Source organism: Cajanus cajan, chromosome 11, assembly GCF_000230855.2.
Source record: "Cajanus cajan strain Asha chromosome 11, NIPB_CcT2T_4, whole genome shotgun sequence".
NCBI lineage: Eukaryota > Viridiplantae > Streptophyta > Magnoliopsida > Fabales > Fabaceae > Cajanus > Cajanus cajan.
The window spans coordinates 38,604,057-38,730,054 of NC_138527.1; the positions used below are offsets into that span (position 1 = coordinate 38,604,057).

The 125,998-nt window shown below is 32.4% G+C and overlaps 12 protein-coding genes and 1 pseudogene across 28 annotated transcripts in view; 5 read left to right on the plus strand and 8 right to left on the minus strand.

Annotated features, from left to right (window-relative positions):
- The window catches only part of LOC109800837 (putative polyol transporter 3), a 2,452-nt gene extending 1,934 nt beyond the window's left edge, over positions 1-518 (minus strand). The window contains exon 1 of the mRNA XM_020361739.3: positions 335-518. Coding sequence (XP_020217328.1) covers positions 335-434 — 100 coding nt within the window. The 5' untranslated portion in view covers positions 435-518. The remainder of the gene's footprint in view (positions 1-334) is intronic.
- A 5,661-nt stretch (positions 519-6,179) lies between these two features.
- LOC109800488 (putative polyol transporter 6) lies at positions 6,180-9,262 on the minus strand. 2 transcript variants are annotated; one of them, XM_083067081.1, is made up of 2 exons: positions 9,088-9,262; positions 6,180-7,684 (listed from the first exon to the last, which is right to left on the minus strand). In XM_083067081.1, the coding sequence occupies exons 1-2, from the start codon at positions 9,218-9,220 to the stop codon at positions 6,330-6,332; spliced, it is 1,488 nt and encodes a 495-aa protein (XP_082923207.1). In that variant the 5' UTR covers positions 9,221-9,262; the 3' UTR covers positions 6,180-6,329. The 2 variants fall into 2 exon arrangements, with proteins under 2 accessions (XP_082923207.1, XP_082923208.1); XM_083067082.1 differs by having other exon boundaries at positions 6,180-7,646; positions 9,088-9,224.
- A 378-nt stretch (positions 9,263-9,640) lies between these two features.
- Positions 9,641-13,461, minus strand: LOC109800487 (putative polyol transporter 3 pseudogene; annotated as a pseudogene).
- Positions 13,462-14,251: 790 nt separating this feature from the next.
- On the plus strand, positions 14,252-18,019 carry LOC109800715 (RNA pseudouridine synthase 3, mitochondrial). Of its 9 annotated transcripts, XM_029271772.2 has the most exons (10): positions 14,268-14,392; positions 14,960-15,020; positions 15,448-15,519; positions 15,705-16,034; positions 16,120-16,200; positions 16,864-16,934; positions 17,103-17,144; positions 17,242-17,283; positions 17,362-17,487; positions 17,713-18,019. In XM_029271772.2, the coding sequence occupies exons 3-8, from the start codon at positions 15,454-15,456 to the stop codon at positions 17,255-17,257; spliced, it is 606 nt and encodes a 201-aa protein (XP_029127605.2). In that variant the 5' UTR covers positions 14,268-14,392; positions 14,960-15,020; positions 15,448-15,453; the 3' UTR covers positions 17,258-17,283; positions 17,362-17,487; positions 17,713-18,019. The 9 variants fall into 9 exon arrangements, with proteins under 9 accessions (XP_082923086.1, XP_020217149.2, XP_020217151.2 ...); XM_083066960.1 differs by lacking the exons at positions 14,960-15,020; positions 16,864-16,934 and adding an exon at positions 16,822-16,863 and having other exon boundaries at positions 14,252-14,392; XM_020361562.3 differs by lacking the exon at positions 14,960-15,020 and having other exon boundaries at positions 14,253-14,392.
- A 3,999-nt stretch (positions 18,020-22,018) lies between these two features.
- On the minus strand, positions 22,019-27,530 carry LOC109799946 (putative polyol transporter 3). Its single transcript, XM_020360611.3, has 2 exons — positions 25,906-27,530; positions 22,019-23,582 (listed from the first exon to the last, which is right to left on the minus strand). The coding sequence occupies exons 1-2, from the start codon at positions 26,051-26,053 to the stop codon at positions 22,219-22,221; spliced, it is 1,512 nt and encodes a 503-aa protein (XP_020216200.1). The 5' UTR covers positions 26,054-27,530; the 3' UTR covers positions 22,019-22,218.
- Positions 27,531-28,164: 634 nt separating this feature from the next.
- Positions 28,165-31,681, minus strand: LOC109800486 (putative polyol transporter 6). Its single transcript, XM_020361266.3, has 2 exons — positions 31,274-31,681; positions 28,165-29,705 (listed from the first exon to the last, which is right to left on the minus strand). Exons 1-2 carry the CDS (start codon positions 31,416-31,418, stop codon positions 28,312-28,314), a joined length of 1,539 nt encoding a protein of 512 aa, XP_020216855.1. The 5' UTR covers positions 31,419-31,681; the 3' UTR covers positions 28,165-28,311.
- A 5,595-nt stretch (positions 31,682-37,276) lies between these two features.
- Positions 37,277-49,551, minus strand: LOC109801025 (SIN-like family protein). Its single transcript, XM_020361989.3, has 14 exons — positions 49,271-49,551; positions 48,371-48,852; positions 48,225-48,296; positions 48,013-48,120; positions 46,591-46,659; positions 45,648-45,803; positions 45,144-45,191; positions 43,033-43,139; positions 42,881-42,949; positions 42,537-42,585; positions 41,261-41,892; positions 39,861-40,058; positions 39,601-39,721; positions 37,277-37,731 (listed from the first exon to the last, which is right to left on the minus strand). Exons 2-14 carry the CDS (start codon positions 48,749-48,751, stop codon positions 37,660-37,662), a joined length of 2,082 nt encoding a protein of 693 aa, XP_020217578.1. The 5' UTR covers positions 48,752-48,852; positions 49,271-49,551; the 3' UTR covers positions 37,277-37,659.
- A 20,680-nt stretch (positions 49,552-70,231) lies between these two features.
- LOC109800794 (zinc finger protein GAI-ASSOCIATED FACTOR 1) lies at positions 70,232-73,827 on the plus strand. Its single transcript, XM_020361670.3, has 4 exons — positions 70,232-71,069; positions 71,167-71,563; positions 71,659-71,888; positions 72,504-73,827. Exons 1-4 carry the CDS (start codon positions 70,946-70,948, stop codon positions 73,298-73,300), a joined length of 1,548 nt encoding a protein of 515 aa, XP_020217259.2. The 5' UTR covers positions 70,232-70,945; the 3' UTR covers positions 73,301-73,827.
- Positions 73,828-75,232: 1,405 nt separating this feature from the next.
- On the plus strand, positions 75,233-78,826 carry LOC109801575 (putative protein phosphatase 2C 80). The gene is made up of 5 exons (XM_020362684.3): positions 75,233-75,404; positions 75,581-76,296; positions 76,621-76,945; positions 77,601-77,750; positions 78,280-78,826. Exons 2-5 carry the CDS (start codon positions 75,734-75,736, stop codon positions 78,562-78,564), a joined length of 1,323 nt encoding a protein of 440 aa, XP_020218273.1. The 5' UTR covers positions 75,233-75,404; positions 75,581-75,733; the 3' UTR covers positions 78,565-78,826.
- An 827-nt stretch (positions 78,827-79,653) lies between these two features.
- LOC109801342 (RmlC-like cupins superfamily protein) lies at positions 79,654-83,537 on the minus strand. The gene is made up of 5 exons (XM_020362390.3): positions 83,199-83,537; positions 82,485-82,660; positions 82,316-82,396; positions 81,861-82,142; positions 79,654-81,579 (listed from the first exon to the last, which is right to left on the minus strand). Exons 1-5 carry the CDS (start codon positions 83,494-83,496, stop codon positions 79,831-79,833), a joined length of 2,586 nt encoding a protein of 861 aa, XP_020217979.2. The 5' UTR covers positions 83,497-83,537; the 3' UTR covers positions 79,654-79,830.
- Positions 83,538-84,763: 1,226 nt separating this feature from the next.
- On the plus strand, positions 84,764-87,542 carry LOC109800619 (uncharacterized). Of its 7 annotated transcripts, XM_083066287.1 has the most exons (5): positions 84,765-84,868; positions 84,944-85,068; positions 85,230-85,311; positions 85,508-86,679; positions 87,078-87,542. In XM_083066287.1, the coding sequence occupies exons 3-4, from the start codon at positions 85,309-85,311 to the stop codon at positions 86,663-86,665; spliced, it is 1,161 nt and encodes a 386-aa protein (XP_082922413.1). In that variant the 5' UTR covers positions 84,765-84,868; positions 84,944-85,068; positions 85,230-85,308; the 3' UTR covers positions 86,666-86,679; positions 87,078-87,542. The 7 variants fall into 7 exon arrangements, with proteins under 7 accessions (XP_029127601.1, XP_082922413.1, XP_082922412.1 ...); XM_083066286.1 differs by lacking the exon at positions 87,078-87,542 and having other exon boundaries at positions 85,508-86,809; XM_029271767.2 differs by lacking the exon at positions 87,078-87,542 and having other exon boundaries at positions 85,283-85,311; positions 85,508-86,809.
- Positions 87,543-91,126: 3,584 nt separating this feature from the next.
- On the plus strand, positions 91,127-95,853 carry LOC109800639 (Tyrosyl-tRNA synthetase, class Ib, bacterial/mitochondrial). Its single transcript, XM_020361439.3, has 10 exons — positions 91,127-91,372; positions 91,436-91,583; positions 92,903-93,192; positions 93,295-93,391; positions 93,844-93,949; positions 94,037-94,119; positions 94,445-94,590; positions 94,747-94,852; positions 95,495-95,554; positions 95,635-95,853. The coding sequence occupies exons 1-10, from the start codon at positions 91,284-91,286 to the stop codon at positions 95,653-95,655; spliced, it is 1,146 nt and encodes a 381-aa protein (XP_020217028.1). The 5' UTR covers positions 91,127-91,283; the 3' UTR covers positions 95,656-95,853.
- Positions 95,854-97,807: 1,954 nt separating this feature from the next.
- LOC109800951 (Tetratricopeptide repeat (TPR)-like superfamily protein) lies at positions 97,808-101,916 on the minus strand. 2 transcript variants are annotated; one of them, XM_020361888.3, is made up of 2 exons: positions 99,310-101,916; positions 97,808-98,221 (listed from the first exon to the last, which is right to left on the minus strand). In XM_020361888.3, exon 1 carries the CDS (start codon positions 101,768-101,770, stop codon positions 99,773-99,775), a length of 1,998 nt encoding a protein of 665 aa, XP_020217477.2. In that variant the 5' UTR covers positions 101,771-101,916; the 3' UTR covers positions 97,808-98,221; positions 99,310-99,772. The 2 variants fall into 2 exon arrangements, with proteins under 2 accessions (XP_020217477.2, XP_029127597.1); XM_029271764.2 differs by having other exon boundaries at positions 99,112-101,916.
- Between the last annotated feature and the right edge of the window lie 24,082 nt (positions 101,917-125,998).

The following is a 125,998-nucleotide window of genomic DNA, read 5'->3' on the forward strand; positions in this document are numbered from 1 at the left end:
AATATGATGTGATAAGAATAGAACTAAAGAAAAAAAATGAAAGGTGTTTGAGTATTACAAATATAACAAAATAATATATATATATATATATATATATATATATATATATATATATATATATATATACGCAGATTCTGTTAACAATAAAGAACGTTAAAATGTATATGCAGTTTCTATTAACAATAAATAACGTTAAACATAAACACAAATTTCGAATATATCACTATAACAAATCTATATCTTGTTTTGCAGAGAGAACAAAAAAGTAGAAATTGAATTATATAAAGAGAAGAACAAGGGCAGGGGGGAAGAGTAAGATGGAATTGAATATTACCATATCCAAATATAATGGATATCATGGAAGCCACTACTGCACATGCAAAAGCATATTTATTGAACTGGTCTTTTTCACCACCTATCTCCATGCTAGACATGTAATCTATGAAGGTTTTTTCTCTCGTGTCTTAAACCGGAACACGAAAGTCTTAGCGGTAGTTAAAACCACAACGATATACATATTCATGGCCTGTTTATATAGTAGCGGAAGATGCCAATGTGGCTCTACTACTTACTGGGTAAACAGTGAAAGTTTGGTCTGGTGGGTCTCACCACTCTGAACAGGTATGGACCCCTTGATACTTGATACTATGCCATTGGAATTATTAAGGTGTAGAAATAATATAAGATAATAAGATATTATAAAATAAAGTAAATTAATTTGTACAGTCATTTATTTTAAAAATCATATTTAGGGTCTGTTTCAGCTGTGAGCATAATTAGAAGGCCAACCACCAACGAAGGTTGGTCCAATAACCTCCGTTACTAAGAAACAAACTCATTTAAAAAAAACAAAAAAAAATGAGTTCGCTTTCTGCTATTAATGTGAAAACTATATTAACGGATAAGTATTTTTCTAAGTCCTTATGAAATCTTAAAATTTGTTCTCACTCTTGAAAAAACTTCTAAAATCCAACCAACTTAAACTTTTGTATATATAAAAAAAAATTTAGAAGGCCATGCAGCCCTGCTCGATAAGGACCCCCCTAATGGGATTGTCTCCCCAATGCCTACTGTATATATACCTGATTCATCTCCAATATATTCTCCATAGAAGTTCATCCTCAAATTAGTGTCCACTTGACATTTAATCCTTGAAACCACGCAGTCACCAGTGTCGCAAACATGAACATTGCGTCGGAGGACTAACGTATAAATCTATAAGTGATTTCATGAGCATAAATGACAAGGTGACGAGACGATGAAGAGTTACCGAACACGTCACCTAATTCTCTATAAATATCTCACTACCCTTCATCACGTACACACAATTTCTACAAACAATATTGTTACACTAATTTGAAATCTGTGTTTCTGTAAGTATGCTCCCTCTAACACAAAGATTTCCTTTGACATCGTTTGGAGTCGAGTCCTAGGAGAGGCTTCCTGTACGTAATAGCAATATAGTTCAAAATAAAATGATTTCTAATCGGCTGAAAGTAGTATTGTAACAAAAAATATATTGAAAGTGAATGAAAAAAGCCTGTGTATAAATTCATATTTACATAATTTATATTTTTTTTGTGTTTTTTTGGACAAAATTTATAGTTTTTGTTTAAAAATTATATTAATAAAACTAATTAAATACTAAATATTTAGTGAATGACAACGATATATATATATATTGCATAGTGTGACTTACAAGATAGAAGAACCTGCCTCAGTACTTCCGATATTCCACCGCAAACAAAGGAGCTTTTGGATAATGTTTCCAAATAGGTCAACGAGGCAACACTTATTGGTAGATCATTATAGCACTTTCCCCATAATGGGTGTTCATAGGCTCAGCAAAAGAGACCTCGCATATTTCTGGAGCCAAAATAATTGTAGTTTGAAACTTAATTTCGCACTAGGTAACTGAATTTTTGTCCAAATCCGATGGCTTATTTACGCAAACACAAATTCATAAAGGGAAACTGGCGAGAACTTTCCATACTAAAGGTGTGATGTGTTTGGGGGTTGCTACTGTACCCCCGATAAATGAGGAGTTTTGGTACTGTATCTAATGTGTATGTACACATCATTTAGTCCCAAATATTATTTATTTTTAAGTTTTTATTAATATTTTTGAGCACCGTGATCTCTCCTCTCCCCTCCGTCTCCCTCCTGTACTCCCACCTCTCTCCCGCCCCTCCCTCCTTTCCCGCCCTGTTGAGCTCTTTACCGTTGACGCTGCCACCAACCCCCTCGACGAGCTTGAATTCATGGACGAAACCCACACCCCTCCCTTCCGCCTCTGCCTCAACCCCTCCCGCTACTTCTTCGACTCCCTCGCCACAGCCATTTGCCGCTCCTTCCTCCCCTCCTCCTCCGCCCTCCACTACTCCCTCCTCTCCGGTCACAATCGTCATTCTCCGCCGATGAGGTTTTTGCGCACACGTTTCACGCGGGGGTTAGGGTTTTTGCAGCGAAGCCAGCAATCTTGGCCGACTCCATGGAAACAAGCCCGTAAACACTAAACAGAGATAGACGCAGGACAAGAACGAGAGGGAGAGAGAGAATATGGAGAGAGATATCGAAATTCAGAGGAAATTAAGGGAGAATGGTGGTTTGGGATTGGGAGGGATGAGCGGAAGAAAAACTGCATGGGTACGAATGAACCATTTTTTATGTTTTTTGTAATTTATAATTAGAGAGAGAGGAAGGATGTTGAAGAACAATTACTTGAAATGATTGAGTCTCCCTCTCCGCTATGCTCCTCCTTCACGATTCGCCGGCAATCGCGGTTTCCGCCTTTGCTGTCTCGCTCGCCGGCCCACAGAGAGGGAAGAAATAGGAAGCCAGAAAGATTCGGAAAAAAAAAATTAAAAAACGTGAACTTCATACGTAGATATGAATTTTAAATAATTAAAAAATTATAAATAACTTGGATTTACACGTAAGTGACACATCATCAACAGTATCGGTACCTTTCTTTTATAGAGGGTACCGTAGAAATTCTCTTGTCTTAATTCCATTTATTAGTTAAAATTATCGTGTTTTACACATGATGAAAGGAATATATAAATATTAGTATTTGTACTAACCAACAAAAATCGAGTATAGTGGAATATACTTAATTTTCCACAATATGGTAAATTAAGGTTTAAGAAGTTTTCGTATTTAATGTCTTACTATGTTGAACATGGTCACTTTTGAAGAAACATACATGTGAGAAATAAAAAAAATATGTATATTTCTTTTGTAATTTTAATGTTATATGATTTAAAGGATAAAATAGGAGGGATAATCGCATCATCACCGAGATGTGAATCAACCAAGAGTATAAGTTGTTTCATCTGATTAACAAGTTCTCTCTAATTTAAACTTTATAATTTTCTTTCTATATTTAACTATATTAAATACTCAAATAAAAAATTGTTACTCATAATAATATTTTTACCTAATTAGGAAGAATATATTTTTGTAAAGGATACATATAATTTCTATTAAAAAATCTATATCACTTTTTTAATTTTAAAAGTAGAGAGTAAAAGTAATAAAATTTGTATAGAGGCAAAATATATTTTATCCTAATAAAAATTTTAAAAAAAAACCCACAATTAATTATAAATAAAATACTAATTACGTTAAATATATTTCCTATATTTAATGACGCGATCTTCAATCACGAGGGAATGTTTTATTAAATAAAATGAATGTAGAAATAGTTTTGACAAGGGTAAGGCTACATGGACAGGGTTGGAATATTTATAAGTGTGGTGACCAAATATATAAAATAATATTAAAGATGAGGCTTCTTTCATTTTGAAACTTAATTTATAAGATGGGTAATTTTGATTCTATAAATTTAGAATTTTAAAAATTATTTAATGCTGAATATGGTTAGGACAATTTTATACATAGGATTGATTAAAAAGAAGTAAATCAAATATCAGAATTTTGTAGATTCTTAACATATTGAAAATATTGTGAGAATGTATATAATATTTAACATCTACATGAAAGTATAATATTCAGCTTTTAAATATTTAGTATATATATTTAAAATAACGAAAAAGTTTCCACCAAAATAGGTGTATATATTTTAAATTAATTAAGATATTTGGTAATAAGAATCTAGTCTATAACTGGTGAAGGCTTTGTGTTGGTGCTCATGAGGATCACATGTTATATCATCGAAAAAGATGAAGAAATAAGAAGGTTGGCCACGATGTGCGTCTGCTTTTTCATCTGGAATTGATTTTGGTCTTCCATCTTTTATTATGGCTTACGTATGGCTTGTAAAAAGTTACTTAATTATTTCTCTAAACCCATAACTTTGCAGGAAATATCCAAACCCAACTTCCTATAAACAGTTTAACCAATTGCTTTCATACGCTATATGAGCTCAGTTTCGCGGAAGAAGCTAGCTGAAGAAATTTGCAACGTCAGTTTGACTAAGTTTTTGTGGAAGAAACATGAATAGTTAATTAATTGAATTAAGTATTATTACCACTGCCAATGCTTGCAATTGACATAATAAAAAAATGGGATATTTATCTGGTCGTCATTGTGTTGAAGGGATTTTGTGTTCCTTTTACTGTAATCAATACTCTAACATATTTTTTAAACATGTAATTTTTAATTGATTAAAATTTATTAAAAATATATAATTTAGTGGATTTCATATTTTATTTAATAATTATCTCTTTTAATTTTATATTTTTTAATAAATTTTAATTAATAAGAATAAGTGTATCAAGAAAAATGTATTATTAGCACTTTTCTAATCATTACCACTATGTAGATTTTTTTTTTTCATGTTCATATTTTAAAACATGAGTGTAGTGTTGAGAGATAAAAGTTTCATGTCATGGTGGGTTTACTTTATGGGTCCCACACATAGACTACAAATAAAGTGTTGTGGTCCTCTAGATGAACATCCCAAATGTTTTCTCCTTTTTTTATATATATTTTATTTGTTTATTTTGAGAGTTTTTTCTCAATAAAAGTATTCTCTAATTTTCTATGGTGTTTCATTTCTCTTCTAAAATGTAGAGAGGAATAATTGTAATTTATGTCACTTACTGAAGTTTCTCTTTTTGTCTATTTTTTTTCTTCTTATTTTATCGTCTATTATTTTATTATGAATTATAATTCTGTTACTTTAGTATCCAGTAGTAGTCTAAAGAGTCTAGGAGACCATAAGACTTTATTTACGGCATATGTGTGCAATCTCACAAAATAAATCCATTGTGAGACTTTTATTTCTTAACATGAGGTTGCACATCTAACATATGTGTCAACTCACTATTAGTTATTAGCGTAGCAGGTTCCGGCAAGTGGACAAACACAAGCTTGACATACTAAGGTTTAAGCCACTCTAGAGTTGAAAAATAGGATAATAAAAAAGTTAAATAGAATTCCGTGCGTGATGATCAGCAGGATATTTGAATAGTTTCCTATTCCCAATAGTAAGAAAACTCATTTAATTAAATGACTAATTAAGGAGAAAATATTGATTTGATATGGAAGCTTATAAAAGATCTATATCTATAAAAAGTAGTGAAATAATCTAATCAGTAAAGAATAGATTCATGTTCTATAAAAACGTGTATTTCTAATATGACATGCCTATGAGGAGTTGTACAACAAAAATGTTGTATTTGAAGATCTTCCTTTATGAATATCAGTGCTCCATCCATCTCCACCATAACTAAAGAATAAATATTTATTAGCCTGATTTTGTTTGATCAATGCAAAAATTACAAGCAAACTATTCTACGTAATGTAGTGTGATTATCTAAGGCTCCCAATCATGCTTAAGACTACAGCAGCAGAACATGTATGTAACCCATGGCTTACATTGTAAAAATATATATAAAAAAATAAAGATATTAATAAATAAAAAATTATAGATAATTGATAGTCCTACAGTATCTAATATTGAGCTAGACTAAAGCTGGTACGGTCAGATGTGGACGATGTCCGAAACACAAATTATTTAAAAAATCATAAAATATTTGCTTATATTGAGTGATAGAGAGAGAGAAAAGAAATATAGAAAATTTTTAAAATGTGTAACATTCTCTTTATTTAATTGTAATACAAAGTCACTTATTTATTGAACAAAGATAACTATAACAAACTAACTACTCAAGAGTCAACTTTACAACCACTCTGTTTAGAGTTCACTCACATAACTTATAATAAAATACTCTTAATATAAAAGATAACAATAATCATTCTTTGTTGAACGCTCATGATTCTCGTATATATATATATATATAACACTACCCTTAAAAACTACCTATATTGTTGCACACAGGGTTCATTACTGTATCTCTTACTTATTTAGAATTTCCTCCAAAGATACTCACCATATCTTCTAACGATCTTCCTTTAGTTTCGGGCAAAAAGGAATAGTAGAACCACAAAGCCAAAACATTAACACCGGTAAACAAAAAGAAAATGCCACCCATAGTTATCGCTTTGTAAATCGAAATGAAACTTGTAACCACTGCCACAGTCGTAATTCTATTGACAACTACACAGACACCAAGGCCTTGTGCTCTAAACCTAAGGGGAAGTATCTCAGAGCTATAAACCCACGTCACAGGTGCCACTCCAATAGCCATAAAAGCCACAAAGGTGTAGGTAACAACAACAACAACGCTTGACGCCCAAAACAGTTTTTCTTTGGAATGCTCCACTATGGTCAAGAAAACACCCAACCCTAACATGGTCACAACCAAACCACATGCACTAACCAACAAGAGAATCCTCCTCCCAAGTTTATCCGACAAGAAGATCGATATGAAGGAAAACACAACTTTGCTCACTCCAATGCCAACAGTGGCTAGCATGAGCTTGCTCTTGTTAGTGATTCCCGTTCTCTCAAAAACCCTAGGACTGTACAACAAAATAGCAGCACTTCCACCAAGCCTTAGGAACAAATGAAGTCCAATCGCTGCAGTTAGTATCCTACGAACAGGAGGTGAAGCGTCACAAAACAACTCCTTCAAAGCCCCTTTACCGCTACTGGTTTTCTTTGGAACTTGAACAATGTCTAGGGCACAGTTTTCATCTATTCCAACAACACCTTTTATTTCCCTCAACCGTTTTTCAGCTTCTTCCTTAGTGTTAGAAACTAGCAAAAGCACTTTCCTTGCATCACCTATACGTCCTTGCATGACCAACCACCTTGGCGACTCCACCAACTTCAGCATGAGAATGATTAGGGCAAGTGAAGGAACTGTGGGAACAGCCACCATCATTCTCCATCCAAGCCTCAGTGGTAGTTTCTCGAAGAAATAGTTTAAGACATAGCCGAGCAAGAACCCTGAGTTGAGGGAAAGAGTTGGGAGAGAGGTGAAGAAGCCTCTGGAAGAAGGAGGTGAAATCTCGGTGCTGTAAACGGGTGCTACTACGAGTGCAAAAGCCACACCGACTCCAACAATGCAGTTTCCGATCATTAAGATTGGATAGGATGGGCCGTAGCCCATTAGGGCAGAGCCCAATAAGAAGGCGATAGAGGCTAGAATGATGGTGTAGCGGCGACCTAAGTAATCAGATGTGCTTCCTGCGACTAAGCTTGCTGGTAGGGCGCACAAATGGGACATGCCTACGAGGAGTTGGATTTCTAGGTCACTGCTTTGAAGATCTTCCTGTATGAATATCAGTGCTCCACTCATCACTGCTGTCACTGAATAATAATATCGTTTATTACATGATTTAATTTCTATATATGACTAATGAAAATCACAACCAAACTATTCCACGTAATTTAATTTTATTTGGTTGTATACATTTCACAACTTTCGTAGGCTAGTGGTTGGGGGGCTCATGAAAATTTGACTTCGCTATTCCACTAATATTATTTTTGAATTTTCTCAAAAGAAATATTCACAAGAACTTTTTGTGGACTTTTTTGCAATAATAAATTTATAGAAATTTTTTTGCGAAAAATAATTTGCAGAAATTTGTTACAAATATTTTATGAAAAATAATCTATAAAAAAATTTTTTTTACAAATTTTGCTACAATTTTGATGATCATAAAAAAAATTCATGGTAAAAATTGTAAAAAATATGGTAAGAGTTTTTTTTTGTTTCTTGTAAATTTTCTTACAAAAATAAATTCGCAAGTAATATTTATTAGTATTATAATAAATAGTAGAAAAATTTCGCAAGTAATTTTTCATGTAGTTTTAGTTTTTAACCTGTGAGAAAAATAAAAAAATATTTAAATTTATAAGCTTAATAATTAAAAGTTTTAATTAAAAAATATGATTTTACTAAATTATTTATAAATATATCATTATAATTAATTTTAAATTAAATTAAATTAAATATATAAAATTTTGTAAATATGATAAATTAATGATAATGAGTTTTAATTGAATGATAATTCATAATATTTTAAAATCAAAAGTATTTACTTAACAAAATATTATTTTACTAAATTATTTATAAATATTTCATAAAAATTAATTTTAAATATTTCAAAAAAGTAAAGTTATTCCATTTTTAATGCTACAAGTTTATATATGAATATTGTTCTCACTAACTAAAATTCTGACAGTGTGTATAGGAACGACTATATATATATGCTTGAGTAATCGGTAGAAGGTTGTAAGTTTAAACCTAACTTCATTGCCGCTATTGTTAAAAAAAACAGAGAGACATTTATACTTGAGATAAGGTACACATTACATACCGGCTGAAGTTAATGAATGATAATTTTGAGTATCCCTTTATCCAATGGTCTGCAAATTCGGGATTCTGCCTATCTAATGTGTTACAGACAGGTTGTGATTAGGCTGAAACAGATGTTTGTAAGCTTTAGAGTGACAAGCTGTGGTCTGGCTTAGTACATAGGTCTTGGGTTTCTTTGCTTTGATTATAATTGATAAGCTGTCTTATTTACAACGTTAATGTGTATCATGAGTTTTATCCTAGTAGGAGGGAGATTCACTTGAGGGGAAGAGGATTTTAGTTTCTACTTCAGTATGTTTTTCTATCTATGTTAGAGTAGGGTACTTTTTGTACCTACTACCCTCTCTCTTAATAACATGTTTCTTTGCTGACAAAAAAAAAAAAAACTCACCATAACCAAATATAGAAGAGACAATAGAGGCAGCTAACACAGAGGCAAAGGCATACTTGTTGAGCCTTCTATGGTTGTCCCCATTTTCACGAATACCGTTTTCTATGGACTGTTGTTGGCAGCCTTTAGACATTTTTAATTTTGATCTGAGAAGTGTTCAAAGCTATAGTGATAATCTTTACGTAGACTCTAATATATATATAAGTTAGGAGTCCACGACACGAATTATTTATTATTTTATATATTATTTTCTTTAAGCAAACAACTAATTGTTGCTTCATTCCCTGAGACGTCGCATATCATGATAAAGCCCATGGTTTATATATATTATTTTCTTTAAGCAAGCAATGGTTGCTTCATTGTAAAAGGTCACCCGTTTAATGCTCCTTTAATTCTAGTTGATATACTTTATAGAAATAACTTTTGAGGTGATAGAAAGGTAATTATAAAGAGACTAATATATATATATATATATATATATATATATATATATATATAGGAAGAATCATTTTATTCTAGAAGGAAGTCTAGGTAGACTTACTCCATTCAATAACTTACAAATTATGTACAATTCTCAACCGGAGATTCTCAACTTCTAAAACTTGAATCTTCAATTACTCAATTCTATTCTATTTATGGTACCCCTTGTACCTAAGTAATATAGATATTTTTGCCCAAAAAGAAAAGAAGGAAAGTCTAGAAGAATCTCTCTTAGTTTCCAAAACTTTTCTTTTTCACTTTTCTCAATATATGAATTTATGAAATTCACATCTTAAGAAAATTTTATATATCATTTCTTAAATTTGGTCAATTTAACCTTAATTAAAATTACTTTAATAACAACTTAACTCTAAAAAATCTCTTTAACCCTTAGAGCTCTAAAACAATAATAATTACAATAATTCAATCATTAATCATATAATTCGTATAATTCATTAATAAAGCTAAAATCCCATAGTATTACAATTGAATATTGCATTAAGAAAAAAGAGTGAATTTAATATAAATAAAGTTGTTTATTGCATTTCTTCGGTTGTCTATTATCTTCCAAAATACATAGAAAAAATGAGGGAGTACTAATTTTGAAGGATTCATCAGGAAGAAAAAAATACTCTAAATATTAATTTTAAAATTTCACCCAAAATCTTTATTTTATCTTTTAACGTTTCAAAATTGACAATAGAAGTTCAAAACTAATTTCGGATGATAACAAAAAAATTACAGTGAGATAAAAAAATTTCTTAAAAACTTGTGTAGTATAATAACTTATAACACATTTACTTCTCAAGGAGGATAAAAATTTAAAATCAAAATTAGAAACAATTATACTTTTATAATTTATTTATTTTTTTACATTATTTAATGACATTCGTTAGAATTAGCCTTAATTATATACGTATGAAAATATGTCTATAACATTAAAAAAAAGAATATAGCCTAATCTGGTATTTACAATTTTTATTTAATATTTTTACACTCTTAATTAATTTACTCAATTTTTTCATTTTTAAAAAGTGAATTAAGTAATTTATTCCAATTATTTTAATTAGCAGAGACATGAATTAAATGTCTCCTTTTTTTGTTTACTAGTACTAATAACAACCATAAAAACTCTTAAAGTAATAACACAAAAAAATAATAACTACTTATCAACCATCCATCATCATCATTCTTTGTTGCACACAGGCTTCATTTGTAGTATATCTCTTACTTAGAATTTCTTCCAAAGATAGTCTCCATATCTTCTAACGATCTTCCTTTAGTTTCAGGCAAAAATGAATAGTAGAACCATAAAGCCGAAACATTGATGCCGGTTAACATAAAGAAAATCCCACCCATTGTTATCATTTTGTAAATCGAAATGAAACTTGTAACTACTGCCACATTTGTGATTCTGTTCACAACCACACATACACCAAGGCCCTGTGCTCTGAACCTGAGGGGAAGTATCTCGGAGCTATAAACCCACGTCACAGGCCCTATTCCAATACACACAAAACCCAAAAATATGTAGGTAAAGAAAACGGTTAAGCTTGTTACCCAAAGTAGTTTTTCTTTAGAATGCTCCACTATAGTCAAGCAAAAGCCTAACCCTAATAGGCTCACAACCACACCACAAGCACTAATCAACAAGAGAATCCTCCTCCCAAATCTATCAGACAAGAATATTGATATGAATGCAAACACAACGTTGCTGATTCCCATGCCAACAGTTGCTAGCATGAGCTTGCTTTTCTCAGCGATTCCTGTTCTCTCAAAAACCCTTGGGCTATACAACAAAATACCCCCACTTCCGCCAATCCTCGAGAACAAATGAACCCCAATGGCTGCAATTAGAATCCTACGCACTGAAGGTGAAGGTTCACAAAATAACTCTATCAGTGCTCCTTTACCACTACGGGTTTTCATTGCAACCTGGACAATGTCTTTGGTGCAATCTTCATCAATTCCAACAACAGCTTTTATTTCCCTCAACCGTTGTTCAGCCTCTTCCTTTGTGTTAGACACTAGTAAAAGCACTTTCCTTGCCTCACCTACACGTCCTTGCATGATCAACCACCTTGGAGACTCCACCAATTTTAACATGAGAATGATTAAGCAAAGTGAAGGAACTGCGGGAATAACCACCATCATCCTCCATCCAAGTCTCAGTGTCATTTTTTCAAAGAAGTAGTTTGACACAAAGGCAAGCAAGACTCCTATGTTCATGGAAAGTTCTGGGAGAGAAGTAAAAAAGCCTCTTGAAGAAAGAGGTGAAATCTCTGTGCTGTAAACCGGTGCTACTACCAGTGCAAAACCCGCACCAATTCCAACAATGCAGTTTCCAATCATTAAGATTGAATAGGATGGGCCATAGCCCATTAAAATGGAGCCCAATAAGAAGGTGATGAACGCTAGAATGATGGTGTAGCGGCGACCTATATAATCAGATGTTCTTCCTGCAACCATGCATCCTGGTAGCATGCACAAATGTAACATGCCTACGAGGAATTGTATTTGTAGGTCATTGATTTGAAGATCTTCCTTTATGAATATGACTGCTCCGGTCATCACTCCCACAACTAAAGAATAATAATATCTATCGTTTGTTAGCTGATTTTTTCTAGCTAATGAAAAATTGTTGGCGACACTACTAGAAAAATCTCATTTTCTTAAAAAAAATTTCATAGAAAAATATTCGCAAAATTTTTTTATAAATTTTCTTGCAATAGTAATTTCACAAAAAAAAAATTTACGAATTTATTTAAAAAAAATAATTTATAGATATTTCTTATAAATATTTTTATGAAAAATAATCTACAAGAAAGTTTTGCCAATATTGCTACAATTTTAATGATTATAGAAAAAAAAATTCATGGTAAAAATTTGCAAAAAATATTGTAAGAATTTTATTTTGTTTCTTGCAAATTTTCTTACAAAAATAAATTCGTAAATAATGTTTACTAAATAGTAGAAAAATTTTGTAAGTAACTTTTCCTGCGAATTTTCCAGTCAATTTTAATTCGCACGAAAAAAAATTATTTAAATTTATAAGTAATATTTTAAAAAAACTTCAAGTCCCACATTGATTAAAAATAAAACAATTAAAGAGTATATAATTTAGGACAACACTTACCTTACAAGTTGATTTGTATGATTGAGTGTTAGGCTTATAATCTACAATCTTAAAATTTAAAAGATTATGTATCACATGTTAGAGGCGTGGAAACAAATGTTTTGGATAAACTCATTGTGAGCATTTGAAAGTTGAAGAATTATTGATAGAACTTGTAGTAATTTCTTTAATTTTTTTGTAAAAAATATTTCTGCAAAATTTCTTACAAAAAGATTCGCAAGAAACTTTCCTGCGAATTTTTTTCGCAAGAAAATTTCTTGCTAATTTTAAAATTCGCAAAAAAAATATTATATATTTACGAAGGTATTACACTTACAGATAAAATTTCGCAGAAAAATTTGTAGCAACAATGTTTCCTGCAAATTTTTATGAAAAATTTGCATAAAAAATCGCATGTAATAAGAGAAATTCTAGTAGTACAAACTATTTCAGGTCATTTAATTTACATTGTTTTTTTTTTTTTACATACATGTTCCTGAAACATATTCTTCTAAATCAAAGTCACAACAAATGTATAAAAGCACTTTTGTTAGTGATTAGATTGACAAAACTACATATTTGAGATTTAAGTATGTACGTACATACTCACCATAACCAAATATAGCTGAGACAGTAGTGGCAGCTAATACAGAGGAACAGACATACTTATTGAACCCTCTAGGGTTGTCGCCGTTTTCCATGAACCTTTTGGCTGTCTGCGCTTTTTTCTTCCGAAGACACTTTCAATTTTGATCTCCAACGTGTTCAAAAGCTAGTGAATAGTGATGATCTTTACGTAGACTCTAATACGCATAAGTTTAAGAGTCCATGACACCAATGCAACCATTTATTAATTTATATATTGTGTTCTGTGGCTTCTGTCAGCAAGCAATTGTTGCTTCATTTTCTGAGACGTTGCATTTTATGAGAAATGTCATCATGTATTATTATCAAATCGTGATGAGAGATATTATTTTATTTGATGAAAATGAGTTATACTTCTTTATCGAATAAAAAAATATCACAAAAGGTCATCTTAAAAAAAACTTCATAAAAGACCTTTTTAATGGCTGGGAAGGTATGCTTAATCAACTCAATATTAACATTTTGCTCCTATTCTATCTATCTTTTTCCAAAATACCAAAGTTGGGACAAGGTAATTCATCCAAAAGAGTATGATTGTTTACGGGGAGAAAACATATTTGAGTTCAATGTAGCCCTCTTGGCAAAATGGAGATGGAATATCTTCCATCAGCCAAACTCTATGTGGGGAAAAGTGTTATTATCAAGGTACGGAGGATGTTGTAACTTTTGCACAAGAAATGCCTCAAACAAAGACTCTATTTGGTGGCGTGATTTACTAAATGCCTACAATAGTGAAAATCACTACAACAAAAAATATCATTAGCGACTATTATTTAGTGGCAATAAGATAATTGTCTGCATATTATTATTAGTTAAAACTTTTAGTGGCCAATAAAAATTAGCCGGTAAAACTTTATTCATAGTGACAATTTTTTAAAACTATGTTAATATTAATTTTTATTTGAACTTCTGTTTTAAAAAATTCCTCACACTTTACCTCACTTCTCACCGTCATCTCACTCTCACTCTCACTCTCGCTTCTCACTCTCACTAATGGCTTCTTCTATCTTTTGCGCATAGCTTCAATGGCTGCGTCAACTCATTCTCCTTTTGGATCTTCATGTGGTAATATCTCTTGTGATTTTGTCTTCAATTTCAATTTTAGGGTTTGTTTTGCACGATTCATTTTTTTTTTCCATTTCAAACTCTTTCTCTATCTCCATCTCTCTATTACAGAATGATTGTTTTGATTTGATTGTGCTTTTTGTGTTAATCTTTTAAATACAAAATAGTTATGTTTGGAAATTTTGGTTTCGGAAGGTAAGTTGCTAGGCTCATGTTGATCATGCTCTGTTGCTATGTATAAGTTGCTTCGAGGGAGGAGATTAGTGTAATTTTCCTTTTAGTTTATGGAGACACTTATTTTATTTTATTTTATGTTGATCATGCTCTGTCATTGAATCCCATTTCAGGGGGGGTCTTGTAAGTATCTACTATTTTATTGTATTTACACTGGCACTTTTTTCCCCTGCTGCCTAATCTATTGACATTGCCTTAAATTGATTACACAGTTTTTGTTATGACTTTTTCTAGTAGAATTAACAGGAGGTTGAATCTCCTTGCACTTGAGGAACATAGATTAAGACCTAGACTTTCAGGATTAGCAAGTGATTATAAATTATAATATTGTAGGTTCAATTCTTTAAAAGGCCATCTACAAAATATTGTGCTTGAAGTTGGCCTTGGTTTCTAAGTAAGTAACTAAATTTGCTCAAACCTTTCGTGGTTCAGAAATTACTTTTCATATTCAGGTTGTACTTTAATTTAATCTTAAACATAAGGGCTTGGTTTGTTTCCAAATTCCAATTGTTGTAATTCCTTTACATCATATGCAAGATGGTCATAAAGTTAAATTGGGTGGTCCTGGAGGCACCTTGAAGAACTGATTTAGCAAGGAAGTGCATGCTGTTGTATATATGATGCTTTTGAATATTCTGTTGGTGTACTACACTAGGGAGATCCTCATAAAATTCTATTTACTATGCAAATTGGAACAGCTAACAAGATAGCATGATTTACGTTTTGTATCAAATAATATTTATTTCATGTATGATGGTCAGATATAGATATGATAATTGAGAAGTGTATTTACAGGCTATATTGATAATTTCCTATTCTAGGTGCAAATGGAGGACTTTGTTGCTGATGACTCTTCCACTCAAAAAAAAGAGCTGAGGAAACCCATGCGAAAGGTATTAATGTTTACATGTATCCTATTAATTCACCATTTTCTAGAAGAAAAAAAAAACCTCATTTTGGGTAATTCCCTCTGTCTGTCTCTTTTATTCTCACACTGTTTTTCAACAATAAATTTTAGTCAATTGCTTATGATTTGTTTTAGGTTTAATAATACTACAACTATACAGCTTAACTGCAGATTAGACCTAATGAAGTGATGAAACATGGTGTCAGAGTTCATGTTCCTGTATCTATTGCTGAGACTAGGATTTCCAAAAGATATGATGCTATTCCAAGTGGAACACTATATCCAAATGCTGATGAAATTAAGTATCTTCAAAGGCTTCTGATTTACAAGGCATGGCTTTCATTGAATATCATCTCTATTTTATATTACAGTTTTCTGTTAGTATTCTTGTTGTTAAATTGCATGGAAATATATTTTGTTCACTACATATTGTGCTCAAATGTATTATTACTTTCAGCGGCTATTATTGTGCTAAATAAACCTCCAAAATTGCCGGTTAAGGTTTGAATGTCTATTCTCTTACATTTACAGGAATTAACTTTGACTTTATTGTGAGATTTTAATTTCTTGCTGATGACCTTGTTAGGGGAATTTGCCAGTTCATAATAGCATGGATGCATTGGTAGCTGCAGCACTGTCCTATGATTATGATGAGGGTCCTAAACTGGTAAACTAATCTTCTTTTTACATCCTTACAATGGAACAATTTGGTCTATACTTGACTGTAAATGAAAAATCATGTAACAAAAGGATATATATATATATGTATATTCAGACAGATATGCTAACACTTGCATTTTTAAAGATTAAAACATGTGGTCACTTTGAAAGGTTTTGATAATTTCATGGCTCTTTGTCCTGGTTTCTCATCAGAGAAAAGACCTTCAAGCCAAATATTAACTGCAACAGATTCATTTGAGGCATAGTCCAATCACTGAAACCAAGAGAATGAGATACACTACACTTCCAAAAAAGAGATATGAAACAATGTAGTTCATGTTGTTCGAACCAGCATTATGGCTCCTGATTAGATATGAAATGGCACATATGTGATGCAAATTGTTCTTCAAATCGTTTTTTAGCTTTAATTGAAGGGAATTTGCTATGGGTCCTGTTTGGGTTCATTTTTGTGTGCATGCATGGTGCTTACGTTTGGGGTTCTGTGTAGTTAATTCTTCAGTTGTTCTACTCTATATTAATCTGATTTGGACTCTGAAGCTGTTTTCTTAGGAGTGGTTGATGCATATTTGAAAGTACAAGAGAAATTAATTATTTTTGGCGTTTTCAGGTTCACCGTCTAGTGTGTTGATAGTGTGCCTTCTCATTTCAGGTGCTTCTAAATGATGGATTCCTCTGTACCTTATTTCATATTCTTCATACTCCTACTCCTGTAGACCACAAGTATAATCTGGTTTCTTAAGCAGTATTCATTTGTGTTTATTTATTTAATAATATCTATTTATCATGTAGCTTGTTTTAGTCTTTTTTTTTTGTATGACAGCATATGATATCCTGGTTGAATTTTTTTTCTATTCTATAGCTTACATATTTTTCTTTTTGGATTTGCAGAATCACAATTACCTACAAAATCTATTGTAACTGTAAAAACAGGTTTGGCCCATGTCTTCTTGTTTTACACATGCTATTTTTTCTTAAAGAGGTTTAAGTTACTTTTGTAATTTCTCAACCTTTTTGTTTGGATTTGTAGAATCACAATCAACTAAAATTCCAATTGTTATAGTGGAAACAGGTTTTAAAAAAATCTCGTTGCTTCTTTTTAGAGTATTTAATTTTTTTTTATAGTAATTTGATTTATTATAATATGTAGAGGTTAACAAAAACAATATGGTTCAAGATGATGACCTCACTTCCTTGCTCAAGCTTACTAGAAAAGATAATGATGAAGTTGTTCGCATACTAGCAGCAAAGACAATTGCCAATTTATTCATGAATGGTAATTATTTATTAGACATTGTATTACTTAATTTCATTTCACAGTTTTTCCTTTAAATTTAAGACGTGCATGGTAGAATTAGTTTGTTTTATTTTATGATAAAATTATTGAAACAATAGAATGATAAGTTTTATTGAGCCTAATCCATTTCTTATGCACATGTTATTCCTTTGTTGTAATACTGCATTTGATTTGATAGTACATTAAATGTTATATTGTTAACAGGAAATTGATGAACCTGCATTGAAGGAGGACATTTGTTTATTTTGTGCTTTGCAGGATTCAATTGCAATTGATGAAGACCTTTTAGATATTTTAGCAAATAGCTCTAAATCATAAGAGACATTTTAGACATTTTAGCAAATAGCTCTAAATCATAAGAGACCTTGCTTTCTTTAGGGATATAATATTAATTATCTTATAAATGAAATTATGTAATTTCTTTGGATCATGACATCATTGACTATTCATTGTCTTTTTAATGGTTTCCTTGGTATCTCAAGGACATGATAAACTCATAAATTTTGCATTACTCCAATAAATAGGTATTTGGTGTTATTGCAAATATGGAGTACTCATATAAAAAATTTATTATTCTCATTATTTTTATGAGAAATGGTGGATGAGAATATTAGTAAAGAAAGTAGTTTTTTTTTTAAAAAAAAAATCAATGGATGAAAAATTGAATTTGATTCCCTCATCAATTTCAATGCATGGACTAAAAATAATTTTATTTAATTGAATTTAATTAATTGAGTATCAATATGCTATCAAAATAAATTATTTTATCTAATAAAATTCAATTGTATTTCTATACAATTTTTTTTTACATATATGAGAATCTATTATTCAATGAAATTACTTTTAGTGGCCATTAAAATTGTCACTAGAATTGTCATTAAAAATTTTTATTTTTCCCGGCCATTTAAAAGGTCTTTACCATCACTCACTTTAAAAGTCACTAATAATTTTACCGACCTTACATACAACGGTCATAATCTAATTGTCGATAAAGATATTAATGGTCATTTGTATGGTCGCTAAATAACATAAAAATTGTCACAAAAAATCATTTTTGGTGTTGTGAATGTAGATAAATGTTTTGATAAATTAGTGTGTTGGAAGATTGGGGAAGGCACTTGAACTAGATTTTGGCTTGATAATTGGGTCAGTGAATAGTGTCTAGCAATCACCTTCCCTAGGTTTTATCTTAATTCAAAATAGAAAAATGATGTAATTGTTGATATGGGGTAGTGGAGGGATAATAGTTCGGTTTGGGAATTTAGATGATGTAGGAATTAGTTTGAATGGGAGTTATCAAGAGCAGTCTTTACACCAAGTCCTGAGGCATGTAATCTTCCATAAAGATCATTCAGATTCATGTCCCACACCACTACCACAACAAATTGTACAACATTTTAGTCTTTTACTAGGATCGCTTCAAACAGATTCAAAGATGGAAATGTAGCACATAATATGGTGTGCTACAACATGGTGTATTTAGAGACATAGAAACGACTATGTTTTTAAAAGTAGACAATTTGACAATAACAAAGTGCTCAAAGACATTCTTTTTACTTCCTGGTTTTGGCTGCATACATCGCATAAATCTTTCCATTACTATTTCTCACAATGGTGCAACAATTCGGGGCAATGGATATGCAAAAGTAATTGTTGGGTGTAATAGGTTGGAGGTTCAATTAGGATGATTTGCATGAAATGGTGTATTCACATTTAACAATTTTTTGAAAACAACTTCTATGTGGCAGTTGGGCAGGGGAGCTACTTTTACTATTTATAGGGGAGAGGATACCGTATTCACTTTTCTTTTCTGTAATCGTGACTTGTATGTATGGAATGAGTATTCCTTATACCTTGTATTCTCTTTCTTGTTACATATATATATATAGAGAGAAAGAAAGAACCATTTATTCTAGGAGTAAGTCTACCTAGACTTATTTCATTCAATAACTTATGCTCTATATCAAATTTCAATGATTCAACCGTTGAATTTAATAAAGTTCTTAATGCATAGATCAAATCTACAAACTTTTAAGAAATTTGAAAATCACTTAATACTTTATTTCATTAATTCAAATTGATGGATAACATGTTTTATGATTATCCGTCAATTTGAATTAATGAAACAAAATATCAAATGATTTTTAAATTTTTAAAAAATTTGTAAATTTGATATGTGCATTAAGAACTTTAAATTCAACGGTTGGATCATTGAGATTTGATATAAAGCATGAGTTATTGAACAAAGTAATTAAATCTCAATAACTCATGCTCTATATCAAATCTCAATGATCATATATATATATATATATATAGAGAGAGAGAGAGGGTTATAATAACATTGATGTAACTTTTATTAAATATTACATCGCTCAATAACTTTATATTAAATGTAAATTTTGTAAATTCAACCGTTAGATTGAAAGTTCTTTACTCTTAGATCATATATACAAAATTTTGTATTAATCTAAGATAATTTGATACTTTATTCTTATAAAATAAAATTGACGTAATATATACATTTTAAAATATACTAAAATATAAACATTTTGATTACCTTCAAGTTTTTGTTCAATTTTAACAAAATTTGATATAGACATATAAAATTATATGAACTTTCAATCTAACTGTTGGTTTTACAAAATTGACATTTAATATAAAGTTATTGAACAGTATAATACTTAATTAATAAAAATTACACGGTGTTATTTATATAAAAACTTTACATAAATAACTCTTCGAGTTGATTAGAAAGGTAATTAGAGAATCTATTCTTAGGATGCAAAAATATTTTTTTACTATTTTTATGAATAAATTGTTAACTCGTTTTCTTTCATTAAGGTATTGACATATATAACTATAAGAATTGAGCTATTAAGTTATTGGTGATCTCTATCCTTGTTTACTATTACATTCACGACATAAAACAAATAATAAGTAGTGGTGGACATTCATAATCAGCGATGGTCAAATATTTTTAGTAACATTAATAATTTTTTAAAGTAATACTTTTATTATAAGTGATGGCGGTTAAGTAGTCAATAATGAATAATTTCCATTAAAAAAAAAATTATAAGTGACATTCTAGCTAGTTCATCGTTAATTTTAAACTTTAGGTGTCAATCCAAAATTCCTTTCCGCACCCTTCCACCACTAACAAGAAGTTCGCAATATAGCAGCGTTGGTCTGATGTTGCCGCTAAATCATGAAATTAAGTCGATGAAAAATCATACATATCGCTTAAAGTCATTTATCCAACTCAAATTTTCGTTACAACTTGATTCTTATCCCTCACTCACTACTCTTATATCGGAAGGGTTTAGTCCAGGGATGAAACCGAAACACTCCTCAAATTCTACAGAAAATGTAAGTTTGGATGAGTAAAGACATCATTAAAAGTAATAATGGATTTAACATTAAAGTTTAAATTCAATAAGATTAATATAAATAATAATGTATTGAGAGAGATAAAGGTACTTTTTATATTTATTACAATATTAATTATATTGACTTGTCTGAAATTGAAAAATTAATTTGAATGTTGAAATGTCTTTTTTTGTAAGAATTTTCCTTTTTTTTCTTTTTGGATAAGTATAGTCAAAGATTAAACTTTCACTATTAAAAGTAAACAAAGTATATTTTGAATTCTTTAAATAAGTACAATCAAAGATTAAGATAATATTAAAGTTACGGACTAGAATGAAGACTTATAAGACAATGACTTGAAGTGATAAAATTATATATGCACCTTTGTATAAGTACAATTCTCAAATCATCACTTTTGGAAAGAAAAAATTATGTGGGTAGACAAGGAAGCCGTGTTAGATGAAAATGAAAAAGAGATGAAAATAACAACTTCTTGAATAGTTCTTTTTTTTTTTTTTTTGTTCATCAGAACATAAAAATCCCTGTAAATGTTTGCTGAAACAACATATTCAAGAAATTTTAATCTTTATAGGTTGATGTATTGATTTACTGAAAATAATTTTCAAAATGAAAGTGTGTCATCTAACAGGAAAAAAAATTGATTAAGATTATGAAGACCAGCTTGTTAGAGATTTTTTATTTTAAAAAATCACAAGAAACTTCTCCATGTGTACTTTGATTCTTGCTATATCTTTTGAGTATTTTCATTAGTTACCAACTTAATTAATAAAAGGAGGTAAAGAAATGGCTAGGTAACACTATCCTAAAGATATACTTTTCCTTCATCTATAGATAAAATGAAGTAGCTAATTTTTTACGGTCTTTATTAGCAATTGGAGGGTTTGAAAGGCAAAATTATTGTAAAGGAAACTAAAAAGGTGACTTTGAATTTAAGGAATGAAAAAAATCAAATTATTGAAAAAACTGCAATATTTACTTGCAGTGAAATACTATATTATAACTTACTTAATGAGAAAAAATGCTCTTAATAAAAACAATATAAGTAAAAATAAATAATACTTCTTGATCAACAATAACCTTCCTTATTGAAAGAGCAATGATTTTTCCTTATTGAAAGCTGTATAAATCTCATATAAACCTACATAGAAACTAAACATTGTTACACCCGATTCAAATACTAATTATATATATATATATATATATATATATATATATATATATATATATATTCTTCGACGTTCAAAAAAAAAATTCTCTGTTTTTTTTATTGGGGGCACAAGGAAGGGAACAAGTGAAATTTTATTGGTTGCAACGAGGCTTCATTTATATCTCCAACTTGGAATTTCCCCCAAAGATAGTCTCCATGTCTTCTAAAGATCTTCCTTTAGTTTCAGGCAAGGTGTAGTAGAACCACAAAGCCAAAGCATTAATAGCAGCAAGCAAGAAGAAAAGCCCACCCATTGTAATCGCTTTATAAATTGAAATGAAACTTGTAATGATTATCAGATTTGCAATTCTGTTCACGGCCACACAGACAGCAAGACCTTGTGCCCTAAACCTCAAGGGAAAAATCTCTGCACTATAAACCCATGTCACTGGCCCAATTCCAATTGTCATAAAAGCCACAAGGACGTAGGTAACAATAATGGTAAAGTTTATCGCCCACACTTCTCTTTCAGTGGAATATCGCTCCACTATGGTCAAGCAAATACCTAACCCTAACAAGGTCACAACCATACCTACTGCACTAACCAGCAAGAGAATCCTCCTCCCAACTTTATCCAATAAAAATATTGATACAAATGAAAATATAACTTTGCTGACTCCAATACCAACCGTGGCTAGCATGAGCATGCTCTTGTCAGTGATTCCTGTTTTCTCAAAGATTCTTGGACTGTATAACAAAATAGCCCCGATTCCTCCCAACTGCAAGAACGCATGAATTGCAATCGCTGCAATCAGTATCCTACGCACAGGTGGTGAAGGTTTACAAAACAGTTCCTTCAGAGCCCCCCCACCACTGCGACTTTTCCTTGAAACCTGAACAATGTCTAGGGCACAGTTTTCATCAATGCCAACAGCAACTTTTATTTCCTTCAACCGTTGTTCAGCTTCTTCCTTAGTGTTAGAGACTAGTAAAAGCACTTTCCTGGCCTCACCTACACGTCCCTGCATGATTAACCACCTTGGAGACTCCACCAATTTCAGCATGAGAATGGCTAGGGCAAGACTAGGAACTGTAGGAGCACCAAGCATCATCCTCCATCCAAGTTTGAGGGACAATTTTTCTAAGAAGTAGTTTGAGGCGTAGCCAAGCAAGAGCCCTATGTTGATGGAAAGTTCTGGGAGAGAGGTGAGGAAGCCTCTGTAGGAAGGAGGTGAAATCTCTGCACAATAAACTGGTGCAATGATGAGTGCAAAACCTACGGCAATTCCGAGAATGCAGTTTCCGATGATGAGGATGAGATAGGATGGACCATAGGCCAATAGAATGGAACCCAATGAGAAGATGATGGAAGATAGAATGATGGCGAAGCGGCGACCTTTGTAATCGGAAGTTCTTCCGGCAGCCATGCATGCAGGTAGTGCGCACGCATGTAAGGTGCCTGCTAGTATCTGCACTTGCAAGTCACTGATTTGAAGATCTTCCTTTATAAATACCAGTGCTCCAGACATCACTCCCACAACTGGATAATAATGTTGCTTTTATTTAGCCAATTTTGTGAGTTTAGAGGGTGTAATGTAAAGCACTTTCGCACCAAGCACTTTGCGATCAGATGATTTTAAATTTACTAGATTCTTTAGTGTTTATTTTATATTTTGGTAGATGAGGATAATATATGACCCCATACAATCAACTATAATTTCTTTAAAGATTTAGAGTGACATTATATATGAATTAAAAAAATCAAATTCAATTTCAAATTTTACATGGTACAAGTAAAGGAATTTAACCAACTATACTACTATTATAAATCACAAGAGTTTATTTGGGTAAACGTTTCTAAACATTCTTTTATATTTCAGTCAATTGCAAGCAGACTAAAAATGTAATATTATTTAACAAACATAATACATTTTTATGATATTTTTATAACTTAAGTTTTTCTATTATGCCATTCTTTTTTTTTTATTTTCCATACAAAATATTGTTTTTTTTTTTTTGTAGAAATACAGTTTCGCTTTAATTTTGCAACCTTTTTTATGGGGTTATTTTATGGTATTTGTTTGAGATGATATTTTATAAGTATTATTTTTTATAAAGTTATTTTACGCACGAGCACACTCCACAATGATAAAATATTGTCCGCTTTAGGCCTAAGTCCTCATGATTTTTCTTTTAGTCATCACCTAAAAGGCATCTCTAACATTGGAGTATATGTGTGATTGTCCGTTTTGAGCCTAAGCCCTTATGATTTTGCTTTTGATCATCACCTAAAAGGTGTCTCTAACATTGGAGTATATGTGTGCTTTATAAATTGTTATTTTTTTCTCTTGGGATTATTTTATGGTATTTGTCTTATGGGATATTTTATGAGGGTTATTTTTATAAGGTTATTATACAAGCATACTCCACAATGATGATATATTGTCCGCTTTGGACCTAAGTCTTTACGATTTTACTTTTAATCATCACCTAAAAGGCCTCTTTAAGATTGGAGTATATGTGTGTTTTATAAATTGTTATTTTTTTCTCTTATTTTATCGATGTGAGACTTGTTTGTATCTCAACACTTTTTTGTTACTCATTTTTTATAAGCATATATTATCTCTCAATTTATACTTAAGCACATCCAAAATTCATTTAATTAACCTTTATGTATAAATTTTAGTTTTTAACTTGAGTATATCTGTATGAAATTCTCTTTCTTTCTCCTTATGATATTGATTTTATCATTATTTAACACTTACTTTTATCAGTCAAAATATTCACAAATTATTAATTATTTTTAACTATTCCTTTTCATATTACAATTTTTAATTTTAATTTTAATCTTAATGATTTTTTAATTTTCCTTTTTATATTGAAATTTTCTTTGAAGGTGATTCCCTTTTTTTTTTGTAATTTACTCTTTTGACACTCAAATTTAAACTATTTTTTACTTATTTATTTAAATTAACTGTATTTTCTCTCACAATTTTAAATACTTTTAAAACTTGTTTTAATTAGAAATATAGCTCCTAATGTGTACTATATGCACAGACCTACAAATATTGTCAGTAAAAAATTCAAGAAGAGGATTGCTCTAAAGATACAAATATATTTGACTGTAGGAATTAATCTAAATATTGAAACAACTGATTTTATCTTATTTTAATTCCACCCTGCGTAGGAAGTGCTATGTTGCACACCCATCGAAAATGTTTTCCAAATTTTTTCGTTCACTAAAATACAGAAACACAGAAAAATGAATGTTTTTCATAAAACATATAATGCTTCATTAGTAAGAAAAATTATATGGACATATAAACAAAATCCCGCCCTTAGGGATCATAGTGAACACGTACAGAGACAATTTTCTTCATTTGGTTCAACAGTAATAATTAATAAAGGCAGAAAAAGAAACAGAAACTTAAAAGAAACTTTTTTTTCCATTTTGGTGTTGTCATGAATAATTGAAAGATAGTAGAAGAAAAAGAAAATCTAACTAAAAAAATAAAATAAAATAAAATAAAATAATAATAAGTCATAGCTGAATAGACGAGAAAAAAAAAACTGTTGATTTTAACTAAAATTAAAACTAACAATTTTTATATGTTTTTTAAAGTACTTTACCTAAATTTATCCACAATTCAATTTTTCTAATAGGAATATAAATCAAGAAAAAATCACTTTCTTTTCTTCATTTTTTTCCGCATTTTTTATTTTAAACAATTCTTAAAACCTACTCTTTGTCTCACCATTTTTTTTTTCTTTTTGCTATCCATATTTTTTCTTTTTTTTTTCTTTTTATTAAATATAATGTAAATAAGATAAGTATGAGAATAGAAAGCTAGTCACCCACTCACCATAACCAAATACAGTGGAGATAATAGAAGCAGCCATCACTGAGGCAAAGGCATACTTATTGAGGCTTCCATGACTCTTCTCATTTTCATCAATAGCATTTTCCACCGATAGTTGGCAGCGTCCGTTTGTTTCTTTCTCCGTAGACATTTTTAAATTTTGATCTGAAAAGAGTTCATAATTAAGTGATCGACGAGCTTTACGTAGAGACTTTAACTAGAAAATTGCAGACTGTCCATGACGTACGCTAATCAATTATTAACTTTGTCATTTTCTTTAAAGCAAATGACAAATGTTGCTTCATTCTCTGAAATGTCATATATTTTGCGATAAATTAATTTCATAATGTACTGTTAATTATAAAAGGCTGCGTTGTTAACCCTTGTTATTTATGAAACTCGTTAGTTAGAAATGACTCTTCAATGTAATTAGTATAGCTAGAGTGTATTTTTTTCTATTGCGAAATTAGTTAATTTCCACCATTCATTTAAATAAGGTTATAGCTAAATCACATGTAGATTTCAGGTTAATTTATTGGGTTGTGATATACACATTTTTTTATTTCTATTTAAATATATTTTAAAACCTGTAAAGGGAAAATATTCTAATATAAAGTTAAGTCGGTTGGCTTAAAAAAATAAACCCAAATTGATCTGGTTTATGATTCAATCCGGTTGAACTAATAAACTGACATAAACAGGCATTTTGTTTGGGTTAGTTTAATTTGGTTCACAAATTAACGGAAACTCCCTTACCCTATTGTTATTATTATTACTAGTTGGAAAAGAAACACTTTGTATATATCTCTTAAATTTTAAAAATTATAAATAAAATAAAAATATAAAAAATAAATAAAATAATGATAATAATAAAGATAAATTGAATGGATAATTGTGATTAGTTATTTAGAAAATATAAGATGTTATTTTGATTTATTTTTCTTAAAAAAATTATGGGTAGAATGATTCTCTAAAAGTGAAGACTAAAAATAATTATTCACTATGTATTTCATTTATAATAAGTAAGTACTATAGATAGATATTATTATTATTATTATTATTATTATTATTATTATTTAATAAAAATAATTATTCAATTTAGTTATTAATGACACGTGGCCTAATAGGTCAAGTATACACTGTATCTATGAACTGTTTACTTAAAAGTAGAAAGTTTACGTACACAATAATTAAATTTTCCATCATACCTGTAGTTATAAGGTTATCAAATATTTATATAAGCCATATAAATATAATATAATCCTGCTTTTAGAGCATTCATATAGACAATTAGATTACAATTTTTAAAAAACCTCTTCATAAACCTATTTAGACCCTTTCACAATTCATATTGCGTGCTTTACGATAAATGCAAATCTCACCCGTAGATTTACTTATGTTGTTTCTAGGGTACATTTATTTCATGCATACACATATTAGTTTCACCCTAAGCTACATTAGTACCTTGTAATGTACTGTCCAGAATTTTCTTTTTAACTGCAGAAAGGAGTAAATGTATAAAAATTTAGATTCAATATTTATTTTTATCATTATAATCTCGAAAATTTTAATAAATGAAAAGAGACCAAAATTCTTCGTTAATCCATTTTGATTTTCTTCCAAAATTAAAGAGGGAAAGAGGGGTGTTGAAAGTTAACGGGCAAGAGGAATAGAAAAATATATTAAAAAAAAAAAAAGATACTGAGGAATAGAAAATTAAAATTAAAAAACCAAAATCACTTAATTTTATATTACTCAATATTTTTTTATAATTTGACATTCTTATTTACATTTTCTTATTCTCACTTCTATTATTAAAAATAAGTTTTTAATTATTTTATAAAATAATTTTTAAAAATTAATAAATAAAAAAATGAAACACGGGCTTTAGATGATCACTCGTCTCTAGGGTAGTTATTATAAGTAATTCTTGAATTTAGCAAAATAAGAACACATAATACACATTAGTCATATATGAACACTTATACGTACGTATATGGAACACTATCAACATCTTTTATATTTTTTTACCTTTTCTTTTCTATCATACTATGTCACTTATACATGATACCTCCACTTTTTCTTTTCTCTCTTTCCCTCTTTAGGTATCATCCAGATGTTAAGTGTTCACCTATTATTTCCCTTAAATTAAGTGATAGAAACCATCAAAGGATCCTATGCAGCCAAATTTCTCTACAGCCACCAAACTGCAAAATCGGTACCATTGATTAGTTATTACCAGTTGTTAAAGAAAAAAAAAAGAAAATGTAATCAGTGGCTAAAATTTGTGCCGTAGAGAAAATTATATTGTAGAGGCAGCAGAGAATCTGAATTCCATAGAAACAGCACACCCTAGTAGCTCAATGATAAAAAGATAGAATATTCGTTTGAGGGAATCCTTATCTCCAACTATGCTTTTTGTCGTAGCCAGGCTTCATTTGTATCTTTGACTTGGAATTTTTTCCCAAAGATTGTCTCCATATCTTCTAATGGTCTTCCTTTGGTTTCAGGCAAAAATGTATAGTAGAACCACCAAGCCAAAGCAGTGATACCAGTGTACATAAAGAAACTCCCACCCAGTGTTATCTTTTTATAAATAGAAATGAAAGTGGAAACCACTACCACATTGGAAATTCTATTCACAGTCACACCAACACCAAGACCTTGTGCCCTCAACCTGAGGGGAAATATCTCAGAACTATAAACCCATGTCACAGGCCCAATACCAATAGCCACAAAAGCCACAAAGATGTAGGTAAAAACAATGGTAAATCCTATTGTCCACATTTGTTTTTCCTTGGAGTGCTCCACCATGGCCATGCAAACACCCAACCCAAACAGGGTCACAACCACACCTCCTGCACTAATCAGCAACAGAATCCTCCTCCCAACTCTATCCAACAAGAATGCTGACAAGAATGTAAACACAGCTTGGCTGATTCCCATGCCAACTGTGGCTAATAAGAGCTTGCTCTTGTTCATGATTCCTGTTCTCTCAAAAACCCTAGGACTATACAACAAAATACCCTCTATTCCACAAACCTGTTGGAACAAATGAACTCCAATAGCAGCAATTAGTATCCTACGCACAGGTGGTGAGGGTTTACAAAACAGTTCCTTAAGTGCTCCTGAACCACTGCGTGCTTTGTTTGGAACCTCCACAATGTCTTGTGTGCACTTTTCATCAATCCCAGCTGCAACTTTTATTTCCCTCAACCTCTGTTCAGCTTCTTCCTTTGAGTTGGACACTAGTAGAAGCACTTTCCTAGCCTCACCTACACGTCCTTGCATGACCAACCACCTTGGAGACTCCACCAACTTCAACATGAGAATCACAAGAACAAGAGAAGGAACCGCAGGAAGAGCCAGCATCATTCTCCATCCAAGATTCAAGGACAATTTTCCAAGGAAGTAGTTTGACACATAGCCAAGCAAGAGTCCAAAGTTGATGGAAACGTCTGAGAGAGAGGTGAGAAAGCCTCTATAGGAAGGAGATGAAATTTCTGCACTGTAAACTGGTGCTATGATCAATGCAAAACCTACACCACTTCCCACGATGCATCTTCCTATGATTAAGATTAAATAGGATGAGCCATAGCCCATTAGAAGGGAGCCCAATAAGAAGATGACGGAAGCCAGAACGATGGTGTAACGGCGACCTATGTAATCAGATGTTCTTCCTGCGGCCATGCATGCAGGTAGGGCACACACATTTAAGATGCCAGCCAAGAGCTCCACTTGTAGGTCACTGATTTGAAGTTCTTCCTTTATGAATAATAGGGCTCCAGCCATCACTCCCGTTACTGAAAAATAATATTATTGCTTATATATTAATTAACGAATAAATTAAGCATTAAAAAATTAACGAATAAATTTAGTTTTTATAATATTAACATTAAAAATAAAAACCTAACAATAAGAGAGCATTGATAAAAAGTATACTATATAATTTGATTGAAAAACACTTAAAGATAATATTCCAAACTTCACCCAAAAAAGAAAATATAACTCCTAGTATTACAAAAAAACAAACAAAATTATTTAACTTCATCTAAAAATATATTTCAAAGTCTAAATATTAAATAATTAAAACTCGTTAGTTTAAGTAATTCAAAATTTGTATTTCTTAATCAATTAAGATTCAATTTCTAACTTAGATATAAAATTATGATTGAAAGTATTATTTTACTCCTATTAAAATTAATTTGATGAAAATGAATTATATTTTCTTATCAAATAAAAAAAATATTAAATTAAAATTAAAAAAAAATACATTACCCGGTTGCATTGAGTTGAGTTATAAAATACTTGTATCCACATTCATGCCTATAAAATCTTGTAAAAAATTTCAAATAATCTTTCTTATCATAAGAATTATGTAATAGTATGAAATTTTAGTAGATAAAAATCAAAACATGGTATACAAGGATGATAACATGGAATAATAATTTAATGTATTTGTCTACATATAAGAATATAAAGAATATTTTGTAAATTTTCATAAATCATAAACGAATTTCTAATCTCATAAATTAAATTAAATTAAAAGATGGACAAATTAATTACAATTCTTTTAGTTTGGAGATCTAATTAAAATTTCTTAAAAATTTTAAGTACTAAATGATCTATTAAATCTATATATTAATAACACCCGTTTTAGTTTTTACGTTCATTCATTTGATTATTATTATAAATAATATTAGTGTCAAGATAAAATATAATTATAATTAAATAAGGTTTAAATATGTTTTTATTATTTATAAAATGAGAATTTTTTATTTTGGTTCTTACAAAAAAAAAAATTATTCTTCATCCTTCTAAAATTTAGAAACATTATTTTTAGTCCTTATAATATATTTTTGATTCTTGTAAAATAAATAGATTTTGATTTTGGTCTTTGTAAAATATTTTTCTTTTGATCTTTATTCCTCTAAAATCTAAAAATTATTACTTTTGGTTTGTGATTTTAAGGTAGATAAATAATATTTATTTTAATGATCTATAAAAAGATTTAGAGGTGTAACATCAACATGATATCATTAATAGTTATGAATAACACATGAGATATTTATTTAACCTTTTAATAAATAAATAAGTAGTTAAAAATATATATTTATATAATAACAAAAACTAAAATCAATAGTTCTAAATTTTATAAGAATCAAAAATAAAGAAAAAATTAACAGAAATTAAAATCAAAACTTATTTATTTTGTAACAACCATAAATAATATATCATTAGTGACAAATCTCGTTCTAATAACTGGAAATCTTGTGACAAATACATTTTGGACATTTAAAACCATACAAACACAAGAACTAGTTAATCACGCAAGCAATTATATTTGAAGAGACGAGAGTAAGTCACTCACCATAACCAAATATAGCAGAGATAATAGTGGTAGCCATCACACAAACACAAACATACTTGTTGAGCTTATGGTTGCCCCCTTTTTCACCATTACAGTCTTCCTTGGGCAATTGGCACTGTCCATTTGTTTCTTTTGCTGCAGACATTTTTTAATCTTTGTTTGTGTGATCAGAAAAGAATTGAAGCGATGAACACTATATAGGACTCTAATTAGCAAAATTTTAAGAATACATTGAGCCAATTATATGCAAATGTTGCTTCACTCTCAGAAAGAAACTAATTAATGTCTCTATGTCATTTCTGAGAAATAGTATATTGTTTTCATTTGCTATGTAATAAAAAGGAAGTTTCTTTAACTCTGGTTATTATTTCAAATACTCTTCAAAAATGACTCTTCAAAATGATTAGGAGTAAAGCACACTTGTGGAACTTATTACATCCTTTTATTGGCTAATTATATACTAAATTAATGACATTCACCCAGTAAAATTTAAAATGGAACTATATTCTTTTAAAGGGACCAGCAAAAACAATATTCTTTTAAGGAATAATGTTACTTTATTATTCTTTAATATTTTTATACTTTACAGACATTAAGTTATTAATTATTTTAAAATTTTATTTATAAAATATTTTCTCAATTTTCAGTTTTTTAAATAATTAATTCTTTAATTAAAAACTTAATCTTATTATCTCAAATATCAAGTTATCCAAGTGAAACTAAAGTTTATCACTTTAAATAACACTTTGAGTTTGAGTTTTGTGAAAAAATAAATAAATAAATAAATATATATATATATATATATATATATATATATATATATATATAATTAAAAGAAAAGACTCTACTAAAATTGGCTAGTTAAGTTTTTTGACAAAAATTAGTTATTAACAAAATTGATGAATACTTCATACTAATGATATAGTTAATTACTAAAAAAGTCAAGTTATAATATTCTGAAATCATTTTTTTAACAAAATAACAGTTAAACAAAATCAAGTTATATATATATATATATATATATATATATATATATATATATATATATATATAATATTTTCATTATGATAAAAAAAAACCAATTTTGATGATCTATTTTTTCAAAAATAAAATCATTATAGTTGAATGAGATATATTGGACATGTTAAAAATATGTTTTAAATATTTTATAAAATGTGTTGGTATAAGCTATTTATCAATTTGGTTTACCTATTTTTTTAAATTACTTTGATATATTATTTATTATTTTATTTATTTTATTTTATTTTATAATTTATAACTTTAGTTAAATTTAAGGTTTGAATATACTTTTAATCCTTGCAAAATAATCAAATTTCGATTTTAATTTCTATTTTTTTTATAAAAAAAAATCATTAGAACTATTATTTTTAGTTTTACTATTATGAGATTATTTTTTTAACTATTTTATATGCTTATTTAGAAATTAAATGGTTATTTTAGATATTATCCATAATTGTCACTAATATCATATTAGCATGTGATATTTTTAAATTATTTTATAAATTTTAAAATAAATATGATTTATTTATTTAAAATAATCATTAGGAACCAATAATAATAATTTTAAATTTCAGAGAAATGAGGATAAAAAATGTATTTTATAAGTATCAAAAGCAAAAAAAAAGTCTCTATAAAACTAGAAAATAAATTAACGTATTTTAAAAAATTAAAAAGTAAAAAAGTAAAATCAAAACAAATTCTTAGAAAAAAAAATTTAAATAGTATGATAGAGGTTAGAATAATATGTACATGATTTTAGATTTAAATTTTGATGTAGTCATTATAATTATGATCGATAAAAAATTACTTTCAACTGAAAAAAAAAATATATATTATATGTGTTTATCTCTTGATTCATGTGTAATGACAAAAAAAAAAAAAAAATACTACTGCCACGTGGAGTTGTAGAACATAATTAACATCAATATACAGTTCATTCGTGGCAAATCATTTTCTACTTCCGTTTTTGAAAGGTCGTCGACAGTGTGATCGTTCATATTATATATAAAGTTATTCCCTGTCTCTGGAATTTTACAATACAATAACAATATCCCCGTGTCTTTAACTGTAGCTATAAGTTTATCGAATACAAATTAATCTATAACACACACAGGATCAAATTAAATGATACTGTATGTCAAAATTAATAAAATAACATCTCTAATAACTTCTTTTTTAGCAAATAAAAATTTTTTATCAATACAAATGTTTTTTTTTTCGCAACTTATATTATGTTTACATAATCCCATAATCGTATCATACCTTACATCATATATGAATAATTTGTGAATTTAAAAACATGTTTGCATGATACATGACATATTCATAAAGGATCGGATACGACTTTTCAATATGGTGTTTCCTAAATTTTATTAGGTTTGGTTACAACTTACAAATCTATTTTTTTTAATTAAACCTGTCATTTATAATACAATAAATAAAATAAATAATCATATAATAACTCATATTATAAAATAATCAATCAATATTAATTATAAAATATTTCTTGATAACTAATATTTTCGTTTGTTGTTATTTTTACCTTATATTAATTAGTTTCTTTTATATTTTAGTCATTTTTCAATGCGCTGTGTATTTTTTTGTTGCTTTATATCGAGGTGGACATTTCATTATTATCGAGTGTTTTTCCTTTTTCATAATATTTTTATTTTATTTTATTATTTATATATATCATTATTATTTATTTAAATACATTAATTTTTACTGACTTTAGTCTTACGTTCGGCACCGTTGATAACAGCATAATACAACTGTAACTGAACCGGTTCACAGGTGGCTAGATCATTGAGCAAAATACAAACGGTGTTCGTAAATCGGTCCAATTCAATATAAAGTTATAAACAAACGGAACAATCCAAAACATCAAATAAACCAAAAACAAAATTAAATGACTAGAAAAAAAATGGAATTTTTATCAGATTGAAAATCAATTCAATTCAATCCAAATCTATATATATATGTATATCAATTTTTATTTATAAATTTATGGTATCACTTATGTTTATATTTCTATTTCTTATTTATTTGTAAAATTATTACATGACGTATATTTGTTTGTGAAAAATAGATTTCATAAAAAAATATTTTTCAGTAACTAGTTGAATAAAGATATATAAATGTGATTATCAAGTTATGTAAAATTATTTTTAGAAGTCCATATTTAAAGAAGCATACTATTATTTGCATTAAATACTTTAATGTTTCTGTCAGTGAAAGTAAATGCACTCTGAAAATTGGAAATCATTTACATTCCACAATCAGAAAATTTCGTGATAGGCTTTCTTAATTATATGTTTTTGGTTAGATACTTATTTTGGTCCTTATAATTTTTTTTTTGTTTTAATGTAGTCTCACTTTTATTTTTTGTCTCAATTTAGTCCCAAATAAATTAATTGGTTTCAATTTAGTCCCAAATTAATTAATTGATTTCAATGTGGGACTTTCCGTCCAAATTATTTAAACGGAGTTAACTTTTGGGCACGTGGATGTCACGTAGATGCATACGTGGATGTATGACAATTTTTTTTATAACACCTGGATCCAGAACGGGCCGTTCCGGTTTCATTTTTTTTATATATAAAATTAATAATTTTATAAAATATATATTATTAATTATATTTTAATTATGTTGTTATATCTAATAAAATAAATATATTAATATTTTTTTATATTTTATTTTATTATATTTATCTTATTAATTTTTATCATTTTATTCCTCTAATTTTAAATAAGTTGCAAAAAATTATAAAGTGATACTTAAATATTTCTTCAAACAAAAAGAGAAAAAGAAAAAATTATTACTCTATTTATAAGACAATTGTATTTTATAAAAATAAGTAATTTTAAAAATTTTACTATAAAAAAATATTTTTCAAAATTATTATATTTTTTAATAAAATTAATAAAGAATATTGGTTTAATTGCATTTTTTATCCCTCAAGTATTACAATTGTGCAGTTTTGATCCACAAGATTTTAATTGGGTAATTTTAGTCCTTAAAGAATTGCAATTCGCGATTTTGGTCCTTCAATTTTTAATTGAACAATTTTAGTCCCTCGAATATCATAATAGTACGATTTTAGTTTCTCCTATTAAAAATTAATAATAAATATATATCATTTGATACAATAAAAAATTATAATATACGGTAATTTAAATAAGCAAACAATTATATAGTTTTAAAACATTATATATATATATTAAAATTTTAAAATTATTAAATTTTTAATGAGAAAGACAAAAATTGCACAATTATGATATTTGAGAGATTAAAATTGTTCAATTAAAAATTGTGAGACTAAAATTACACAACTAAAATCTTTTAAGGACTGAAATTACTCAATTAAAATCTTAGGGATCAAAATTGCATAATTATAATACTTGAGCGATCAAAAACACAATTAAGCAAAGAATATTCTATTCTCAATTTTGGAACGGGCCGTTCTGAATCCAGAACGGCCCGTTCTGAAACCAGAACGGCCCGTTCTGTTTTCAGAACGGCCCGTTCTGAAAACAGAACGGCTCGTCCTACTGCACTGGTGGTGTGTTAATTTTCGCATCTGGAACGGCCTGTTTCAATTGCAAAATTAACACACGAAGAGTGCAACCAGAACGGCCCGTTCTGGTTTCAGAACGGGCCGTTCTGGGTCCAGGTGTTTTCAAAAAAATGTCATCCACGTGGCATCCACGTATGCATCTACGTGGCATTCACATGCCCAAAAGTTAACTCCGTTTAAATAATTTGGACGGAAGTCCCACATTGAAACCAATTAATTAAAATGGGACTAAATTAAAACCAATTAATTAATTTGGGACCAAATTGAGACCAAAAATAAAAGTGGGACTACATTGAAACAAAAAAAGATTATAAGGGACCAAAATAGGGTTTTGGCATATGTTTTTTAACTCATTTTTCCCTAATTAGAACTCTTTGGATGATAATTGACAAGAATATATGCTAACGAATCGTCATAATAGTTATAAATAAATGACCTAAAATATTAGCCATATTATTTATGCTTCGTATGTTCTTATAATTAATGAAATATGGACCAAGCAACTCTTTGGTGATTTTGCAACTCATGGTTCTCAACTCATAAGTTTTAAATGTTTTATTGAGTATATCTAAATCAAGTTATTTGATGTTATTCTTTATTTCTCATCTATTTCATAAGACAATATCGTTCCCATTTTATTGCTCTATCTCACTTTATATACATTTTATATATTTTTTAAGTTTACATGTTATTATGATTTAACTATGATCTTATATTACCAATAGTTGTTATAGATAACATTCGTGTTGTATAATGAAGTATGGGCTTGCATAATAAAAATAGTTCAATCCTACACACAAACAAACATACACACACATCAGTTCATATAATTCGATGAACATACATACTCGTTAGTTTGATCATTGACATAATGAAACTAATATCTGGATCAAATCAATGACTAATTAAATCTAACTAAGTTATAGAACAACTTTATAGACTATGGAATGAATTAATTGTTAATTGCGACTAAAAATATTTTTAATTAAATTTTCATTTTCGTTCTTTTTTATTTTATTTCCTTATCCAGACTAATAAGTAATAGAAAAAATGCATATATTCAAAACATGGATAAAATCATTTCACGTTCCCTTGTATGTAACGATGTAATGTTGGGAAAAACCTATATCCTAAATATATATATATATATATATATAATAAAAATAAAAGGAATTATACACAACGATATACACTGGCATTATAAAATATTTACATTATTATATGATAAGAAACATCTAAATTATTTATAATAGATTTATTAACTTTATTAATAATTATATTTTCTTTTTGACAGATAATAATCATCTTATAATTCATTCCTAACACGATTTCTAATTGGTTAACATTGTGTAAAAAGTTTAAGCACTTCAATACATACGTAACATACCCGTTAAACTCGTTAAAATATGAAAAACAATCTCATTTGTTCGAATTACCAATAACCCCCACGTAATCTCAAGTGAAAGCAAAAGCCAGCATAAATTCCATCAATTTAGCGAAACACTACTAGCGGACGGTGCAATCTCTTGCGATTTCTATTTTCTTTCATGTCACTCTTTTATCCTTTTCTTTCTATTCAAATAATGAAGATTTTCTCTATTCTATTTTATTTTCTTATTAGAAGCTAAAAAGTAGGAAAAGATTAGCATGTTCGAGAATGATGACTATTACCAATTAATAACCTAAAGACTAAAGCAGTGGTATGAGCTCCCTTCACTTCCCGTCAAAGAAAAACTATGAATAAAACCCTATAATATTTTTGCTCAGATCAATCAGCGGGACCTTGGATCATTGCAAACTTCCATCTCCGCTTCTCAACACCCAAACAGAACCTTTTGAGACACATAACTCACTCATCACCTGAAATTGTGTTTAAGAAAATAGACAAACAAAACGGTTAGAATAATAAGCAATATATATTAACCCACAAAGGGGAAAACACCATTAAATTTAAGAATGACTTCGCAACATTTATTTGCGCTCACACCGTGTCAAGATCATATTATCTGATTTCAATTTATATGGCTACGCAGGCGACATTCATTCTACTTTTTTATATTGTTTAAAGCAATTAATCAAAGTCTGAAGCAACTACACGTTTTAGGTGGTGCGAGGTTCCCCCCCTTGTTTCTACCTTAGCTATTTTACATCCTTTCCATGTTCCAGTACTCAATGTTCGATTGTTAACAATAAACAATATATGCATTAACCCTGCCCATTAACAATAGATGCATGCGTAGGATGCATGAGTATATTGAATAATGGAATAAAACTTGATAGCTTTATACATTGGAATTTTTTTCAAAATTAATAGTGGATCTGTTACAGGATATTAATCCATTGAAATTAGTTAGTTGGGTGGTTGGTTAGGAATGATTGTTAGTAGTTAATTACCTCTAATAAAGCTCTACAGATAGAGCTCAAAGCCCCTCTCATTTGTATTTTTATTCAATCAATCAATCATACAATAATTTTCTATGATACAAATAGAGCTCAAACATGCAACATATTATCAGCCGCGATCAACTCGTAGCTATAAGCACTGAAAAGCTTTCAATGTTACATGGTACAATACTACGAAGTTTAAGGGCTTAAAATGCAATTCAATTTGTGTAAACTTCTCACGAAATCAACATGTCAGCATAGAGCCTAGAAGTACTTAAGGATACTACTAGTGAAATCTGGAAACCTTGCTTGTCCCTAAAAAAATGGAAATAAGAGTATTGATGATAATAGTGTTCTGGCTCAAGATTCAGCTACTCTACCCCTTGTCAATCTTCCTTACAATTTGAAACCTACTCCCCTAATCACCAAGCTTTTATTTTTTCTTGTAAAAAAACAAATTTATAGAATTCAATCCTCCGTCTAAAGAAAATTATTTTGCCAGGACAGTAGTATTAAATAGAACGAACACAAATTAACAGCTCAAATCAGTAGGTCCCGGACTATTTTGTACATTATGTATCGTTCTAGTTCATAATCTATTGGACACTTGATGGCTACTTTCTTATTGAACACTTAGTTTGGGGATTTTGGTTTGACTTAAGTGTGGGTATTCTACTCTAGAAGAGCTTCTGCTAGTTACATTTAAAGGCTTCAGCAATAAGGAGGTAAAAGACTGAAGTTTTGCAATTGCAGGCCATTTGGCTACAGCTGTATGATTGCATCTTAAAAGGTACCTCACTGCCCCCAATACATTATAGGACTTGGCTGTACTTACGATCATTCTTAATTAAAGGAAGTTGACACTTCTGGCATGTATAGAGATTGGGCAGTATTGTATCACCTTTTTTTTTCTTTGGCTCATTGTGTCTGAAGATTACTTGCAAGAATTGGTCTAGAATAGAAAACCCATTTGCTAGAAATCACAAGAAAAACAAGGAACAGAAAGAAGACAAACCCATCATAAAAAACAGCCTATCACCTACATATATGATCCTCATTCAGAATAATTCCCAAAAAACATCTATAAAGTTATTGCTAATATTTCATGACACTTGTCCTATATGTATTTGCTAGTTTATAATATAGTTACTGCATTTTTATGTAATTAGCGGTGAAATTATCTATTCAATGTAAATCTTCAACCATAACTAGAGTGAAATCAGTTGAAACATTATGAGCCTTTATCAAAAGGCATATAAGGCTTGTGCGTGGACCTTAATCAGGGAAAACACTGATAAAATTGAGATACAAATTACGAAGTGCTCATGAAAAAGATCAAATTACCTTGATATATTCACTGTTAGTAACCTCCCTACTGAGTTTTCTCCTTGCAGCTTCAAGTATCTCGGCCTTCTTCAGCTTGGCCTGGGACCCCATTCCACGAAACAAATCAATTACAACATCTCTGCAAAGACCAATACAGTCATGAGAATTATATAACAAATGGAATGTGCTACTTGTTTTTAAAATTCGTTGACCACCCATGGAGTTAAAACAATGTTCTCTTTTACTTTTGGGGGTGGGGTGGGGAAGAGAAAAAACACCTGAATGGTTCATCTTGTGATGATTTCAACACATAATAACCATGGATATCACATGCAACTTCACTGATGACAGCCTTCAACTCGTTATCTGGACCATCAAGACTATGAGCTGCATCCACAGCAATTTTAGAATCTCCCTTCGAAAGCATAGTTTTGGAAACTGCCATTTCACGCAATCCTTGGCATATCATTTGGAAGCTGCCAAGATAAATATAAACAGCATAAGACAACTGTCATCCCATGATGGACCAAATTCACTTCAAGGTAATGTCAATTGGCAGAGATTTTTCCCCGCTCCATCTCCCTCACCCTAACTAAGAATGATTCAGTAAGTGGTCAGAAAGATGCATATCCCTGAGAAGAATTTTCAAGGACTAGCATCAGTGGCAAAGATTGCTGGATTGGTATTTGAACCTATCCCATTCTAAACCAGATTTAATCAAATAACTAATTGTCATGAATAATTTTGTTTCTAAAGGAAACCATCACAGCCTTTTACCTGCCAAAGAAATAATTTTAGAGCAGAACATGCCCAGACCCATAGCCCCCTCATTTCTGCAGCACAAATCCCTATTAATAAGATTATATCTCTTCATATCACCCACCCTTGTCCACAATAAATCCCTAAATATCTTCTCTATTACTCTTTAAAACAAAAGTTTCAATTAACAAGACATTGGAATCAGATATGAAACATTTTTTTTTTATAAAAGAATATTAGCTCAAAAGATGTCTTCTATTCCTTAGCAAAAAAATCAAAGAACCATCAAAAGCATGGTCCGAGACTATGATTTCCAGCCAAAAGCACCACAGCCCTGATATGCAGCACAGTTCTATGGGGCTTAACAGTCCCTCCTTTATAGAAATTGTTTCAAAATTCTCAACGCCACATGGGACTTGGTTACATGTTCAATGGGTGTGAGCACAGACACCACCTCATGATCTCAGTGTCTTGCCAAAAATACAATTTGTTACAAAAAAAAATCAAGTTAGGCATAGTGCATTGTGTCTGTATACCCCCAAATGGATGAATAGCCTATAGCATGATGAAATACAAAACAAATGAATAAATTAAAATCTAGAGAACATCTATACAACACAGGACAATGACATACAACATTTTAACAAAACAAGACACAACACAACTATATATAATGCAATAAATAAAATTAACATATATCACAAATCTAAGATAAAAAGAAAGAACTGATATTTTAAAAAAGAAAAACGTATGCATACAAAAAGTATCAAGTATTGACAAATGTGAAGCACAAGTTTTGAAATATGAGAGCTTTGTAAAGTAATATGAAGTTAACCACCAATATTTGTGCTTCCAAAAACTATCTCAATAATCATCTGAAAACGGGAACTCACCAAAGGATAGATGTTTATAACCATACCTGCAAACTTTGTGAGTCTGAAAAAGTTTCTTGAGAGCAATTGGCAGAGCATGTCGGGTCTCATTTGACATGGTCATTCTCCCAGGAGGCACTCGACCCAGACTTGATATCCGTTGATCAGAACTTTCTGATTTAATAAGCTCATTGTTCACACCTTGGTTTGCTACAGCATTTTTTCCAATTTTACGTTTCCCTGCATTAGAAGCATAACCAGATAACTGTTCCAAACCTTTGAAAAGTTCTTCCTGTTTTTCAACAATATTTGGATACTGCTTTTTGAATGACTCATCAGGAAGCTCTCTGAACTTCCAGTGAGGAACTGATTGTCCAGTAGATTTACTAAGATCATATCTTTCCAAGCCAAATATCTTTAGGAAGTTCTTCACATGAGTACCAACTTCACCTCGAACATTCACATCAGAAGACTGAACTTTCAAATTCTTGCTAAACAATAGTAGGGCATAATCTCTGGAAAAAGTTTCCACACCACCGTGAGGATAGAGCAATGAACTTTTTGCAGTCCATAGTCCCCAAATCAATACTGCATGCTGCTGCAGGAATCTTAGAAGTTCCTCCTCAGAGTATTCAGGAGCAAAGTGCTTAATAGCACTGAAACGATGAAGTGGACGACTCTGTCATAAAGGGCTCTGTTAGACATGTCATAAAAAATAGCACACAGAAACATGAATCAGAATAGAAGATTACAGCATTATTTGATCCTTGTAGCCAACCCCACCACAAAGGAAAAGGCTTCTGGTGGTGGTGACTTTGCTCAGTTGGACCATAGTTGAGAAAATTAAGACCAGAAATGTGAGAATTACACTTTATTTATAACACATACAGAAGAGAAGAAAACAACAAATCCTTTAATAACTCATCTAAACAGGGACGTATTATCAATGGATATTCTAACACGTGTTAAATATATACATAACAATGACATATTTCCTATAAACCTTGTAGCATCCAGGTAAAATAAAAACACTTTTCATATAGAAAGCAGAAAGCTCAGTGTTTGACATCTTGTGAATGAGCAACTTGGTGCATATGTCCAGGTTATTTGTTGATAAGTATGTTCACTAATAACTTAGCAGTTAACATACACTTATAAAACAGCAGAATTGAATTGGGAATAGAAAATATGTGGTCAAAAATGTAGTCAACTATAAGCAAGCACAAGTATATAGGATTAGGAAGCAAGATGAAGAACCTTATTGGATCTAAATGCCCCTTTCTCAAACAAAGAAATCAAACTCAAACAAACAATGTTACAAACCTCAAGCATTTTCTTAAGCCGTTCTTCAATAGGCAATGATAGAAGATCCCTGAAATTACATAAACACACACATGATACTCAAAATTATAAGAAGGCAATAGTACAAAGTACAAACCAATAAACAAAATCGATATAGCATTAAAGAACTATAAGCATACTACCAAGAAGTGGGCAGAAACAAGGAGAGAAAGAATATCACACAAAAAAATAGACAGAAACAGACACATTTGCTGATACGGAAGGAAAAAAGAGTGACAGTCCTACCCACAACATCTAATGGCAAATCAATAATCAGAAGTAAGGACCAAAAAATAAATAAACTTGACATTAAAGGAAGACAGTACCTTTTAGAAGGACCCTTTGGTAAATTGTTGCTGCTCACTCCAGGACACAGTGCATCAACATAATCATCCCTTGAATCAAAGATTTACAAACTTGCCAAATTTAGTAATCTACAAAAACATAAGAGTAAAAGGACAACAGGACATATTCTTACGCTCTCATTGTAAAGTTTATGGGAGAACTTTCTTGTACCACCATTTGCTGCAGATATCTAGAGGAGATATCACTATTAGAGGTGTGGTACTTTAGAGGAACCCAGCGCTGCATATAATATAGAAACCAAAAAACTGTGATTAGAACGGGAGGGAAAAATAAACAAAATGATGTTAAGAAACAAAATCACCATTAAGAAACTCATTTGGCAGAAAATGCAAATATATGGAACTAATTCATATTCCAAATAACATGTTTTTCATCCATGCACATGTATATTACAATTCATTTCATTCAAAAAGCTAAAAATTAACATATGACATGGCAAGCACTTCCACAGAAGTTCATTAAGGTTTCTAATTGTTGCATCAGAAGCAGTAATCCTTTAATGCCAACTTTTTACTCAATAGATATTATTAATTATTCTCACTCTCTGGAGAAAGCACTCAAAATAACCATCTTCCTAATCCTACATTCATTCTTTATACCTATAACTGTAAATTTTTTTATTGAAGTTGTTAGAATATATGAAATATTTTATCATAATTTAGAAGGTCTTGCATTATCCACCAGGATTGATTTCCCTATTTCTTACTATCTCTTAGGATTGGTTATCATATTCTTGAGTGAACCGCATTTAGTTGGAAATACTCTTTGTAATCATTGTTTGATTAGAAAAACTTGTTCAGTGAAGAGGTTCATTCTTTCTCTCGATATCACACCTAGGATCGAGACATTTGTAAATTTTCCTATAAAACATGCAAAGAGTAGCAGCAATCTCGAAATGTTCCATATGTTTACAATAGAAGCATGGTGGCTACTGGCCACTTACCATAACCACCTTTTCCATGACCACATTCTGATCCTCCACAATCACCAAATGTAAAAAAAAATGCAAATTTTCTTTGAGTCCAACTTGGATGTTTGAAAAGTCAAAATAAACAACAATCAATAAGCTCTCCCACAATAGGGATGTTTGAGTATGTTAGGATTTGAATTTAAACATTTATCAATATCCTTGTGAAGGCCAAGGAAAACAAACACTGTATAGATGGGGGCCTAATTTATCCAGCAATTTTTAGTCAAAATCATTTTAATTTGCAGGATGATGGTTTGGGCCTTGTTCAAATAAGAAAATTAAACCATGATCATTTGGAGGTTCTAAATTATAGAGTACTAGTAAGCCATAGATATTGGATATTATTAGAATAAACACTCCTAGATGTTTACTAAATCTCATAACAAGGGTTAGTGGACCAAGAGAACTTGATCATCGGCTTGCCATAGCAAAGACACTAATTGATAGTCTATTTTCTTCCATTCCCTTCTAAGAGAAGCATCAATAGCTTCAGCTTTGGATGTCAAATGTATAGAAAGTCCCAGTTTGAGGAACCTAACTTCAACAGCTGAGCACCAATCCAGATAATTGTTGCCATTAAGCTTAACAGAGATAATTGACAAAGCTCCAGCGAAAGCAAAAAAGAGAAGGGGCATTTTGAGTTTTGTTAAAAGACATGAATTATGGGAGGAGCATATTTTGTGTTTCAGACCCATTACACAGATCAAGGAGAATGCGGAAGGTGACCCTCAGAACAAACTCAGAAGGGCAACAACAAGCAGAATGCAGCCACCAGTAATGAATTCCGACAATGAGAAGACAATGCCCTAGAAAAGGGCAAAATGGCAGCAGCATGTCGAAGTTTCCCAGCAACAAGACTAAAGGGTCAGGCTGAAACTTCCAATAAGGGAGACAATAGATGAGCCAAGTGTGAGGAACAATGGACTTCCAACAGAAATTTAACCTTGCAGAGGCAGGACAGATGCACAGCAGAAATGAGATTAACACACTCTATCGCTAACTTATGATTTGAGGCAGGAGAGACTATTTATGAGAAAACTCAAAAACACACTCTGCCTAATGATTTATATAAAAATAATTATGCAAAAAAATAATGCAAAATGCAATATATAAGAATAATTAGGCTAATGATTCTAAGTCTATTTGGAATGTGGGACTGATTTCTAATTATGTAATTTCCACAAATAACATAACCCTTGTTATAACCCAAAACTGTTACGTAAATTACATTGCAGAATTAACTACTAGTATACCTCATCACTGTCACCCTTTTGCTCAATAGAAGTTTCTGTCTGCTTATTCTGCAACAGAGAGAATAAATCTATTAGCTAATTGGAAATTGCCAAATAAGCCTTGACAAAATACAAGAAGCATAGAAAAAGAGTACAAGTAGAGATGTTGTGATACTGCAACATGACACTCGAGAAATAAACATCTGATGAGATAGCAAAATATGTCTAATGTCAAGCATAGTTGGCAGAAATGGAACCAAGATGCTGGTGGATAAATATTAAATTTAGCAATTTATGAACAACAAAACCAATGTTCCTAAAAGCATAGAACAGCAACCAAACATTTCTTGCTTTCTTCTTTTTGTTTTGGGAGGGGTGGACTTTGATACATCTTAAAACACATCATCTAAGCATTTTAAAATGTACATGGAAAAATATTAAAAGTCATGCACCTTGCACTTTTGCAGTCTTTCTAAATTGCTATAATTAAATAACACATGCATGAATGAAAGAAATACATGATACCTGCTTCTTTGAAGTAGCAATAGACTTTTCTTCATTTGAGCCCACGGTAGCATTTGCTTCAGCAGAGATAATGTTCTTCCTTTTTGAAACACCAGAATTAAGATGTTGTAATGACGGTCGGAGTTGCACTACTGCATGAATTGGATGCAGGTATAACTGTAACCAAGAAAAAGATAGGCAAATTTACAATCATTTTGCAAATCAAAAAATATACTTGTACATCACAATGAAACAATTCATAAAATCGTCAAGCTCTCAGAAGAAACAAGACACACACACACACACACATATATATATATATATAAAGAAAAAGTCATTGGTAAATGGTAATAGATGCATAATAAGTCTAAAGTCTGAAAAAGTGAAAAATTTTAAAATGCTAATATAATCAGCAATAAGTAAATATAAAGCATATCAAGGTTTATGGGTTAATCATGCATGAATCTAACACATAATAACAAACCCAGTAAGATGTCACAACAGCATGTTCAATTTTTTTTTCTTTTTGTGGTGACATTCCAAGGTTTTTAATTGTATACAAAAGGAGGTGCCAAGTTGATTTCAAGGCATGCTGTGTATTCCTAGTTTTCCCCCTTTTCACTCTTTATTGAAGCATACTTTGTAAAGTACTCCTCACTGCATTAGTTTTTCAACGAACTTTTTACAATAAGAAACACACTAAGTGATTGCTCCTACTTTTCTTCAAGACATGAATAAGATAAATCTCATCCAAAACCAAAAGAAACTCATCCTTATAAGTATTTCCACTGAAAGTCAAGTATCCTAATTTATTGGAATAAGTATTAAATGTACAATAAACTATATCTAACAAGAACAATAATCTTCCATGTTGCAATGGCATGCCTGATACAATGTTGTTCAAGTAATGTATCAACCTGAAGCTAAATTACATATCATAAAAAAGAATGGGAAACATAATTACCTTATCACCCATAAGAAGCCCAACAGCACACCCATTGGCAGGAGATGGCTTCCACTTTGTTGATAAAGTCTGAAGAGAATTAAAAGCATTGCATCATACTTCAAAGGTACACAATATTGCGTTTTTTCTAATACCAAAGGTGCACAAATAAGGCACTCAACTGAAAGCATAAACTTTGAATATTCTTGTTTGTTAAAAGTTTGTCAGGCAATTTAACAAACAAAAAGGTTTAGCATATCAAGGAATAAAAATAGAAATAAGAAACAAAGAATACAACAATAACACCAACCAAGCATTATTGAACCAGATGGAATCAGAAGAATGGATCAAAGTTGAAACAATGCCTTGGGGTCTATAAAATTAGAAAATATACCGTTGATTCAAGTCATAATGTTTTGACAAAAAAATTGTTCATACTTTGGTAGCCTAAAACAACATTTTAAAAACATAGAAAGGCACTTTTCCAGAGTTTTAGTGCTTCATTGCAATATTTCAAAAAACCAATATGCTTTTTGCGAGCAAAGCAGCAGATTTTCTGTTCGTGGATTAGCAAGCTTTTCACAAGCTAAAATTCCATTGCATATCCAATCAAGAAATGATCAGAAACTAACTATGACATATCTAACACTACTACATAAACGTGTTGAAAATTGAAGTGTAACATATATCATGCACCAGTAACATTGTCAAGCTATTAAAATTGCATAATTAAGGCAATTCTAATCCCATCCTTTGTCTCTCCATTTATGCACTAAGGAAGCACCAGGAAGTGTTTATGAGGAGCTCTTTTGGCCTTATGCCAATGGCTTGTAACTCCTATAAACTCTTTTGGGTAAAATGTGTTTTAGGTTCCTCAGGATTTGATCAAAAATGATTTTAAGCCCTACATTTTAAAATTTTTGGTCCGGGTACTTCTAAAATGTGACAGCTTTCGTCCCTCATCCTATACTTCATTTTGTCATAACTAAGGAAAAAATCTGTCACATTTCAAAAATATGACCAAACAGATCTCTGAGATAAACTTAAATTATTTATCATTGACTCACTTGGATAATTGGCTGACTATTTTGTTGAGTGTGGCCCAAAATATATTAAAGTTGAAATAAGGGTAAATTTTGTAAAAAATTTACCAATATAGACTCCGGACAAAGATGAATTATATATCTTGTCCAATGTTGAAACTTGAATTCATAAAGAAGACTAATTGTTTTTTCAAAAAGTTTAATTTTATCCCAAGAAGTTAAAATGAAGGAGTCATGTAGCCTTTGTTATTGTGTATTTAACAAATCACCATGTTATTTTATTTTCACTTATTGTAAAACAACAGGAATGCACAATTGTTGTATTGCTGATATTAGAGGCAATCACAGCGGTAAATAAGGAACACTATTGAGTTAACATGGTAAGAGATAATGAACAAACCTGCTTCGTGTAGTTGTATTTGTTGGCAAACTCTTTGTCAATATTAGGTGAATCAAGATCGATAGGTAAATCAATTTCCACTTCAGAACTACTAGGCTTCAACCTTACCTACACAATTAAAAAAAAAAAAAAAAACAACAATAACACCAACACCAACACCAACTTAACATGATTCCCCCTTTCTCCTCCTAAAGAACTACTCATAAACTTACCTCTGTGCCTTGCTCATCATCTAATTCATACGGTCGCCAAGAAGGTCTTAATGGATACTGCAAAACGTATAACTAAAACCAACAAAGAAAAATTAGACACTGAAATTGAAAAAATAAATGCAAAATCAAACACGCAAAATGCAGACCTGAGTCTCGGCATCAATAGAAGGTGAGAAGAAGACATCAATTTCACGCACAACTGTGTCTTCAGCACTATCTACATCCATGGGATCTTCTTGTTCTGGTTCGTCTTGAGTCTCAGATTTAGGTTCAATGTCCATTTTGACAGTGTTGTTGGGTTCAAGCTTAATTTGAGTTGATGCCACGGTTTCCACACCATCTTCATTCTTTTTGACAGTTGTAACGAACTCTTGTGGCTCTGGTTTGCAGATGGAGGGTTGGGGTTGGGGTTCTGGTTTGGGTGCAGGTTCCGATTTCGGTTTGGGTTTGAGCTTAGATGATTTTGGCGCGAACTTGGAGACTCGAGCAGGGGCCTTGGCCAGCTCTTCTAAGTCGTCCAAGTCCATAACCTCTCTCTGCCGCTCTGTGTTGAAGGTTTTTGGCGAGGTTTTGAGTTCGTAGACTCTTGTGCTTCTGATATGCACGCAGGCACTTTATGACACGGTCTCTGTAAATTTATTTTTTGAAAATCATGTCAATATTTCGTTCGTATAAATTTCAATAAAACTCATCCAAAAAGAAGTCCCAAAAAAATGAATTACCCAACAGCCAAATGCAAATGACAAACATGTATGAAAAACTAATGCATGATTGAACCAGTGTTTTAAAAATTAGAGTGATGATGAATTGCTACTAATTAAACCACATAATCCAATTTCTATTAATTTTTTTATAAAAATATTCATGTCATACTTACAAATTCAATAAAATTCATATCATACATTAAAAAATACTATAAAAAAAATACACAAAAGCAACTGCTGGTGCCAAACATGTATGAAAAAATTACTACTATGAATGCCAAAATTAAATAATTACAGTGCAATAGAGCAGCCAACATGAAATGGCGAATGCGGAGTACTAACCTGAGTGTGGAGTGCGGCGAGCGCAACGCAAACAACAGGAAGCGGAGGGCTTCCGACGCAGGCGGGCTTGAGCGGAGGTCGCTTGTGCGAGGTCGACGCGAACAGGAAGGGGCTTGGCTACCGCGGCAGCGTTGCCAACGCTAACGGCGGTGGGCCGACGGCTTCGTAAGGGTCAGGCCGTCAGGGAGTAGGTTCCGTGACGTTACCGGAAAAATCAAAGCAATGGGAGTCGGGCTCTTAGGTTTCTGCAGAGTAAGGTTTGTGGTTTTGAGAACGAGGGAAGCTTTTGATTTATTAGCTTTATATATAAAATGCAATCAATACCTCAAAAAAATTATAACAGATTCTTAGAAAATTAACTTTATATTTAATTTAATTTTTATTTATCGTAAATATTTACAAATTATATTTTAATATTTTTTAAATTAATTATTAAAAAATAAAAATATTTGTATATTATAAATTAAAAATATGATTTATATATTTAAATAATTAAATTATTTAAATTTAAATATAACTTATATATTTAAATATAATATTATTTATATAGATAACTTATCAAAGATTTTAGTTATATATAACCATATATAAAAGCGATATAATATTTTCGTATACTTATTTTTAGGATATTTTTATTTTTTATTTATTTTGATGATTCCACGATCTTCTTTTAATATAGGATAATTTAATAATTTTATTTGTCCAAAACGATTTTTTCTTTAATAAATTATAATTTTTTTTTGTAGTTTTGTAACTTCCACACACATTATTCATAATTTACTTATGCAATTTTATAACTTCCATATACGATATTCATAAGACAATTCTATAGTTTTATAAATTACACAATATTCACAATACATGAAATATCTTTATTTTGCTAGTATAATAATAATGAGAAAGATATTTTTTAGTTTAGTATGATTCATAATCAAATTAAATAAATTATAAGATTTTTTTTTAGAAGAAGAGACTTTACTCGACTCATTAATAATTTTCATATAATACAATAAGGGATATGACTAAAATCAAAAAGATTAGCATTACCATCAACTACCTTAGCAAGATTATGAACAACTGAGTCTGTTAATTTGGAAATGAAACTAACATTACAGCTTGGTAAATCTAACTAAAGGGCTCTAAGTTTACAAACGATGTAGATTCCTCATAAAAGGAAGTCTAGGATATGTCCCCTTGTTTGGCAAGCATATCACATATCTAGCACTTGTGAAAAATTATCTTTTGTGGGAGTTGAAGAGGAAGAGAGAGTTATAGATTTGAGAACAAATACTTTTTGAAAAGAGAGAGAATGATGAAATCATGCTAAAGGGTGTCATCAAAAAAGAGTTTAGAGGACTGAGAAAGATAATAAGTGCCTAAAATGATTGGACTCATGTCAAGGTTAACGGGCCTTAACTCATCTTGAACTTTGGGTCATTAAATATATTAACCCAACACCTTTTATATACTTGTACATATTTTCTTTGTGACCTCTTATATATCAGTCATTTTCCAAAAACCTAATCAAATTGGAGTTTTTTGATACTTTGAATCTTTATTGAATCTTACACGACATAAAACAAATGTTTAAGTAAAATTTTCATCATTCATTTATAAACTAACTAATTTACATAATCTTTTGACTTTTGTAATAGCTTAGGAGTAAAACACATATTTCTTTCAAAATTAGTTAAATAAGTGTCAAAAAAGTTAAGTTATTTTGATAAAATTGACACTTATCAGTATACACCTCCATTAATCAAATTAACTCACATTGTTAACTATCAAAATCTTATCCATCACCTAAACTATTTCTCAAATCCACGCCACAACAATAACTCCCCTGTTTTTAACGTTCCTACATTCAATCAAATTCAACAATTAGCACTCTGTTTCTAAAAACTATTAGAGATACCATAGCTATGTTTGGTCATCAATTAGGCATAAATAAATTTCCCAACTACTTCTAAGAAAATTCAACTATATTTTATACTACTTTTAAAATATTTTTTCAACCTATGGCACTACAAACCAACATCATTTGTTTCAATCCCTATTTTCACATGAGAAAATTATGATTTTCCTACTGTCAAAATGAAGACATGTTTTTTGCTCTCAAAATTTATGGGACATTATAAAAGATGGATTTATTATTCTAAAAGATTCTTTAACTTTTACAACAACTTCTAGGAAGGAGTTAAAGGGAAACAAATAGAAAGATTCAAGGGCTTTATTTGTTTCTCAACAAGCATTTGATGATACAATTTTTTCAATAATGATGGGTGTCACAAGTACAAAGGAAGCTTGGAACACGATACAATAAAAGTTTAAAGGAAGTAATGAGGTACATAACGTTAAACTTCATTTTCTAAGACGTGAGTTTGAATTAAGAAAAATTAAAGAGTATGAGACCATAAAAGACTACTATTCTATAATAAAAAGAAATAGTTGGTCAAGTGAGGGCTTGTGGGGAAAATATTTTTGACAAAAAAGTTGTTGAAAAAATTTAAATTTTTATTCCCCATAAATATGATGCAATTGCGAAAACAATTGAACAAATAAAAGATTTGTCTATGTTATTAGTAGTAACACAACTAATGAACTCTCTTAATGCCTATGAACAAAGATCGAAGTGACATGAAGAAGACTCTATCAAAATGTCTTTCGATCAAAGTTAAAATTATAGTCTCAAAATAAAGTATATATGGAGGAAATAAAAGCACTAGAGAAATTTTTATAAATGAAGAAAAACCAATATAGTATGTTTAGATGGGAAATTTAAATGGAGTAATTTATTTATTTGAATGATTTCAAATTTTTTGAGGTGAAATACCTTGTTTGGATGGAGAATTTATAAGGAATTTGAAATTCAAGTATTTGTGAAATTCCTTAAAATAGAAGAATTTCAAATTCTCCAAAAAAAGTAAGAATTTGAAATTCCTCATTTTTTTTCTTCTTATTTCACTTATATATTTTATCTTATCTCTTATCTCTTCATGTTTTTAATTATTGAATATTCAAAAATATTTTTAAATTTATTAAATATTATCTAATATTAATTTTTAAAATTATTAAATATTTAAAAATTAACTAATATTTTTTTTTATAAAATTTAATTTAAAAATCTCAACATATAAATATATTTTTAAAATAAATTTTACCATGGTGGAATCAAATTATCATATTCAACTCAACAATTTAAAATTTGAGAAATTTGAATTGACTTATCCAAACAAAATATTTTAAGAATGATAAAAATTGAAATTAAAGTAATTCAAATACCAAGAATTTAAAATTCTTTAAATTTGTAAAATTCTTCATCTAAACACACTAATAAGGTTTTCTAAGGCCAATCAAGGAAAATATCCTCCATGTGGCATCTGTAAAAAGACAAGTCACTCAAAAAAAGATTGTTGGCATCATGAAAAATCTAAATGTCAACATTGTAAAAAAAATTGGACACGTGGGAAAAAGCCGCAACAAAATCCAACAACAAACAAATTTTTACCAAAGAGCAAGACAATGAGCAACATCTTTTCTATGTTACTCGATATTCCAATGATAAATCAAAAGGGAAATGGTACCTGGATAGCAGGTGCAGTAATCACGTGGCTAATAATCAAAGCATCTTCAAAGAAATTGATGACTCTATTAAAGTTCAAGTACGATTGGGAAATAACACTATGATAGAGTCAAAAGGTAAAGGCACTATCATGGTAGAGACCAAGACAGGTGCAAGACTCGTTAATGTTGCTTTACTTGTTCCTAATCTTAAAGAAAAACTATTGAGCATTCTCCAAATGATGGAGAAAGGTCATGCTTTTCACTTTAAAAGAAATATATGTGCTATCTAATATGACAAAAGGTGAGATAACTCAAGTTAAAATGGAAAAGGGAAATAGAGGTTTTCCAATAAATTTCAAATATACTACTAACATCGTCATGAAAATGCAAGTTAGTGATTCATGGTTATGGCATCAAAGATTTGGTCACTTCAAGTCTTAAAGTTGCTATATCAAAAGAATGTGGCGCAGATCTTCTAGCTTTTAGGGAAAAAAATATGAAGCATGTGAAAGATGTCTTATGGGAAAGCAACACAAACTATTGTTTTACCATAAAAGTCTGAAGAGCAAAAGATTTACTGGAGTTGATCCACATTGGCATTTGTAGATTGATGAGGATACCATCACTTTACAACAATAGGTACTTCATCCTTTTTACATGACTTTTCTATAATGACATGGTCTACTTCCTTAAAGAAAGAATATAAGTTTTTGGAATCTTCAAGAAGTTTAAAGCTCTCGTGGAGAAGTAATGTGAAAAATATATAAAAGTACTTAGAAGTGATCAAGACAAAGAATACAACTCACACAATTTTGACAAGTTCTTTGAAGATAAAGGTATTAAGCAACAATTTACAGTTGCATATTTTATGCAACTAAGTGGTGTCTTAAAGAGAAAAAATTGCACAATCATGGAAATGGTAAGATCAATGCTAAAGCATTTTTTGGGCCTAGTCTACACTACAATTTATATACAAAGTAGATGTTTAACCAAGACAATATAAGGCAAGACTTCTATTGAAGTTTTGAGTGAAAGAAATTCATCAATTAAACATCTAAGAGTATTTGGATTTATCCACTACATACATGTTCCAGATCAAAAGAGACACAAGCTTGAAAGCAATACTATATGAGAAATATTATTGGGATATAGCACCGAATTAAAAGGCTATCGAGTTTATAATATACAAATAATTTTTTTTAAAAAAGATAACTTTATAATATAAGAAAATAAAGTTACTATACTAAACCTTGAAACCTAAAATCCTAAATCTCTAAATTCAAAATATAAAATATTTTTTAATTTATCAAATTATCTAAAAATTTGGAATTAAAATTTTTAAATATGTTGATTAAAAAAAGCTAAAATAATTAAGAAATTTATAAATCATCTTCACCATTGCACCATTTGTCAATCAACTTATTTATGAGAAAATTGATTTTTTTATTTATAAATAAGTATACTTTAAATATGCATGAAAATACAAGTGAGACGTTTGAATGTATAGATACGTTATTTTCCAAAATATAGACTAGATGCTCATTTACTAAATTTAATAATGAGTTTAATATATATTTATACAACATCAGATGTCCTATACACTAGCATTTTCATATTTGCACTTCATATCTCCGATCTTTACATTTTTTTCTTAAAATTTGACTGCCATTAGAGTTTTGATTGGGAGTTGTTTTTTTTTTTTTTAGCTTTTTTTTAATCTTATAATAATCTTATCTAAATTGGCAAATTTAAATATACTCTATGGTAAAGTAGGATTTATAAGTTTTTGAATTACTCTTTATTATTTTTAGCTATGCATTAATTATTACATGTATAATCACACCTTGATAAATTCAAATATACTAGTTATTTGTCATGTAATTCTACATATCTGAATTATCTTATCTATAACAAAAATATGATGTTGTTGTGTACATGTCTAAAGCGTTCAGTCGAAAGTTTAACTATTATATATAAGTAATTTATTCTTCTTATTGTTTGATATATTTTTATAGTTTAATTTTCATAATAATTAATTGAAGAATACGGTATTCACTACTAGATTTTAATCTTTTAGCAACATTTTCTTGTTTACATTTGTTAAAATGTTACTATATATTAAATAAATGTTATTTTTAACATTTTTTTTAAAATGTCATTATAGATAGAGTAACATTTTTTATTTTAATATTATTCTTTCTAATTGTTTTCAAAATCAAAGTCTCATATCGAGTAAAAAAATTTTACATAAGTTATTTTGCAACATTTTTTTGAAAAATGTTACTATAATTGTTTCTAAAATTAAAGTCTCACATCGAGTCAAAAAAAAAATATTTCTCTTATATCTAATTGTAACTCATAATTAAAGTCTCACATCGAATAAATTAATGACTTATGAAAAGTATATATACTCATATAGTTATATTTAAGATAAATGAAATTTAATATTCTATATATAATTAGTGGTGACTAACTAAAAAAGTCTTTCCCTAAAAACTTAAGGAACTCTTGGAAGTTTAGGAGACATAAAAATATAATAATTGATAGCAATATTTAAATTAAAATTAATTATTATTTTATAAGATTAACAAAATATTGGCAACATCATTAAAATGTTACAAAAATTATTAAAATATTACAAAAATACTATTTTGGTAACATTTAAAAAATGTTACCTAATTATGCAAAAATGTTATTAAAAGTCTTTAGCAACATGGACTATATACAACATTTGATAATATGTTGCTAAAATAAATTAGTAACATTTATACATAATTAAGTAACATTTTTCAAATGTTGCTAAATACCATTTGTGTTTAGTGATTATTCATATTAGTATGGTTTAATTATTTTATAAATAAACTTTTACTACTTGTTTATCTAATTATAAAGAATATAATATTTACATTTTGTATGATATCTTATGCATTTCAAATAAATATTTTTTTATTAGAAGTAGAATATTTTTTTTGTAACATTACAATAATTTATAATATGAATTTATCTGTCCCTAATATAAAATTTTACATTATATTTAATTTTTATGCATTTTTATCTTATTATGTTTATTTCACAAGTAATTATGAAAAAGAAAACTCACTTTATAAACAAAACTTGCAGTTTGTATATCCCATTATTGCTACTTAAGATATGAAAATTAGTAATTTTGTGTTCGCAAGCTATTGTTTGAGTAAGATAGCAAAAATACACCAGATTTATATGCATCAGTAGAACTAAACTATCAAACTTCTTTTGGATTTGTACCCAAAATTTAGAAATTCAAGCATGAAACAGCTACCCAAAATAAAAAAAAAGAAATTAAAATTAATAGATTTAATTATATTTTTTATCTTTTATTTTATTTATTAAATTCATTTTGATATTTTAAATATTTATTTCGATGTTTTATTTTTTAAAATTTGGATGAATTTGATAATTTTAAATAAATGATTGCATTCAATTTTGAGATATAATTTTGAATATTTTTTATTTATTCAATATTTGAAATTCATCTTGTCAGATTTATTTATATAAAAATTATTAAACACAACTAAAGTTCAAATAAAAAAATATTAAAAAATGAAAAAAAATTACATAAAATAAATTAAAAAGATAATTAAATATTTTAAAAATATAATTTTATATTATTTTTTTAATTATTTATGAGACACATTTCTCACATAATTTTTATTATATTTATAATTTTTATAATTTAAATATTAATTAAATATCATAATTTTTCTATAATTAAATTTATTATTGCAAATTTTATATATTGAATTAACTAAAAAATAATTCAAAACTGTGTCACATAATTAAAAATTATTATTATTTTAAAATATCGAATTGATTCAAATATAAAAAAAAAATAAAATAAAAAATAAAATGAATATCTTAAATAAATTTTAAAAATAAAATAAAAAACCAAAAATTCAATTTAACCAAAATATCAATATATTTTTAATTTCTTTTGGTATTATCCAATGTGAGGGACTGACACGTTCAATTCAAATAAGGCCCCGTGCCAATTACCGGTGGAAACAGAGTTACCAGACATTGTTTTATTTTTACTTTTTGTTTCAATTTCATGAGTGACATTTACTTATTTAGGATGAAACATTATGTGTACCATAGCATGGCAACTTTAATAAAGGAATTGTATTTCTAAAGGGGACTCAAGACTCTGTTGGTGGCTGCCTCTCATAAACACGTTTGTCCATCCATGATGATTGCTATGTGATTTTACTGATGTTTATTATCATATCTCAAAATCAGTTGGGTCCCCAGCCATTAGAAAAGGTAAAAGCAAAAGTGGTAGTAACTCTTGAACTATGACTATTTGGTTTAACTTTGTGGTTCAATCACCTTCCTGATTTCCTATTGGGATTTCTTATATACTTTGAGCATTGCAAAAGAACTTATGATTGTTACTAGAATGGGACTAAAGTAAAAGGTAATCGTATCTTTCATCACTATGCCTTTGACATTTGAGCCTCTTCCAGGGCACAACAGCCACCATCAACTTATTGTACCTCTTCACACTTTCCTTTGCTTCCGAAACAACTCACTTCCATGTCGATCTTCCCCTTCTACATTTAGCAAACAAAAGAAACTAGCATGTACCCAAAACAAATCTACACCTGCCACTGCCATCCACTTTTTAATCCTATTGTTATAATTTTTTTTACATCGATTAATTATAAAATTAATATAATATCAAAGTTTATTAATAAATAAAACCAAGTGACCCGTATTTTGACTCATTGATGACCACTGTAAGTGCAATGTAAGGTGTGGCTTACTGTTTGTTAATGCTCCTTAGTTCTTACCCGTGTAAATTGTGATTTCTTTGAAAATGGACCATCTGCTGAAACAGAATTATCATATGTCTAATCAAACATGAAAGTTATTTGCATCCCTAGCTTTTTCCCCGGCCTAAAACAAGTTGCACTAGGTAGTAGTAGTAGAAAAGAAAAGAAAGAAGAAAAAAAAAACATTCAATCTTGAGCTTGCCTTGAGTATGAAGAATGTAGCTACCAAGAGTTGAAGAATGATTACAAAGGGGGGGTCCAGTGTCGAAAGTTGAAACTATGGCCACCTATAGTCGCCATCGCATCTCACAAAAGAAAATGATGGAATTCTCCTTTTTCAAATGTTTTATGTCACACATATACGTGAGCTTCTATAAAGGGTGGTTACATTCACCGTCCAAATTCTCCACTCTTATCCATATCTATATAGTGGAGAAGGAACTTGTAATGAAGTGGTCATTGACATGCTATCGTTTAGGCAGCTTCTGAACTTGTAAGCACAAAAAGCTATGAATATGGAGTGAGTGGTCAAATATAATTGCTAAAATCGAATTCAATCCGAATGCAGAAATATATACTATCTTCATTGGTTTATTAATTAGCCACATATTAAAAGTATTGATAAAATATTTGGCCGAACATGTTGTTATTGTTAACCTTATTATGGTTGACTTTAAGTAAACTAATTTTTCAGAGACTTTGTACCCGTGAAATATTTTGGATTCTGCTTGGAATTTGGAATTTTTTCGAGTAGTCATAGCACGCTCCTTTATTTGGAGAATCGATGAACTTAGCGCTGTCCTAAAATTCTTTTCTTTTGCCGAAAGATCATTGAGGCGATTCATAATTGTGAAGTATTTATTCCACTAAATTATACTTTGATATGCTCTATCTTATGTGTAATATTTATTTTTATTTTAATATTTTAAAATGTTATTTTATTTTTTATCTTATAAATTTAATTCAATTTGATTCTTTTAAAATAATAATTATTTTCAATTTTATGATACGATTTTAAATTACTTTTTGACCAACATAAAATTTGTTTAATTTAATTTATTTTGTATAAAAACTATTAAATTCACCCAATGTTCAAAAAAAAAAAAAGTCATGAGCATAATAAAAATCACTTAAAACGAATTCAACAAATAGTTAACAAAATTTAAAAGATATTGAATTATTTTTTATTTATTTATGAATTTTTTTTAATATTGATTATAGTCATTTTTGTTTAAAAAATGATTAAATTACATAATTTCATATAAGTGGGTAAGTGGGTCTAATTTTAAAATATAAAAAATTAATATAAATTGTACAAATAAGATATAATAATAATAATAATTTAATCCATTCATTCATATCTAATCTCACAATTTTTTTTTTGAAATAGATTAATAGTTAACTCTAATTTTTTACTACTCATGTTTTATCCTAATATAAATATTTTGTAAAGAAAAAAAAAACAATCCTGGGCCTTTTCGTTTTCGTTTAAGATGAAAATGGGGATTAAAATTTTCAATTTCCATTGTAATTAGCTAAATGTACGGGAGTTTCTGCTTTTCTTCTTCCACTTTACGTGCAATAATGCTGAAAATAAAAATAGTGTTGGCCGGTTAGAGTACTTTTTATATTAATCATTGACCATGAAGCTCTGAACAATTTAGCTAAATAATATATAAGAATAACCAAAAAATAATAAGCCTCAGACGCAGTTCATTGTATTCATTTAATTTTTCAACTAATTATATAAATTACGGTTAGTCGGAAATTTCCTCGTACTTAATTGTGACAGAGAAAAAATCCTAATAGTCCATGGCGTGTTGCCTGAAAGAACCACTACAATTAATGGCATGTGATACACAACAACACAAGCAAGACCCGTGTTCATTCTTAGTACTACAGTATCATTTACACACTAACGTTTCCTTGTACAGTTTGAATTTCTCCATCTAAACAAAATAAAAATGAAAAGAATGATGCTGGTTTAATTCTTCGTTCTACCAAAAATAGTTTGATTCCATAATACGAACCCACCACATATGCTAAAAGGACTTTATTGGCATGATTGGATTTGGATATTTATTTCTCTCTGAACGTATCCGATCGGATTAAATGTGAAATTGAATGTGCATATAGCTATGTTGAGTGCTGACTCAAAAGACAGTGATTGGTCCCCTCTTGGGGCTAGAGAGAGGAAGATGAAAACCCTAAGAAACAAATGAAGGGTCCCATGTTTATGCCAAAAATAATGCATCGTTTGAATTGGAAAAGAAAATGCAATCCAAGTCAATGCTAACCATGATGGACACAGTACAGGCAAAAAAAAAATTAAAAAAGGAAATTGAAAAACAAAATTACAACACGTGCCGGCTTTTTTGGTTGTGTTCCAAAATTTCAAGTTTAATAAGCTTTAACTAGTTCGTCCTTATCGTTAAACTTGCTTAGTTTAAACTCATGAATATTCATAAATATTCCTAATCCTTGCTTAGGTGTTAATCACAGTGAAAAATAGTATTGATTAATACGGATGATTATGATGCGTCGAATTTGAATGGCGCATATCAGAGAGCAACCACTGTCTGTGCACTTGGAAAAGGCCAAATACCATGAATTTGGAGTTATTAATAGACTTGAAAAAGACAATTAAACCGATTTGAAAGTTGTAGAACTAAACCCAATTACTTTTAAACTCTATTTAAAAATCGATAAGTATTATCCTTTAGAATAGATAACAAGTATCATCCACTTTTACACATTTAAACTTGATTTTAAAGAGTGAGCCTAGTAAAGAGGAAATTGAAACAACATATATGAGATTTTATGAAATCATGTTATTTATTTATTTATTTTAGAGGAATGTTATGGTTATTATAGTATATATATATATATATATATATATAATTAATATTATGATAATATTATTTTATGTGAAAATGAGAATACTCTTAAATTAAAATAAATATTTTAATTTAATAAATTAGTTAATAGTTTTTAAATGCTAAATAATTGATTTAGACAAAGGAATTTAATGTTCACACAATTTGTTTTTTACATATGTGTTTAAAAACTTTGAAAATTCAATATTAAGTTTTACAAAAATAAATATTGGTCAACTTTTATATATTTTTTAATACAATAAATAACCATAAATAATACTTATAATTTGCAAATAATTGTAAATATTAAATAACTTTAAAAACAAATAATAATCATTATATATAAGATAAAAAGTTGAATGCAAATTTTATAATATATATATATATATATATATATATAATATTGTTATACATTTGAATTAATTTCTTAAATATTAATCATAAATTATGGTGGTTGATGTATACTTTTTTTTTGATAAATTTTTGTCCCATTGTTAATATAATTGTAATTTTAAGATGCAATATTATAAGAATTGTTTTATTTTTGAGTTTAGTTAGTTTTTTTATTTTATTTTAAGTGATTCAACCAATAATGTTTTAGTTATCAATTTTGTCCAATTCTTTTAGGTCAATGATTCCATCGCAGGTCAAATGCATAATCATCAAATTAAATGTCTGAATTAGTCATAGGTTTGATTTCCAGTTCAATCAATCAAACCAGACAATTTAGTTTGAGTCTAATAACACTAATTAAAATAGATAAAATATTAATTAGAAAGATTATAAAAACACTCATGTGAAAGAAAAATTGTTAAAAATGTTTATTTTATATGATTGAATTTTATAACTAGGATTTTAATTTATACAATACATGAGATAAATATTTGTTTATATAACTAAAATTTATAATAAATAGTTTTTAAAAATATATGAATTATATTTAATTAAAATTTGTATAAAATAAATATATTTAACATATATATTATATTTTAAAGTTATAATAAATAATTTATATTATGAGATAAAAAGATTTTTGACTATTGATATTATTTTAATATATAAAATTTCCAGTTCTTTGTAACAATCACTGCACATCCTATTACTTTCCAGTTCTTTGTAATTTTGACTAAATTGTATTTATAAAAAAATTGTCTAAAATAACATTTTCAAATGAAAGGACCAAAGAACCTTTATAAAGTTAAACAGCCTTATAGATTTTTATTTTGTCATATTTTACTTATATAGGACTAAAATGAATAAATTTTTGATGCAGTAACTGAAACATAAAAATTGTACAAGTACATGACTAAATGAGTAATTAGACCTCATCCACTCAAGAAAATAAAAAAGTTTAGAAGAAAAACAAAGAGCTGCAATCAGCAACGGTCAATCACACGAAACCAAGGAAACGTGGCAAATCCACGATGCTTCGGAACACTGAAAAGTTTTCGTTCTCTCGAGAATAAAGTTCTTTGACTTTTTATTTTTTAAAAATAAAAAGTTAAGCTCTTTTTAATGGAAGACTAATGTTTTTTATATGTAAGAATTATGTGATGACAGAATGTTTCAATTTCTTTTCTTCTAAATTACATGAATGATGCATTAAAGATATTTTTGTTTGAATCATACAACACTTTTATGAATAAGAAAACTATCCTATAAATATTTAACATAATTATATATTTAAAATTAGAAGTATTGAAAATTGAATCAATTTAAATAAAAATATTTAAATCAATCCAAAAAATTAAAAATTGATTAAAAAAATCACAAATTACTGATTTAGTTTGGTTTTTAAATTCTAAAAATTACATGATTTAATTTTATTTTTGAGTTGAAATATAAAATCGATCTTAATTAAATCAAATTATCCTTATTTGTAAAAAAAAAATTTCTCAAATTTAAAATATAAGTATACAAAATTGATACATAACATAAAAAAAATGTTTTATAAAATTATAAGATATTAAAAAGTATTTTTTTCTCCAAATATACATTATAATATTTTAAAAGTTTTTATAAAATTGTATGCTATTAAATTGAATTTTAAAATGAATAATTATGAATTATTTATAATAATAAAAATTAATTACTTTTTAAGTAACAAAATATAATATATATATATATATGATAGTTAAAATTGTATTGAAAAAATGCTTTTTTCTTAAATAATAATATAAAAAGTTATATTAAATATATTAAATGAAAAAATATTTTAGTATTTATATATTTTTAACTTTATTTTTTATATACGATCTTACACAAATAACATAATATTGTATATTTTTAACTAATTTTTAAATAATAAATTTAAAAAATTGCAAAAACTAAATCAAATCAAATTGTAAAAAATTGTTTTTGTTTGAATTGAATTTCATAATTCATTCAAATCGAACTGCACTTGATTTTTTTGTTTGCTTCGAGTAATTTTTAATGTGAAAATCAAACTAAACCACACTATGAACATTCTTATTCACTCAAATTCTTGAATTATAGGTTTTTCTTCCTCTAAATTTATATTTTGAACATATTGACTAGTGATATCTTTTTAGCTCACATTTTTATTTCTAATATATGGAAAGAGATACATTATTTAAAATTATTTTACTTAATAACTCATATTTTTGTATGAAGTATTTACTGCTCGAAACAATAACTAATCTTTGTTAGGAAATAACGTACATACAAAGTGAGGATTCTTGTCTCAATATAATTTATTTTATAATAATGTTGGAATTCAAAATTTGGACAACTTGATTAAGAGACAAAAGTCATTATTATTTATATCTATTGACGGATGCACATTGTGAGTAGTGGGGGCACTTGCCCCCACTACTATTTCACACATAAATATTTTTTTTATTTAAAAAATAATATATTTTTTAAAATAATTATATTTTAATAAAATAAATAAAATATATTTAAATTATTATATGTATAAAATATAGATTCAGAAAAGAGATTCACTTATTTGATATTTATCAAACTTTTGAAAGATATTAATTCTCTTATGTGATAAAGAATATTTCTTAATAACGAATCAATTTTTTTAAAAAGTCTAATTATAATATATATAGAGTTAATCTCCTATATACTGAACACTGATAGTGTAAAAAAATTTTATATTGGCAACCAATTATATCTTTTAATTATGTCATGTCATTGTTAAAAGTAAATGTGTTTACAGTGACATGACACAATTAAAAAATATAATTAGTTGCCACTGTAAAAATTTTAGACTGGACATGAAATTTACAGTATGCATGTTTACCTTTTGCGTTTTATAGTTATTGTATATGTTGGTTAAAAAAATTAAAATAAGAAAAATCGGAAGATTTATGTTCCATTTAGAATTGTTATATAAAATATTTTAAAATAAATTATCATCCAAAAATATATATTAGATATTAAAAATATGTTTATATCATAAATAGTGTTAAATTATTATAAAATAGGTCTTTAAGATTGTAGTTCTAACCAAACATTTAAAAAAATGTCTATGATAGATAAATAAGTCATATTTAGGATATATATTTTTAAAAAGTTAGGTTCAAATCTATTAAATTATAATAAAATTTAGTCGAATCTAATTTATTTTCATCTTTACTTGTAATCATAGATATAAAAACTTGTAAAAAATAATTATGATATATATTTATGTTTTTAAAAGTTATATGTAAAATTTTTAATATTACAAAGATATAAATAAGTATTGCCCCCACTAGTTAAAATTTATGGATCCGTCACTGTTTATATCGATTAGTGTTGATGTGATAACATGTATATCTTAAAAGATAAAGTATAATAATAATAACTACTAATTAATTATAATTAATTTTAAGACTAATTAATTATAATTAAGTTTAAGTTATATTATAGTATAAAAATATATTTAATTCTATTAATAATTTATTTAATTTTATTTAATGATAGTGAGTGTAATTTATTGGCTAAACTACAATTCTTCATTACATATAAATGAAAATTAAACTTCTTAGTTAGCCATTTAATAATATTTAATCATTTTCCTTCATCAACTTATCCATGAGTACTCTCTTCCGTTATTTTTATAAAAGCAAAGTCAAAGGCGTGCCTTTGTTCTTCTTTTTTTCTTTCTTCATATATATATATATATATATATATATATATATATATATATATATATATATATATATATATATATATATATATATATATATATATATATATATATATATATATATATATATATAAAACTTTCTTACATTAATTATTTTTTAACAAAAATACTTCTAATTACGAGTCGTTTTTGTAAATTCAGTATACAATAAATAGAATATACAATGTCTTAACTTCTTTTAGAGCCTAATTTGTATTATATAAAATGTATTTTGAGAATCTTACTTACACGGTCAATAAAAAATAATGGAAAAAAGTATGTTGTGATAATATAATTATTCTTTGTTAAATATATGTATAAAAATTAAAAAAAATGGTGAAATTAATTTTTTAATGATAAATTTAATAGATAATCAATATTTCCATAATTAATTATAATGATAATAAAATTTTGTTTTGATAAGTTTGTTAAAAAGTGATTTTAAAATATTATTTTGTATGAATATAACGAAACAATTAGTCTTATATAATAAATCTGAAAAAAAATTTAAAAAAATGAAAAATAATTTTTTTAAATTATTTACATATTTAAGTTGTTGTCTTAAACATATACTCATTATATTTTCTTTTACAAAATAAAAATACATGTCTATTTTCTTATATATAAACAAATTTTTATTATTTTTTTCTTGGTAAGGGTGGAAACAAAGAAGGTGAAATCAAGACAAAGTTAGGTTTAATTTTAATAAAGTAAGAACCCTAACTAGAGTAATAGACCATGAATCTCAGAAAGAAGTGCAAGAAGAACCGTAACTCGTCAAAGTGAGAGTAACTATATTCACTTTGCTTAGAATGACATGCAAATCCACCAACTAATCATGTTGAAGTAGGATAAGAAAATCAAACATCACCTAGAAGTTCAAGTGCACTCATGTGAAGTTGATAATGCCATGTAAGATAGTATGCACTACTTGTCTACAATTTGTTTTATAAATAAGACGGCGCACACTGATCTATTAAGCTCTTCGAAGACCCTCTTTAATAGCTAATAGTTTCACATAACTTCCTTCCACGTTGACTTTTACTAAATGAGACATTGAGTATTACCTGTAACGATGCATCAGGATTCATACTTTTAACGAAATAAACTACAAGTAGTGGAAAGAATCCAACTACTTAAGGTTTTACACTTAAACATTTTATGAAAATCACAATAACAATATATATATATATATATATATATATATATATATATATATATAGTGATCCAAAAACTGTAAGGAAAATTATAGGTTATCAGTCAAATTTTTTACCACATCTATACAAAAGTAGCTTCCAACTACATCACCACTAAGCATGGCTCGCAAAAACTGTCAAGTCCTCAAACCTATCCTTGCCCTACACTCATGTAAACATAATCATTGCAATCCAACCATCAAGAAAAATGCAAGGATAAGTTGGAGTACAAAAGAATGATTATATATCGAGTATAGAAGTAAAAGTATTTATACTAACAACACAAATATGTAAACCATAAAACAACTCGCAATATAATCTACAACTCAACACCACAACCAATCACCTTAACATGACATTCAACACCTTAAAAGAGTAAGAAATTCAAAAACATATGACAAGTCATATTTCACCACACCATCGTCATTCAACCATGTAATAAAAAACATATGAACAGCAAAAAATCACAATACATCATATGCATACACTTCAACTAATGCAGCATCACACATTTACTTATGCATATCTTTTACAATAGAACGAATAATATAAGTGACTTAACCTTATCGAACCAACAATCCTTTTTACACTTGTTAAGTCAAAAGCCAGTGTGGGATACCAATCCCTATCAATGTGATTTCTCGAATGTTGTCATCTAAACTATGAATTTTAATATTATTTTCAGGGTATAACAATTTGAGTATGAGTTTACCACAATATTAGCTTGCAACACTATGCTCCCTACAATTTTAGTCAGTTGAATACCCTCCAAATACTGCACCCTTATGATAGTCAATTAGGAATTGGTTTCCCAACCTTGTACTTTACTCAATTGCTCACTTTATACATGTATTTTCAATCTTGCCTTCATACGGATCAAGAATGGCCATTTGTAATCAATATAATTCGACCTGACCCATATACTATGGTTACTTATAGTCGACATGCCTCAACTCGACCCACATACCATATTAACTAAGGTCACAAAGGAGACTGAACCATCCATTCCATGAGATAACACCTACTAAAAGAGGATTTTTCAACAATTGGACTTGTAGAGCATCACAACAATATCCACACTATGAGATATCCAACTTTAAAAAATAATCTCTCATATAGACCTAAGTCAATTAACATTCCTAAATACCTATAGCATTCTCAGCATCACATCTCAACAATTCATCAATAGTTATAATCATCTACATGTATTCTCTTAGATCAATATACATAAAACAAACAACACCAGTCAACATACACACATATAATAGATCCACCTAACTTATCTATGTTAATTGTATCATCAATATACATTGAAATATATTCAACCTTCATCACACATCATGTAAGCAACCAACCCAATGAGATAAGTAGAGAAAATTACAAGTTAAAAGGTGAAACAAGTGCTTTGAGCACTCTAAAGCTCGCTCGGAGCACCTAGTAGCTAACTCTAAGCGAATTCCAATAAAGAGTACCCCTCGAAGTCTTGTCCAATCTCTTAAAGCGAGCCAACCTCACTCTAAGCGAGAAAATTTTGTTCAGAACGCCCAATAATTTGCTCTAAGCAAGCAAATTCAGGGACCACCCCTGAAACACAATATCACCTCGCTTTGAGCGAGTAAGTTATTGCTTTGAGCCACCGAATTTCACTTTTAAGAAATTCAAATTCGTTGAGCGAACCAAGTCAAAGAGCACCTCTAATTTGGTCGCACTTACTCGCTTTGAGCAACTGAAATTCCCACTCTAAGTGAGAATACCTAAAACATGCATCCTTCAAGAACAAAAATAACATTTCAAATATTCAACACAACAACTCCAAATTTTCTTATCCCATACAATAATTCATTCATGTAACTTTGAAATCTTCCAACTATAACAACAAACAACTCAAAAATTGAAGAAAATGACATATGCAACAATAATACACCAACCAGATCATCAAATCTTTCTTTCTTCACCAAAAACACCAAGAACACCAAAACCCAACACAATTAATCACCTTTCTACCATCAACACAATCACAATTTTAATGAATTTTAAACAATATTCAATTCAAAATCCAACAAGAATCCAATCATAATTTCTCTTACCTTGGAATCGAAAAGAAAGGAAAAAAAAAGAGAATGAATGAGCTCTAAACAACTTAAAGCTCCACACTACATTCCTCACAACACGATTTCAAGTTCTCCAACACCTTCAATTCAAGAATAAATAAATCATCTATGCTTTATGAAGGCTAAGAAATGATAAAGAAGTCTTAGAGAACCATAGTTCCTCTTTCTAATATTATTTCTTAAGAACCGCACTTATGAAACTTTATTTTAAAAGAAACCTTATATACCTACTTCTTAGGGTCAAACTAGACCTCTACTCAAAGAAATCGTATGAAACACCTAAAGACTCCTTAGGACTTCCTTAACTCCCAGAGTCTTTCAACAACACTTCCCCCACACACCACAACACATAATTATTAAAAAATAACAACTAATAAAATTGTACAATGTTACATTGCCAATGGAGGAAGAATTTAATATATACTAAATTAATGCCCCCATGAGTACATTCTTTAAAATTAGATCGAACCATGCTACAAACACATGAGATATTCCATCTAAGATTACTAAACATAGGGTCGACCCACACATGAAGCCATTAAAACCCTTACTTTGGGCCCCCTTAAAATTTTTTAAGACCCCATAACTTTATGTTTGACTCCTTCAAAATCCAATTATTTTGTTGTTCAAGTTCATCATTTTTTCAAAAGGCATAAATTATCCAACCCAAGGTTACATATCTTTTTCTTTTCTTTTTATGGTTGATTGTTGTCTTTCACTTTTTCTTATTTTGTGGTGTTTGACTATTTGTAACACTCACTAAAAGGATATTTTTTTTTTAATGTTTCTTATTTTACAGTGTTTGAAACACCTAATTGTGATATTATTCTCAATACCTACTCGATTACTCCAACAACTAAATTATGTTTTTCTTCTATTACTTTTTATTTATTTATTTATTTTTTAATACTATTTTTATACAATTTTTAATTAATTTCTTTCTCCATTTTAATTGTTATTATTTCTATCAATTTTAATTGTTTTCACCTTCTTAGTTACCCAGTACATGAAATTGTCAAATTAGTAGTTAGTGAAATTAGTAAAAGGAGAGGAAGAGTTTAAAAATGTGACAAAGTTGGTAATTTAATAAACAATTTTACATAACCAAAGCTCTAAAGATAAACTTTCAATAATTTTTTTTATTAAAATATATTTATTTATTTTTATCAAAATATATTATTATTAATTTAAAAAATGCCCTATTTTAAAATTTATTTTAGGTCTAAAAATTTATTAGACCGAGCCTAGCTAAACACATTATGCAAATGCTGGTATCAAGCCCACCAAAACACTACTATAACGAAAATAACATCTATACTAACACACTATTATAACGAGGATAACATCTATATTCATTTGTATGAGGTTCACACAATCCTTAACAAAAGAACAAGAAATGACCACTTTTGTATCAACACCAACCTTCATCCAATTTTTTTAGGCATGAGGAGGATCCCTCAAAACATCCATCGTTGTCTCAACTTGTGATGAACATTTCAGACACAAGTCATTTGATAAGAGATGAAAGTATTGTCTATTTTCATTGATTAAGAGAACATTATGATGAATTTGACAAAAAAAAAAACACTCGAATTTTTCTACAATAATGACTTTCAAATTTTTCGTCTAATAAAATTTTTAGACACATCATTAAACTTTAAAAGTTGTCCATATGTTGAACTTTAAAAAAAATGGTTGAATTACCCCATCCAAATTTTCATTCCTTTAATTTATTTAATTTCATAAAAATATATATTTTTAATTAAAATTTGACTTTTTAACAAATCCATTTCAATACAATTAACAAGAACAATTTTAAAAAGTATTATAAAATTAATAAAATTTAATACACTAAATTGATTTGCTATGTATAGAATCAATTTTTTTCCTTATAAATGAGAAATTGAGAACACAAAGAACAACTTATTAACCTTTTTTCTAAAAAAAGAAGGGCCGAAAACGAGAGAATTAATTTATTGCAAACATATGGCAAGAGTGTTCCATAATACTTCTACTCATTTTCAACACACTTAATAGCTATATAATTTTAATAAATCTTTTACTCAATATATGTTTTAAAAGAAGTGGTTTATTTATTGTTTCCCCAAAACTCTGAATGACCTATCACTGTCGGTTCTTACAGGATTCGCATTCAAACAAGTCACAAAACGACAAACATCGGAGTAAACCCTCGTTCCACTGTGCTCCCTTTGCAAATTGATCCATTGGCCTCATCAAGTTAAGTTGAGAATAGATAGGAATTAGGAACTTCAACGCCAAAGAAGTTTCACTCCCAAAACACAATAAATACAACCTTTTTTAATCTCTCTCTCTCTCGTCTTATATTGTACTTGTACACTGTACTAGCAGTATTCTACTAATCTATCTCCACGCACATACGACCCAGCCCAAAACCCAAGTCTGACATCACCTCATTACTACTAATTAATCAAACTTAACATTTCCTAATTTTTATTGCCATGCGACTTTCCCATTTATCACCTCATTTTCTGATAAAAAAAGTTTACACCTTTCCGAACAACCAAACGAGATCGAGAAGAGGACCTTCTGCTTCCGCGTCCACCTTTTCTCTCCCGCTCGGGTACTGCTCCTGCCACTTGCACTAGAACCTTAATTTCTGCGCTGTGTATCGGATCCAACTTCACTATAGGGCACTGCCCTATTGGCTTCAATCATTCCTCTTCTTCGGTTAACGTGAATTTGGTCAGAGACCCCATCATCAGACAGAGCTGGTAGGTGGTGGGTATTGGGTAAGTGAGAAAAAGAAGCGTTAAAAAAATCAAATTTTGCAGGTTGACCGGTAGATATAGCAAGCAAGGGAGAGCGTGTTAGTAGAAACCCTAGAAAGTAGAAGCGAAAACCATATAAGAAAAAGATCAACAATACAAAGCTTCGTGAGGGTAAATGCCCTAAAAATTGTTTTTTTTTTCTCCCGCTGAGAAATCGTTGAAGGTTCCCATGCCGGTTGATTTGGACAATGTTTCCACAGCTTCAGGGGAAGCTAGCGTGTCTTCCTCCGGCAATCAGACAGTGCCGCCAAAACCTGCAACTAAGAAGAAGCGAAACCTGCCAGGAATGCCAGGTTTTATCAACAATTTCATCATCTTTTGTAGCTTTCACTAAAAAAAAAATCATTTTTTTTTAATTTCTGAGTGTTTTATTTTTGTGGGGTTATTCAGATCCGGATGCAGAGGTGATTGCTTTGTCGCCGAAGACCCTGATGGCTACGAACCGTTTCGTGTGTGAAATTTGCAACAAGGGGTTTCAGAGGGATCAGAACCTTCAGCTTCATCGAAGGGGTCACAATCTGCCATGGAAGCTTCGGCAGAGGTCGAGCAAGGAGGTGAGGAAGAGGGTGTACGTGTGCCCCGAACCCACGTGCGTCCACCACGATCCTTCTAGAGCCTTGGGGGATCTCACGGGGATTAAGAAGCACTTCTGCAGAAAGCACGGCGAGAAGAAGTGGAAATGCGACAAGTGCTCCAAGAAGTACGCGGTTCAATCCGATTGGAAGGCTCACTCCAAGATTTGCGGCACCCGAGAGTACAAATGCGATTGTGGCACTCTATTCTCGAGGTTTTTTTGTTGCCTTTCTTTCACCCTTTGTGATACTGTTATCACTGTTTGTATTTGGAGATGTGGGGTTTGTGAAAGTTTTGTTTTTTATGAAGGAGGGATAGCTTCATCACGCATAGGGCCTTTTGTGATGCGTTGGCAGAGGAAAGTGCGAGATCTCAGCCTCCGACTGCTGCGAAGGCTAGTTCGGAGTCAGATTCGAAGGCTGTGACTGGTGATTCGCCGCCCCCGCCGCCGCCGACGGCGGGGGCAGTGGCGGCTCCGCCTCCACTGCCACCTAGTTCTCAGTCAACCAGTGTTGTTGTATTGCAGACACAAAATCCAGGTAGATAATATCCGAATCTGGAAATTGAAGTCTTCTTGGTCGTTTCTTTTGTCGCGTTTGATATGGTTAAAACTAGACCAACAAAACATTTGTTGTTTTTATGGGTGGTGTTCTTTTTTTCCTTCTCTCTCTGTGATCTTGGAGCTTACTAGTTTTTGTCTGCTATCGTGCTTTGTTTTCGTCCGTGTTGTGTGACTGTGTGTATCCATAACATCAGGGCAAGTGTAGAGATTCGAGGGCTAATTAAGTAATAAAATTATGAAAGTAATTAAAGAATGAAAATATATAAATAAACTGGTGAAAAGGTGTTCCTTGGAACTGTGGGATGTAAACTATGCAATTGTGGACAAAGAAACTCAAAAGATTCAAAAGCTAAAAAGAGAAAGAAAAGCTTTGTTTTTTGGGGGTGGAAGGGGGAGTGGATTTGAGAAAGGAAACCATTATCTGTTCTTTTCTTACCAACTTTAACATTAAAGAAAAGGCACAAACTTTACAAGTTTATGCATCATGAGTGGCTGCTTCTTCACCCCTCCATAATAATCAATAACCAATAGTAATATCATTCTTCTTATTATTAATACTACTATTATTTCCCCCCATGTTTTGATCTTTCAGAGTTGCCTGAAAATTCCCCACAAATCGTAGAAGAACCGCAGGCCAATACTGCTATGAATGGGAGCTGTAGCAGCACCAGCACCACCAGCTCAACTAGCAATAGCAATAGTGGTACTGGCAGCAGTGTATTTGCAAGCTTGTTTGCTTCATCAACAGCATCTGGAACCGCAAGCCTTAGCCTCCAATCTCAAACACCAGCATTCACTGACCTAATTAGGGCCATGGGACACCCAGATCACCCTGGTGACCTCTCAAGGCCTTCATCATCGGAGCCCATTTCTCTGTGCCTTTCTACCAATCATGGGTCATCCATTTTCGGAACGGGAGGGCAGGAGCGCCGTCAGTATGCCCCACCACCACAGCCAGCCATGTCTGCCACTGCATTACTGCAGAAAGCTGCCCAAATGGGTGCAACTGCAACAAACGCCTCTTTTCTTCGTGGATTAGGCATAGTGTCATCTTCTGCATCAACCTCATCTGGCCAACAAGATAGTATGCAATGGGGTCAGCAGCCAGTTGAGCCGGAGGGTACCTCAGTTCCTGCAGGTCTTGGACTCGGGCTTCCTTGCGACGGTAGCTCTGGACTCAAGGAGTTAATGATGGGGACTCCCTCCATGTTTGGTCCAAAGCAGACCACCCTCGATTTTCTCGGGTTGGGGATGGCAGCTGGGGGCACCCCTGGTGGAGGCTTATCGGCACTCATCACCTCCATTGGTGGTGGTCTGGATGTCACTGCTGCTGCAGCATCCTTTGGTAGTGGAGAATTTCCTGGCAAAGATATTGGGAGGAGCACTTGATATTTTGGGTGCAAGGACTGTTGTATAGAGCTATATGGTCCTTGTACGTTGTGAAGTTGCAGTTCCATTGTGGATGATTAGTAAGATATAGTATGCTCCTTTTGAGCAATGCCACAGGAAATGCGCTAATGTGTCGTTTTGGATTATCTGATGCCCTCTAATGTGGGCGGAAAACCATGTATATTTATTACCGTATATTAAAGAAAAGATCCAGAGAGCCTTCTTTCCATCAGTAATGTCACGAGTTACAATATTATGTTTGCTCTGGACCACTGGATTTGGTGAATTAAGGTGTTGTACGAAAGGTTGAAATTGATGTTGGGCTGGTGTCATAGGTTATAGTAGCCATAATGTTGCATTTGAAGACTACATCTACAGTTTTGAATTGATCAAGAAGTGAATTAATTCGTCTGTTGGATGATTTGTTTGGTCCATAGCTGTAGCCTGTAGACATAAATCAGGAAACTTTGATGTTTTCTTCTATTGTTAGCAGTAAATGGTTGGTTGAATTGAATGTTTATCGCGAATATGCATTGTCATTATGTAGTAAAGAATTATATTCCATTGAAGTTCAATTTTTCCCTGATGAATCAAAGTAAATAGCACTTCGTCTATAATTTTCTTACACATTGGATGCAATTGCAGAAGGAAGAAATTAAAGAAAGAATTTTCTGATGAATAATAATTAGAAGCGTCCCCAAGTTGCATAAGCAAACACGAGCTTTTGACATTTGTATCATTTCGGCATGAAGAAACCTGTGCAAGGCATTTAGGTGTGCGTGTGCGGTGGCCTAAGTTTTACTTTTTGGCAAAATGACTAAGCTGCATTCATTGACACAGACGGAGCGGGTTTGGTGAGGTTGAACTGCGGACCTGTTTTGATTTCACAATGAGATGTCATTTTCTTTTACCATTCCAATTACGTACTCTATAATAACGACACTCTATCATTCTATTTTACTCATCTTATCTTCTTGAAGAAAGATTCCCTTCACCTCTTCATTTGTGTCTTCCATATTTTATCATATTATTCGTTTTCGATGCAAAAAGGCCAGTTGTCTTTTGAAGTTGTGGTGGGGCAACCAGAATTTAAGAACCGATGCAATTATCAGGTGAAAATTCACCTTCAAAATTTATGAACCAGTACAAATAAGTCCTTCTTCAATGATTTTAACATTCACTTGCAGGTAAAAATAGAAATAGAACAAGTCACGTAGCGAGATAAGTTGCATAGATATTATTTACGCCACATTGGTAAAGGCAACAAGTCTCAACTCACAATAACAGATTTGTTTGTTGTGTTTGTCATAAAAAAAGAAGAAAATTTATCTGTTGTGAACAACGAATGGTTCAATTGTTTATAAAAGTGTATTGACAAAACTACATTCAGCCCTGGTTAAAAGCCTTTTTTTATATTATTTTTATTTAACTCCCAACGTTTTCCTTGATATATATTCTTGTATATTTTGAAAAATTTTATATTTATTTTATAATAAATTTTAATCACACTTATGCATTTAATTTTTATCAAAAGGAAATAAACACGACTTTTTTTCCCAATATAATAGTACCTTTGAAAAATCTATTTCCAAAAATTTTCTGCCTATCCATCATCTAAGATGTTTATTTATTCATTTATTTTGCTATATACCATGTTTATTAATAACCAGTCGTTAATCCGAGTAAAATTAAATTGGCTAAAGTCTTGAATAAGAGTATTTTAAATGAAAAAATCATGGTCAAGATGATCACTAGATGAGCCGGTTGTTCGCTAAAGAAAAATAGATGAAATGAAATAAAGGATCCAGAAAAACCTTGTTGACCATTACATGGTCAAAAACAACACCCGAAGAAAGATGCCATATTCCTTACTAATATGTGTTTTATTTTTTCTTTGTTTTTAAGGTAAATAAAAAAAGAGATAGCCAGCCAGACAGGAGAGAGAGAAAGAGAAGTAGGAATTTGATAGCGTTAAACTTAAACTGTGTCCCCACGCTTTTTAGGTTTTTTGTGGAGCTGGTCTCAAGTTACACACCCACAGGCCACAGCAGAAGACTCAAAAAGCGCCGAAAATTTTCAACATAATTGCGCGCTTTCATAACCGGTAAGTAAGAATGATTTTAATTCTTCAAACTTACTCTTCACAATTCCGCCATCAATATGATTTCGCTCTCCTCTTAGTGCCATACCCTTTTGCTCTCGACATCCGGTCTCGTGTGGTGTTTTTTTCCATGAAGTTGAAAACTTTGAATAACATTTGTTCAAATTTCAATATTTCAGATTATGGGTGCGGTTCGTTTCTCTTTCTCGTGAAGCAAGGTTTGGTGGGGGGTAGAAAAGGAATGAGTTTTTTTAATTCAAATCACACCCAAAGTTTAACATTCTTCTTAAAGGGGGAAACTGAATTAAGGGCATTTTGCATAAGGGATTAAGATGATACCTGGCATTCTCTCAAGGCTGAATGCCACCATTTACTGTCGTATTCGGGAAGCAATAATAACACGGCAACAGGGAGTGCCAATATCCTTGTATAGGAATTCAGCTCTGTCTCTTTCTTCACTCCATTCAGCTTCCTTTTTGCCCTGTTCCACTCCATGCTCTTCAGCACTCAACACAAAATCAATGGCTACTGCCTCGCATTCCAATGCTCTGCTGGGAGATGTTTATGTTGATGGATTAATCTCAAGATGTGGCAGTGTGCTAGACTACACAAAGCCTTCTGTTGTGTACTGCAATGACAGAACCCATAGAGGTGGCCTGAGAGCTAGTGTGAATCTAAGGAGATCACAACCTTTGTATGGTTCTTTGAGTTGTGGATGTTCCTCTTTGGATGTTAATCGGCGGATCCGGGGTTTGAGTTTGCTTCCTGGGTCGTGGCTCAGGAATTTTTCTACATCTTCTTCTGCTTCCTGTCCAGCTGGGGCAGCACAGGATGTCTCATTTGGTGGCAGCACTCCTGATGAACAGCTTGCAAGTTCCTCTTATTCGTCTGATCTGTATGTGATTGTTTTTCTTTATATTTTGAAAATTCTGTTTCTGCATGAATTGCTTTTAATAATTATATAATTTGGATGCCGATTTCAATGCCATGAAGGAAGCTTAGCTTATTCATAAGATGATGATTCTGTTGTAAGTTTCATTAGTGACACTAGCTGTTTCCATTTTTTCACATTCTGAATGATTTCCGGTGAGAGTCCAATTCTGCTTTTCACCAGTTATTTGAATAGCTTGTTAGCTGATGATTATACTTATAAACATTGTGTTATATTTTTCCCTGCTGGTACTTACTTATTCTGAGTATTGTGTATTGTTATTCTCAGAACTACTGTTGGTGGCAAGATCTTGAAGATGATTTCAGGATCTTGTTACCTACCGCATCCAGATAAGGAGGAGACTGGAGGAGAGGATGCTCATTTTATTTGCACAGATGAACAAGCAATTGGTGTTGCTGATGGTGTAGGTGGCTGGGCAGATGTTGGTGTTAATGCAGGACTGTTTTCCCGGGAACTTGTATCCAATTCAGTGAGAGCAATTCAAGAGGAGCCCAAAGGTTCTTTTAATCCAACAAGGGTGTTAGAGAAGGCTCACTCAAATACAAAGGCCAAGGGTTCATCAACAGCTTGTATCGTTGCCCTTACTGACAAGGTATTTTATTTTTTTTATTCTGAATTTTGACAATAAAAATAGTCTGGTCCATTGTGAATGAACATAATGAAAGTTATTTTTTACAAGTTTACGTGTGTCTGGTATAATGGAAATTGTGGTGGTCATGAACCATGATATACATTTTTTGTTGATTTTATCACTAATGTTACTTTAGATGTTACATCACCCCAACACTTTGTATTTCGAAATGCATGCTATTTGAAGTAAGATTATGTACAAAAGCAAATGGAATTGCAGATTACAATTATTATCAAATTCTTGACTGGTATTGTGTCTCTCGCCTAGCTATTTTAAAGTCAAAACTTAAGTTGCTTCAGCATAGATATAGAGTTAAAGCATGCTAGGAGTTCTACCAGCTTTTTCATGATTGAGTGATGTTTTGCTCAAGAACTCTGACATACATATCATCATGTGTGCAGATACTTGTTCTTAAATATTGTCTAACCAGTTCCTAGGTCTCAAGTTCTTGTGTATAATGTCTGATTGGTGTTTTAGCTGCGTCTTGATGGAGTGAAGCTCACCTCATTCGCAGCCAGTAAAATTTTTGTTACTTGTAAATTTGGTGGGTTGCACTTTTGAGCTAGTATAAAAAGGAAATTGTAACATCAACTTATTAATTTTCATCTTGGTCCAGGGACTACATGCTATTAACTTGGGTGACAGCGGATTCATTGTGGTTAGAGATGGATGCACCATTTTCCAGTCCCCTGTTCAACAGCACGACTTCAATTTCACATATCAGTTGGAGAGTGGCAATGGTGCGGATCTACCCAGCTCTGGTGAGGTAAAGTTCACATATCAACATTTTTATTAAGATCTAGTTTTATTTGTTTCCAAATTAGCATGTTTTCTACTTGATACAGTCCGTGGTAGAGGGGTGGAGATTATTTGGTATTGTCCCTGTTCTGTGCAAGATTTCACGGGTAGGAAAGGTGGAAAAATTGTAGGGGAGTGAAAATGGAGAGATTTTGATTTATGCTGAATGGTACCTTGTAAACTTGTAGAAGGGGTGAAAAATTAAAATAAGGTACATTTAGTTTCCATCCTTAACACATTTTTCCAACACCAAACAATTGTAAAATGAAGTTTTGGGCCTATTTTCTTCATTCACCTATACAAAGCAAATTTTTGTCTGGTAGAGCATTCCTTTTTAGTTCTCCCACCATTATGATCCCTAGTATTATTCCTTAGGTTGCCTAATGGAAGATGAAGTTCATATTCTTAATTCTTTTCTGTAAAATGAGTATGTCAATTGTGTGCTTATATGGAAAGTCACACAAACTAAGCATATCTTTTTGCAACAATGTATCCAGGTTTTTAGCATACCTGTTGCTTCAGGAGATGTGATCATTGCTGGAACAGATGGCTTATTTGACAACTTGTACAATAGTGAGATCACTGCAGTTGTTGTGCATGCAATCAGGGATGGACTGGAGCCACAAGTAACTGCTCAGAAGATAGCAGCACTGGCTCGACAGCGAGCACTGGACAAGAGTAGGCCAACACCATTTTCTACTGCTGCTCAGGAGGCTGGATTCCGTTATTATGGTGGCAAACTTGATGACATAACTGTTGTTGTGTCATACATATCCGACTAAAAGTCTGTATGGATAAAGTCTAGAAGAATTTTTAAGAATTTTATTAAAAATAAAATTTATTTTTTAGTAGAGTAGTTCTTTATGCTTATATCCAAACGTCAGAGTGAGTTTTGGGCCATCTTCACTTTGTATATTCATATCTGTGCTACATGTGCTGTTAGGCTTGCCTATCACTTTTTAAACCGAATGAACTCATTTGTAACATGTTCTCTCAAACTTGAGCTGTCAATTTTGTCATCACAAAAGGGTCATTGCGGTTTTACTTCCTCCCTTCTATCTATACAGTAATATAAATTAGTAAAACTTATTTCAACTAATTTTATTATTTATATATGATTTTCATTTTTGCTGATTTGGGATGATTAAGATGGAATAAGAATTTTTTTTCTATTCTATCGTAACATGTCTAAAAAATGAAATAAATGTTTTATTTCATTATGTCCATTTCACTCCACTATTTTGTTTTATCTCTTAAAACTGGAAGATAGCTCGGTGGGTACTGGATGGAGCAGAGACATGTAATGATGTAACATAAACTTAATTTTTGAAAGTGTATTTTAAAAAGTAAAATTATAATTATTAATTATCTTATAAATGTATTCATGACAAATTATTATATTTGCAACGTTGTTAGATATTTAATGGTTATTTTATAATTCAACTTTAATGACTGAAGTTGTTAAAATGTAGATGAGACCTTTTTTGACAAAAAATATAGATGAAACTCTGTATTCTGCAGTTAACATTAATATTTTATCTAATAAATTTTATTTTCGTCTCGGTCAAATGGACTAATGGAGAGAGATTTTCCTAATAAAATCTCAATGAATAGTAGTACCAATGGTAGGTTTTATTCTAAAATTATATGCGTTTGTGTTTTTTTTACAAGTATTTTTCTTAAGAAATAATCTTGTCCAAAGCACTGTATTATACTTAACAGATATTCAAGTTTTGATTCATAATGTTATAAAAGCCTGGTTCCTTCCGTGAGATCTAACTCCATTGCTAAATTATTATGCTTAAAAAGTTAAAGATTATAACGGCTATTATAAATCTACTGTTCATTGGCTTTAGTAGCAAGCTGCAATGTAGAGAAGCTAAATTTATTTATACTATCACCAACAGGTCACGTGAAACATTCGCCTTCAACCTCGTACCATGCATAAAACACAAACACATGCAAAACGTGCAAAACGTGACAAAGGCATCTAAAACTCTTATTGCACTACACACATCAGAACCGAAAGTCTAAATTCTAAGATGGAATCAAACATGCCTTATTTTCAGAACTCTCCTTCCTTCAAAGCTGATTCTGTGGCTTTGGTCTTTTTTATCACCCTCTTGCTCTCTTCTTCTTTCCCTCTCTTCTTGCTGTTTTCTGGCCTCTTCTTGCTCCCACTCTACACCTCGACTTTCCCTCGGTTCTTCTCCTCTTTCCCCTTGTTCCTCCTCCTCTCTCTTCTGTTGTTCTCTTCCAGCCTGTTCTTGTTCTTGTTCCTTCCCTGCTGTTTCTTCTTGCTCTCCTCTTTGTTCTTCCTCTCTTTCCTTCTCTTTTTCCCTTTCATGCTCTCTTTTACTCTCTCTCTTTTGTTGTTCTCTTTTAGCTTGTTTCTGTTCTTGTTCCCTTACTGCTGTTTCTTCTTCTTCTTCTTTTTCTTTTTCTTTTCTTTCAGCTTGTTTTTGTTCCTTTTCTTCCTCCTCTTTTTCCTCTCTTTTAGCTTTCTCCTCTTGTCTCCTTTTTTCTCTCTTTTCTTGCTCTCTTTTACCTGCTTCTTCCTCCCTTTCCCTTTCCCTCTCCCTCTTCTCCTGTTCCTTACTAGCTTCTTCTTCTTCCCTTTCCCTTTCCCTCTCCATCTCCCTCTTCTCCTGTTCCTTACTAGCTTCTTCTTCTCTTTTAGCTTGTTCTTGTTCCTTTTCTTCCTCCTCTTCTTGCTCTCTTTTAGCTTTCTCCTCTTGTCTCCTCTTTTCTCTCTTTTCTTGCTCTCTTTTAGCTGCTTCTTCCTCCCTTTCCCTCTCCCTCTCCCTCTTCTCCTGTTCCTTACTAGCTTCTTCTTCTTCCTTTTCCCTCTCCCTCTCCCTCTTCTCCTGTTCCTTACTAGCTTCTTCTTCTCTTTTAGCTTGTTCTTGTTCCTTTTCTTCCTCCTCTTCTTGCTTCTCCTCCTGTCTCCTCTTTTCTCTCTTTTCTTGCTCTCTTTTAGCTGCTTCTTCCTCCCTTTCCCTTTCCCTCTCCCTCTTCTCTTGTTCCTTGCTAGCTGCTTCTTCTTCCTTCTTAGCTTCTTCTTCTCTTTCCCTTTCCTTCTCTCTCCCAGCTTCTTCTTGCTCCCTCTCCTCCTCTCTCTTCCTCTCCCTCTCTTCTTGTTGTCTTTTAGCTTCCTCTTCCTCTCTCTTCCTCCTTTCCTCCTTTTCCCTTGCTTCCTTCTCTTCCTCTTTTCTCTTCCTCCTTTCCTCCTTTTCCCTTGCTTCCTTCTCTTCCTCTTTTCTCTTCCTCTCCTCTTCCTCTTCCTTTCTCTTCCTCTCCTCCTCCTCTTCCTTCTTCCTCTTTCTCTCCTCTTCCTCTTCTTTTCTCTTCCTTTCCTCCTCCTTCTTCACCTCTTCCTCCTTCATTATCCTCTCCTCTTCCTCAGCGCAGGAACTACACCCGAAAACGATGGAGTCATCGTCAGAACTTAAAAGCTGGTCAATAGTTCTGTTACTCACACCAAAAGAGGTAGCCAGTATCTGTTTGTCTAGAACATGAAGCACTGATCCCTTTCCCGCCAAAAACTGAGGACGGTTTTTCTTTGCTGAAGTGCTGAAGCCAAGAAAAACAAACGGTCCATCGTTGAATGACATCTGAGCCATTGGATGAAACCTAGGCACCACAAAAGCATCCCCTTCATTAACCTTAAACCTCATGTTTTGGCATTCTGTCTCATCATTGCTGATTCCACACACTGCTCGGACCATGCCTTCCCCTTCCAATACCACCGACAACTCTGTTGCCTTTGGGTTCCAATGAGGCCCCAATATTGATCCCTTCAATTATAGTAAGAAAATAATTTTAATATAACTTCATAAACTTGTGTACAATAACAAGTATGACAAAACTTAGGTATAGTAACACACAGATATAGTAACAGTAACACCTGTAGTGATCTCTGACTTTACTCGGAAATATATTGAAAACATAATATATTTTTTATTGAAGTAAAACTCCGATTTCAATTTCAAATCTGATGGAAGAATAAGACTAAGAATAACACTAACAGTACTGTAATTAAGTTTTGTACTAAGTATGAGTTACTATAATCACTGACCAAGCTCAAATGCACCATCAGAAATCCAATGTTGGTGCGCTTCAATGATTTTAGTTGCTTTTTGGTCACTGCTATGCTCCATCCATCATGGCTTTTGAAGTCAGGGTTATTTTTAAAGATGTTGTATGTTTTTAGTTTCTTGGAGTTGGACCCAACGCCTAAAAAGTTTTTAAGAAACGAAACCTCCAGTTCCCGGATAACATTCCTCTTCTCTGAAACCGCATGCACTATAGCTGGGGTGTTGCTCTTGTTAATGATTTCTTCAATCACATCATCCGGTACCTTAAAAAAGAATCAGAATTTTGAGTTTCCAAAATTCCCAATAATGCAACAATAGACTCCTAAGATTGCAAAAACAAAACGAAATTTGTGTAAAAATATAGCCATATGTTTTGCAACCTTCTATTTTGAACCAGAATACTTGCACAGTTGGTTATTGGAGGCTAAAGTAATACCTTCAAAGCTGCTTGCATGATTTTCTTATCAAAGCCCTTGACCATTTCACTGATCCTTGAGTAAGCACCGATTGATGGATCCTGCATTTGTGGTTAATGTGAACTACAGCAAACAAGCCTTAAATTTCTTTAAGTTCAATGAAAGAAAGAATACATATGCAGCACTTACGAAAGTATTGTCTTCTGTATTGGTAAACATTGCATAAATCCTAAGTTTCCTTCTCTCAGCATCTAAGTTGCTCTGTATGTAGAAAACAGATCCTTCATTGAGACTGCAGAGATCTCCTTCCCGTAAAGGGATGCTGCTAGTACCACCATCATTTGCTTTAGTTAGCTTTCCACTCCCTGCAATCCCCAGTGAGTTGAATGTGTTGAAATTAATTTTTTTATAGAAAAATATTATACATGTTCCCCTATATTATCTTGGAAATATGAAGAAAAAATGACAATTGTTATATATCTGTAATAACAGTATGAACACTATAGTTTGGAACCGAAAAGTTAACTCTCAATTGGTTTTATGCAGTATTTAGCTAAAACTTGTAATCAAAACGGGAGAGATCTTTTGGCCGAATAGCTGTTTAATGCGTGCCAAGTAAAAGGTATTCTATCAGTTAATTTCAATGTAGGATAAAAGTAAAAACATAAAAAGGGTAATTGAAAGAAATGGACCAAAAGCTGAGTCATGAGAATACTGTGGGCCAAGGTTTTAAAATACTCTGCTTATCCAAAATATCGAGCAATATCAATAATCAAAACAAAGTTACATTTATTCACAATTTTCCACATTAATATAAGACATGGCGACAAAATTACATAGCTATCACAATTAAAAACCTTGAATATGATGTGATTAGAATTTAGAAGTTTAAAGGGCATGTACCTGTATGAACATAAAAGACCATGTCTGCATGGAGAAGCACAGGAAGAAATAGCGAGTTTGGCTCCAACGTGAAGAACTGAAGATGGTAGGGTGGTTTCTCTGGTCCTTCCTTGATATCAATGGCAGTGATCTCTCCATATTCAGTGGCAAGTAATGTCCTCCTCTGGTCCTTTTCCACCACAGATCCTTTCTGAAGCTTGACATGATGATCTTCACTTAATGCACTCACTCCACACAAGGAAATAGTAACAAAGAAGAAAAAGACTCGTGATAACGGCGAAGCATTGCGAGGCTCCATTATCAACAATGTGAGATGGAAACTGTGATTATGCAGTTTGCAAAGGTGGCTCTATATAGTGTAATGTGACCAGCATTTTATGGGGTGCGTGTCTTGTTTAAAGACACGTCATGCAAGTTTATACAGGTGGCAGTTTACCAAGCAATTGTGTATACCACAAAATTCCAAACACTTGAGAATGAGATCACTATGAATCTGTCATCTTAAATTAGTAATTTTATTTTGTTAAAAGAAACTGAGGCACCCTCCAAATTTCGTCATACTAGAATAGTTAACACAAACAAGAATAGTTAACACAAAGACTACTTAAATAATTATTAAGAAACTAATGGTCATAGAAATGCTACCACTCTTCTTTCAATTAGTTATATTACTAAGATGATCATGCTATCAGAGTCAAAGCCAAATATTACATTTAAAGATGTTGAAACACTTTGTGATTTTAAAGAGAGATAAAAATTTGATTGGTGACTGTTTATTTTAATAATTAGTTTACATTTTGAAATTATTTCATTTTCAGTTTAGTCTTAAAACTTATTTAGTTGTATAAATTAATTATTGAATTCATAAAATTCATGTCATGTCGGTATTTTACATTTTATTTTAATCACTTGAAAATTAAATTAATACTAAAAATGTAATTCGTACACATAAATAAAATTGCAGGTGCATGTAAATATTACAGTATTTTTTTTTCGCAAATGACATTTATTCTTATAAATTATATATTATACATTAAATTTAACTCCTGATGTTTAATATATGTATTACAGTAAAATTTCCACAAAACATTTATTCTTATAAATTATATATGATAAATTAAATTTGCTCTTAATTATATTTTTAGTCTAAATTTGAGATACATATTTTATTATCCTCTAAATTTAAAATTTGTATTTTTAATTTTCAAAATATTAAAAATTATTATTTTACTTTTTAAAATTATTTTAAAATTATTTTTAGTCTCTTGATTTAAAAAAATATATTATTCTAGTCCTTTAAAACCACTGATAACATAATTTAGCAGAGACTAAAATATTTTAGATATTTTATAGATTAAAAATATAAATTTTAAATTTGAAGAATAAAAATAATTTTATACTATATTATATTATAATTTTTTCCATTGAATCAAATTAATACATATTGACCTAAAAATCAAATTGATAGATATTCAATACTATACTATTATTTATATATTTTATTAATTTAAAACTATTTAGGTGAGATTCATGGATGGGCTTATTCATAAAATTATTTTATTGCAAGTTTGTAATAAGGGAAGGTTACGAGTGAGAGGAGGGCAAAAGCCCAAGCCCAAGAGTTCAACGACACAGTCTTCTTGCTCGTTGTGCTGCTGCTAGAGTGCTAGGTATTGTTCTTATGCAGAGTTGCACTTTCAACCTTACATTTCTTCACACTCACTCACCAATACGCTTCTTCACAGGTAAACCATCGCGCTATTCGCTGCTACGATATTGTGATTCTTTGGAATTTCTTACTCTCTGCTTTTGCTGCCATTGTTTTCGCTTATGAATTGCAACTTCCACTGTTTGTTTTGTTCTAGTTAGGGTAAGAGAAACGCCAGCGAAAAGGAAATTTACATTTCTACACTTAACAATTTTCCTATATTTTTAGTTTCATTTCTACCATTTAAATTGGTTTAGCATTTTTCTTTTTCTTTGATTATTGGCTCTATTATATGATTTAGTACTACTTTTCATTAAATTTAGTTGCCTTGTGGATTTTGAGAGTTGCTTTTATTTAATCCTGGCACTGGTTGCAGAGAGCTGAATTGCGAATACAAAACAGATGGTAAATTACAGGGACTTTATCATTATAATTTCTCTTATTCTTTTTTCCGTTATAATCTGTTTTTTTTTATTTTTTATTTTTATTGTTAACATCTGGTTATCTCAGTATTCATCCTGTCTTTCCTTTTGCTCTATTCAATCTTTGATTTGGGTAATATTGTTCACTATATGTTTGGTACAATGCGACTTATGAACAGGTCCACATGCCAGGCTCTCTAAGGGGTTTTCCTAATCTTGTATCTTCCTCCCGGATTGAAAAGCTAGTTTCTCTCTTACATTCCAAACAATATCTGTCACCATGGCTTCAGTCTGTACGCCATCTTAGCTTTACCGATGATCACGGTAAACAACCTGCTGGAGAATCTGATGACTTTTTTTATCCACAGTCAGACTCAGGTTCAGACTATAGCAACTGTACCAACGAGGCATACAAGGTTGAACAATGTTTGTCGGAATCAATTCCAAGTAGACCTTTGAGAGGTAGGGAGCCAATTAAGCAGCATCCACATTTCCGGGGATATGATAGAGGTTCCCATTCCTTCCCTCTCCGATTTGATGACCCTGATGAAATGGATACAAGTAATAAATCTTCTCAAATTAATCTTGCATTTGAGGGCACAAATGTGGCAGAAACAAATAGGGATGCTGGTCAATCAGGAGACAGTTTCCTTGATAAATTCAAGCTTGGTTTTGACGATAAAACAGTGAATCTGTCAGATGTTGCAGCAGGCAAGCTATCTGAAGAAGCAAAGAGGTCAAATCACAATCAACCAGCTCAAGAGTCTATGCCTCAAGATGCTGATGAGATCTTCAAGAAGATGAAGGAGACTGGTCTTATCCCCAATGCTGTAGCCATGCTCGATGGTCTATGTAAAGATGGTTTGGTTCAAGAAGCCTTGAAACTTTTTAGTTTGATGCGGGAGAAGGGAACCATTCCAGAAATTGTCATTTACACAGCGGTTGTGGATGGATATACAAAGGCCCACAAGGCTGATGACGCCAAAAGGATTTTCAGGAAAATGCAGAATAATGGCATTTCACCCAATGCTTTCAGTTACACGGTCCTTATACAAGGGCTCTACAAGTGTAGCAGATTACAGGATGCGTTTGAATTTTGCTTGGAGATGTTAGAAGCAGGGCATTCTCCAAACGTGACAACTTTTGTAGGCCTAGTAGATGGTTTCTGCAAGGAAAATGGTGTCGAAGAAGCTAAGGGTGCCGTCAAAAAAATAACAGAAAAGGGTTTTACTATTAATGAGAAAGCTGTCAGGGAGTTTTTGGACAAGAAAACACCATTTTCACCCTCTGTTTGGGAAGCCATCTTTGGGAAGAAAGTCCCTCAGAGACCATTTTAAATATCTCAGATAATGTAAGTTTTTATCTAATTCTTTTACTAATTTGTCAGACTATTTTCTGTCTTTATGTAATTTATTCTTAATTTTGGTGTGCCTATTTGAATTTGCCATAAAGGGTTCAACAGGTAGTTGTCGTTTTTTGAATGTACTTGTCCTAAATTAGTTAGTGTTTGAATGATTTTTTCACTACTTTAGTAATTCAACTTCTTCTCTCAGTCTAGAATTTTGCTAGCAGCTGATAAACTCAGTAGGATCTAAATGTGTTTCAGATCTAAATATATTTGTACATCTGAAATGTATAAATATAAGAACTCGTTTCAGGGTTCATTTTATTAAATGAAACCATTGACCACTTCAATCTTCTCTCAATTTTTCCCTTTGTCTTCTTTTTCTCACTCCATCAATTTTGCAGAAGTACTTTTCCATTTCTATCTGGTATTGATTGAGATTGTGGCATAATCAAATTTGCAATGGAAGCAATAGGGATCCGCTCTTGTTCTTGTTGTCCCTTTCTTCACTTTTGGACTCACTTCTCACTCGTGTAGTTCGTTGCATACTTGTGGTAGCTTTGGTATAAGATACACAATTTCTTAAAATTCCAAACTTGTACTAAGGTTCATCAGTTTTGATCTGAATTTCAAAGCACAGAGAAAGGCTCACACTCTGTTTCTAAATACTTGTTGCGGATAAAGGTTCTGATTGAATCCTTGATCTTCGTAGTTTTTCCTGTACTACCTGATGAACGCATTGATGTGATATTGGATGGGTTATTGAGGGAATGTGATGCTTGTTGTGGCTTCCATCTATATAGTAGATTGGACCCTTTGTAAGTGAAATTGAATATCTCCTTACATGTGAAGATCGGGTTGAAAAACAATCTCTCAAATATCTTATGTTAATTTAGCTTACAAGAAGCAAGTAGGTGTTTTTCTGTGTTTTTGTGTTCTAGTTTTTAAAAACTATTTTATAAAAATTTTCAAAAATTAATTCGTAGAAAGTAGGAATGGAAGAAGATGAAAAATCAAAACAACTTGATGTTTTGGTCTTTATTTTATAAATTGCAAAAGATATATTTTTACTTAAAAATATAGTTTTAAAAATAAGCAACTGGGTGCTAAATTCATGGCTTGTCCTTCGTCGTTGCTAAGTTTTGGTGCAAATCTGATTCCAACCTCAGTTATTTCCGATGATGGGTCTCTTCTTATTTTCATACCTTTTAAATAGGGGTGATATAATAGTCAATTTAACCTAATTTAACCTTGCTTATTTTTGGCTTCGGCTTGTCCTAAAACAGGTTGTATTGCGATGGTTATTTTTTATTTTTTTTTAATAACTACAATGTTGGTATGATGTATCTACTTGATTAAGAAATATAAATCCTCATTACTTATGTCAGTTAATATTGATTGTGATAGACTAAATCTATAGTTGATGCGAGTTAAAAAAAACTTGATTCAACTAGTCCTGAATATTTATGGGTTAAGTTTGCTTAATTTGCCATTATTTAGAAAGAAAAAAAATGGATTATAAGATTGTGACTTATAAACTGACTTACCAAATAACTAATTACATAGAACAAAAAAATTAAAAAATTAAATTTTAAATGCAATGTGTATCCATTGATAACATGCATTGGCCAAGAGAAAAAATCACCCCTTTTGACTAGTGAGTAGGGATGGAAATAGGTCAAGTCAGATTTTGAATATATATAGGTAAGGTTTTTATGCAAAATTAAAGTCTAAGTTTGATTTATTATCTATCATAGGTCTTTTTTATAAGTTTAACATGATATTTTTGAAATCCTGTTTAAATTATTAATGTTTGGAAGTTTGGCCTATTAGCCTATTTAAAAGGTTGTTTAAATTATTAATGTTAATTAGATCAATAAATTTAATTTTTAAAAATAAAAAATATATTTTTAAATATAGTTTACTCAGCATTATTAAAATTTAAATTTTAAAAGAAATATAGGGGAAAAATTGAATAATTTTCTATTGAAGGAAAAATTTATCTGTAATTATGTATGTTATAATATATTTAATTAATAATTTAATATTTATAATTAAATATTAATTATAAAAGAGATGGTTTTAAATTTAATAAAAATTGAATTCAATTTTTTAATATTTATTTATGAATTATTTAATATTTATTTATGAATTATTATTTAAAAATTTATGTTAAATTTACGTTAACGATAAGATCTATTATCATTTTTTGCATCTCTTCGAAAGTTTATAGTTGGTGAAAATTTTCCTAATTTATAGCTACCATATGATCTATTATATAAATAAATGAATGCTCTTTTCCATTATGGATAGCAATGGTATGACCAATCATTGTGGGTGATATACATCATATACAGGTCGTAAAATTATAAACTTATAATAAAAAAATAATTGTATAAAAAAATATTTTAAATATTGATAATTTATTTTTGTTTATAAATTTATTTCTTTATTTATATTTTTAATATATATATATATATATATATTATATTATATAAATAAATATATTGATATATCAGGTCTAACAAGTTTTTTTATAAGTCTAAACTTGACATTTTTATTAAATAAGTTAAGTTAAATCTGACTTTAAAGAAATCAAATAATAGATTTTGTTTAATGTCTGACTTATTTTCATCTCTACTAATGAGATTTTCTATTTCCATAATTGAAGCAAAATGGTTTAAAGTGCATATAACAATTTTAGAATATGATTACATAATTACTGTAACATAAAAATTAGTAAAAAAAAAAACATAAGATAGGGTTGAACTTAAAATTGACATTGAGGAGATTTTTTCAACCCCAACTCCTCGTATTCTCCTTAAAATGTCAAATTTTCAAAATTTTAAACTTTTTAAGCACTTTAATTATTTAGTTTATGATAAATTGACATAATTAGTGATATGTTAGAACTTAAGCACGATAATATTGGTCTATTATGTGGTTCAAACACTGAATTAGTGATTTATTAAGACTTAAGTACATGAGAATTTTTTTTATATGACATGTATTAAAAATTAAAATTAAATTGGATCGTCTAGAAATATAATGCTGCTAAATTTTAAATTATTTAAAGATAGATGTTTTTTTTTATATGGTGTGTATAGATTAAAAGTTTAATTTAAGAATAATGTTATCTAACAAAGTTTTAATATTATATGTTGGTTAAAATGTATATTTTTTTTTATAGAGTCACTTATTTTAACCGTTTAATTTTTATAATTTAAAATAGACTTTTCTAATTCTTATATTTATCTTTTTTAATCCTTTTTAATCTTTATTGTTAATTTTTTAATAATGTTTTGCGTTGGCGTGAAATAGTTCTTCGATTAATTGAAAGTAAAAAAATGATGTTTTAATGATAGATAAAAGAGATATGAAGTGTTAAAAGACCTCAAAAAACATAAAATTGAATTACTATCTTTAATACGTGACACAATATAGACAAATTTATAAAAAAAATTCAATGATAAGAACTAAAGTGATTAAAAAATTACAAATATAAAAACTAAAAAAATCTATCTTAACTTATAGGTAGATTGAAAAAGACAAATATGAAGAATAAGAATGTCTATTTTAAATTAGAAAGGGATCTATTTACTTTAATAGTAAGTATATCTAGACTTATTTTATTTAATAACTCATGTTTTAAATCAAATTTTAATGATCCAACCCTTGAATGTAAAGTTCTTAATGCATAGATCAGATTTGTAAATTTTTAAAAAAATTGAAAATCATTTGATACTTTATTTCATTTGAATTAATGAAATGAAGTATTAAATGATTTTCAAATTTTTAAAAAATTTATAAATTTAATTTATGCATTAAGAACTTTAAATTCAACGGATGAATCGTTTAACATTTAATATAGAATGAGTTATTGAACAAAATAAATTTAAGTAAACTTATCATTAGAATAAACGAATTCTTCCTTTTTAAATTATAGAACTAAAATATAAAACAAGTGAAATTATAAAATAAAAAAAACGTTGTTTAACACAATAACAAATATTTAGAATGTGTTTTGTGGATGATTTTTTTTAATGTCTATAATCATAATTTTTTAAAATCATAATTTTTGCTAAGAAAGAAATAAAGACAAATAAGGTTTGTCTTGGATTAAAACACCACTTACTAAATAAATGGTAAAGTAGTCGTTCATTCTTTTAAATTTTATATAAAAAAAAACACCTCATGATATTTTATTGAAAATAATAAAATCAAATACATTTTTAATATTTATTTTTTAAAACAAAAACAAGAAATTAAACCAGACATGATTTCTAATTCTTAAAAATTGAAAATGAAAATTAATTTTGAAAAATAAAAACTGAAAATGTTTTCTCAAACTTCACAACCCTTATTTTTTTTTTTAAAATGTTATCCAAAATATAACAAATAAACAATTATTTTGTTTAAGACAAAAAAATAATATAAAGAAGAACATTTACACTGGCCATGCTATAGACTCACCCTAGCTGCTCGGCCTTCTGACTGCCGCCTCCGAACCTTCGTTTCTTTCTCAATTCCAAATCCTCCTTCTCTGCCGTTGACCTTCGGAGCAAAGCTTCCATTTTTTTTTGTTCGTTCTTCGAATCCGAAGCAACGCAATGGAACAACCACCCACCGAAGCCGTCGAATCCTTGTCCGTTTCCGACCCTCAGATCCCTCAATCCTCCAATCCCAATCCAACTAATCAGTAAGTTTCTTCTACTGTCTCTCTTTTAGGGTTTCGTTTTCACCGTTTTTTATTTGCCCTCAGGTTGAGCCCCGAACAGAGGTTTCAGATTGTGAGGAGCGTCGGAGAAGAGTGCATTCAGGAAGACGAACTCCTTAACCTGCTCACCAAAAAGCCCGAGCCAGTTTGCTACGATGGATTCGAACCCTCCGGAAGAATGCACATTGCTCAAGTAATAAATCTTATTATTCTAAATTGTTAAATATTCATATTCATATTAGATTATTAATATTAGCCTTGAAGTTGATTTTGTCCCATAAATTTGAGGTAATTTGTTCTGCTACTCAAATTAAAAATTGATCAATCCCTATAGTTAAAAAATAAAAACTTCCAATAGCATCAAGTGCTTCTGCTAACAAAAACACTACTAGGTGGGTTCTTTTGGGACAGGTTTAGTAGTAAGTGAGTTTTGTTTGAGAGATTCACTAGCAACATTTTTTTTTGGTTCGTTTCTGGAGTATCCACCGCGGATAGCAGTGACTAATCTCCTCGCTACGTTGGAGGCACCTCAAAGGGTGGGATAGCTGGCCCCAAGATTTAACGCATTCACTAGCAACATTTGAATACAGAGACTAAAATAAGACTTTTTTTTCTTCATATTATAGGGACTAAAAGTTTCAAGGTTTAAATACCATTTTGGTCCCTATATATAAAAATGTTAAAAACGTTCCATTCTATTCCTTGTTCCATTCTAATTTTTTGTTTCCTTTTTATCTCTGTCCTCTATTGTTACATGACTAAAAGGTAAAGTTTATGAAACTATATGTATATAATAAAAACAAAAAGCGGGCTAAAATATAACGTTTTTAATTATAGGAAATTGAAGGTAAAGTTCATGAAACTATAGGAATTAAATGGTATTTAAACCAAAAATCAATTTTAAGTTTGAGAGGCCAAAAACAAATTAATCTTATATTTGAAGAATTAAAAACCTATTTAAGTCTTAATATTATTTACATGTATAAAATGGAAAAGAAGAGTGCAAGTTGATAGTGAGTAGTTGATTACATGAATTCTAGGTGAATTGAATCTTTTGTAGGTGGTGTGGCTTACATAATACTCCCTCCAATCCTTATTATAAGGCACAATTTGGAAGGAAATGATATTTTTTTTATAAGGCACTTTACAATTTCTTTAAACTTTTGCCCCCATTAAAGATTGTGAGAATATGTACTTCTTGTTGTTATGTTGGATAATCAAAAGAGAATTTGAGAAATAAATATTTTCTCTCACCTCTTAAACTCTCCAATTGTCATTTATCAATTTTATTGGTATTGGTGCATAAGCTTTGATATTGAGTAATATCTTCACCTCTCCCATAAAATATCAATGAAAAGTAAGAAGGGTAAAATTGGTATATATGATTTTCTTTTATAATCTCAATAAAATCAACTAACATAGTTACTTACATTGGTCTGTGTAATTTGGTTAAAACTGCCTTATAATGACAGGAGGGAGTAATTATTTTCTTTTAATTGTATGTTATTGTAGGGTGTCATGAAGACAATAAATGTGAACAAGCTTACATCTGCTGGTTGCCGCGTCAAAATATGGATTGCTGATTGGTTTGCAAAGCTCAACAATAAGATGGGAGGAGATTTGAAGAAAATTGAGACCGTTGGCCGTTACTTGATTGAGATTTGGAAAGCTGTTGGGATGGATCTTGAGGGAGGGAAGGTTGAGTTTTTGTGGTCTTCAAAAGAGATTAACGCGAGAGCTGATGAGTACTGGCCTCTTGTGTTGGATATAGCTCAGAAGAACAATCTTAAAAGGATTGTCAGGTTCCTCTTTTTTTCCCTAAATAAATGCCTTTGTGTATGTTGTTGTAAATGGTGGATTTCGACTTAAAACATTGTTCCATGTTTTGTTTTTCTGAACTATAGGTGTAGCCAAATTATGGGACGAAGTGAACAAGATGAATTGACTGCTGCTCAGATATTCTATCCATGCATGCAGTGTGCAGACATATTTTTCCTCAAGGTGTGTTTCAGTTTTTCCCCTATATATTAGAGCTTGCCTCAATTATTTTATGTATTGTATACATTATTAATTTGCCATTTGTACTTCTAAAGTCACAACGGATGTTGTTAGCTTACTGTAGAGAACTGTCCAAAGATAAATTAATGCATGACTGTTGCAATGTTAGCATTAAAAAGGGAAATTATAGTAGATGTTCACAGCCCTGAATATGTTAATTACATCTACCAAATACCAGTAATAGGTGATTTCTTCTCCTAACTTCAATTATGCCTTTCATGGGTTTTTCCATCCTTTTGTTTGTTTTCAATATCTAAGCTAGCTGTATTATTTATTTTCAATCTTTCAGTATTCAAATATTGTGCCGTTTCTTGGGTCCTAACATCTGAAACTAGTTGTGAATTTGCTACAAACATATTAGTGAATAATGCATTAATGTTGTTATTGCAAAATAGGCTGACATCTGCCAATTGGGAATGGATCAGCGGAAAGTTAATGTACTTGCAAGAGAGTATTGTGATGACATTAAGAGGAAGAACAAGCCCATTATCTTGTCACACCGTATTCTTCGAATTTCCTTTTGAATAGTGTATATTTGAACTTTGAGGCATTGTATCTCTTACTAACTGGTTAAGGGGTGATTTGCAGACATGTTACCTGGTTTGCTGCAAGGGCAAGAAAAGATGTCAAAAAGTGACCTATCGTCGTCCATTTTCATGGAAGATGAGGAGGTAAGTTACTAACAGGGCTATCAAATTTGTGTCATTATTTCAAAGGCTAGAATCAATTGTCATATCTATTTGCATTCTGTTTTAAATTTAAATTACAAGGACAGCCAAGAATTTTTTCATTTTGTGAAATTTCAGTTTCAAAAAATATAAAAAGGGAATAAAACATTTAGTACCAAGGAATATATACTTGTGCTTTTTGTATCAAATTATAGCTATTTGTTCTTTAATGATAAATATATTTTCAGTGTTTCCTTTTATTTGTATTTTCATTTACTTATTTTTAATAAAATTTACTGTCTTTGTTTAACTTTATATTTGGATATAGGCTGAAGTGAATGTGAAAATAAAAAAAGCATATTGCCCGCCAAAGGTTGTGGAAGGAAACCCATGCTTGGAGTACATTAAATATCTTGTCTTACCCTGGTTTAATGAGTTCACAGTGGAGCGTAGTGCAGATAATGGTGGGAATAAGTAAGTTTTGCTGGTTCCCCCGTCTGAACTTCACATTCCTTTAAAGTAGTAATTTATTGGGTCATTGTGTTTACCTTTAGTCTGTATTACAATTATTTATCTTTTCTTATGCATACTTGTTTGGTTGATATATGTTCATGCTTCCATTCCATCCAGGACATTCAAAAGCTATGAAGAGCTGATTGCAGACTATGAAAGTGGAGAATTACATCCTGCTGATCTTAAACCAGCATTGTCAAAGTCATTGAATAAAATTCTGGAGGTGATGTTTCCTGATTGTGTTCATGTGTTTCATTTTTCTTCCGAGTTTTAAAAGCACAATTTCAATCATGTTTACTATGTTGAAGTGTACCTACTCTGCATTGAAACAGTGCTTTAGAAGGGTCTGGTACTTATATACTGCAAGCCTATTGCTTTTCATATTCCTATAATCATATAGATTAGTGTGCTTGTTGGGTTTGAAGTTTTAATATGGTTGCAATCTGCAATTATTAAAGTGGTGGTTAAAATATTTCAAATAGTTTAATCCATCAGCATTACCAAGTAAAGCATGACTGGTATATCTGCTTTAGTGTACTGTTCACTTAATCCTTCTGCACTCTTGTGTACGCGCCATAATGCTTTTATTGGAGGCTCAAGTGGCTTCTTACATTTGGTTCAATTACCTGTTGAGGTATATTCATGTTTCGATTAAGTTTTATGGAACCAGGGATAGGAATCGAGAATTAGACATTAGAGTCGCTACCCTCATATTTAGGGTGTTCTTAATAATATATCGTACTGGTTCTGATAGCATCACTAGTTATTGTGAGCTTGTACAAAGAAGTAGTGATATTATAACATAAATTTATGTGAACTCTTGGTATGTGGCACAAGCTTAATGATTTTTTCTTGGACTATGCAGCCTGTAAGGGAACACTTTAAGAAGGACAGCAATGCTAAAGAGCTGCTGAAAAGGGTCAAGGTGAGCCTTGTTTTGAATTAGTAAAATATTACATCAATCATTTGGGTGTTTTACGCACTAAATTTGCTTTTGGTTCGCAGGCTTACAGAGTCACCAAGTAATATGCTGATTAAAGTCTTAAGGCTAATTCTATTCTTTGTCAAAACAGCCATATGATTTTCACGTTACGAAACGCACTTTTGGACTTGTAAAATGTGGCGGAGGTTCTGTTTAGAATGAGAAATAGGATTTTTGTTCCTGTATTTTATTTACTTGAAATATAGATGTTTTGATTTAATATTTATATTTTACTTGTGTAAGAGATTGCATAAATTATTTATTATTATTCACAATACAAATAAAACCGATATTCCTAAAGAACTAAAGGTAACAAATATTTGAATATTATGCGAGTTAATCCTATAATATGCCCAAAAGTCGTAAAGAGTGAGTGATAGCAAATAGCAATTGATATATTAAAGTTTCAAAATTTTAAGTAAAATATTTACTTTTAAAAGTGCAACTAGGATTTTGTCATTAACATATGGTTTGGGGGTGAAATAGGAAGGAGGGGAATGGAGGAGAGGGAAGTAGTGACTAGTGAGGAAGGAAACATCATTCAAGTTCTGATTGCTAGGGAAAAATCCTTTTATCGTTTGTTATTGTTAAAATAAAGGCTAGAGATTGCATTATCTGATTAAAAGTAATATTCCCCTTTTCTACTTATGGAGTAGGGAAAACCGTGCCTAGCATTGAAAGCGAAACACCTGATCACCATCGCAGAGAATTTCCGCATTAGAAACGGTGTCTTCTGAATTTTCGAACTTTGGATTTAAATAGATTTTATAATGCTTATTTATAAATTATAATGATATTATTTTAACAAATTATTCATAACTAATGGAAAGTCTTAAAAATATAAAAATTTATACAACTTTTAAATAAGAGATATATAAAAAATTTTAACGGTTACAGATGACTTTAAATGTTTTTAGTTTCTTAATTTGAGAATAAGTTTTTTCCTTAAATTTTAAAAATGTTTTTAGTCCTTATAATTTTAAAATAAATGTTTTAGTTCTACCTAAATATTGTTAGTGAGATTACTGCATATAATTCACCTAGGCCATCTCAAATGGAAATTTGTTTTTTAGGTGCTAAAATAGCTCTTATTTATATATATATCATTCATCTTTATTCTTTTTAATTTAAGCACTTTTATAAGTATATTTCTCTCGAATTTATCACTTTTCTTTCAGTTATTAAATGAGTCTTACAAAAAATCTCACATTTTTATATATTAATAATTTATTTATTAACTTAATTTTTTGTTAAGTTAAAATAATAATAAAAATTGCAATGTTAAGAAATGTAACGTTCAAATTTATTGTATAATGGTATTTTTCACTTAAAATTTAATATACTATAATGGTTAGGATACTATAATTTAATATAATGTATAAAGGTTAGTATTTTAACGGTGAGTACAATATTAAAATTTAATATATTATAATTTATTTTACATTATAAATATAATTTTTAATTAAAAAACATAAGTCGGTGATTAATAAAAATTGGACACAATAGGAGATTTTACTGTGATAGGATCTTGGGAGGAACATTCCGTGATTAGCATGTGTTGAATGTGCCCTCAGTAGTGTTCTTATTAATGAAAATCACATCAATCTAATTGTTACATAGTTGACTCGATCTATTCTTGTCAGTAAGTGATCTCGGGTCAAAACAAATCTTTTATAAAATTACATGATTAAAAATATAGTTTTAAATTTAGGGGAAAAAACCTTGCCTCAAATGTGAGAATTTAAAACATTTAAACTTCATAGATTTTTTTAAAGAATTTAATGAAATCACATATAAAAATAATTATGCTACAATGTCCTCAACTGCATCTGCAATAGTAATTTAAAACCTTGATGTAGACTATCAGAATTCCGTTAAAGACAAAATTTACCGGAAAATAATAGGTTGGTGATCAAAATGTCATGTACGAGGATAAACCATCAATGTGATTCTTGAAGTTTTACTCTCCTAAATAAAAAATAATAAAATTATATAAGTAATTTGTAAAGTATTGAAAATCCATTAATTTAGTTCTCAAGTTGATATATTTTACTATAAGTAGTTTGAAGGATTTTTCAATACTTCAGAGACGGTAAAATGAGTAATGATTTAGGTGTATGCAACGAAATTCTCCGTAAAAATCGTAATGCCTTCAACCTAATCGCAAGTACAGCGGCGAGATAGCATGTGTGTAGCTTGAAATTAGATCCCCGTGTGTTTATTCAGTAGAACATTCTACTTGTTAAACACTACTATAATATTAAAATGCTCAGCAATATCCTTTGGTTGGACTAGTTTTAAAAGAAAAAAGGGCAAGATACAATACAACTGTATGTTTTATTGGGTTTGGTTGTATTAGCCCAAAATTTGTCTGGAGAATGGGATAAAATAAAGGACACTGCCATGACATCTGGGATATGTATTTCTCCGGAACTGGTGTTAGCTCATTGCTTTTCGGATCCTTTTGTTTTCAGAATAATTTGATAATGACATGAAGCATCAGAGAGATAAATAACCCCCAATTTATTAGGCCGGAACACTGTCAAGAATAGGGAGTTTTGGGTTAGAACCTAGCTTCTTTTTTCCTGCCACAGTTCAGCGAAATAGCATCTGCAATTTGAGAGGATTGAAGTTAGAAACATAGTGTTTGAAAGATCTCCGGTATACCAATGATCTGTTTATCACCTCAAGATAACATATAATGATATAATAGCATGTTTGGAAATCCGTTTCTTTAACTGAAAACATGAAGTTACTCTTCCCAAAACACTAAAATATAAAACAAGTATTTCTATATTTTCTGTTCAACATCTTTTGACAAATTTTCAACAACAAAACAAACACACACTAACTAGTCAAACAAATTAGCATACAAGCCTTGCTAGCAGCTTTATCAACCATTCAAAGTTTACGCGTCATGGCACCATTATTTATATATGAATAGACATTGATTTTATATATGTAAACTTGGAAGACTAATTATACTGATAGAGTGGATTTATGGGATTGACAGTAAATTGTTTTATAGGTTAAGATTAATACGTCATCAATATCATGAAATGATTAGACAATAACAATGTCGAGGCAATTTATATCATTTGTATGCAAGCTGTTGAGACTCCACGGATAAAAAAGGACTAGAGATAATAAACATGCAAGCATATAAATAATGCATGGTTATAATATTTTGTTATCTAAATATATATATTTTTTTAATATAATGGGTACCAACACAGTTAAGTACATAAAATAAATTAACTCCGTGAATTCCAAAAAAAAAAAAAATGAATAGTAAGATGTCAATATTTTTCAAAATTGATAAACCAATGAAATTTTAAAAAGATTCTGAATTACATCATAATCAATATGTATGCACAAGCTCAAGATTTAAGCAGACATTTCAGTTAATCAGAGTACTTAATAATGAAGTGACTAAACTATTGTAGTTTACAAACCTTGAATAAACAAATTACATATTGACAGCAGTATCTAAGTCTTACATAGTTATCAAGCGACTGCAGAGGGTATAAGAATAGGTGGTAACACCGAGGCACCGACCAAGTTATGCCCTACCACTTTCCCTCGTAGTCAGTGTGCCGTCATTGCCATCACAATTCAAGAACAGAAGCAACATAACTAGTTTCATAACCATTAAAAGCAGGTGAAAGTACAAGTAACAAAAAAAACCAACTACTTACCAAGAAAATGAGAGAATAAGTAGTTGCGGCCAGTAAGTGATCAACAACGACCAGACAACCGTAGCAACAGGCACAATCATGAATAACTCAAATGTCTCACTTTAATCACAAACATGGCAACTGGGAAGCTTGTTAGCTGATGAATGGGTGTCAAAAGCCCCAGACATTAGACCCTGATTGGTATTGGCTATTGAACAGGAACAGAAGTGTATCAAGGAAATTGGAGCCAAAATCTGTCTTGAACTCTGCTTACCAAACATTATTGAAGCAAAGACATTTCCCTCCATTATAATTAAAATAATGGCAACAAGTAGGCACTTCCCCCTCTGTAAAGGAAATACCTTTCACATTTTATAGGATCTTCCATACCTAAAGCAACGATGACTCTCAATTTAGAGAGGCTTTTAATGTTTGTGGCAAATGTTGTTAAGTTGACATTGCAATCAAAATGAACATGTTAAATTCACGTATCTCTGACCTCAACTAGACTATGAGCAGGTAGTTTTCTTAACCCCACCTCATTTACCATACCTCTAACCTTCTCTGCGTCTCTCCACCTTCCTACAGTAGCATAAAGTTTTGCCAACAAAACATAATTTCCGGTATTTTCAGGCTCAAGCTCAAAAGTCCACCTAGCAGCCACCTCTCCCAGTTCAACATTCTCATGAATTACACAAGCGCCAAGTAGTGCACCCCATACAGCATGGTTAGGTGTTATAGGCATTGTTCTGATAAGATTATAAGCATCATTCAGTCGACCAGCACGTCCAAGAAGATCAATAATGCAAGTATAATGATCAACATGGGGAATACTTTGATGTTGCTCAAGCATAAACTTGAACAAAGACAAACCCTCATCTACCAAACCTGCATGGCTGCAAGCATGAAGAACAGAGGTGAAGGTGACTTGATTTGGTTTTACTCCAGATTGTACCATCTGATTGAAAAGTTTCACAGCCATTTTTCCATGCCCATGCTTTCCATAAGCAGCAATTATTGCACTCCAAATAATAATATCCTTGTCCTTTAGAGGAATTATGTTAAAAATCTGGTGAGCATATCGTAAACTTCCACACTTTGAGTATATATCAACTAGAATACTTGCTACTTCAATTCTGTAAAGAAATCCTGATTTTATAAGGTGACAATGTATGTTTATTGCCTGTAGGAGATCAGCAAGAATAGCATATGCAGGAAGAAGACTATTAAAGGTGGCATTGTCAGGTTGTACGTCTTTCACTAACATTTGTTTAAAGAGTTCTATTGCTTCTCTTGCAAGCCTATTTTGTATGAACCCAGATAGAATAGCATTCCATGGGGCTGTTCTCTTCTTGGATGTTCCCATAAATACCTTATAACTGAGGTTGCCACGATTGCATTTGGCATACATATCAATCAAGGCAGTTTCCACAACGACCTCAGACTCGAGCTTTTGCCTAATTGCCCACGCATGCAGGCACTTGCCGTGGCTCAAATAAAGCAAACTGCCACAGGCCGATAGTAAAGAAGCTATACTTACCGAATTTGGTTTCACTCCTTCACACTGCATCATCTGACAAAGCATCAAAGCACTTCTAGCATCCCCATTCAGAATGTATCCATTAATCAAAGTAGTCCAAGTCACCACATCTTTCTCATCCATCCTGTTCGCTAGCAACCATGCTTCTTTCATCTGACCACACTTAACATACATGTCCAGCAATGCATTCCTAACTACAATATTTCCCCAAAACCCTCTCTCCTGAACTAACGCTTGAACCTCTCTCCCAAACTCCACATTCTTCAAAAGCCCACAAGCAGGCAATACTGAAACCACAGTTGCACAATCAGGCTCCACACCCACATCCATCATTCTATCATAAACTCTCAGTGCTTCCTCAGCACAGTTATTCCGAAGGTACCCGTTAATCATGGTATTCCAAGAAATTACAGTGCGTTCCTGCATCAACTCAAAAACCAGTTGTGCTGCTTCTTTCTCCCCAGCATTCATGTACATTGCTAACAAAGTGTTTTGGACGAATATGTCGGAATCGAAACCAAACTTAAAGGTCTGCCCATGAATTCCAACGCCTGCATCAATCAAAGACAAGTCACCACAAGCCTTGATAACAACCGGGTAAGTGAATTTGTCCGGTATGGTCCCACCCGACTCGAGCATTTCAACAAACAAGTTGAGGGCATCAAGGGGGCGACCAATTTGGACATACATCCTCATCAGAGCGTTCCAAGAGAACAAACTTGGTTGAGGCAATTTATCAAACAGATGGGATGCATAGGAGGCGTGGTGGCATTGTGCGTATGTTGTGGCAAGCTTAGAGCAAATGTTGGAGGAGGAGAATAGACCTAGGGTGAGGATGAGAGCGTGCAACTTTTTGGTTTCAGAAAGGGATTGAGAAGCTGAAAATTTTCGCAATAGCGACTCACACTGTGCTGCAATAGTCACGAACATGCTTGTCTTCATTGGACCGATCGTTTATGCAAGTCAACACTCTTGAATTTATAGGTTTCGGCATACAGGGACCCCATTTAATTGTTTTGGTCCAAATGAAAAATCATAATTGGGGAAATAGGTTTTTAAGACACTAATTAGACATGTTGGGATAGATTAAATAAAGACGGATAAATGATCAATAAAATCGACAACTTGATACAATAAGAAAAGAGTTAAAAAAAAAAAAAGGATTTAATTTTTTTTTGTCTCTATAAAAAAAATAATTTTCATTTTATAATTTTCATTTTTATTTTTCATCCCTTAAAATTTAAATTATTATTTTTAGTTTCAATTATTACATAATCATTTTTAGTTACATATTTATTTATTAAAATGTTAAATGATTATTTTAAGTATTATCTATAACTATTAATGATATTATGTTTGTATATACCTTAAAGTTATTTTTAGGGATAAAAAATAATATTTTTATATTTTAAAATGATAAAATAAAATAAAAAATTTATAGAGATTAAAATTAAAATTTACTCACTTTACAAGAATAAAAAATAATATTTATAAAATTAAAGGATGAAAAAAAATTTGAAGAACCAAAATTTAAACTCACTTATTTTATGAGCAGTAAAAGTATATTTAAATCCAAATAAACAAATAAAAGAAAGGTGTCACTCCAATGTTTCTAAATTTTAAGTCTCTAGAAAATATTGAGATGAAAAAAGTGAAAAGAGAAAAAAATAGTATTTTAACTATATTTTACGTAATAAATGTTTTTTTTATACTTTTTAAAAGTAATAATTAATATTTTTAATATATAAGTTATCTTATAATTAAAATTCTTATAATAATATTTTTATATATTATAATCAATAATTTAAATTTTAGTATAAATTATTTGTATTTATTGATCATTTAAATAAAATATTATGTTTGTTTTGTAAATAGTAATAAAAAGATGGATAAAAATTTAAAAAGGAGTGGATATTTTTAAAAATAGTAATTTGAAATGTTTGAGAGATATTTTTAGAAAAATACACATTTGAAAGAGTTAAGAGTGTGGATATTGAGAATTTCTATTCTTGTTTGAGATAAATGAAATACAACTTTACTCCCAAAGTTACATACTATAATTTATAATATAAATGAAGATATGATATGTTGCACTTATAAAGCCAACTTATGTTTCTATTTTTATAAATCATTATAATTGAACTAATAGTGAAAAATGAAAAATTACATATAAAATTTTAAGTTAATTTGAAATTTATTATCGTTACTATAATTTTTATAGATATAAAAAAAATATTCATCTTTTATAGCATAACTCAATTTATCATGAGTATTAAACCAAACTATATCCATGTATTTTGGGTCTTGATTTTTCCATCATTTTTTCCACTTCCTCCTTGCCATTTTTTTAAAAAAAAAAATTATTCTAACTGTTTTCATACATTTATCCCACCTCTTTTTTCTCACAAGAGACTCCATTTTCTCTACATGTTCTTTTATTGTGCTTTTTCATTCTTTTTTCTTTCTTTCTTTATTTTCTCATCACTTTGATAGAAACTAGCTTTCGTTATGAATGACTAAACAATGAAAAATAGTTTCTTTTGTTTTTACAAAATAACAATAATACAATAAAATCTTATTTTTATTGTGTTAATTTTTTTAAAAAATATCAAGAAGTGTAAATGATCTTTCGGGACTCCACCAAATTTTGTATCACAATGTTGATAATGTTGTAAATGAGTTATGAAACATCTCAATAAGAAGTCTAATCCACATGTTATCATAATAAATTTTAAAAAATAAATTCATTAAGATTTTAGTTGTTGCAAGTTGTTAATCAGACAAATCTTGAAATTTAATAAAAAAATAATGTTAAAAAAAGAAAAAAATTAAATGAAAAGAAAAACTTGAAAAAGAGAAATAATAATAATAAAAGAAAAAAATGTGAAAATATCTTGACCAATGATTTAAAAAAAATGTAATGGTGTAATTTATGTTTTCCACGATGAGAGACATTAAAAGCTCTCCAACCATAGCCTTCACTACCTCAAGTACCATAGGAACTTGTTGAGCCAGATCACGCCTTTGAGCCAAAGTTGTGATTCATTACCTTGCAATACCATTGCCTTTGGCATGTGTCACACCTTCATACTCACAATTTAAAACTTGCATAAACACAATGATATCTGCATACTAATATTTGCAAAATATTCACACAATTCTTGAAACTAGCTTTCAGAATTATACATATGCATTCAGGAAACTTTTTTTTTTTATTCACAGAAAAATCAAACTCAATACTAAAAAGATTTATAAAATTCACACATCTTACTTGATCAATTTAATAATATCTCCCTAATATTCATATAACTAGTTTATGAAACTGTTATTATTCCTTATGTTCCAAAAACTAATTCTTATAATTGTGATAGCCAGGCATTTCGAAAACATATTTTGGAATACAATTTCTTATGGTTCAGTAATTGAAAATAGATAATTATTACAATGTTTCATTTTTTCTTCGTATCTGCTTACCTTTTTATTATATGACAAATCATATTTATCACTCTCTCTCTCTTCACTGTGTCTCAATTCATCCCAAATAGAGTGTACGTTTAATGTTATTCTCTATCTCTTCTCGGTACGAAAGTTATTTTTGTCAAAATCACACGAAGGTTGATTTTTCCCGAATCATATCTTACATTTTTTTTAAATTTTCTAAATCAATATTTATTTTTAAAGAACTACCACTATTGATTTTCTTTTTCATGCAATTTGTGTGTATTTTGTTTCATTCAAAGTAGCATTACTCTGTTCCAAAACATATGGAATAAACATTGAAAATCAGACCATATGCATAGGATAAAAAACAATTATTTATCTCCTCAGTACAGCCATTTTAATAATATTAATAATATATTTTTTAGAAAAGAATATCATTATCGAGGTCTGTTTTATTTCCAATCAACCTCATCTGTTTGTGATCGGTGTAGACCCCTAAAATTGTCCGGGTCGGAAATAAAGCTTGAAGACTCTCGAAGACTGAAGGATAATCAGCCAGAAGGACTCCTCGAAGGCCCTAGGAGGGTTCTCTGTAGGTCTAGAGGTCTTAGAATAGCTCAAAATAAAGAAGTGGAGGGAAAAAGCCCAATACGGCCGTACTGAACCCCAATACGGCCGTATTGAAGCTTCAATATGGCCACAGTGAACTCAATACGGCGTATTGAAGTTTCTGAAACTTCAATACGGCCGTACTGAAATCAATACGGCCGTATTGAAGCTTCAATACAGCCGTATTGAATTCAATACGGCCGTATTGAAATTTCTGAACTTCAATACGGCCGTATTGAACTTCAATACGACCGTATTGAAGTTCAAAAATTTCAATACGGCCGTATTGCCCCTGTAGGCCGTATTGAGGCCCATTCCTATAAATAGGAGGCCATTTGGACGTCCTACCACACTTTCACACTCAGTTTTGACTCCCTCCTTGAGTATTCTGGGGTTTTTGAGCAGTGTTCTGCCCTAGAAATCTCTCTGGGAGTCGATCCGACGAAGTTCTGGAATTCCGAGCACTTAGCTTGGAGATTCGAACCTAGTCGAAGGGAAATCCTCCGGATTTCCATAGTCAAAAGTTTTTAGGAAGGAGCGAGCGAGCTTGTAGAGCGAGGGAACGCCAAAAAGCTTCCCAGTTTTACTCAATATATAAAAGCACGCTTCAAGAGGTTTCTTCTTAAATCCTTCCTTTTACTGCTTTCTGTGTGCATATTTAAACTATCATCATGTAGATAGTTAATTTATAATCGCTTATAATAAATAGGGGTAATTTAGTAATTTTACGCTATTATTTTAGAAATAATCTGTCATAGGGAACCCGAAAGGGGCGCTGTGGGGTGCTAACACCTTCCCCACGCGTAACCGACTCCCTTACCCAACTCTGGTTGTAATGGCCAAAGTTGATTTATAAAATCAATTGCCTTATCCCTTTTTCCAATGTTTTGAGTAAAACATTGGTGGCGACTCCACGAACCCCTCCTTTTTACGAAAACCACTAATCCATGGAGGGTCCCGCTTGGGATTAATATGGATTAGTGAGACTTTAAATAAAATTGCTCGTTTGACAAGGTCTCAGTTTGAGAATAAGTCATTCTAGCAATCCATATTTTTAAACGAATAAACGAGTCCAACCATCCTTCGCGAATGCCGAAAGCCCGTTTCGGGCCGGTGGCGACAGATGGCGACTTCACTGGGGAAGCTTCGAGAGTCAGTCCCATTTAGTGACAGATTATTTTTAACAAATAATAGTTAAAATTACTTCATTACCCCTCACTTGTATGATAACATGTTTATCTATATGGCTTTAATAACTGTTGTATTTTTAAATTTACGCAATTGTTTGAAATAAAAATTGCACACAAACCTTTGCACACAACAGTTCCCTCTATACCCGGGGGCATGAGTGATTAACCATAGGGAGTGGATGTTAGTACGGCCGGTTGTCGAATGGGTCTATAGGTGCCCGTAGACCGTTGTCGGAAAACATCACTCAAGGTGATAACCATGAACTTAAGTCCGACGGTGCGTTGGAACTTTCCATCGACCCACGACGAGAGGAATTGGGTCCCTATAATGGGGGCACCTTGGGGGCCTTTGACCAAGTAAGAACAGTTAGATCCTCCTTGAATATGCACTTTTCTGCAGGAGACCCCTACCTCGTGATTCGCTCGTGACTGTTCGTGGATGAGTGAATTGTTTGTGTAAATGCTTATGTGCAATTGTTTGTGCATTAATAATAAACCTCGTGATAAGGTCTAAGAATAATCCCCATGCATGAAAAAACCATGACATGAGAGGAAAGACCAATGTGTGAAAATATAATAAAAGTAAGGAGTATAGGCATCATTATCAATAATACCTCATGCATCCTCATCATCATTTATAGGTTCACTAATACCCTCTCGATGTGAGTGAAAGAGACCCGTCACTATTGGATTCTCCGTTGTGGAGAGATAATAGCCTAAGGAGGGTGATAAACTTTCATCTTAAAAAGGCAGTGCCTCAAAGATGAAAGATTATCAAGCTCACATCAAGAATGTATTCATATCATAAATAAGCTAATTAGAATAAACATTCATTTTAGAAAGTGGCTGGTCATCTCTCTGTCCTCACACGCGCAAAGAAAATCAAGAAAATGGAAGCGCTAGAGGAACAAAACAAGAAGCTCACGACCGAGCTTTCACAGCTCAAAGAGCAGATGGCGCAAATGTTGGAACTCATGCGTCACCATAACATTCATGGATCTCATCACAGTGACCATGGGTCCCATCATGAGGGAGAGGAGGAGGAGCATGAAGAAGATCCTCCACATGCCATACCTCTTGGGGCTGGAATTATGATCAAAGAGCCCGAGGTTTCAAAAGAACAATTCCACGCCCTAGAGGATCGGTTGAGGGCTATGGAGGGGCATGATTTTGATGTCAAAGATGCCGCCGACATGTGTTTAGTGAGGGATATTCAATTCCCTCCCAAATTTAAAGTGCCAGATTTCCCGAGATACGTGGGATCGACTTGCCCCAAGAGTCATCTCACCATGTACTGTCGCAAGATGGCTGCATATGCCACCAATGAAAAGCTCTTAATTCATTGCTTTCAAGAGAGCTTGGCTGAAACTGCGCTCAACTGGTATATGCAGCTAGATGGAAATCTAGTACACACATGGAGGCAGTTGGCTGACGCCTTTCTCAAGCGCTACAAATACAACATCGACCTAACACCCGATAGGTCAGATCTTCAAGCCTTGAGCAAGAATAATGATGAATCTTTCAAGGCGTACGCCCAACGTTGGAGGGAGTTGGCGGCACAGATAGAGCCCCCGCTGTCAGATAAGGAGACGGTGTCCATATTCATCAACTCGTTGACTGGTCCCTATTACGATAAAATGATAGGGAACACAACGACACTCTTCTCGGACATCATCACCATTGGGGAAAGGGTGGAACAAGGATTGAAAAGTGGGAAGCTAGCTAAGCCTTCCCAATCATTCGAGGCTAAGAAGACCTTCAGGAAGAAGAATGAGGGAGGAGTCAATGCTATAACCATATCCTCCGCTTCTTCCATTTCGAAGTCAGGAAGATCGCAATTCATCCCTGTGAAGAAGTTTGATAAACTTCCGACCACTTATAGCGATCTCCTTCCGAAACTAGTAGAAGCCAAACTTCTAGCTCATGTTCCACCAAGGAAGATCGACCCACCTTACCCCGATTGGTACAAGCCACAAGACAAATGTTTATACCATTCGGGGGCACCAGGGCATTCAACAGAGAGATGCCTAGCTCTCAAATACAAGGTCCAAAACCTTATTGATGCCGGGTGGGTCACCTTCGATTCGACAGCGCCCGACGTGAGCAAGAATCCTCTACCAAAGCAGGAGTAGAGAATGGCAAGCCACGATAGGGCCCCTTCATATTTCTCTTTTAGGGACTCATGATCAGTACCCGAGATCATGAGAACCTTTTCATGTAAATAAGGGTTTTTGTACAGTTTTAATACATATCAATAAAGAGGCATTTTTCACATTATTCTCTTTTTTGTTCTTTTCTCTCTTTCCTCATTAACATTAATAATTCTAAACCTAAACAGAACCAATAAAATAATTATGTCTGTAATTGTTCGCTCTGACCGGGATCCGAAGGTGAAAGGGTTGAGTTGGACAGTGATGAGGAAACCACTTCTCCGGATCTGCAAAGATTGCTAGATCAAGAAGCTCGTCAAGAGAAATTGGAGACTATAAATTTGGGGCATGGCCGAGAGATAAAAGAGGTCAACATTGGGACCCATATCAGTGATGAAATAAGGACACATGCTTCCACTATGATTATAATAAAATCATTCTTTCTCATTGCTTCTTTTCTTGCTTATAATAAAATTCTAAACCACATTTTTTTAACCCTGTTTGAATAAACATGAATGAGGTTAAAATCATCTTAATAATAATAAACCCACATCATTTTTATGTGGAAGTGTGTGTGTCAACTTGGAGCACCTTTTCTTGGCCTCAATAAGTGCCATCATGGATAAAGAAATCCTAAAGATAAAAAGACCCGCTAGGAATCCCACAAAAGGGTGACCTAGGCAAAAGTTAGGGTTACAAAATAATGAACAAAAACAAAAGCCCGCTAAAACTCCACAAATGGATGTTTTAGGCAAAAGTTAGGGCAAAAGAAAAACAAAATAAATCCATGATGGTACCATCAATTGAATTCAACAAGGGGCTCAAGAAAAGCTATCCAAGTTGTCAAAGCACAATCATTAATAACAAAGATGTGCTTAACTTCATAAAGTGTTTAATCGAACAAGCCTAAACACATAAGCCTACCTCGACTAACCATTCTTACAAAATCCATTTTTCAAAAAATAAAATAATCCCCTCTAAAACACAAACTTTTGAAAAATATACCCTTTCCTTCTTTTCTCTCTTGTCCCAAAAGATTTTAGAATAATCTAGTGGAAGCATGGAGAAATAAATCATCACTGATAATGGATCTAATCTGAACAACAAAATGGTGGAAGAACTGTGCCAAGAATTCAAGATCCAACACCACAACTCTTCCCCATATCGGCCAAAGATGAATGGGGCAGTCGAGGCAACTAATAAGAACATCAAAAAAAAAATAGTGCAAAAGACGGTTGTCTCATTTAAAGACTGATACGAGATGTTACCCTTCGCTCCTCATGGCTATAGGACTTCAGTACGCCCATTTACAGGAGCTACTCCGTTCTCACTCGTTTATGGGGTGGAGGCAGTTCTACCCATCGAAGTCGAGATATTCTATCTAAGGGTAATCATGGAAACAAAACTTTCCGAGGCAGAATGGGTTCAAAGCCAATATGACCAGTTGAACCCTATCAAAAAGAAACGGCTGAACGCCATATGCCATGGTCAAGCCTATCAGAGGAAGATCAAAAAGGCTTTTGACAAGAAAGTCCACCCTCGAGTCTACCATGAGGGAGAGTTGGTAATGAAGAAATTACTACCAACTCAAAAGGACAAAATCGGAAAGTATGCCCCAAATCACGGAGGACCATACGTGGGAAAACGAGCCTTCTCAGGAGGAGCATTGATCCTCACAAACATGGATGGAGAAGAACTTCGATACTTAGTCAACACTGACGTGGTAAAGAAGTACTATGCTTGAAGACGTTGCTTGCATAGGCCCGCTAGGATGAAAACCCAAAAAGGGCGTCCTAGGCAAAAGTTAGGGCAAAATAAAAAGCCTGCCAGTACAAGGGTACTAGGCAAAACAAAGGCAAATTTACCCCGTTAGGATACGTCCTAAGCAAAAGTTAGGGGCAAAAGAATAAGATGTAAAAGCAAAGCAAGCAACGATCGCTTAAACCGAAAACCGAAAGGCGGTTCAAGTGATTATCTTCTAGAAGCAAGCATCTTGCAGCATCTACACTCCTGGCTCAGGCCGAAGCAATTAGGGGAACGTAAAGAGCAACAATTACAGATATAATTGTTAAGCCCAATGTATATAGCCTACCCTGGCCAGCCATTCTTCAGAAATTTCCTTCTGTATATCTTTCTGTAAAAACACTTGTGAATATCAATAAAAATATCCATTTGTTTCTTTTCTTTCTTGACCATGTGATTATGCCTCTGAATTGGTTTTTCATAAAATTGTACGAAATTCCATTAATAATCGGTCAATAAAAGAAAATTGGAGGGGTTCCTGTAAAATCCATAATCTCCTGCATAAAGGCTCACAAAAATACTCCCTCGCGTCAATGACAGAAAGTCCTCCAAGAAGAAGAGGATAGGGAGAGCCACTCACTTTTCTAAATAAATGAACAAAAGTAAAAAATTGTATTGCATTTGTGCATCACACACACATTAGTTGCACATTCAAAGACCTTATCATGAGGCAACCGCATAAAATAGAAAAATAGAAAATTGCTTGTGTATGACAGCAGCAAGCAAAATACAAAGATTCAGAAAATCAACAGCATCATACAGAATAACTGAGCCTGGAGAGGCTTGCCGAAAGAATACTCTCAAAATAACTGAGCCTGGAGAGGCTCGCCGAAATAATACTCTCTCAAAATAACTGAGCCTGGAGAGGCTCGCCGAAATAATACTCTCAGAATAATTGAGCCTGGAGAGGCTTGCCGAAATAATACTCGTACAGAATAATTGAGCCTGGAGAGGCTTGCCGAAACAATACTCCCACAGAATAATTGAGCCTGGAGAGGCTTGCCGAAATAATACTCCTACAAAATAACTGAGCCTGGAGAGGCTTGCCGAAATAATACTCTCTCATAAATCTAATTTCTTTAACACTTTTAATTTCTGTACAGCAAAAGCCAAAAACATAAAAAAGGCAAAATACAGAAAAAGCCAAAATCAGAAGAAAAGGCAAAATACAGAAAAAGCCGAAAATAAAAAAGGCAAGGATATAGAAAATCCAACAAACAATCTGTACCAAATAACTAAGCCTGGAGAGGCTTACCAAAATAATACTCCATATCCTCCACAGTATGCAGAATAACTGAGCCTGGAGAGGCTCGCAGAAATAATACTCCCCAGAGGGAACCTCAGCTCAAGCTCACGGAAAAATCCCCAGCGAGAGCTATCAAAGCAAAATCGACGCAATCCCCAATGGAAATGCGATCATCCAAACAGTATATACAAGTCAAAGGACTTAACACTTCCTCGGTGGAAGATAGCTCTCCGACTCAAAGCACTGAGCGAGGCTAAGCCTGTAGAGGCTTCCTAAATAATACTCTGGGACACAATAAGATCCCCAAATCCCCAATCGCCTACTCAAGAGGCATCCCTGCAAAAAGGAGAAGAAAATCAAAAATATCAATAAGTATTCCCCAAGTGGAATCCGGCTCTTAGCCAAACATCGAACGTCAAGCCGATACGCCTAACAGAAGAGGCTAATCAAAATCAACGACAAAATCCCCCAGTGGATAACAGCCTACACAGAGGCAACACAATCAGAAAATCAAAGAGAGACACCCGAATAAGGATAACCGGGATACTCCACTCACGTCAAAAGGACGTCAGCCAAACATAAGGCATCGCTCAACTCAGAGAGCATCTGTGTCTACACCCCAAGGAGTCAAAAATTCCCATGGGTACCAACTAAGCAATGCAAGTTGGGACACAAGAACCTATGAATGACTGCACATCCCCTAGACGGATCCCTGCGTTATCCAGCCCTCAGCGGCACAAAATCAGAAAAACAAACCGTCGAAGCAGCATTGTGGACTGTGGAGACAAACTATACTCAACTACCTCATCTTTGAGAGGCAAAGTCTGGAGAGACGATACTCAAACGAAGTCTGGAGAGACGGTACTCAAACAAGGTCTGGAGAGACAATACTCAAACAAGGTCTGGAGAGACAATACTCAAACAAGGTCTGGAGAGACAATACTCAAACAAAGTCTGGAGAGACAATACTCAAACAAGGTCTGGAGAGACAATACTCAAACAAGGTCTGGAGAGACAATACTCAAACAAGGTCTGGAGAGACAGTACTCAAACAAAGTCTGGAGAGACAGTACTCGAAGTCTGGAGAGACAGTACTCGAAGTCTGGAGAGACAGTACTCAGAGTCTGGAGAGACGATACTCAAATAAAGTCTGGAGAGACAATACTCAAACAAAGTCTGGAGAGACAGTACTCGAGGTCTGGAGAGACAATACTCAAGGTCTGGAGAGACAATACTCAGCCATCAGCGTCGTCAGAGGCACGTTGGTGTTAAACTTAGCTACCGAGGTTGTCAGAAGCGCCAAGGTATGCAACAACCTGGAGAGGCTACTCAACAATTTTCCACCGGAAGACATTACAAGTCAGAAGGTCGGCACATCACCCGGACAATTGGGTCAACTCCTTTACTTGTCAGCCGGTACACCAAAAGACCGTTTGACTAAGTAAAGGGGGGGCAGCTGTAGACCCCTAAAATTGTCCGGGTCGGAAATAAAGCTTGAAGACTCTCGAAGACTGAAGGATAATCAGCCAGAAGGACTCCTCGAAGGCCCTAGGAGGGTTCTCTGTAGGTCTAGAGGTCTTAGAATAGCTCAAAATAAAGAAGTGGAGGGAAAAAGCCCAATACGGCCGTACTGAACCCCAATACGGCCGTATTGAAGCTTCAATATGGCCACAGTGAACTCAATACGGCGTATTGAAGTTTCTGAAACTTCAATACGGCCGTACTGAAATCAATACGGCCGTATTGAAGCTTCAATACAGCCGTATTGAATTCAATACGGCCGTATTGAAATTTCTGAACTTCAATACGGCCGTATTGAACTTCAATACGACCGTATTGAAGTTCAAAAATTTCAATACGGCCGTATTGCCCCTGTAGGCCGTATTGAGGCCCATTCCTATAAATAGGAGGCCATTTGGACGTCCTACCACACTTTCACACTCAGTTTTGACTCCCTCCTTGAGTATTCTGGGGTTTTTGAGCAGTGTTCTGCCCTAGAAATCTCTCTGGGAGTCGATCCGACGAAGTTCTGGAATTCCGAGCACTTAGCTTGGAGATTCGAACCTAGTCGAAGGGAAATCCTCCGGATTTCCATAGTCAAAAGTTTTTAGGAAGGAGCGAGCGAGCTTGTAGAGCGAGGGAACGCCAAAAAGCTTCCCAGTTTTACTCAATATATAAAAGCACGCTTCAAGAGGTTTCTTCTTAAATCCTTCCTTTTACTGCTTTCTGTGTGCATATTTAAACTATCATCATGTAGATAGTTAATTTATAATCGCTTATAATAAATAGGGGTAATTTAGTAATTTTACGCTATTATTTTAGAAATAATCTGTCATAGGGAACCCGAAAGGGGCGCTGTGGGGTGCTAACACCTTCCCCACGCGTAACCGACTCCCTTACCCAACTCTGGTTGTAATGGCCAAAGTTGATTTATAAAATCAATTGCCTTATCCCTTTTTCCAATGTTTTGAGTAAAACATTGGTGGCGACTCCACGAACCCCTCCTTTTTACGAAAACCACTAATCCATGGAGGGTCCCGCTTGGGATTAATATGGATTAGTGAGACTTTAAATAAAATTGCTCGTTTGACAAGGTCTCAGTTTGAGAATAAGTCATTCTAGCAATCCATATTTTTAAACGAATAAACGAGTCCAACCATCCTTCGCGAATGCCGAAAGCCCGTCTCGGGCCGGGTGGCGACAATCGGACGACCAAGAATCGTTTTTAAAGTGAGCCGTGTGAGTTGGCAACGTCATCCATTGAAGTGGCTCAACTCAACACAGGAAACACCAATCTTTCGGACTTTCATCTCACACCACAAACCTTTGCCATAATGTCTCACATCAAATAGTATATATCAAGCGACACAAAACAACACCACGTATATAAAAATGTGGAGGAATCTCACATGCACGAAATGAATAGCTGTCACAGTGGGGAAAGAAATTTGAATTGAGGGTCACATTATACACTTCTCAAAGTAACAAAACAACATATCCTTATGGATCCCCTGTTGTAAAGCATTGGGTGTGCTATTATACCACATAGAAGATAGAAGATCCTCCTCTATTAATATTATTCCTCTAATGAAAAATCACATCCTCCACTTCTTCAATAACACCCCTTTAGCTTTTTTTCCCTTCCCTTTTGGAACGGAAGTGGGTGTGAATGGACCTCTCTTTATGATATATATATATAAACCAGAATCTCTCTTCCTCATACGCCCCCACCTCTCCTCTTTTGTAATCCTCAAGCTTCCCTATCTCCACTGTGTCCTTTGAACCTTAATCGCTAAGGCAATATAGAGGGGGAAACACACCTACACGCACACACATAAACACACACCACCTTCACACGCTACTTTTTATAAACAATTTAAAGTACGTATTGCTGAATTCTCATTAGCTAAATGATTTTGGAATCATCAACAAATCTTGTACTCACGCGGAGAGTTTATTTCATTCTTGTCTACTTTAATCAGGATTCAGCTATCCTGTTTTTTTTGAAACGTGATACATATACTTGGTTTTCATATATTATTTGTCTCTTTTATTTCATATAGGGTTGTTACACACAATAGCAATATATAGGTCGACCTCAATTTTTTTTATTTAACAAAAAGTAAAAATATAGGCCTAAATTTACATGTTTAACAAGCAGCAAACTAATCCAACAATATAATAAATTAAAAAACTTATCTATATATATTGTGGAAATTGTCTCTTTTTTTTCATAGTAATATATGGTTAGAGAAAAACGTATAGGAAGAGATGGCGATCAATATTGAAAATATTTTCTTACAGGGGAGGGGATATAGCAAACATTGGATCCCTTGACACTGGAGTATAAATGATACTTGCTAGAGTAATCATTTACACCACATGCCTTATACTTGTTATTAGAATGTGTGGAAATTGCCCATAACTAATTCACAATAATCAATTCTTATGACAAAAGACTCTAATAATAAACGTAATCCTATAAAGTTGGTCATCAAACGCCTAATCTATGTACGACGAAGTTTGTTACATGTACTAGAAAAATATATGAAAGTGTAAGTCGTATATATTATATTTCCCATGAGGCATGAGCAAATTAATGGACATAAAGACACTTTATTTAGAACAAACATTATTTCTTTTAAAGTGGACATTATCGATAATAAAAAACAACAATAACAATAGAAGAAGAAAGTTACTACTAGATTTTTTAATGAAAATTTAATCTTGCTACAATTGAATAAAATCACCTCTTTATATAAATTATGTACCTACAAAGGGGTACACCAATGATCTTCTCGTAGTCTGAAGGCCGAACGAGTGCTCCAATCCGATGTGAATAGAGGGGTTGGTACTTGCAAAAGGCACTCCAACGCTCAAGTCAGGACAAGCACAGATATCTAGGATAATTAATGAACAGTGACGTTACCTTTTGACCTGAGCTATTTATACTGACATTTATGGGCCCTGGACCCCATGGGCCCTGCAACGTATTTACCGTATCAGGTAATACACCTTAATCATCTGATTAACCCCTAATCACGGGTTAAGAGCAATGAGTAATGATAGTTCGGTCCTGGTGGCCGATTGCCGTTCGGCCACCAAGTACTGCCATTCGACGGCCGACCAGAGGTGGCCGAACGCCCCTACCCGTACACTGCCCCCCAGCCTTGAAGGAAGGTGAGGCTTTCTTCAAGGGTAGAGCAAGGACGGTTGCCAGGGTAAAGTGAACGGTTGCATAATCGTAACCGTTAGATCTTGGAGATCGAACGGTTACATCTTCTCTTAAATCTTGAAATTTCCCGCCTCTTTTTGAGCTTATAAATAGGTTGAGTGGTAGGGCCATTCGCACGTATTGCTCTCATCCGAATTGTGGTAGCCGAAGGTTTGAGAAGCCGATCCGAAGAGCGATTGTGGTTTTGAAAAGAAATTGGTAAGTTTTTATCTCATGTCTAATACTTCATCGAGCTCTTCGGTCAGCAGCTCTCGGTCGTCTGCGTCCGAGGGGTCTTCGTCCAACGCTTCAAGTCGTTCTAGCATGGTTCGGTCCCCTACCGATGCTGAAAGGCCGGATGAAAGTCTTTCTTCATCAGGAGAGACTTCTACTAGTGGGAGCGAAGAGGTCCAACAAAAGACAAAGCGCGTATCAAATCGGCAGCGGTACGGTCCGTCCGAAGTGCCAGGTTATGAATGGGTAAACGGGGAGGTGACCTCCTATTACTCGCGTTACCGAGACACGGGCATGATTACCAACTTGTTGGATTACACCAAATGCTTGAATTTTGGCGCCGCCGAGGAACCCTATCCGATTGGGGTTCGGTCATGCCGGAATAATGCCTTTCCGAACCCGGATACGGTTTGCCTTGATCAAAGTGGTGCGAAGATGGAATCGTTTTATATGTACGACTGCCTCATTCGGGATCTCAAAGTCAAGCTGCCGTTTGATGAATTTACTATGGGGGTGTTGAGGGTGCTGAATGTTGCCCCTACCCAATTGCACCCGAACAGCTGGGCGCAATTGCAAGGTTTCAAACATTTGTGTAAGTGTGTCAACATTAAGCCTTCTCTGCTCCTCTTTCTATATTTCTACTCGTCCCGGCCTTCTATATTGGCGAAGTGGCATTCCTTAAGCCGAATAGGCGATCGACTACTGTTGGATAGCTTTACTTCGTCGTACAAAAATTTCAAGGCTGGATTTTTCAGAGTGACCATCAGGCCTAATGGACGACGCTTTTTCTTTAACAAGGACGATAAGCCCTTGTTTCCTCTGTACTGGACTCGAGCCCCTCGGCCGACCAGGTCTTTAATTAACTTGGTTGAGTCTTCCCGTTGGTGGAACGACCTGATAGGTATGCTATTTGTCCTACTACACTCGTAAACTTAATTCCTATTGATTTTTACTCAACCCTTCTTGCAGGAATCATGGTTACCAGTGGTGCCGATGAGCTGGATATACGCCACCTACTTGCTACTCGGGTGAAGCAAGTTCGGCAATCCGGGGGGGTAGGCACGTCGGCTGCTGCACGCACCCCTCGACCCAATGATGATGATCGAACTCCCCCCTCTCCTGAACGCAAGAAAAAGAAGACCAAGAAGGGAAAAGATGCTGATCGGGGCCGTTCAAAAAGAAAGAATTCTGGCGAAAGGCAAGAGCAAGCCAAGAAGGCGAAATCAGTTCCCGAAGCTTCTCCTAATCGGACCGTGATTGTGGTGCCTCCCCAATTAATGTCTCGGGCTTTTCTAAGCGACGACGCTTCGGCCGAGGCAGTGATTCGGCCAGACATGGTGTCTCCGCTTGGGCAGGAGTTCTTGGCTACCTTGGATGTGAGGGCCAAATGGAGACTTTTCTGCGAGGTACAAACTCTGATGGAGGACCATCCATGGTACTTCATGTGAAACCCATCACATGGTCCAATGCTATGACTAATTTTGAGTAGTATAGGATTTATTTGGTTTATTCCAATTTTACCCTTGTATTTTGGGGTATTTTAGTCCTAGGGTTTATTTCTTTGTATTTCCCATTTTGCCCTTGTATTTTGGGGTGTTTAGATGCTTAGGTTAAATTCAAATGGGCTAGGCGTGACCATTAGGAGGGTGACGCACACTTAGTGGCATTGTTTGGACATTTTTGGTGTTAGGTAGGCTTAGGCCCAATTGGAGGGCCAAGGTGCATAGACTTATCATGCATCTTGTTGTAGCCAACCTAAACCCTTAGATGCCAAACTTGGCCACCAAGTAGCATCTAGGGTTAATTTGCATCTCATTTAGTGTGCATTTGGCTTGGTGAATTTCGGCCAATGCAACACCAAATGAAACCCTAGATGCTAGCACTCCTATTTATACCCTAGCCTATCACCTTGTACATACTTTGGATCATATTGAATTTGAGTGTGCATTTTTGCCTCAACTTCTCTTCCATAGTCTCTAGGAACTCCACGGCCCTTCCTTTCTCCTCCTCCCTAACCACCATGAGTGAGTTGAGCTTGGCCTTCCTTGGTTGGCCTTCACCCTCCTTAGTGAAGTGAGCTAGCCAAAAGGAGCAACACCCCCACCAAACACCTTCCTCCCCTTGAGCGTGACCACCACCACCCTAAACACCCACTCTTCCCTAGTTTCTAGGTTGCCTTTGGCTAACCTCCTCCCATCTCCGCCCTAAGAGAGCAAAACCCTACATAGGTTTCATCCTACACTTGGATGAAACAACCTTGAGCAAACCATCCTCTTTTGTGCTTCCGCCAACATCACCACCATTCTTCCACCATTTTGGAGTCTCCTTGTTGAACCAAGATCAAGGGCGTGCATGGAACTAAGCCACCTTCCATCAAGTGGTATCTAGAGCCATGGTTCTTCAAGGGTAAACGTTTCCTTTCCTTGTCTTTCTTTGAGTCTTCTTAGTTCTCTCTTTTGATTCGGTCATTTCTTCTCCTTCTCCTAGTGACCGAATATTTTCTTTGTGTTTTGGTTCATATTTTGCTTCCTTGAACCTTCCTTGATGCTTTAGGTTTCCTTGTTTTTAGGGTTGTCATATTCCATGATAGGTTGAGTATCACATGTTCATGCATTTTGTTTTTGGAATCTACCTATAGTTTTGTCATTTTTACCTCCTATATTTTGTCTTCCATTATATCCTTGTATGTGCCCAAACACCTTGCATGAAAACATGAAAAATACCATGATGCATACATCTTAAGTGGGCGTGCCATATAGAATACTATCTAGGTCATTCATGCATGCTATTAGCTTCTAGCATGTTCTATATGTTGCCATGATTTTCCATGTGTGAACTTCTTGCACATGCTAAAAACCGCCCACCTTACCCTTGCATTTTCACTTGTTTAAGTTGATTTCTTGTTTGCCAAGAACCCTAAAAGAATCTAAGAGGTGTGCTGGACTTTTTGTGCTAAACAACTTGACCTAATAGTACAAAACCATTTCCACTCAAAAATATTCCCTATAAACCTCTAAGAAAAAGCCACTTGTCTTTGTCTCCTTCTCCTAAGAATTTGACCTAATTTTTGTGCCACCACAAGTGCAAAACCTAAGCAACAAATTGGGTTGAAAATTTAAAAAAAAAAATTGGACCCAAGGACATTTTAAAAGCCAATTGCCGTGACCAAAAAAAGAACAAGAACAAAAAAAAAAAAAATATTGGACAAAAAGGACTTGTTGCTAGACTTGTGGACTTGGACCATTCCCTTTGCATTTGGAGTTGGACATTTGACAATTTGGACATATTTTTGGGACTTATACCTTGGCTGGACCGAAAACATTAAAAGACTTAAGCAAGTGAAACTTAAACACAAACCCATTCTAGTGCCATTCTAGGTTTATTCTTTTGAGTGCTATCCTTTATTGATTGAGTCTTAATTTTTTTGCTTGTCTTTCTTTTGGCCTCTTTTGTTTGTCTCCATCAATTCTCTTTGAGTTTAGCTTTCCTAATTGTGCCTTTTCAGTTTTATCTTTTTGGAACTCTTGCTCTTGGTTGGTTTTCATTGATTGTAGGTGAAGCACCTATCTAGCAAAGTAGCAATCCTTTGGTGGATTGAGTGGAGGAGTGAACCAAAACCCAACCTAGCCTTTGGAAGGGTTTTCACTAAACCAAAAGGAGAGTAAACACTTGGGAGAGGTGCTAACACGTGTGCTCATTGTGAAGGAACCACAAGAGGAAGAGTTTGAAGACTTGTTTTTTTTCTTGTTTACATTGTTTTACTTACTTTCGGCCCTTTGTTTTAGGCCATTCATTTCTTCCCTTTGGTTTGTAATTTTGGCCATTTTAAACCTCTTCAACTTGGGTTTTAGAGCGTGTAGAGAAGGTGATTTGAAAACCTTCACTAGGACCTCGACTAGTGTATGTTCTAAATTGCTTTCCATTGCATGCTTTATAGCTTTACTAGTATAATTGTCTAGGATTTTTACTTTTGCTTCCAAAACGTTTAGAAGGCTTAATTCTTTTGCCTACTAGGGGTGCGTGCACACACACACTTGGTAGTGTCAAAATTGTTTTTGTAAGAAAGGTAAAAAGGGCTTAGTGATTTTTACTTGAAAAGGGCTTGGTTATTAAGTGATTCTTTGTAGTCCACCTCCCCTTGAAGGTTCAATTTGTATACTTAGGCCTTTTCTACTTATCTTGCACCTTTAAAAACTTTTTGTGAAAACCTTTTTATCACTCAATCTTTGTGAAAACCTTTTTAACTCTTTGTGAAAATTTTGTCAAAACCTTTTGATCAAAGATGAGTGAGCATTCTAGTGTACATGGTCATAATTCTCATAGTACTAGGTCTAGTGTTAGGGATGAGCTTAGGCAATTGAAAGATTACCTAAGAAGAAAAGAGGAAGAAAATATAAAAAGAGAGGAAGAAATTAGAAGAAAAGAAAAAGAGCAAGAAAGAAATAATGAAGAAATAAAAAGATTGCTAGAAAGATTAGTTGTGGGAGGAGAGGCTAGTGGTTCAAGACCAAAAGTCACTTCTCCTCAACCCTCAAGAGGAAAAGGGCACATGTATGCAAGTGCTCATGAGGAGGAAGGGCATCATACCCAACCTCCAAGTGATATCTTCTTTAGTAGTCACAATGATGATTACTATCAAAGGCCCCCAAGACATCATAGAAATAGGGAGTCCTCCAATAGGGAACCTAACATCAATCTTCCCCCATTTCATGGCAAGGATAATGTTGAAAATTATTTAGATTGGGAAATGAAAGTTGAGCAACTTTTCTCTTGCCATGGAATAAGTGAAGATAGGAAGGTTTCTTTAGCAACCCTTAGCTTCCAAGGGCATGCTATGTATTGGTGGACCTCCTTAGAAAAAGAAAGGAGAATAAATCATGAGCCCCCAATCCAATATTGGAATGAGCTCCGTAGTGCCTTAAGAAGGAGGCATATTCCTCCATACTATGACCGAGAGCTTATGGATAAGCTTCAAAGATTGAAACAAGGGTCCTCTAGTGTGGAAGAATATAGGCAATCTATGGAGTTGCTAATGATGAGGGCTGGGATTAGGGAGGAAGAGAGGACCACAATCTCTAGATTTCAAAGTGGTCTTAATCTTGAGATAAGAGACAAAGTTGAACTTTTACCTTATAGGGATTTAAACGAACTAGTTCAACTTTGTTCAAGAGTGGAGCATCAACTTACAAGAAAAACTTTTCGAAAAGAATCCACTCCCTCTTATTCCAAGAATTTTAAGAAGGAGGGCTACTCTTCCCTACCTTATCCCAAGGAAGAAAACGAAAAAGAAAAAGAAAAAGAAAAATCATCTTTTAAAGCACCTTCCAAAGAGTCTAAGTCAAGTGAAATCAAGTGCTTCAAGTGTCTTGGAAGAGGACATATTGCTTCCCAATGTCCTACAAAGAAAACTATGGTTTTAAAAGCCCAAGACCACTATAGTAGCCTTGATGAAGCTACTTCTTCTTCCTCTAGTAGTGAAGGAGAAGCCATAGATTCCGAGGAAGAAATTTTACCTTGTGAAGGAGACTTATTGTTGGTTCGAAGGCTCCTTAACAATCAATCTAGTGAAATTGACCAATCACAACGAGAGAACTTGTTTCAAACAAAATGCAAGGTCTTAGAAAGTACTTGTTCTCTCATTGTCGATAGTGGGTCTACTTCTAATTGTTGTAGTACTAGATTTGTTGATAAGCTAGCCTTAACTACAAAACCTCATCCTAAACCTTACAAAATGCAATGGATCAATGAGGAAAGAGGTGTTGTAGTCAACCAACAAGCAAGCATACCAATCTCTATTGGCAACTATAAAGAAAATGTTTTGTGTGACATAGTGCCATTAGAGGTTAGTCATGTCTTGCTTGGGAGGCCATGGCAATTTGACAAGCACATAATCCATGATGGCCTCACCAATAAAATAAGTTTCCAACACTTAGGTAAGAAGTTTGTGTGGTGTCCTCTATCACCCTCTCAAGTGAATGAGGACCAACTCAAACTAAAGGCTAAGAAAGATGATGAAGAGAAAAGCAAAAACAAAAACAAAAAGAAAAGAAAAGAAAAAAAGAATTTTTCCTTTGAAGAAAAAGGGCTAGATTCAAGTGAACCTTAACCCTTGTGCCATCCTCTTTTCTTTGGTGCCAAAGAAAGATGGCAATGGAGGATGAACACCTTTTTAAAAGCCATCATTGAATAAAAGGCACCCAATCCTAAGTTAGATGATTTGGTGAATGAATTGCATGGGTCAATAAAATTTAAATGGTGATGCCTCTTTGGCTCTTCCCTTTTGCCCTAAGCACCTTCATTCAACAAATTATGTACTTAAGGATTGCATAGTTAAGTTTTAATATTTTACTCCCCTAATTGTGGTTTCACTTCTTTTGAAGGATCAATGGAATGGAAGAACTTGAAGATTTGTGGTCAAATCCTTCTCAAGAAGGAGGGTATGATGGAGGACCATCCATGGTACTTCATGTGAAACCCATCACATGGTCCAATGCTATGACTAATTTTGAGTAGTATAGGATTTATTTGGTTTATTCCAATTTTACCCTTGTATTTTGGGGTATTTTAGTCCTAGGGTTTATTTCTTTGTATTTCCCATTTTGCCCTTGTATTTTGGGGTGTTTAGATGCTTAGGTTAAATTCAAATGGGCTAGGCGTGACCATTAGGAGGGTGACGCACACTTAGTGGCATTGTTTGGACATTTTTTGTGTTAGGTAGGCTTAGGCCCAATTGGAGGGCCAAGGTGCATAGACTTATCATGCATCTTGCTGTAGCCAACCTAAACCCTTAGATGCCAAACTTGGCCACCAAGTAGCATCTAGGGTTAATTTGCATCTCATTTAGTGTGCATTTGGCTTGGTGAATTTCGGCCAATGCAACACCAAATGAAACCCTAGATGCTAGCACTCCTATTTATACCCTAGCCTATCACCTTGTACATACTTTGGATCATATTGAATTTGAGTGTGCATTTTTGCCTCAACTTCTCTTCCATAGTCTCTAGGAACTCCACGGCCCTTCCTTTCTCCTCCTCCCTAACCACCATGAGTGAGTTGAGCTTGGCCTTCCTTGGTTGGCCTTCACCCTCCTTAGTGAAGTGAGCTAGCCAAAAGGAGCAACACCCCCACCAAACACCTTCCTCCCCTTGAGCGTGACCACCACCACCCTAAACACCCACTCTTCCCTAGTTTCTAGGTTGCCTTTGGCTAACCTCCTCCCATCTCCACCCTAAGAGAGCAAAACCCTACATAGGTTTCATCCTACACTTGGATGAAACAACCTTGAGCAAACCATCCTCTTTTGTGCTTCCGCCAACATCACCACCATTCTTCCACCATTTTGGAGTCTCCTTGTTGAACCAAGATCAAGGGCGTGCATGGAACTAAGCCACCTTCCATCAAACTCGCTCCTTGGCACTAGCTCATCACCTAGCTATGGAGCCTATCGGCGAGGTGACGCTCTTAAAGCAAAGTCTAGAGGAAGCCGAGAAGACTGCGGCCGAGGCGATTGCAGTGAATGAAGGAATAACGGCCAAAAATCGATAATTGTCGGCCGAGTTGGATGCTGTTCGGCGAGACAATGACACTCTTCGCCTTGACCTTCAAAAGGCAGCTAATGAGGAGCATCGCCGACTGGATGAAGCTCAAGCCGCGTATAACCGTCTTAAGGAGCAGGCTAAGGAGAAGATTGTTGCTCAACATGAAGCCGGGTTTCAGCACGCGGTTCGGCAGGCTAAGCATTTCGGCCAATTTGAAGAGGGCTTCGAGTTTGATATGACCCAAGATTTTTATCAAGGGTCACTGATGTCTTTTGCCGATATGCCTCAGGGAGCCGATCCAGATGCCACTGAACCGACTGCTGCCCCCCAGCCGGAAAATGATGTTGAAACTTCTGAGAACACCCTCGACGAGGAGAATCCCGAGAACGAGAATGATGCCGAGGGAAATCCCGAAACTGCCGTTCAATCTGATCCACCCCAAGAGTAGCGTAGTTTCTGCTAGGTTTCGTATAAATTTTTATTTGAAGTGTAGATCGGAGGCCGATAGAGCCTCTTCCTTTTTGCAAATGAAATGAAATTGCCTCTTGTCTATAATATTGCCTCATTTAAATTATTGGTCAAACTTGCATGTAAGACTTTCGTAATATCATTTACTTGTAGAAATGAAACCATTTGTAAGCTAAAATAAAACCGAGTGGAGGTATTCAGGATTGCGTAACTTTTTGAGCGAGGCCGAGTGGAATGGCTCGGCATTGCGTTACTGTCTTGGCAAGACCGAGTGGAGTCACTCGGAATTGCATTGTTTTCTTGGCAAGACCGAGTGGAGTCACTCGGAATTGCGTTGTTTTTTGAGCAAGACCGAGTGGAGTCACTCGGAATTGCGTTGTTTTCTTGGCAAGACCGAGTGAAGTCACTCGGAATTGCGTTGTTTTCTTGGCAAGACCGAGTGGAGTCACTCGGAATTACGTTGTTTTCTTGGCAAGACCGAGTGGAGTCACTTGGAATTGCGTTGTTTTCTTGGCAAGACCGAGTGGAGTCACTCGGAATTACGTTGTTTTCTTGGCAAGACCGAGTGGAGTCACTCGGAATTGCGTTGTTTTCTTGGCAAGACCGAGTGGAGTCACTCGGAATTGCGTTGTTTTTTGAGCAAGACCGAGTGAAGTCACTCGGAATTGCGTTGTTTTCTTGGCAAGACCGAATGGAGTCACTTGGAATTGCGTTGTTTTCTTGGCAAGACCGAGTGGAGTCACTCGGAATTGCGTTGTTTTCTTGGCAAGACCGAATGGAGTCACTCGGAATTGCGTTGTTTTCTTGGCAAGACCGAATGGAGTCACTCGGAATTGCGTTGTTTTCTTGGCAAGACCGAATGGGTTCATTCGGAAATGCTTGCTTATTGAGCAAGTCCGAAAGGGTTCATTCGGAATTGCTTGCTTTTTGAGCAATGTCGAACGGGTCTTTCGGAATTGCTTGCTTTTTGAGCAATGCCGAACGGGTCTTTCGGAATTGCTTGCTTTTTGAGCCATGCTGAACGGGTCTTTCGGAATTGCTTGCTTTTTTGAGCAATGCCGAATGGATTCGTTTGGAGTTGTGATGCTTTCTCGCAAAGCCGAAAAGAGTCAGTCGGATTTGTGATGCTTTCTGGCAAAGCCGAAAAGAGTCATTCGGATTTATGATGCTTTCTGGCAAAGCCGAAAAGAGTCATTCAGATTTATGATGCTTTCTTAACAATACAGAATGGATTCTCGGGAGGGAAGCTTGCTGCGAGATTTTTCAAGGCACGTCCTTGGCCGAGTTGAACAACTCGGGAGGGAAGCCTGTTGCGAGATTTTTCAAGGCACGTCCTTGGCCGAGTTGAACAACTCGGGAGGGAAGCCTGCTGCGAGATTTTTCAAGGCACGTCCTTGGCCGAGTTGAACAACTCGGGAGGGAAGCCTGTTGCGAGATTTTTCAAGGCACGTCCTTGGCCGAGTTGAACAACTCGGGAGGGAAGCCTGTTGCGAGATTTTTCAAGGCACGTCCTTGGCCGAGTTGAACAACTCGGGAGGGAAGCCTGTTGCGAGATTTTTCAAGGCACGTCCTTGGCCGAGTTGAACAACTCGGGAGGGAAGCCCGTTGCGAGATTTTTCAAGGCACGTCCTTGGCTGAGTTGAACAACTCGGGAGGGAAGCCTGCTGCAAGATTTTTCAGCCGTTAGGAATTGATAAACTAACAATAGAATGGAAGAACTGATGAAATTTTATTACTGGGTGCCTCGTTAAAAACCTTATCGGCCAAAACCCCTTTT

Excerpts from the sequence above, each read along its gene's own strand:
- LOC109801575 (XM_020362684.3), top strand. The coding sequence starts at position 75,734 with ATGATACCTGGCATTCTCTCAAGGCTGAATGCCACCATTTACTGTCGT. Across the intron at positions 76,297-76,620 it reads TCCTCTTATTCGTCTGATCT|AACTACTGTTGGTGGCAAGA; the intron begins GTATGTGATTGT and ends TGTTATTCTCAG. Across the intron at positions 76,946-77,600 it reads TCGTTGCCCTTACTGACAAG|GGACTACATGCTATTAACTT; the intron begins GTATTTTATTTT and ends ATCTTGGTCCAG.
- LOC109799946 (XM_020360611.3), bottom strand. The coding sequence starts at position 26,053 with ATGTCTACGGAGAAAGAAACAAACGGACGCTGCCAACTATCGGTGGAA. Across the intron at positions 23,583-25,905 it reads CTCCACTGTATTTGGTTATG|TTGTGGGAGTGATGTCTGGA; the intron begins GTGAGTGGGTGA and ends ATTATTATCCAG.
- LOC109800488 (XM_083067081.1), bottom strand. The coding sequence starts at position 9,220 with ATGTCTAAAGGCTGCCAACAACAGTCCATAGAAAACGGTATTCGTGAA. Across the intron at positions 7,685-9,087 it reads CTCTTCTATATTTGGTTATG|TGACAGCAGTGATGAGTGGA; the intron begins GTGAGTTTTTTT and ends ATTATTATTCAG.
- LOC109800715 (XM_020361562.3), top strand. The coding sequence starts at position 15,454 with ATGGAGGACTTTGTTGCTGATGACTCTTCCACTCAAAAAAAAGAGCTG. Across the intron at positions 16,035-16,119 it reads CTCCAAAATTGCCGGTTAAG|GGGAATTTGCCAGTTCATAA; the intron begins GTTTGAATGTCT and ends TGACCTTGTTAG. Across the intron at positions 16,201-16,863 it reads ATGATGAGGGTCCTAAACTG|GTGCTTCTAAATGATGGATT; the intron begins GTAAACTAATCT and ends TTCTCATTTCAG.
- LOC109800639 (XM_020361439.3), top strand. The coding sequence starts at position 91,284 with ATGGAACAACCACCCACCGAAGCCGTCGAATCCTTGTCCGTTTCCGAC. Across the intron at positions 91,584-92,902 it reads GAAGAATGCACATTGCTCAA|GGTGTCATGAAGACAATAAA; the intron begins GTAATAAATCTT and ends ATGTTATTGTAG. Across the intron at positions 95,555-95,634 it reads AGCTGCTGAAAAGGGTCAAG|GCTTACAGAGTCACCAAGTA; the intron begins GTGAGCCTTGTT and ends TTTGGTTCGCAG.
- LOC109800486 (XM_020361266.3), bottom strand. The coding sequence starts at position 31,418 with ATGTCTGCAGCAAAAGAAACAAATGGACAGTGCCAATTGCCCAAGGAA. Across the intron at positions 29,706-31,273 it reads CTCTGCTATATTTGGTTATG|TAACGGGAGTGATGGCTGGA; the intron begins GTGAGTGACTTA and ends ATTATTTTTCAG.
- LOC109800951 (XM_020361888.3), bottom strand. The coding sequence starts at position 101,770 with ATGAAGACAAGCATGTTCGTGACTATTGCAGCACAGTGTGAGTCGCTA.
- LOC109801025 (XM_020361989.3), bottom strand. The coding sequence starts at position 48,751 with ATGGACTTGGACGACTTAGAAGAGCTGGCCAAGGCCCCTGCTCGAGTC. Across the intron at positions 42,586-42,880 it reads CCAAAGGGTCCTTCTAAAAG|GGATCTTCTATCATTGCCTA; the intron begins GTACTGTCTTCC and ends ATGTAATTTCAG. Across the intron at positions 40,059-41,260 it reads CAGACTCACAAAGTTTGCAG|CTTCCAAATGATATGCCAAG; the intron begins GTATGGTTATAA and ends TTATCTTGGCAG.
- LOC109800794 (XM_020361670.3), top strand. The coding sequence starts at position 70,946 with ATGCCGGTTGATTTGGACAATGTTTCCACAGCTTCAGGGGAAGCTAGC. Across the intron at positions 71,564-71,658 it reads TGTGGCACTCTATTCTCGAG|GAGGGATAGCTTCATCACGC; the intron begins GTTTTTTTGTTG and ends TTTTTTATGAAG. Across the intron at positions 71,889-72,503 it reads ATTGCAGACACAAAATCCAG|AGTTGCCTGAAAATTCCCCA; the intron begins GTAGATAATATC and ends TTGATCTTTCAG.
- LOC109801342 (XM_020362390.3), bottom strand. The coding sequence starts at position 83,496 with ATGGAGCCTCGCAATGCTTCGCCGTTATCACGAGTCTTTTTCTTCTTT. Across the intron at positions 82,661-83,198 it reads GGTCTTTTATGTTCATACAG|GGAGTGGAAAGCTAACTAAA; the intron begins GTACATGCCCTT and ends TGGGGATTGCAG. Across the intron at positions 82,397-82,484 it reads ATACAGAAGACAATACTTTC|GATCCATCAATCGGTGCTTA; the intron begins GTAAGTGCTGCA and ends CCACAAATGCAG.